Below are 144179 nucleotides of genomic sequence, written 5' to 3'. Positions count from 1 at the left end.
CATCACCAGTCAATGCTCAAATAGGAGAATCATGGTGCTGAAAGGTCATGGTGAAATAGAATCCAAAAGTGAAAGAAGTGAAGGAGAAGCCAAATGTGATGATGAAGAAGTTGGAGATGAAGAACAAGAGGAATCTGAAACACTCAAGGCCTCAAGGGGTGAATTGAGGTTAGTGGCAAGAAGGGTTCTAGCTATGTACAAAGATGAGGATAAAATTCAAAGAGAGAACATTTTCCACACTCGATGTGAAATTCAAGGTAACATTTGTAGTATGACAGTTAATAATGGAAGTTGTGCTAATGTAATTAGTTATTTGGTAGTTGATAGGATTAACAACCATTGAACATCCAGAACCATATAGATTACAATGACTTAATGATAGTGGAGAGAAGAAAGTAAACAAACAAACCAAAGTAAAATTCAGCATTGATAAATATGTGGATGTTGTATTGTGTGATGATGTGCCTATGCATGCCGATCATATTTGGTTGGGGAGGCCATGGAAATTTTATAACGATGCCATACACTATAGAAAAGAGAATTCCATTGTTTTTAAATTTAAGGGAGAGACGATTAAGCAGGAGCCATTAACTCCAAATGAGGTGTTTCGAGATCAACTTCAAAAGCAACAAAGGAGGGAGGCCAAATGGCTCAAGGATAAGGCAAGCATGGCACCCATGGCTTCACCAATTGTTAAAGAGGGAAAGGCCAAGCCACATAACCAAGGTAAGCTTACTAAAACCGAAATTAAGTGGAAGAGTAGTGAGAAACCCGAGAGAGAGAAAAAGGGTGAGAAAGCCGAAAATGAGGGAAAAATAGTGGTGGCCGTGAGAAGTAAAGAAAAAGAGTGGAAACAGAAGAAAATTAAAAAAATTTATCTTAGCTTAGGTGAGATTAAAAAGGCATTAATGAGTAAGAAACCTATGCTGGTCATGTTTTATAAAGATGCTTATTTAAATCATCTAACTAATTATGAAGACCTTGTATTGCCAAGTTCTATATGTTCTCTTTTGTAGGAATTTGATGAACTTGATTTTCCCTAAAATAAACTTGTATTTCTAGGATTTTTTGTGATAGTGTTTGACCCATGAGATTGGGTTTGGTTGCATCTAAGAAAAGAGAGGTTTCCTGAACAAAGAAAGTCAAAGCTTATGCCGCATGGGGATGGACCTTTTCAAGTTTTGGAAGGATCAATGAAAATGCCTACAAGCTTGACCTAGCGGGTGAGTATAATGTCAGCGCTACATTTAACTCCATTTGCTTTAGGTGATGATTTTGATTTGAGGAAAAATCATTTTCAAGAGAAGGGGAATGATGAGAATCCATTCGTACCCATACAACCGACTACCTGCTGGGGTGTTGATCCTATACAAATGAAGACGGGGCCAATCACTAAGGCACAAGTTAAGAGATTTAAGGGCAACTTGGATGGCTTCATACAAGGAGTTGTTAAATCTTAAGAGGTCAAGCTAATACCCGAAGAACCAAAGCCCATTTTTTGCATCTAAGTGGTGAAGGCTGAGATGGACCCGAGTAGCTGTTATGGTGCATCTGTGGACTTCGCGCAGCAAGTAATGGATTCAACACTTTATGAACTCAATTGATGAATCATGTCAAGGCCAGAATAAAGCTGATCCAAAGCTTCTTGTGCACATAAGTCTTCAATTTGGCCGAAAATGCTCACTTTAGCTGTTGGCTTTGACTTCTTCTATTGATCAAGCAAGTTTGACTTATTCCAATGAAGGGGAAATATATGGGAATCGATATTAATCCTATTTGGCATCCTACATGTCATACTAGAGCTGATTTGGAGCCTCTACAAGCTAGAAATTGGTCAAAGATAGCTTAGTTGTCAAACTAGTCAACTGGTTTCCTAATTTGAGTTTGACTTTTTGTTTTAGGAAACTATCTTTTATTTTCGTTTTATTTATTTATTTTCTAGACAAATTACTTTTGGAAAGTTAGAATTTTATTATTTTGATTGTAAATTAATTAATTACTTTTTCAAAATTAGGGAATTAATTAATACAAATTAGATTAGGAAAGGTTGTGAAATTAGGTAATTTCCTAATTTGATCCTATGTTGGCTGAAACTTCCTAATCCTTTTAGGGTTTTATTTGGTTCATTCAAAGCCTATTTAAAGGCTTATTTCCAATGAGAAATCAGCTTACATATTTCCAATGAAAAAACAGCTTACATATTATTCAGAAAATCATTTATGAGAAAAGAATTCTCTTTACTCTCTTTGAACACCTAAAACACCATTAGAGAGTGAGTGTTTTAGTTTGACTTATCAATAGAATTTCCATCATCTATTGTGGCGTCTTCAATATACCAAGGTTTCTAGTCATAGGTTGATTAGGGGTGGATGTGAACATAATAACTTGAACTTAATTTTTGGATTCTAGGCTAATATAATACAGGTTTAGGTGAAAGTCGACCTAGGTTCGTATCAAAATTCAAATTAGGAAACTGGTTGACTAGTTTGACAACTAAGCTATCTTGAACCAATTTCAAGCTTTTAAAGGCTCCAAATCAGATCCAAAGTGCAATGTAGGATGCCAAATAAGATTAATTATGATTCCCATGCGTTGACCTTGATTGGAACAAAGAGAAAATGCTTAATCACCAAAATATAGTAAAGCTAGTTACAAATACAGCAAATTAGGCAAAAAATCTCTTCCATGCGCAAATGGTCTCCTTGGTTGCTTTTTCTTCTGCCTTGACTTGATTTCATTACCTTCTAGTGATATCAATTGAGTTCAAGAAGTTTTGAACCCATTCCTTGCTGCCCGGAGTCTAAAAATGCACTAAAACAGCTACCAGGTCCATATCAGCCTCCACCGCTTGGATGCTTAAAATAGGATTTAAATCTTCGAGTATTGTCAAGCCCTTTTGAGAATTGATAACTCCTTGTCTAAAACCAGCCAAGCTATCCTTAAATCTCTTGGCCTGTGCCCTAGTGATTGGCCTAGTCTTCAATTGTATCGGATCAGCATCCCAGCGGGTTATTGATTGTATGGGTATAGGTGGATTCTCATCAGGATCTTAATTAATTTCTTTATTTTGAATTAGGAATTAATTAATTTACAACCATAATAATAAAATTATAAATTTCCTAAGTTAATTTGCCAGAAAATAAAAAAATAAAAATCAAAATAATAGATAGTTTCCTAAAACAGAAAGTCAAACTCAAATTAGGCAACAAGTTGACTAGTTGACAACTAAGCCATCTTTATCCAATCACCAGCTATTTTAGACTCCAAATTAGCTCCCATGCCATTTAGGACAATTAGAATGAATAATAACTCCCATACATCGCCCCTTGATTGGAATACATCAAAATAGGCACAAGTGGTATTGAAAGGCTTTGGCTTCTAACTTGACATGATTCCTTGGCCTATTTGTGATATCAATTGAGCTCATGAAGAGTTGAATCCATTCCTTGCTGCCCGGGGTCCAAAAATGACCAAAATAGCTTGCCGGGTCCATTTATGCCTTCGTGACTTGGATACACAAGATGGGCTTTCGATCTTTGAATAATGTTATGCCCTCTTAAGACTAAATCACTGCTTCGATGAAGCTAACCAGATTGTCTTTGAATTTCTTAGCTTGTGCCCTAGTTATTGGTCCTGACTTCATTTGTAAAGGATCAACACTCGAGTGGGTAGTCGGTTGTACAGGTACTAGCGGATTCTCATCATTCCCCTCCTCTTGAAAAGGATTTGCCCTTAAATCAAAGTCATCACCTGTAGCAAATGAAGATAAATCAGCAACATTAAATTTAGCACTCACGTTATGCTCATCTAATAAATTAAGTTTATAAGCATTCTTATTGACTTGAAAAGGACCATCCCCTCGAGGCATGAACTTTGATTTTCTTTGGTCATGAAACCTCTTCTTTCTTAAATGCAACCAAACCCAATCTCCAAGTTCAAAAACAATGTTTATTCAGCCATGATTAGCATTCTTTGCATATTTTTTAGTCTTCGTCTTGATGTTTGTTTTTGTTTTCTCATGAATCTGCTTTATAAAATCAGCTTTTTGTTTTCCATCTAGATTAGTATGTTTACTTAGAAGCAAAGTTGTTAAATCTAATGGACTCAAAGGATTATAACCATAAACAATTTCAAATGGAGTATAGTTAGTAGCTGAATGCAAAGATATATTATAAGCAAATTCAACATGTGGAAAATATTCCTCCCATATTCTTAAATTTCTATTAATTAATTCCCATAACAATGTAGACAAAGTTCTATTTACTACTTCGGTTTGTCCATCAGTTTATGGATGACAAGTAGTTGAAAATAAAAGTTTAGTCCCTAATTTAGCCCACAAAGTTTTCCAGAAGTAACTTAAGAACTTAGCATCCCTATTTGAAATAATTTTCCTAGGCATTCCATGTAATCTTACTATTTCCTTAAGAATATATTAGCTACATTAGATGCATCATCAGTTTTATTACATGCAGTAAAATGTGCCATCTTAGAAAACTTATCCACAACAAAAAAAAAATTAAAAATTGAATCCATACTTTTCCTAGACCTAGGTAAGCCAAGAACAAAATCCATGGACAAATATACCCAAGGAAAGATGGAATCGGCAAGGGAAGATACAAACTGTGCGGCTTCAACATTGACATGGACTTTCGGCATTTAAGGCACCTCTCATACATTTTCTCTACATCTCTCCTCATGTTAGGCCAATAAAAGTGTTAATGCAGTAAGGATAAAGTTTTAAAAACACCAAAATGATGCATTAATCTTCCACCATGACCTTCCCGAACTAGTAACTCCTTAATGCTACAATTAGGTACACAAAGTTAATTTTCCCTAAACAAGTATCCCTAAAAGATGTAGAATTTATTGTAACCATGCTTAGCAAAATTTTTAAATATTTCACCAGAGTCACTATCATGCTTATGAGGTTCTTTTAATTGTTCCAATCCAAGCAATCTAGCATTTAAGATAGAAAACAATACATACTTTTCGGGATAATGGATCGGCAAACACATTTTCCTTACCTTTCTTGTAACGGATGACATAAGGAAGAGTCTCAATGAACTCAATCCACTTAGCATGCTATCAGTGAAGCTTCCCTTTGCCTTTGATGTACTTCAATGAATCATGATCCGTGTGAATCACAAACTCCTTTAGCATCAAGTAATATTGCCATGTCTCCAAAGCCCTCACCAACGCATACATCTCTTTATCATATGTTGGATACTTCAATGCTGCTCCATTCAACTTCTTATTAAAGTATACTATGGGTCTTCCCTCTTGCATTAAAACAACTCCAATACCTACACCCAAAGCATCACATTCAATTTCAAAAGTTTTAGAAAAATTAGGCAAAACTAGCAAAGGAGAGTTAGTTAATTTTTCTTTCAACAAATTAAAAGATTTTTCTTGTGATTCCCGCCATTTTGAATCCAACATTCTTCTTTAAAAATTCAGTCAAAGGTGCTGTGATGGTGCTAAAATCTTTGACAAATCTTCAGTAGAAACTAGCCAAACCATGAAAGCTTCTCACTTAGGTAATGGAGGTAGCTTTCGGCCATCCTTGAATTGCTTAGACCTTGGATTGGTCAACTTTAATTATTGCATCACTTACAACAAATCGTAGAAAAACAAGTTCATCTTTGTAAAAACCACACTTTTAAATATTAGCAAATAATCTTTCCTTTCAAACTACTCCTAAAACTAACCTAAGATGTCCTACATGCTCATCTAAATTTTTACTATATACAAGAATATCATCAAAATAGACAATCATAAATTTTTCAATGAATAGATGCATGACATGATTCATTGACCTCATAAAGGTGCTAGGTGCATTAGTTGTACCAAAAAGGCATTATTAATCACTCATACAATCCATATTTAGTTCTAAATGTGATTTCCAATTGATCACCCTCTTTCATCCTCATTTGATGATATCCACTCCTAAGATCAATTTTAGTAAACATGCATGCACCATGTAATTCGTCTAACATGCCATCTAACCTAGGAATTGGATGCCTATATTTAGTAGTTATATTATTAATAGCTCTACATTCTACACACATGTGCCATGAACCATCTTTCTTAGATACTAATAAAATAGGTACAGCATATGGACTCATGCTTTCACAATGTAACCTTTATCAAGTAACTCACTTACTTGCCTTCATAGCTCCTTTATCTCCTTGAGATTACTCCTATATGCAAGTCTATTAGGAATTGCAGCTCCTGACACAAAATCAATTTGATGTTCAATCCTTCGAATAGGTGGTAAACCATTAGAAATTTCCTCTAGAAAGACATCATTAAATTCCTGCAAAAGAAAAGAAATAGAACTTGGTAATTCAAGCTCTTCAAGGTTAGCTTGATCATTTAGATAAACGTCTTTACAAATCATGACCAGCAATGGTTTATCACTCATAAATGCATTTTTAATCTCACTTAAGCTAAGATAAAAATTCTTCTTTTTCTTTTCTTTCCTCTCATTTTCTTTCCCACTCTCAGCCACCTCACATTTCCTCACACTCTCGGCTTTTTCACTTTTTTTTCTCTCTCTCAAGTTCATCTCTCTTTTTCCCCTCAATTTCAAGTTTTGAACACTTACCTTGGATGTGTGGTTCATCCTTGCCTTCCTTAACAATTGGTGAAGCCGTGGGTACCATGCTTGCTTTGTTCTTAAGCCGTTCAACCTCCCTCCTTTGTTGCATTGGTAATTTGTCTCTAAATACCTCCTTTGGAGTTAATGGCTCCAGCTTGATCTTTTTACCTTTGAATTTAAAAACAATAGCAATTTCTCGACCATAATGCATAGTATCTTTATGAAATTGCCATGGTCTACCTAATAGAATATGTCTGGCATGCATAGGCACAACATCTAAAACAACATCCACATATTTATCAATGCTAAACTTTACCTTGGCTTGTTTGTTTACTTTTATCTCACCATTATCATTAAGCCATTGTAATCTATATGGTTCAGGATGTTTAATTGTTGCTAATCCTAGTTTCTCAACCACAACTTTACTAATTACGTTAGCACAACTTAAACTATCAATTATCATACTACAAATGTTACCTTAAATTTCACACCGGGCGTGGAAGATGTTTTCTCATTGAACTTGGTCCTCATCCATGTACATGGTCAAGATTCTCCTTGCCACCAAACTAAGTTCAGCCCTAGGAGCTTTTTGGGTCATGAGATCACTAAACTCCTCACCTTCATATTCTTATTCCTCATACCAAAGTCCGATTTCAATTTCAGCTTCATCACTATCAAACTCCAACTTACCATTGCCCTTTAACACCATAATTCTTCTATTTGGACATTGGTTGGCAATATGACCTCGCTTTTGACACTTGAAACAAACAATATCATGAATTCTAGAAGGTTTAGAATCAAATTTACCTTCGAGTTTTGGAGATGGTGCATGTTTAACCCTTGTTTCTTTTCCTGGCCAGTTGGAACTCTCCTTTCCTTGCTTCAGTTTATATCTTGAACCAAAGGTGGGACTGCTTCTCTAAGCACTTGGATTAGACCTCCCGCTATTGGAAACACCTCCAAACAGTGAGCTTGTTCCCCTCCCTCTAGAATTGGTTATCAAGATAGCCGTATGAAGCATCTCCTCCAATTCGATATATTGTTGTAACTCCACTTGGTTGGCTATCTCGTGATTCAAACTATCCTCATTCATCCTCAACGTCATCATGGGCATCTCCATCTTTTTATAGTAATCCTCCACGGTCCTACTTCCTTGTGTCAATGATTGAAGCTTTTGATGTAGCAACCTATGGTAATGAATATAAACCTCTTTCTCATGGCTGCTTTCATTTATCGCCAAGTAGTAATAGGTTCATCTCTAACTCTCCTTCGGGTACCTTACTCATTAGTCCACCATTGGAGTGCATAATTTCTTATGTGATTCCGCCCGAGCCCGTACAACCAATAACCCGCTGGGGTGCTGACTCGATACGGATGAAGACTGGGCCAATCACTAGGGCTCAAGCTAAGATGTTTAGGGACAAATTTTTCACTTTCATCTAGGGGGTAATTCATTCTCAAGAACACTTGTCGATACCTAAAGATTCAAAACCTGTTTTGGGCATACAAGTGGTGGAAGCCGATATGGACCCCGGTAGCGGTTTTGGTGCATTTATGGAGTCCGGACAGCAAAGAATGGTTCTAACACTTTATGAACTCAAATAATATCATTAAAAGTACATGGAATCCAGCCAAGGCAGAATCAAAAGCATCTAAAAATGTACTATTTTGGCATTGACTTTGACTTTTCTTCTTATTTGACTTATTCCAATCAAGGGACAACGTGTGGGAATCATTATTAATCATATTTGGCATCCTAAATGGCATATGGAAGTTGATTTGGATTCCAAATAAGCTAGAGATTGGTCAAAGATACCTTAGTAGTCAAACTAGTCAACTAGTTTCCTAATTTGATTTTAACTTTTTGTTTTAGGAAAGTTATTATTTTATTATTTAGGAAAGTTTATTATTTCAATTGTAAATTAATTAATTCCTAATTTAAAATAAATGAATTAATTCATTCAAATTAGTTTAAGAAACTATAAAAAATTAGGCACTTTCCTTTTCTCTACTTTCTTTTTCTCCACACTTTGAGTCCGGTTTTCAATTAATTTTTTTTAGGATTTTTTCTTTGTAATCTTAGCCTATTTAAAGGCTTATTTTCAATGAGAAATCAAGCTTGAATTTTATACAGAAAGTTATTTGTGAGATTGAATTCTCTTTGTTCTTTTGAACACCTAAAACACCATTAGTGAATAGGTGTTTTAGTTTGACTTATCAATAGGCCTTCCATCACCTATTGTGGCGTCTTCATTATATACCAAGGTTTCTAATCACAGGTTGGTTAGGGGTCAAGGTGACCATTAGAACTTGAACATAATTAGATCCGGGCTAATATAATATGGGTTTAGGAGCAGGTTGTCATAGGTTCGTATTAATTTCCAAATTCCAAAGTAGCCAATTTAACCTTCTTAGCCTTCGAATAGTTATGACAATCGAATATCATCTCCATTCGCTTCTCCCACTCAAAGTAAGCCTCCGGATCACTATTTCCCATGAATGGTGGTATGTTGACCTTAATGTTTCCAAGGTCATCATCTTCTTCTCTAACTTGTCTCCCATGGGTTGTCCTTCATTGGAGTGCAAAAATATCACCAATTTCCTCTTCAAGATTATCTCCAAAATTACCATCTTTGAATTCTTAGGCCATCCACGACCTCCTCATGCTCGATCTCGGCCCCCACGAAGCTCTTGCATTGGATTCAACCCACCTAGTGATGTTTCTAACCTGTCCATCCTTTGGGGTCTAGATGATCAAAGCGAGCATTCATCCTTTGAAGTTGTTTCAAGACCACCATCATATCGGTAGATTCACCTCCACATCCCATTGCTCGAGAGTCACCCATGAACCCTATGGATTCCTTTTCATTAATTCTAAATGAGCCATCTCTCTTCTCATCCTTGAATCTGCCATGCTTGTATAAATAATAGAAAAATCATTACTAACATCACTCCCTCATGTGTTTCACTCAAATAAGGTCTCGACACTCGTGTTTGTACACTAATTTCGGCTTTTAGTTATCTTTTAAGCTCACATATTTGTGCCTTTTTCCACTCAAAGAATTGTCCCAAAGTTCTAATTTAAACACACAGGAAACAACAACTAGATTACAAATATGCCTTAATTAAACTTATCAACAAAACAGCAACTAAAATAAACAAATAGCTAATGAATTGACAAAACCTAGTCTCGGCCTAACTAACCAAAAATAAGATAAACCAACAAGCAATTTTGAAATTAATAAGGAGCAGCCTAGAATATTAAGAAATCAAAAATTCAAGGATAAAATTTAGGAAAGAGATTCAAACAACGAACAAGAACAATTTTGAACAAACTATGGAAAAGTTGTTGTTTGTTGTTCTTGTAATTTTAAGTTTTTGTTTCAAATTCTTTACCAATTTTAATCCTAGCATGCAAAATTCAAATATCCAGTAGCAAATATTGAATTCCAGCAACTCCAAATATCACAAGTTCAATTTTTCCAACTCAAACAAATCAAATTCCAAACTTTCAACCAAAAACGGCCTTTTATAATTTTTTTTTTTATTTGGCTTTTGGCTTTTTTTTTTTTTTTTTTTTGGTTCTGTTTTTTTTTTATCACAAATAAAATGATCCAAACACACTTTCTAGCAGCACCAAAAACAACATAAACCACAAACTTCAATGCCAACAAAATCTAACCTCGTGGCCAACATAATTTGCAAAAATTTTTGGTGAGTTTGCCCCAAATCCTCTTTTCTTTTTTTTCTTTTTTTTTTTGAATATATGAATGCAACCAATTAAGATCAAAAGAGCAAAGAAATATTAATAATAAAAAAAATTAACAAGAACAATGATGAAAAACAACCAACAAACTAGGAAGTAAAATAAGGAAACCTAATTTGACTAGGAATAAAGATTTTTATTTTATTTTATGTAGAATGTGTATGACCTAAGAACAATCATAAACTAATGTTAAAATTGCAGAATAACACAAAAATAAATAATAAAAAATGCAATAGATCAAACCTGAACAAAATTCAGCTCTGATACCAAATGATACGAACCTAGGTCGGCTTGATCCTAAACCGGTATTATATCAGCCCAGATCGTAATTGTATTCAGATTCTAAGGGGAACCTTAACCTCTAATCAACTTATGATTATAAACCTTGGTATATGATGAAGACACCATAATAGGTATTGGATATCCTATTGATAAGTCAAACTAAAACATTTTATTTCTATTAAGTGTTTTAGGTGTTCAAAGAGAACAAAAAGAATTCTTTCTCATAAATATTTTTCTATATGAATAATGTCAGTGGATTTCTCATTGAAAATAAGCCTTTAAATAGGCTTTGAAAGAACAAAATGAAACCCAAAAAGACTAAGTAAAAACCAGCCAGCAATAAGGAAAACTAAATGTGTTGGTTGAATTTCAACCATTTCCTAATCTAAGTTTGATTAGTTAATTCCATTATTTTGAATTAGAAATCAATTAATTTAGAATTAAAATAATAAAATTCTAACTTTCCTAAGTTAATTTTTCCAGTAAATAAACAAATAAAAACCAAAATAAAATATATTTTCCTAAACCAAAAGGTCAAACTCAAATTAGGAAACTAGTTGACTAGTTGGTACTAAGCTGTCTTTATCCAATCACTAGCTATTTTAGACTCCAAATTAGCACCGTATACCATGTAGGATGCCAATTAGGATTGGAATAAGTCAAACTTGCTAGAACAACAAAAGAAGTCAAAGTCAGCACCTAAAGTCAACAATTTCGATCAAGAGGATGAGTTATGCACCCAAATGGTATTGAAAGGCTTTTGCTTCAGTCTTGACATGATTCCATAGCCTCTTGGTGATATTAATTGAGGTCATGAAGAGTTGAATCCATTCCTTGCTGCCCAGGGTCAAAAAATATACCAAAATAGCTTGCTAGGTCCGTTTCCGCCTTCGTGACTTGGATACACAAGATGGGCTTTGGATCTTCGAGTAATGTCATGCCCTTATGAGATTGAATCTGATATGAACTTAGGATGACCTGCACCTAAAGCTGTATTATATTGGCCTAGATCTAATTATGTTCAAGTTCTAATGGTCACCTCAACCCCTAACTAACCTTTGATTAGAAACCTTGATATAATGAAAATGCCACAATAGGTGATGGATATCCTATTGATAAGTTAAACTAAAACACTCATTCACTAATGATGTTTTAGGTGTTCAAAGAGAACAAAGAGAATTCAATCTCACAACTAATTTTTTGTACGAATAATATACTGAATATTATTGATAAAACAAGCCTTTAAATATGCTAAAAAAGTTGCAAAATAAAACCCTAATTAACTCAGTAAAACCGGCCACATAGAATAGGAAACCTAATGATGGCCAAAAATCACCTCCTTTCCTAATCTAATTTGGATTAATTAATTCTTAATTTTGAAATAGAAATTAATTAATTTACAATGGAAATAATAAAATAATAACTTTCCTAAGTTGATTTTTCCAGTAAATAAATAAATATAAACCAAATAAAAGGCTAATTTCCTAAAACAAAGAGGTAGAAATCAAATTAGGAAACTAAAATACTATCTTTTTGACTAAGTTGACTTTGACCAATTTAAGCTCCAAATCAGCTTCCATATACTTTGTAGGATGCCAAATAGGATTATCATGGAGTCCCACACATTGCCCTTGCTTGGATCAAAGAGAAAATGTCAACTCAGCAAAATACAATAAAACCAGCAAGCAGTACAACAAAACCGGCCATCTTTTCTCCCTTGTGTGCACAGCCCCTTTTTGTTTGCCTCTTATAGATATGTATTGAATCCATGAAGAGTTGGAACCATTTCTTGCTGTCTAGAGTCCATATTTGCATGAAAGCAGCCACCTGAGTCCCGTATTGGCTTCCATCACTTGGATGCTTAAAACGGGTCTTATATCTTCGGGTTTTGACAGGCTCATTTGAGAATTAATTACTCTCTGGATAAAAGTTGCCAGGTTGTCCCTAAATCTTTGAGCTTGAGCCCTAGTTATTGGGCCGGTCTTCATTCGTATTGAATCAGCACCTCGGCTGGTAATCGGTTGTGTGGACACGGGCGGATTCTCATCATTCTCCTCCTCTTGAAAAGGATTTACCCTCAAATCAAAATTATTAGCTGCAGCAAATGGAGTTAAGTCAGCAACATTAAATGTAGCACTAACATTATACTCACCTAGTAAGTCAAGTTTGTTGGCATTTTCATTGATTCGCTCCAAAATTTAAAAAGGTCCATCTACACGTGGCATAAGCTTTGAGTTTCTTTGTTTTGGAATACTCTCCTTTCTTAGGTGCAACCAAATCAAATCTTCTTTGTCAAACAATATCACAACAAAATCTAGAAATACATGCTCATTATGGCAAAAATTACACTTTTTAAAGTTAGCAAATAATGTCTTCCAAAGTTTTAAATTTCTACTAAGTAAAGCTCTTAACAATGCAAATAAAGTTCATACAACAAAAGCATCTTTAAATAAGCATCTTTATAAATCATAACCAGCAATGGGTTCTTATTTATAATAGCTTTATTTACATCACCAAGACTAAGATAAAAAATTTTATCCTTTCTCACTCACAAATCCAAGGATTTTTGCATCACGTTCAATTTTTGCTAGTTTTTGTTCCCTCTCGGGTTTCTCTCCCTTCCTCACCACACTTTCGATTTTCTGATGGTTTTTCCACTCAATTTGAGTCTTAGAATGCTTACCTTGAACAAAAAATTTGGACTTACCTTATTAGATGGTTGGTGAAGCCGTAGGTGCCATACTAGATTTCTCTTTGAGTTTTTCAGTCTCCTTCCTTTGTTATATTTGTATTTGATCTCTATACACCTCCTTGGGAGTTAGTGGCTCTAGCTTGACCTTTTACTGTTAAATCTAAGAACAATACAATTCTCTCGACTATAATGAGTAGCATCTTTATCAAATTTCCATGGCCTACCTAATAGAATATGTTCGGCATGCATAGGCACAACATCACACAAAAGAACATCCACATATTTATCTATGCTAAATTTTACCTTGGCTTCTTTATTCACTTTCATCTCACCACTATCATTAAGCTATTTTAATCTATATGGTTTTAGATGTTTAATAGTTGTTAAGCCTAATTTATCAACCATAATGTTACTAATTATATTTGTACAACTTCCACTATCAATTATCATGCTACAAATCTTACCTTAGATTTCACATTGGGTGTTGAAGATGTTTTCCCTTTGAGCTCGACCCTCATCCTTGCATACAGCCAGTGCTCTCCTAGAAAACAAATTTAATTTGGTATTGGGTTCATGTAGGGTCTCAGCTTCATCCTCAATGTCTTCGTCTTCTTGCTTGGCTTCATCTCCACTTTCCTCGCTTTCCGATTCTAGCTCACCATTACCGTTTAACACCATGATTCTTCTATTCGGGCATTAGCTAGTGATGTGTCCTCATCCTTGGCACTTAAAACAAACAATTTCTTTAGATCTTGAAGGTTTAGGATCAGATTTACCTTCATTCTTTGGTGCTTGGACAGATTCGGTTCTAGCCTCTCTCTTTGGCCGATTTGAACTTTATTCTCCAACTTTCGACTTTGGCTTGTTTTCATAGGTAGGATTGTTTCTCTAGCCACTTGGTTTTGTCCTTCCACTGCTGGAAACACCTTCAAGCCATGAGCTTAAACCCCTCCTCTTGAATTGATGCTAAAGTTTAATAGCCACATGCAACATCTCATCCAATTCAACATATTGTTGCAATTCTAGTTTATTAGGGATCTCACAATTCAAAGCACCTAAAAACCTTGCCATGATTTATTCCCTATCTTCATTCTTACTTAACCTCATCATAAGCACCTGCACAGACATACTTCCTTGAGATAAAGATTGAAGTCTTTGATACAGCAACCTATGATAGTGTGATGGTACAAATCGCTTCCCCATGGCTCTTTTCATTTGTCACCATGTAGTAATCAAGTCATCACCAATTTTTCTTCGGGTGTTTTGCTCATTAGTCCACCATTGGAGTGCATAATGTCCAAATTCCATTGCTGCCAATTTAACTTTCTTGGCCTCCAAATAGTTGTGATAGTCAAAAATCATCTCCATTCACTCCTCCCACTCCAAATAAGCTTCCAGGTCACTTTTTCCCGTGAAAGGTGGAATGTTTACCTTGATATTCCCAAGATCATCATCTTCATTCCTTGCTGGTCTCCCTCAGTTTTTCCTTCCTTGGAGTTTAAAATTTTCATCAAACTCCTCCTCCAAGTCATCATCAAAGTTACCTTCCCAAAATTCCTCTCTATGTCACCCTCGGCCTCCTCGACCTCGACCTCGGCCTCCATGAGCATCAAAACTTATATTCGACATTCCTTGGGATGTTTCTAATCTATCCATCCTTTGATTTAAATAGTTAAATTGAGCATTCATTCACTGCAATTGCTCCAAGACAGCTCTCATGTCTGTTTGCTCACCACTCCCCGTAGCTCAGGAACAACCTTTGAATCCTACGGACTCCTCCTCATTAATTCTCAATGGTGTTTCTCCTCTTATCATCTTTGAATATGCCATGTTAGTATAAATAACATAAAAATAAAATAAAAACTCACCAAGTCACTCCCTCATGTGTTTCACTTAAGTAAGGTTTTGACACTTATGTTTACACACTAGTTTCGGCTTTTACCCTCTTTTAAGCTCACACACTCTTGCTTTTTTCTACTTAAAGAATCAACTCCAAGTTCTAATTAAAACAGTAATAAAACAGCAATTAGATCACAAGTATGTTTTAATTAAAATTATCAACAAAACAGTAGCAAAAAGTAAGCAATACCGAGTGAATTTTTTAAACACCTAATTCTCGACTTTTCTAAGCAAAAAAAAAATGGAAAACTTAGCAAAGAAAATTTTGGAATAAATAAGAACTAGACTAGATGGTAAAAGATTAAGAATCCAAGAATAACAATTTAGAAAAAGAAATTCAAACACGAGCAAGAATCAATTTTGACAAAAATAAGGAATAGTTGTTGGTTGTTGTCCTTTGTAATTCAAGTTTTTGCATCAACTCCTCTAACTAATTTTAATCCAATATTTTTTGCACCCAAAAGCCAGATATCCAGCAACAGAAGTAAATCTCCAGAAACTCCAAATACTGAATAAATAGCCAACAATTCAGTAGTTCAAAGAAATTTCTGTCAAACACCAAATTCAACAAATCGATTTCTTTTTTTTTTTTTTTGTTTTTTTCAACAGAATGTAAAACAACTTTAGTTGAAAAGATCAACACCAAAAATGACCAAACCCGTGACCACCAACAACAAAATACAAATTTGCAATTTTTTTTTTTGTAAATTTTATATGTTGCCGCAATTCCTCTTCCTTTTTTTTTTTTTAATATATGAATGCAAATATTTAAGATGAAAACAGAAAAGGAAAATCAACAATAAACTAAATTACCAAGAACAATAATGAAGAACAACCAACAAACTAGGAAACAAAAAATATGGTAAAACTAGGAAAACCTAATTTAACTAGGAATGAGTTTTTTTTTTCTTTTTTTTCATATGCAGAACATGTCTGATGATAGAAGCAACCTTAACCTAATGCTAAAATTGTATATTAACACAAAACAAATAAAGAAAATAAAGATAGATCAAACCTGAACAAAATTTGGCTCTGATACCAAATGATACAAACCAAGGACGACATGTGATACGAACCTAGGACGACCTACTCCTAAACCCGTATTATATTAGCCCGGATCTTAATTAAGTTAAAGTTCTAATGGAATTGACCTCAACCCCTAACCAACCTGTGGTTAGAAACCTTGGTATAATGTAGACGCCACAATAGGGGATGGAAAACCTATTAATAAGTCAAGCTAAAACAACCAATTCTCTAATGGTGTTTTAAGTGTTCTCAAAGAACAAAAAGATAATTAATCTCACAAGTATTTTCTTAATGAAATCAAAGTTGTATTCTTATTGAAAAATAATCCTTTAAATAGGCTACAAAGCCATGAAATAAAACCCTAAAAACAAAGGGAAAACCGGCCACCACACATAAAGAAACCTAGTTGGCCAAAACTATACTTCCTTTCCTAATCTAAGTTTGATTAATTAGTTCCTTTATATTAAATTAGGAATTAATTAATTTACAATGGAAAGAATAAAATAAAAACCGTCCTAAAGTTATTTACCCAGAAAATAAATAAATAAAACCCAAAAAGAAATAAAGTCAATCGTAAATTAGGTAACGAGTTGACTTTGACATCTAGGCTGAATTATGTCTTCAACCGAGCTAACTTATGTCTGCCTGATGTCCGAGCTAACTTATGGCCTATTCGAGCTAACTGATGTTTGTCCGAGCTAACTTGTGTTTGGCCGAGCTAACTGATGTCTGTCCAAGCTAAGTTATGTCTGGCCGAGCTAACTGATATCTGTCCGAGCTAAGTTACATCCGATGTCCGAAGTCCGTGATCAGATGTTTGAGATAGTTGATAGCCGAGGTGGAATGTTGTCCGAGGTATGAATGTGCTGTTGATGTCCAAAGGAACTTGTGTTGTCCGAGACATGGATGACACTAGTGTTGTCCGAGGTAAAATGCTCCCTGAGGTGTGGATGTCCTTCAACGCATGGATGCCCTCCGAGGTATTGTTGTCCTCTAAGGTATGGATGTCCTCCGAAACATGGATGGATGTGTGGCACGGGCAGAATCACATCATTCCCCTCCTCTTGAAAAGGATTTGTCCTCAAATCAAGAGCATCACCTGCAGCAAAAAAATATAAGTCAGCAACATTAAATGTAGTACGAACATTATACTCACCCGGCAAATTAAACCAAATCAAATTTCCATCTCGACGCAGCAGAAGCTTGGACTTCCCTTGCTCGGGAAACCTTTCCTTTCTTAGGTGCAAATCTCCTGGATCAAATACTATCACAACAATAACTAAAAATTCATGCTCATTATAGCAAAAATTACTCTCTTTAAAGTTAGCAAATAATCTTTTCCAAATTTTCAAATTGCCACTAAGTAAAGCTCTCAACAATGCAGATAAAGTTCTAAGCAATAAAGACATCTTTAAATAAATATCTTTGAAATTCATGGTCAGCAATGATTGCTTATTCATAATCACTTTATTAACATCACCAAAGCTAAGATAAAAATTTATATTTTTCTTTTATTTTCCTTTTTCATTCACGGCCATCTCACCTTCCTCATTCTCGGCTTTTGCACCAAATTTCTCACTCTTGGTTTTATTAAAATTTTTCCACACAACCTGGGTATTAAGAGACTTACCTTGGACAACAAGCTTACCTTTTCCCTCTTGATTGGATGGTAGTCCACTTGGAATTTCATTTGGGAAGACATCTCCAAATTCCTTCAAAAGAGAAATCATTAAACTTGGCAATTCAAGTTCTTCAAAGTTAGTTTGATCATTAAAATAATTTTCTTTATAAATCATGACCAGCAAAGGTTTCTTACACTCAATAACCTTATTAATATCCCCTAAACTCAAATAAAAGTTGCTACTTAACCTTTCTTTTCTTTCTTTTTTCATTTTCCCCCTTGGATTGGCGCAAACCTTCGGATTTCCCTTCCTTCTCCTAGCTCTCAGGTTTGCCACTTTCTTTCCCCTCTCTTTCGGTTGTTCTTTGATCTTTCCACTCAATATAAGTCTTAGAAACCTTACCTTGATCAGGAACCTCAATCTTACCTCATTGAAAGGATGGTGAAGTCGTTGGTGCCATAATTGCTTTTTCCTTGAGCTTTTCGGCTTCTCTCCTTTGTTGCATTTGTAATTGGTCTTTGTAAACCTCTTTAGGAGATAATGGTTCTAGCTTGACCTTCTTCCCTTCAAACCTGAAAACAATACTATTTTCTCAACCAAAATGAGTAGCATCTTTATCAAATTGCTACGGCCTACCTAATAGCATATGTCCAGCAATCATGGGTACAGTATCACATAAAACTACATCCTCATATCTACCTATACTAAATTTTACTTTGGCTTGTTTGTTTACTTTCATCTCACCACTATCATTAAGCCATTGTAATCTATATGGTTCAGGATGTTTTATTGTTTTTAAGCCCAATTTATCAACCACAAGGTTACTTATTACATTAGTACAACTTCCACTATCTATAATCATGCTACAAATTTTACCTTGTATTTCACAACGAGTGTGGAAGATGTTCTCGTTGAATTTGTTCTTCATCCTTGTAAATAGCAAGTGCCCTCCTTGAGACCAAATTTAGCTCAACATTTGATGTGTTCAATGGTTCGGCCTCATCATCAAGTCCTTCATCTTCTTGTTCAGTTTCAGCCTCACTAGCCTCACTTTCGGATTCCACCTCTCCATTACCCCTAATTACCATTATCCTTCTATTCGGGCATTGACTGGATATATGTCCTCTTCCTTGGCACTTGAAACAAATAATTTCTCTTGACTTTTGAGGTTTAGGTTCAGATTTTACCTCACCTTTAATGGCTTGGACAGATTCGATTTTAAATTCTTTCCTCGGCTGGTTGCTAGCTTCTTCACCAAGTTTCGGCTTCAGCTTGATTTCATAGGTGGAATGGTTTTCCCAGCCACTTGAACTTGTCCTTCCATTGCTAGAAACTCCTCCAAACCGTGTGCTAACACCCCTCCTCTTGAATTGGTTCTCAAGCTTAATTGCTACATGCAACATCTCCTCCAATTCCAAGTATTGTTGTAATTCAAGCTGGTTGGCAATGTCACGGTTCAAACCACCTAGAAATCTCGCCATTGTTGCCTCCCTATCCTCATTCATATTCAGCCTCATCATTAACATCTCCATCTTTTTGTAATAATCCTCCACATACCTACTTCCTTGAGACAAAGATTGAAGCCGTTGATGCAGCAACCTATGGTAATGGGATGGCACAAATCGTTTCATCATGGCTCTTTTCATTTGACACCATGTTGTAATCAAGTCATCACCAACTCTCCTTCGGGTGCTTTGCTCATTTGTCCACCATTGGAATGCATAATGGCCAAACTCCATTGCTGCCAACTTCACCTTCTTACCTTCCGAATAGTTATGGCAGTAAAAAATCATCTCCATTTTTTCTTCCCACTCCAAATAAGCTTCGGGATCATTTTTACCCATAAAAGGTGGGATGTTAACCTTGATATTTCCCAAATCATCATCTGTATCTTCCCTCCTATATCTTCCACGGTCAGCTCTATCTTGGACAGCAAAAGTTTCATCCATACCTTCCTCAAAGTCTCCACCGAATGGCTCCTCATCAAATTCCTCTCTCGGTTTCTCGCAACCTCCTCGTCCTCGGCCTCGTCCTCCATGGAATTCTTGCCTATTTCTTGTGTTCAGAATTCCTTGGGAAACTTCTAGCCTTCCCACTCTTTGATTCACATGCTCAACTTGAGCACTAACCCGCTGTATTGACTCCAAAACAGCTCTCATGTCCACTTGGTCTCCACTCCCCGGTAGCTCGGGCATCGCCATGGAATGCTATGAACTCTTCCTCATTGATCCTCAAAGGTGGATCTCCTCTCCTCATTCTTGATTCTGTCATGTTAGTATAATAATGCAATAAAAATAAAATAGGACCTTACAATTTCACTCCCTTACGTGTTTCACTCAAATGACGACTCAACACTCATGTTTGCACACTTGTTTTGGCTTTTACCCTCTTTTAAGCTTACACACTCTTGCCTTTTTCCACTCAATGAGTTATCTCAAAATTCTAATTAAAACACCCACAAAACAGCAATTAGATCACTAGTATGTTTTAATTAAACTTATCAACAAACATCAAGCAAAAGGTAGGCAATACCGAAAGAATCCACCAAATCCTAATTTTTCGGCTTTCTAGACAAGAAATCACATAAAATAATGGGAAAACGTTGGAATTTTTGAAAACTGCACCAGATGGTAGTAGATTATGAGTTCAAGAATAAAATTCCAAAAAAAGAAATTCAAATACGAACAAGAATCAAATTGAACAAAAATATGGAATAGTTGTTGGTTGTTGTTCTTTGTAATTCAAGTTTTGTATCAAATCCTTTAACTGATTTTAATCCAAATAATTTAAGCACCCAAAATCCAAATATCCAGCAGCAAAAAATAATTTCCCAGCAACTCAAATAAATAATAAAAAAAAAAACCCAGCAGCTCCAACAAATTTCAAGCAAACAAATCAAACTCCAACAAACCGAAATATTTTATTTTATTTATTTTTATTTTTATATTCGGCTTTATCTCTTCCTTTTTCTTTTTTTTTCACTCACAGAACATAAACAACTGCAGTAGCAAGAATAATTACCCAAATTGCAATTCCAACTCCAACACAAACACCAAACCCGTGAGCTCCAAATAATCACAGATATGCAGTTTTTTTTTTTTTTTTTGAATATATGAATGCAAATATTTAAGACTAAAACAGCAAAGAAAAATTGACAAAAACTAAAATTAACAAGAACAATGATGAAAAACAACCAACAAACTAATAAACAAAAATACGATAAAAATAGGAAACCTAATTCAACTAGGAATGAATTTTTTTTTTTTTAAGATGCAGAACGTGTATGGGATGGATGCAACCTTAACCTAATGCTAAAATTGCAGAATATCACAAAAACAAATAAAGCAAATAAAGATAGATCAAACCTGAACAAAATTTGGCTCTGATACCAAATGATACGAACCTAGGACGACCTGCTCCTAAACCCGTATTATATTAGCCCGGATCTTAATTAAGTTAAAGTTCTAATGGAATTGACCTCAACCCCTAACCAACCTGTGGTTAGAAACCTTGGTATAATGTAGACGCCACAATAGGGGATGGAAAACCTATTGATAAGTCAAGCTAAAACAGCCAATTCTCTAATAGTGTTTTAGGTGTTCTCAAAGAACAAAGAGATAATTAATCTCACAAGTATTTTCTTAATCAAATCAAAGTTGTATTGTTATTGAAAAATAAGCCTTTAAATAGGCTACAAAGCCACGAAATAAAACCCTAAAAACAAAGGGAAAACCGGCCACCACACATAAAGAAACCTAGTTGGCCGAAACTATACTTCCTTTCCTAATCTAAGTTTGATTAATTAATTCCTTTATATTAAATTAGGAATTAATTAATTTTCAATGGAAAGAATAAAATAAAAACCTTCCTAAAGTTATTTGTCCAGAAAATAAATAAATAAAAACCCAAAAAGAAATAAAGTCAATCGTAAATTAGGTAACGAGTTGACTTTGACATCTAGGCTGAATTATGTCTTCAACCGAGCTAACTTATGTCTGCCTGATGTCCGAGCTAACTTATGGCCTATTCGAGCTAACTGATGTTTGTCCAAGCTAACTTGTGTCTGGCCGAGCTAACTGATGTCTGTCCGAGCTAAGTTATGTCTGGCCGAGCTAACTGATATTTGTCCGAGCTAAGTTACATCCGATGTTCGAAGTCTGAGATTAGATGTCCGAGATAGTTGATAGCCGAGGTGGAATGTTGTCCGAGGTATGAATGTGCTGTTGATGTCCAAAGGAACTGGTGTTGTCCGAGACATGGATGACACCAGTGTTGTCCGAGACATGGATGGGCTGATGTTGTGAGAGGTAAAATGCTCCCCGAGGTGTGGATGTCCTCCAACGCATGGATGCCCTCCGAGGTATTGTTGTCCTCCGAGGTATGGATGTCCTCCGAGACATGGATGGATGTGTGGCACGGGTAGAATCACATCAACATGCACCTAAACCAATATTATATTAGCCCGGATCTAATTATGTTCAAGTTCTAATGGTCACCCCAATTCCTAACCAACCTATAATTAGAAACCTTGGTATAATAAAGATGCCACAATAGGGGATGGATATCCTATTGACAAGTTAAACTAAAACACTCATTCACTAATGGTATTTTAGGTGTTCAAAGAGAATAAAGAGAATTCAATCTCACAAATAATTTTCTGTATGAATAATGTTCTGAATTTTATTGATAAAATAAGTCCTTAAATAGGCTAAAAACGTTACAAAATAAAACCCTAATTAACTAGGTAAAATCAACCACATAGAATAAGAAACCTAATGATGGCCGAAAATCACTTTCTTTCCTAATCTAATTTGGATTAATTAATTTCTTAATTTTAAAATAGAAATTAATTAATTTACAATGAAAATAATAAAATAATAGCTTTCCTAAGTTGACTTGTCCAGCAAATAAATAAATAGAAACCAAAAAAAAGACTAATTTCCTAAAACAAAAAGGTAGAAATCAAATTAGGAAACTCAAATACTATCTTTTTGGCTAAGTTGACTTTGACGAATTTAAGCTCTAAATCAGCTTCCATATGCTTTGTAGGATGCAAAATAGGATTATCATGGAGTCCCACACGTTGCCCTTGCTTGGCTCAAACAATAAAATGTCAACTCAGCAAAATACAGTAAAGCTAGCAAGCAATACAACAAAACCGGCCATCTTTTCTCCCTGATGAGCACAGCCCCTTTTTGTTTGCCTCTTAGAGATATGTATTGAATCCATGAAGAGTTGGAACCATTTCTTACTACCCGGAGTCCCTATTTGCATTAAAACAGCTACCTGGATCTGTATCAGCTGCCATCACTTGGATGCTTAAAACGGGTCGTGTATCTTCAGGTATTGATAAGCTCCTTTGAGAATTAATTACTCCCTAGATAAAAGTAGCTAGGTTGTTCCTAAATCTCTTAGCTTGAGCCCTGGTGATCGGCTCAATCTTCATCCATATCAGGTTAGCATTCCAGCAGGTAGTCGGTTGTGCAAGCATGGGCGAATTCTCATCAGAATCACTCCTTGGAAGAAGCTAACCAGATTGTCTTTGAATTTCCTAGCTTGTGTCCTAGTGGGCTTCATTTGTAAAGGATCAACACCCTAGTGGGTATTCGATTGTATGAGTACGGGCGGATTCTCATCATCCATCCTTGATCACAAAATTATGACGTCGAGCTAGGGTGAAAGTTGATCCTATCAAAAAGCCCATTGCCAAGAAAGCACTAGTGAATGACTGAACAATTTCAAATTATATCATAAGGATTGTAAGTCAACATCAATCATCGGGCATGAGTTTCATTGATCTAGGCATAAATGTGCCATTACCAAGAGATATTTACAATGGAGATTTCAAAGGGTTTATAAGAAAGGATTTACACATAAGCAAATGCCTCAAGTTAAAGCTCGGAGGGCAAAGGAGGCCATTTACATGCACGAATTGTTTCCAAATCCTTCTCAAAACGATGATTCTTCATAAAGTTTAAGATTTTCTTTTTTTTTTTTTTTATTGTTGGATATGCAAAGGATGATGATGGAGCAATGAAGTATGATTATGGAAATGCACAATGCAATGATGGACATGCAACAGCAATTCTTGGAAAAGTTTGTACAAGAAGTAAAGTTTCTAAATGCTTTTTATGACTAAGGGGAGAGTATTGAAAGTGAGTGAGCTTCAAGAAACCCAATTCCATCCTACCTGGAAAATCTGCTCTATCCATTCTCACCATTCCAAGGAAGTGAACAAGGAAATTGTAGTGATGATCATGTCAGAAATGTTCTTGGCAATGATAGTGGATCAGATGAATACCACTATTATGATGAGGAGAGTGATGATGAGAAATCTCAATAGGGATAAGGAACATCTTACCCTTAAATAAGCTTTCCTATTTTCTTTTGATCTTTGTTTTTACTAGAATATTAGGATAATATTCAAGTTAAGTTTGGGGAAGGAATTTACTTATTAGGTTTCATTTAGTAATGTTTATTCTCACTGTTTTGTTGCATTCGACATTTTTCTTTGATTTCCTTTGGCTTTTAGTTATATTTTTATTGCACAATTATGTACTTCGGCTTTGGTTTTATGCATGGTTTTAAGAACCATTGGTTTATGTCAATGATGATGGATCATTTTGATGATAGTTGGTAGTTGGAAGTGTGTTGCATATGTGGTTTTATTGAATTTTTTAATTGGTTGGAGTTTTTTTTTTTTTTTTTTTTTTGAAGGTTTAAAATTTTCAATTTTAAAAGCTTCTTACGTTTTAGTTTCTAAAGCTTTCGAAAATTCAAAAAGATTTTTATGCTTTTAAATAAATGCTAAAAAAAGAGAAATTTTGAAAATCAAGAAAATATTTTTGTTTTTATTTTTTATATTTTAAAAATCCAAAAAGAATTTTTGATTTTTGGGTTTTAGTAGTTTTCAAAATTCCAATTTTTTTTTTATTTATTTAGTGTGCTTTTTAGGTTTATTTTTGGTTTCTATAGATTGTATGATTGGTCGATGATAAATTTATAGGATGCTACTGGCTTAAGTGTTAATAGATTGATTATATATTAATTTAGTCACCTTAAGTACATTCTTTTGTTATTGTTTCCAATCATACTATTAAGCACACTATCAAGTCTAACATGATTTAGATTATTTTTTAGGAAAGATTTACATTAGTTAGTGGTATATTATTTTGTGTAGCTCTAGCACTTATATTGATACGAACCTAGGTCGACTTGCTCCTAAACCCGTATTATATTAGCTCGGATTACAATTAATTTCAGATTCTAATGGCCACCTTAACCCCTAATCAACTGGTGATTAGAAACCATGGTATATGTTGAAGATGCCACAATAGGTGATGGATGTCCTATTGATAAGTCAAACTAAAACACTCACTCTCTAATGGTGTTTTAGGTGTTTAAAGGAAACTAAGAGAATTCTATTTCACAAATAAATTTCAGAATAATATTAACGGTGTATTCTCATTGAAAAGTAAGCCCTTAAATAGGCTAAAGTCACAAAACAACCTTAACTTGCTAGGTAAAATTCGGCCCAAAGGAATTAGGAAATAAGCTTGCCCGAATTTTTCATGCTTTCCTAAACTAGTTTGGATTAATTAATTCCCTTATTTTGAATTAGGAAATAATTAATTTACAACTGAAATAATAAATAATAACTTTTCTAAGTTAATTTTTCCAGCAAATAAATAAATAAAAACCAAATAAAAGACTAATTTCCTAAAACAAAAAGTCAAATTCAAATTAAAAAACTAGTTTACTAGTTTGACCACTGAGCTATCTTTGACCAATTTCCAAGATATAAAGGCTCCAAATCAGCTCCCATATGCCATTTAGGACGCCAAATAGGATTAATTATGATTCCCATACGTTGCTCTTGACTGGAACAAAGAGAAAATGCTTAATCAGCAAAATACAGTAAAACCAGCAATAATACAACAATTTTGGCCAAACACTCCTTCTATGCACAAATGGCTTCTTTGATTGCTTTTGCTTCTACCTTGACTTGTTTTCATGAACTCTTAGTGATATCAATTGAGTTCAAGAAGTGTTGAACCCATTCCTTGCTGCCCAGAGTCCATAAATGCACTAAAATAGCTACCAGGGTCCATATCGGTCTCCACCACTTGGATGCTTAAACCAGGCTTTGAATCTTTGGGTATTGACAAGTCCTTTTGAGAATTAATAACTACTTGTATAAGTCCAGCTAGGTTTCCCTTAAATTTCTTGGCTTGAGCCCTAGTGATTGGCCTAGTCTTCAACTGTATTAGATTTGCACCCCAGCAGGTTGTCGATTGTGTGGGCATAGACGGATTCTCATGATACATGATCTTTGCTTTAGGTAAAATCCTAGATGACTGCTTTACTTGGGAAATAATTTAGGTCATTAATATTATGTGATTAAGCCTTTGTAGAGCTACCTTTAGAATACTTTTATTGCTAGTACCTAATTTGAGTTTGTTAGGATGCATGAGCGCATATTTAGAGCCTTTTTAATCATGTAACCTCATCTACTTTACCTTTATGAGCCTTTCATGTTTATTTTTGTCTTACCTTTACATGGTTAAGGAAGCTTGTTAGTAAATTCATATAAAAATAAGCTTGTAACATGTAAGAGGAGACAAAATGAGAGATAGGCTTATGAGAGTGATAATGGTTTTTTGTAAAATATTTGGTTCTATTTTATGTTTATTCAGATTTGTGAGGTTAACTGAACATAATGTTTAAAATTGGGGATTAAGTGATGGATGCTATTCGTATTTATGTGCTTCTTATAATATTCCAAAACTTTGTTCATAAATAGGTGACAAGAACAAGGAAAGCAAAAGTGTTTTCATGTTGCTTTGTTTTAGTTAAAAACAAAGACAAAACAAAAACGAAAACAAAAAAGGTGATTTGTCACCCTTGAAAGAAAAAAGTGTATAAGGAAAAAAAAAATTCAAAATTAATATATTTATGGGGGTACATTTCTTAAAGAAATAATAATAAAGTAATATATATATATATGTACTGTAATTGAAGAGAATTAGATTCTAGTTGAATAATATGGTGGAGTGTTTTCTCATAAGGAGGCAAGACCCTATTCTGCAATGAGTGTTGAGTGGTATTTTTAGTCATGGAGAGATTGGAATTAGTCAGATAGTTTGATAGCAAGGAAGATGGATAAATAAGTTATAAAGGTTAGTTTTGGTTTTTAATGATTTGTCTTTATACTTTAAGCATTTCCTTTCTAGTAATTTCATTACAAGAAGATAAATACCTATTGATCCCGAGCTTTATATTTATTTTATATTAGTCGAAAGTTGAAGATTATTTCAAGCATATGAAGCTATTGCTTAATTTTAAGGTCCTAGCTAATGTAGATGCATCTAGTGGTATGATATTAAGTGCTTTGACTTTATTTTCATACACACTTTGTGAACAATATCATACAGAATAGAAACTTGAGAGTTTGGTTTCATATAAACTTTGAAATTTTTGCTTAACACTATTTATTGAATTCCCTATCCGAAACAATAGTTCTAGGAAATCCATGTAGTCTTACTATTTCCTTAAAGAATAAATTAGCTACGTTGGATGCATCATCAGTTTTATTACATGCAATAAAATGTGCCATCTTAGAAAATCTATCAATAACTACAAAAATTGAATATTTTCCATTCCTAGACCTAGGTAAACTAAGAACAAAATCCATAGACAAATGAACCCAAGGATGTGATGGGATCGGTAAAGGTAGGTAAAATCCATGCGGTTTGAATCTAGATTTGGATTTTTGGCGCTTTACACACTTTTCACCTATCCTCTCTACATCTCTCCTCATGTTGAGCTAATAAAAATGTTTTTGTAGAATAGACAAAGTTCCTACAACTCCAAAAGGACCGATTAAACCCCCACCATGACCTTCCCTAACCAGTAATTCCCTAATGCTACAATTAGGTACATAAAGTTTACTTTCCTAAAATAAATACCCCTCAAAGATGTAAAATTTATTGTAACCATGCTTAACACAATTTGTAAATATTTCACCTAAGTCACTATCATGCTCATAAAGTTCTTTTAACTATTCAAAACCAAGCAATTTAGCATCTAAGCTTGAAAATAGCACATACCTTCGAGATAAAGCATCGGCAACCACATTTTCCTTACCTTTCTTATAGACATAAGGAAAAGTTTCAATGAATTCAATCACTTACCATGCCTCAGTTGAGCTTCCCTTGGCCTTTAATGTGCTTCAATGATCCATGATGTGTGTGAATCACAAATTCCTTCGGCATCAAGTAATGTTACCATGTCTCCAAAGCACTCACCAAAGCATACATCTTTTTGTCATAGGTTGGATAATTTAATGTAGCTCCATTTAACTTCTCACTAAAATAAGCTATAGGTCTTCCTTCTTGCATCAAAATTGCTCTAATACGTCCACCCGAAGCATCACATTCAATTTCAAAAGTTTTAGAAAATTTTGGCAAAACTAATAAATGAGCATTTGTTCATTTTTCTTTCAACAAATTAAAAGAAATCTCTTGTGCCTCCCCCCATTTGAATCCAACATTCTTTTTGACAACTTCGGTCAATCATGGTGCAATGGTGCTAAAATCCTTAACAAATCTTCGATAGAGGCTGGCTAAATGATGAAAACTCCTTATCTGGGTAATAGATGTAGGTTTCAGCCACTCTTGTATGGCTTTCACCTTGGATTGGTCAACTTTAATTCTTGCAGCTCTTACAAAAAATCCTACAAAAACAAGCTTATCTTGAAAAAAATCACACTTTTTAATGTTAGCAAATTATCTTTCCTTCCTAAGTACTCTTAAGACTAAACTAAGATGTCCTACATGATCATCTAAATTTCTACTATATACAAGAATATCATAAAAATAAACAACCATAAATTTTCCAATGAATGGACGCATGACATAATTCATTAATCTCATGAAAGTGCTAAGTTCATTAGTTGAACCAAAAGGCATTATTAACCACTCATACAATCCATATTCAGTTTTAAATGCGGTTTTCCATTCATCCCTCTCTTTCATTGTAATTTAATGATACCCACTCCTAAGATCAATCTTTGAAAATATGCATGCACCATATAATTTATCAAGCATATCATCTAATCTAGGAATAAGATGCCTATACTTAATGGATATATTATTGATGGGCCTACAATCTACATACATGTGCCATGATCCATCTTTCTTAGGTACTAATAAAATAGGAACAGCACATGGACTCATGCTTTCATGAATATAACCCTTTTCAAGCAATTCACTTACTTGGCTTTGTAGCACCTTTGTCTCCTTAGGATTACTTCTATACGTAGGCCTATTAGGAATTCCAGCTGCAGGAATAAAATCAATTTGATGTTCAATCCCTCGAATAGGTGGTAAACCACAAGGAATCTCCTCCGGAAAAACATCATGATGCGAATCCGCCCGAAACCATTCAACTGACAACCCATTAGGGTATTGATCCAATACAGATGAAGGTGGGGCCGATCACTAGAGCCCAAGCTAAGAATTTCAAGGACAATCTTGCTGTCTTTGTCCAAGGAATAAGTCATAATCAAGAGGGGTTGTCCATATCTAAAGAACCAAGGCCTGTTCTACTCATACAAGCAATAGAAGCCAAAACAGGCCCGGGTGACGTTTTTAGTGCCAATATGGAGGTTAGGTTGTATGAATTGGATCCCCATTCTTATGGGTTCAATTCATATGGTGGATGAGTCATAGAAACCAGCCAAAGCAGCTTCAAAGCCGAACAACATAGTGGTTTGCGCACAAGGGGAAGAAAGGCCGAAATTTGCCGTATTCTTTGCTGGCCTTATTGTATTTTACTGTATTAGCCTTTTCTCATATTTCTAAGCAAGGGCAACGTAAGGAACTTCATAATAAGCTTATTTCGCATTCCACAAAGACTATTAAAGCTTATTTGGAATCCAATTAGGTCAAAGAAGGGTCATTATCAACCTAGCCGAAAATTACTATATTTAGTTTCCTAATTTGTTTTTACTTTTTGTTTTAGGAAACTATCTCTAGTTTTAGATCTGTATTTATTTACTTATTGAACAAATAAGTTTAGGAAAGTTTTTATTTTATTATTTTGTTTGTAAATTAATTAATTCCTAATTGAAAATAAGGGAATTAATTAATTAGATTAGGAAAAGGAAAGATTCGGTTAAGCTAGAACTCTTCATTGTGTGGCCGATTTTTCCTAGGGTTTTTAAGGTTTATTTTGTTTCTTTCAAAGCCTATTTAAAGGTTTCTTTTCAATAAGAATACAACCTAGATTTGATTGAGAAAATACTTGTGAGATTAATTATCTCTTTGTTCTTTGAGAACACCTAAAACACCATTAGAGAATTGGTTGTTTTAGCTTGACTTATCAATAGGTTTTCCATTCCCTATTGTGGCGTCTACATTATACCAAGGTTTCTAACCATAGGTTGGTTAGGGGTTGAGGTCAATTCCATTAGAACTTGAACTTAGTTAAGATCCGGGCTAATATAATACGGGTTTAGGAGCAGGTCGTCCTAGGTTTGTATCACATCATCAAATTCCTGTAAAAGAGAAGATATGGAACTTGGTAATCCAAGCTCTTCAAGGTTAGCTTGATCATTTAAATAATCATCTTTATAAATCATAACCAGCATAGGTTTCTTACTCAAAAATGCTTTTATTAATATCACCTAATGATGCAAATACGCCCATGCCAGTACAACCAACAACCCGCTAGGGTGCTGATCCGAAACGGATGAAGACCGAACCGATCACTAGGGCTCATGCTAAGAGGTTTATGGAAAAATTTGCTGCCTTTATTCAGGGAGAAATTCATTCTTAATAGGGATTGTCCACACCCAAAGATCCAAGACCTGTTTTAAGCATAGAAATGGTGGAAGCCGATACAGACCCGGTTAGCGATTTTGGTGTATTTATGGAGTCTGGGTAGCATAAAATGTTTCCAATTCTTCATGGACTAAATACATATGTCTAAGAGATCATGGAATCAACTTGAGGAAGCTTCAAAGGGATCCAAAAAGGGGTTGTACGTACAACATGACAATTTGGCCAGCTTTGTTGTATTACTGTATTTTGCTAAGTTGGCTTTTTCTCTTTCCTCCAAGCAAGAGAAACGTGTGGGACTTCATGATCACCTTATTTGGCATCGTAAAAAGAATATGGAAGCTGATTTGGAGCTTAAATTGGTCAAAGATTGGTCAAAGTAGTCAAAAAGATAGTATTTTTGTTTCCTAATTTGATTTTTACTTTTTGTTTTAGGAAATTACCTTCACTTTTGGTTTTTATTTATCTATTTGTCTGGACAAATAAGTTTAGGAAAGTTATTATTTTATTACTTACATTGTAAATTAATTAATTACTAATTCAAAATAAAGGAATTAATTAATCAAAATTAATTTAGGAAAGGAGAGAGAAAATCCGGCCATGCTTAGTTTCCTAATCCTATTGACCAGTTTTCCCTTTTGTTTTTAGGGTTTTATTTTGTTTTCTCTTAGCCTATAAAAAGGCTTGCTTTTGAGGAAGAATGCACCATTAATAATATTCAGAATTTATTTTGTGAGATTGAATTTCTATTTGTTCTTTCAAGCATCTAAAACACCATTAGTGAGTGAGTGTTTTAGTTTCACTTATCAATAGAAAATCCATCATCTATTGTGGCGTCTTCTATATACCAAGGTTTCTAATCACAGGTTGGTTAAGGGTTAAGGTGACCATTAGAATTTGAACATAATTAGATCCGGGCTAATATAATACGGGTTTAGGAGCAGGTCGTTCTAAGTTCGTATCGTTTGGTATCAGAGCCAAATTTTGTTCAGGTTTGATCTAACTTTGTTTTCTTTAATTTTTTTTTTTGTGTTATTCTGCAATTTTAGCATTAGGTTAAGGTTGCTTCTATCACCATACATATTCTGCATATTGAAAAAAAAAAAATTCATTCCTAGTTAAATTAGGTTTTCCTTGTCTTACTATATTTTTGTTTCCTAGTTTGTTGGTTGACTTTTATCATTGTTCTTGTCAATTTGGATTTTGTTGATTTTTTTTCCTTTGCTATTTTAGTCTTCAATATTTGCATTCATATATTCAAAAAAAAAATAGAGAAAAGAAGTGTGTTTGCAGCAACATATTAAAAAAAAAAATTGCACATTGTATTTTGTTTGGAGGTCACGGGTTTGGTGATTGTTTGGTGTTAGAATTGCAATTTTAGTGTTGATTCTTGCTACTGCAGTTCTCTTATGTTCTGTGAGTAAAAAGAAAAAAGAAAAAGAAAAAAAAATTTACTTTCTTGAATTTGTTGCTTGAAAATTTCTTGGAGCTGCTAGTTTGTTGATTATTTATTCAATATTTGGAGTTGCTGGATATTTGAATTTTGGGTGCTTAAATTATTTGGATTAAAATTAGTTAAAGGAATTGATACAAAACTAGAATTACAAGAACAACAACTAACACTATTCTTTAATTTTATTCTAATTGATTCTTGTTCGAGTTTGAAATTCTTTTTCTAAATTTTTATTCTACAACCTTTAATTTCTTACCATCTAGTCCAATTCTTATTGATTCCAAATTTTCTTGTTAATTTGCCTTATTTTACCTAGAAAAGCCGAAAACCAGGTTTCGCCAATTCATTCGATATTGCTTGTTTTTGCTACTATTTTGTTGACAAGTTAAATTAAAACATACTTGTGATCTAATTGCTATTTTGTGAGTGTTTTAATTAGAACTTTGAGATAATTCTTTGAGTGAAAAAAGACAAGAGTGTGTGAGCTTAAAAAAGGATAAAAGTCGAAACTAGTGTGAAAAAACGAGTGTCATTACCTTGATTGAGTGAAACACGGGAGGGAGTGATTTTTAGTGAGAATTTATTTTATTTTTCATTATTTATACTAACATCGTAAATTCAAGGCTAAGGAGAGGAGATCCACCACTAAGAATTAATGAAGAAGAATACGTATGATTCCATGGTGATTCCCGAGCTACAGGGAATGGTGAGCAAATAGACATGAAGGGTGTCTTGGAACAATTGCAGCAGATGATGCTAAATTTGACCACATAAATCAAAAGATGGACAGAATAGAAACATCTCATGGTGGACCGAATTTGAGGTAAGAATTCTATGGAGGCCGAGGTCAAGGTCGAGGTCGAGGAGGCCGTGGACGACCTAGAGAGGTGTTCGAAGAGGGAAATTTTGGAAATGATTTCGAGGATGAAACGGATGAAACATTTGCTTTCCAAGAGAGGCTAAGCCATGGGAGGCATAGGAGAGAGAAGATAGATGATGATCTTGGCAAAATCAAGGTAAATATACCACCTTTAATGGGAAAAAGTGACCCGGAGGCTTACTTGGAATGGGAGGAGCGTATGAAGATGATTTTTTATTATCACAACTATTCGGAGGCCAAGAAAGTTAAATTAGCAGCAATGGAGTTTGGACGTTATGCACTCCAATGGTGGACTAATGAGCAAAACACCCGAAGGAAAGTAGATGATGAATTGATCACTACATGGCGACAACTGAAAGGAGCCATGAGGAAAGGATTTGTAACATCACACTATCATAGGTTGCTGCATCAAAGGCTTCAATCTTTATCTCATTTAAGTAGGTCTGTGGAGGATTATTACAAGGATATGGAGATGCTTATGATGAGGTTAAGCATGAATGAAGATAGAGAAGCAACCATGACAAAGTTTCTTGGTGTTTTGAATCATGAGATAGCCAATCAACTATAATTGCAACAATATGTAGAATTGGAGGAGATATTGTATGTGGCTATTAAATTAGAGCATCCATTCAAGAGGAGGGGTGTAGGACCATGGTTGGAGGTGTTTCCATAGTGGAAGATCAAATCCAAGTGGCTGGAGAAACAATCCTACCTTTGAAAACAAGCCAAAGCCGAAAGTTGGAGAAGAAAGTTCAAATCGGCCAAAGAGAGAGGCTAGAACCGAATCTGTCCAAGCACCAAAAAATGAGGTAAAATCTGATCCTAAACCTTCAAGATCTAGAGAAATTATTTGTTTTAAGTGCTAGGGACGAGGACACATCGCTAGCCAATGCCCAAATAAAAGAATCATGGTGTTAAAGGGTAATGGTGAGCTAGAATCGAAAAGTGAAGAAAGGGAGTGTGAGACTAAACAAGGAGAGGAAGAATGATGTGATTCTGCCCGCGCCCACACATCCATCCATGTCTCGGAGGATATCCATACCTCGGAGGGCAACCATACCTCGGATACCTTGGGGGGCATCCATACGTCGGGGCACATCCATACCTCGGGGACCATTTTTACCTCGGACAACATCAGTCCATCCATGTCTCGGACAACACTGGTGTCATCCATGTCTCGGACAACACCAGTTCCTTTGGACATCAACAGCACATTTATACCTCAGACAACATTCCACCTCGGCTATCAACTATATCGAACATCTGATCTCGGACTTCGGACATCGGATGTAACTTAGCTCGGCCAGACACAACTTAGCTCGGATAGACATCAGTTAGCTCGGCCAGACACAAGTTAGCTCGGACAGACATCAGTTAGCTCAGATAGGCCATAAGTTAGCTCGGACATCAGGCAGACATAAGTTAGCTCGGTTGAAGACATAATTCAGCCTAGATGTCAAAGTCAACTCGTTACCTAATTTACGATTGACTTTATTTCTTTTTGGGTTTTTATTTATTTATTTTCTGGACAAATAAATTCAGGAAGGTTTTTATTTTATTGTAAATTAATTAATTCCTAATTTAATATAAAGGAATTAATTAATCAAACTTAGATTAGGAAAGGAAGTATAGTTGCGGCCAACTAGGTTTCTTTATATGTGTGGCCGGTTTTACCTAGGGTTTTTAGGGTTTATTTTGTTTCTTTCAAAGCCTATTTAAAGGCTTAGTTATCAATAAAAATGAAAACTTTGATTTGATTAAGAAAATACTTATGAGATTAATTATCTCTTTGTTCTTTGAGAACACCTAAAACACCATTAGAGAATTGGTTGTTTTAGCTTGACTTATCAATAGGTTTTCCATCCCCTATTGTGGCGTCTACATTATACCAAGGTTTCTAACCACAGGTTGGTTAGGGGTTGAGGTCAATTCCATTAGAACTTGAACTTAATTAAGATCCGGGCTAATATAATACGGGTTTAGGAGCAGGTCGTCCTAGGTTCGTATCATTGAAGAACTTGAAGAAGAAGCCGAGACAATCCATGCATCCAATGTTGAATTAAACTTGGTTTCTAGGAGAGTACTTGATGTGTACAAGGATGAGGATCAAGTTCAAAGGGACAACATCTTCCACACCCAATGTGAAATTTAAGATAAGATTTGTAGTATGATTATTGATAGTGGAAGTTGTACAAATGTCATTAGTAACATTATGGTTGATAAATTAGGCTTAACAACTATTAAATATCCAGAACCATATAGATTACAATGGCTTAATGATAGTGGTGAAATGAAAGTAAATAAACAAGCCAAGGTAAAATTTAGTATAAATAAATATGTGGATGTTGTTTTGTGTGATGTTGTGCCTATGCATACCGAACATATTCTATTAGGTAGACCATGGCAATTTGACAAAGATGCTACTCATTATGGTTAAGAGAATTGTATTTTTTTTTTAGATTTAAAGGTAAAAAGGTCAAGCTGGATCCATTGACTCCCAGGGAAGTGTATAGAGGCCAATTACAAATACACCAAAGGGAGGAGGCCGAAAAACTCAAGGAGAAAGCTAGTATGGCACCAACGGCTTCACCATCCATCCAAGAAGGTAAGCCTGAGCTTGCTATCCAAGGTAAGCATTCTAAAACACAAATTGAGTGGAAAACTCATGAGAAAGCCGAAAGTGGGGTGAGAAAAATAGAGAAACCTGAGAGCCATAGTACGAAACCCGAGAGAGAGGAAAGGTGTGTGGTGGCCGAGAGAGAGAAAGGAAAAGAAAGAAAAGAAAGGAAAAATAAAATTTTTTATTTGAGGTTTAGGGATGTTAACAAAGCTATCTTGAGTAAGAAACCATTCCTGGTCATGATTTATAAAGATAATTATTTTAATGATCAAGCTAACTTTGAAGAATTTGAATTGCCAAGTTCAATTCTTTCTCTCTTGCAAGATTTTGGAGATGTCTTTCCAGATGAAATTCCAAAGCGATTACCACCTATTAGAGGGATTGACCATTAAATTGACTTTGTTCCAGGGGCTATCATACCAAATAGACCTGCATATAGAAGTAATCCAGAAAAAACAAAGAAGCTACACAGGCAGGTAGGTGAGTTACTTGATAAAGGGTACATAGAGTATGGGTCCATGTGCTGTTTTTGTTTTATTAGTGCCTATAAAAAGATGGTTTTTGGAGAATGTGTATTGACTGTAGGGCTATAAATAATATCACCATCAAATATAGACTTCCAATTCCTAGATTCGATGATATGCTTGATGAATTGCATGGTGCTTGCATGTTTACTAAAATTGATCTTAGGAATGGATGCCATCAAATTAGGATGAAAGAAGACCGTATTCAAGACTAAATATGGGCTGTATGAATGGTTGGTCATGCCTTTTGGTTTAACTAATGCACCTAGTACTTTCATGAGACTTATGAATCATGTTATCCGTCCATTTATTGGTAAATTTGTGGTTGTGTACTTTGATGATATTTTAGTGTATAGCCGAAAATTATATGAGCATGTACAGCATCTTAGGCAAGTTTTAAATGTTCTTAGGAAAGAAAGGTTGTTTGCTGACATGAAAAAGTGTGACTTTTGAAAAGATGAGCTTGTTTTTCTAGGATTTGTAGTAAGTGCTGCAAGGATCAAAGTTGATCAATTTAAAGTTCAAGCAATCAAGGAGTGGCCAACACCAACATCTATCACTCAAGTGAGGAGCTTTCATGGTTTGGAAAGTTTCTATCGAAGATTTGTCACAGACTTTAGCACCATCGGAACACCTTTGAATGAAATTGTAAAGAAGAATGTTGGCTTTAAATGGGGGGAAGTACAAGAAAAATTATGTAATTCAACTTTACTAGTTTTGCCAAATTTTTCTAAGAATTTTGAAATTGAATGTGATGCTTTGGGTGTAGGTATTGGAGCTGTTTTAATGCAAGAAGGAAGGCCCATAGCCTACTTTAGTGAGAAATTAAATAGAGCTGCACTAAACAACCTGACATATGACAAAGAGATGTATGCTTTGGTAAGGGCTTTGGAAATGTGGCAGCACTATCTCATGCCAAAAGAATTTATGATTCATACAGATCATGAATCTTTGAAGCACATTAAAGGTCAAGGAAAGGTCAACCGAAGGCATGCCAAGTGGAATGAATTTATTAAGACCTTTTCATATGTGATCTGCTGCAAGAAAGGTAAGGAAATGTGGTTGCCAATGCATTATCCCAAAGGTATGTCTTTTTTTTCTACCTTAGATGCTAGATTGCTTGGATTTGAACAATTAAAGGAACTTTATGAGCATGATAGTGACTTTGGAGAAATATTTGGAACCTGTTTGAACCATGGATTTCATAAATTTTACATATTCGAAGGGTATTTGTTTAGTGAAAACAAACTTTATATGCCTAATTGTAGCATTAGAGAGTTACTAGTTCGGGAAGGTCATGAGGATGGTTTAATGGATCATATTGGTGTTTTTAAAACCTTATCCTTGCTGCGAGAACATTTTTATTGGCCTAACATGAAAAAGAATGTTGACAAAATATGTGAAAGATGCTTGAAATGCCAAAAGACCAAGTCCACATTGAAACCTCATGGGTTGTACCATCCATTGCCGATTCTTTCCTATCCTTGGGTAGATTTGACTATGGATTTTATTCTTGGTTTGCCTAGGTCAAGGACAGGTAAGGATTCAATATTTGTTGTTGTGGATAGATTTTCTAAGATGGCACATTTTATTGCATGTAATAAAACTGATGATGCATCTAATGTTGCTAATTTATTTTTCAAAGAAATTGTGAGAGTGCATGGAATGCCTAGGACTATTGTTTCGAATAGAGATGCTAAGTTCTTAAGTTGCTTTTGGAAAACTTTGTGGGATAAGTTATGTACTGAGCTTTTATTTTGAACTATTTGTCATCCACAAACTAATGGACAAACCAAAGTAGTAAATAGAACTTTGTCTGCATTGTTAAGAGCATTAATTAGTGGAAATTAGAGAATTTGGGAGGAATGTTTGCCATATGTTGAATTTGCTTATAATAGGTCTTTACATTTAGTGACTAAATTTACTCCTTTTGAAATTATTTATGGGTTTAATCCTTTGACTCCATTAGATTTAACACCTTTACTTTTAAGTGAACGTGCTTATCTAGATGGAAAACAAAAAGTTGATTTTGTAAAGCAGATTCATGAAAAGACTAAGGCAAATATTGAGAGGAGGACGGAGCAATATGCAAGGAATGCTAATCAAGGTCAAAAACAAGTTGTCTTTGAACCTAGAGAGTGGGTTTGGTTACACCTAAGAAAGGAAAGGTTTCTTGAGCAAAGAAAGTCCAAGCTTATGCCGTGTGGCAATGGACCTTTCCAAGTTTTGGAGCGGATAAATGACAATGCTTACAAACTTGATTTGCCGGGAAAGTATAATGTTAGTGCTACATTTAATGCTGCTGATTTGTCTCCTTTTGCTGCAGGTGATGATTTTGATTTGAGGGCAAATCCTTTTCAAGAGGAAGGGAATGATGTGAATCCGCCTGTGCCCACACAACCGACAATGCATTAAGGTGTTGACCCGATACGGATGAAGATTGGGCCGATTACTAGGGCTCAAGCTCAAAGGTTTAAGGACAACCTTGATACCTTTATCTAGGGGGTAATTCATTCTCAAGAGGGCTTGTCCATACCTGAAGATCCAAGACCTGTTTTGAGCATACAAGTTGTGGAACCCGATACGAACCCAGATAGCAATTTTGGTGCATTTACGGAGTCCGGGCAGCATGAAATGGTTCCAATGCTTCATGGATTCAATACATATGTCTAAGAGATCATGGAAACAAATCAATTCAGCTTCAAAGGGATCAAAAAAGGGGCTGTACGCACAACATGACAATTTGGCCGGTTTTGCTGTATTACCCGCTAGCTTAACTGTATTTTACTTAGTTGGCTTTTTCTCTTTTCTCCAATCAAAGGCAACATGTGGGACTTCATGATCACCTTATTTGGCATCCTAGAAAGCATATGGAAGCTCATTCAAAGCTTAGATTGGTCAAAGTCAACTTAGTCAAATATATAGTATTTTAGTTTACTAATTTGATTTCTACTTTTTGTTTTAGAAAATTATCTTTACTTATGGTTTTTATTTATTTTTTTGCTCGACAAATAAGTTTAGGAAAGTTATTAATTTATTATTTACATTGTAAATTAATTAATTCCTAATCAAAATAAAGAAATTAATTAATCAAAATTAGTTTAGTAAAGGAGAGAGAAAATTCGGCCATGCTTAGTTTCCTAATCCTATTCGCCGGTTTTCCCTTCTTTTTTTAAGGGTTTTATTTTGTTTTATCTTAGCCTATAAAAGGGCTTGTTTTTTACCAAGAACACACCATTAATAATATTCAGAATTTATTTTGTGAGATTGAATTTCTCTTTGTTCTTTTGAACATCTAAAACACCATTAGTGGGTGAGTGTTTTAGTTTGACTTATCAATAGGAAATCCATCACCTATTGTGGCATCCTTGATATACCAAGGCTTCTAATCACAGGTTGGTTAGGGGTTAAGGTGACCATTTAAACTTGAACATAATTAGATCCGAGCTAATATAATACGGGTTTAGGAGCATATCGTCCTAGGTTCGTATCACCTAAACTAAGAGAAAAAATTTTCTTTTTATTCTCTTTCTTGATATGAACTTTGTTGAACTCACACCTAAAATCATATATTATATTAGCCTGGATCAAAAAATTAAGTTGAAGTTCTTATCCGAATCCGCCCAGACCCGTAAAACCGACAACCCACTAGGGTGCTAACCCGATACGGATGAAGACCAGGCCGATCACTAGGGCACAAGCTAAGAGGTTTAAGGATAAACTTACTGCCTTTATACAGGGAGTAATCCATTATCAAAAGGGCTTGTCCATACCTGAAGATACAAGATCCATTTTAAGTATCCAAGTGGTGAAGGCTGACATAGACCCCAGTAGCTGTTTTCATGCAATATGGACTACGGGCAGCAAGAAATGGTTCCAACTCTTCATGGATTCAATACATATATCTAATAGGTCATGGAATCAAGTGGGGGCAGCTTCAAAGGCTAACAAAAAGGGAAGGAGAAAGATGGCTGGTTTTGCTGTATTGCTTGTTGGTTTTACTGTATTTTGCTGAATTGACATTTTCTCTTTGATCCAAACATGGGCAATGTGTGGGACTCCATGATAATCCTATTTGGTATCCTAAAAAGCATATGGAAGCTGATTTAGAGCTTAAATTGGTCAAAGTCAACTTAGTCAAAAAGATAGTATTTTAGTTTCCTAATTTGGTTTCTACCTTTTTGTTTTAGGAAATTAGTCTTCTAATTGGTTTTTATTTATTTATTTGTTGGAAAAATCAACTTAGGAAAGTTATTATTTTATTATTCTCATTGTAAATTAAGTAATTCCTAATTCAAAATAAAAGAATTAATTAATCAAAATTATACTAGGAAAGGAGCGAGAAAATTCAGCCATGCTTATTTTCCTAATCCTATTGGCCGGTTTTCCCTTTTGTTTTTAGGGTTTTATTTTGTTTTCTCTCAGCCTATAAAAGGGCTTGTTTTTTACGAAGAATACACCATTAATAATATTCAGAATTTATTTTGTGAGATCGAATTTCTCTTTGTTCTTTTGAACATCTAAAACACCATTAGTGAGTGAGTGTTTTAGTTTGACTTATCAATATGAAATCCATCACCTATTATGGTGTCTTCAATATACCAAGGCTTCTAATCATAGGTTGGTTAGGGGTTAACGTGACCATTAGAACTTGAACATAATTAGATCCAAGCTAATATAATACGGGTTTAGGAGCAGGTCGTCCTAGGTTCGTATCACCTAAACTAAGAGAAAAAATTTTCTTTTTATTCTCTTTCTAGATATGAACCTAGGTGGACTCATGCCTAAATTCGTGTATTATATTATCTCGGATTGAAAAATTAAGTTGAAGTTCTTATGCGAATCCGCCCAAACCCGCTAGGATGCTGACTCAATACAGATGAAGACCGAATCGATCACTAGGGCACAAGCTAAGAGGTTTAAGGATAACCTTGCTGCCTTTATGCAGGGAGTAGTCCATTCTCAAAAGGGCTTGTCCATACCCAAAGATACAAGACCCGTTTTAAGCATCCAAGTGGTGAAGGCTAATACAGACCCGGGTAGCTGGTTTCGTGTAATATGGACTACGAGCAGCAAGAAATGGTTCCAACTCTTCATGGATTCAATACATATGTCTAATAGGTTATGGAATCAAGTGGAGGCAGCTTCAAAGGCTAACAAAAAGGGAGGGAGAAAGATGGCCAATTTTGTTGTATTGCTTACTGGCTTTACTATATTTTACTGAATTGATATTTTCTCTTTGATCCAAACAAAGGCAACGTGTGGGACTCCATGATAATCCTATTTGGCATCCTACAAAGCATATGGAAGGTGATTTAGAGCTTAAATTGGTCAAAGTCAACTTAGTCAAAAAGATAGTATTTTAGTTTCCTAATTTGATTTTTACCTTTTTGTTTTAGGAAATTAGTCTTCTAATTGGGTTTTTTTTTTTATTTGCTGAAAAAATCAACTTAGGAAAGTTATTATTTATTATTCTCATTGTAAAATAATTAATTCCTTATTCAAACTCAATGAATTAATTAATCAAAATTAGACTAGAAAAGGAGAGAGAAAATTCGGCCAACTTGGTTTCCTAATCCTATTTGCTAGTTTTGTCCTACCTTTTTAGGGTTTTTTTTTTTTTTTTCATGTCTTGAACCTATTAAAGGGTCATTTTTAAATGAAAATGTAGCTTGAATATTTTACAAAAAATTAATTGTGAGATTGAAATTCTCTTTGTCCTCTTTGAACACCAATTACACCATTAGAGAGTGAGTGTTTTAACTTATCAATAGGATATCCATCACCTATTCTGGTGTCTTTATTATACCAAGGTTTATAATCATAGGTTGGTTAGGGGTTGATGTCAATCCATTAAAATCTAAACTTAATGTAGATCCGGGCTAATATAATACGTGTTTAGGCACGTGTCGACCTAGGTTCGTATCATTTGGTATCAGAGCCAAATTTTATTCAGGTTTGATGTACCTTATTTTTTTTCCTTATTTTTGTGTTAATCTAAAAATTTTCCCTCAGGTTAAGTTTCTTCCATCATCATACACGTTCTGCATATTTTAAAAAAAACAAAAAAAAAAAAACCTCATTTCTAGTTAAATTAGGCTTTCCTAATTTTTCCGTATTTTTTGTTCCCTAGTTTGTTGGTTGTTTTTCATCCATGTTCTTAGTAATTCAGTTTAATGTTGATTTTTATTTACTTTTTTTTATCTTAATTACTTGCATTCACATAGTCAAAAAAAAAAAAAAAAACAAAAGGGAGAGAGAGAGGGGTTTGTAGCAATAAACAAAAAAAAAAAAATTATTACAAAATTTGCAAGTTGAATTTTGGAGGTCACGGGTTTGTTGAAATTTTGGTGTTGGAATTGCAATTTTGTTGTTGATTTTTGCTACTAGAGTTGTATTTTAAGTTCTATGGGTAAAAAAAAAGGAAGGTAAAGCTTAATAAAAAAAAATCGGTTTGTTGGAATTGCTGAGTTGTTGCTTATTTATTCAATATTTGGAGTTGCTGGAAGTTTAATTTTGCTGTTGGATATTTGAATTTTGGATGCTAAAACCATTGGATTAAAGTTAATTAAAAGATTTGATACAAAACTTGAATTGCAAAGAACAACAACCAACAACTATCCTATATTTTTGTTCAATTTGATTCTTGCTTGTGTTTGAATTTCTTTCTCTATATTTTATCCTTGAATTATTGGTTCATTCATATTTTGGACAGCTTTTATTTCATTCCAAAAATTTTCTTGCCGATTTACATTGTTTTTGCTTAGAAAAGCCAAGTATTAGGTTTTATAATAAATTCACTCCATATTGCTTACTTTTTGCTATTGTTTTGTTGATAAGTTTAATTAAAATATACTTGTGATCTAATTGCTATTTTGTGGGTGTTTAATTATAACTTTGAGTCAATTCTTTGAGTGGAAAAAGGCAAGAGAGTGTGAGCTTAAAAGGGAGTTAAAAGCCAAAACTAGTGTACAAACATGAGTATCAAGACCTTATTTGAGTGAAACATGTGAGGGAGTGATTTTAGTAAGGTTTTATTTTATTTTTATGTTATCTATACTAACATGGCAGATTAGAGGAGATGTACCATTAAGAATTAATGAAGAAGAGTCCATAGGATTCAAGGGAGCTTCCCGAGCTTCAGGGAGTGGAGATGAGCACATAGACATAAGGGCCATCTTGGAGCAATTACAGCAGATGAATGCTCGATTTGATGATATAGATCAAAAGATGGATAGGTTGGAAACATCACAAGGTGGGCCGAATACAAGGTTTGATGCTCACGAAGGCCGAGGTCGAGGTCGAGAAGGCCAAGGGCAACTTAGAGAAGAATTCAGGAAAGTCAATTTTGGAGATGACTTGGATGAGGGGTTTGATGAAATTTTTTAACCTCAAGGAAGGCCAATCTATGGGAGACCAGCAAGGAATGAAGATGATGATCTTGGGAATATCGAGGTAAACATACCACCTTTCATTGGAAAAAGTGATCCGAAGGCTTACTTGGAATGGGAGGAGCACATGGAGATGATTTTAGATTGTAACAACTATTCAAAGGCAAAAAAAGTTAAATTGGCAGCAATGGAGTTTGGACATTATGCACTCCAACGGTGGACTAATGAGCAAAATACCCAAAGGAGAGTAGGTGATAAATTTGATTATTACTTGGCGATAAATGAAAGGAGCCATGCGGAAGAGATTTGTATCGACTCATTACCATAGGTTGCTACATCAAAGGTGACAATTTTTATCTCAAGGAAATAGATCCATGGAAGATTATTACAAGGATATGGAGATGCTCATGATGAGGTTGAGCATGAATGAGGACCGTTAGGCAACCATGGCAAGGTTTTTGGGTGCTTTGAATCGTGAGATAGCCAATCAACTAGAGTTGCAACAATATGTGGAATTTGAGGAGATGTTGCATGTGGCTATTAAACTTGAGCATCAATTCAAGAGGAGGGGTGTAAGCTCATGGTTTGGGGATGTTTCCAATAGTGAAAGGTCAAATCCAAGTGGCTGGAGGAATAATCCTACCTATAAAAACAAGCCAAAACCGAAAGTTGGATAAGAAAGTTCAAATCGGCCAAAGAGAGAAGCTAGAACTGAATTTGTTTGTTTTAAGTGCCAGGGATGAGGGCACATCTCTAGACAATGCCCGAATAGAAGAATCATAGTGTTAAAGGGTAATGGTGAGCTAGAATCGAAAAGTGAGGAAAGTGGAGATGAAATGAGCAAGAAGAGGAAGACTTTGAGGATAATGCCGAGACCCTACATGCACCCAATGCCGAATTACACTTGGTTTCTAGGAGAGTGCTGGCCGTATACAAAGATGAAGATCAAATTCAAAGGGAAAACATCTTCCACACCCGATGTGAAATCCCAGGTAAGATTTGTAGTATGATAATTTGATGAGAATCCGCCTGCCCTCGCACAACCGATAACCCACTGAGGTGTTGACCCGATACAGATGAAGGCCGGGCCAATCACTAAGGCTTAACCTAAGAGATTTAAGGATAACCTTGCTGCCTTTATCTAGGGAGTAATTCATTCTCAAAAGGGCTTATCTGTACATGAAGATACAAGGCATGTTTTCAGCATCCAAGTGGTGGAGGCTGATATGGACCCGGGAAGTTGTCATCAGACATCGAACATTTTACATCTGACATTGGACATCGAACTTTGGAGTTCAGATATTTTATGGCACGAACTTAGGACGACCTGCTCCTAAATCTGTATTATATTAGCCCAGATCTAATTATGTTCAAGTTCTAATGGTCACCTCAACCCCTAACCAACCCGTGATTAGAACCCTTGATATATCGAAGATGCCACAATAGGTGATTGATGTCCTATTGATAAGTCAAAACTAAAACACTCATTCACTAATGGTATTTTAGGTGTTCAAAGAGAACAAAGACAATTCAATCTCACAAATAATTTTCTGTATAAAATTCAAGTTTAATTCTTATTGAAAAATAAGCCTTTAAATAGGCTTCAAAGTCACAAAATAAACCCTAAAAAACAAAAGGTAAAACCGGCCATACAAAGTGGTTTCCTATGGTGGCCGAAATTTTCACTCCTTTCCTAATCTAATTTGGATTCATTAATTCCTTTATTTTGAATTAGGAAATAATTAATTTACAATGAAAATAATAAAATAATAAATTTTCTAAACTTATTTCTCCAGCAAATAAATAAATAAAAATCAAAAAGTAATGGTAATTTCCTAAAACAAAAAGTATAATCAAATTAGGAAACTAAAATACTAGCTTTTTGACTAAGTTGATTTTGACCAATCTTTGACCAATTTGAGCTCCAAATCAGCTTCAATATTCTTTTTAAGGTGCCACATAAGCTGACCATGAATTCCCACACATTTCCCTTGCTTGGAAGAAAGAGAAAAGCCAACTCAACAAAATACAGTAAAGCCAGCACAAAATATAGTAAATACCGGCCAAACTTTGAAGCTGTCCATACAAGTCCGTACAAGTTGGTTTTACTTCTACCTTGACTTGTTCCCATGACCTATTAGTGATATTTTTTGAATCCATAAAGAGTGGGAACCATTTCTTGCTGCCCGAACTCCATAAATGCACCAAAACCACTACCCAGGTCCGTATCGGCTTCCACCACTTGTATGTCCAAAATAGGTCTTGGATCTTTGGGTATGGACAATCCCTCTTCAAAATGAATTACCCCCTGGATAAAGGCAGCAAGGTTGTGATCGGCCTGGTCTTCATCCATATCGGATCAGCAACCCAGCTAGTTGCCGATTGTGCGGTCTCGGGTAGAATCACTTCATTTTATATTGGACATCCCTACATCAAGCATCTGACATTGGAAATTAGACTTCAGAGATCAGGCATAAGTTAGCTCAGACATCAGACATAATTTAACTCAGACATCAGGCAGACATAAGTTAGCTCGGACATCAGACATAAGTTAGCTTCATTGTCAACCTAGTCAACTCGTTTCCTAATTTGCGTTTGACTTTTTAGTTTTTATTTATTTATTGGCTGGAAAAATCAACTTTGTAAAGTTATTGTTTTATTATTTTCATTGTAAATTAATTATTTGCTAATTTAAAATAAAGGAATTAAATAATCCAAATTAGATTAGAAAAGAGTGTGAATTTCGGCCAAGCTAGGTTTCCTATTATTTGGTGGCCGGATTTACCTAGATAATTAGCATTTTATTTTGTAACTTTTATCCTATTTAAGGGCTTGTTTTATCAATAATATTCCGTACATTATTCATACAGAAAATTATTTGTGAGATTGAATTCTCTTTATTCTCTTTCAACACCTAAAACACCATTAGTCAATGAGTGTTTTAGTTTGACTTATAAATAGGATATCCATCACCTATTGTGGCGTCTTCATTATACCAAGGTTTCTAATTATAGATTGGTTACGGGTTGAGGTGACCATTAAAACTTGGCCATAATTAGATCCGGGCTAATATAATACTGGTTGAGGCGCAGGTAGTCCTAGGTTCGTATCATTTGATATCAGAGTCGAATTTTGTTCAGATTTAATTTATCTTTATTTGCTTTATTTGTTTTTGTGTTAATTTATAATTTTATCATTAGGTTAAGGTTACATCTATCATCATACACGTTCTGCATATTAAAAAAAAAAAAAAAAAACCCATTCTTGGTTAAATTAGGTTTTCCTTGTTTTACCGTATTTTTGCTTCCTAATTTGTTGGTTGTCTTTTATCATTGTTCTGGTTAATTTGGTTTTTATTGATTTTTATTTGCTATTTTAGTCTTAAATATTTGCATTCATATATTCAAAAAAAAAAAAAGAGAGAAAAGAAGTGTGTTTGCGGCAACATATAAAATAAAATAAAAAATGCACATTTGTATTTTAATTTTAGAGGTCACGGGTTTGGTGATTATTTGGTGTTGGAATTGCAATTTTGTTGTTGATCTTTGCTATTGCATTTGTCTTATGGTCTGTGAGTTAAAAAAAAAATCTGAATATAAAAAAAAAAAAATTCGGTTTGTTGAATTTGGTATTGAAATTTGTTGCTGGAAATTTCTTGGAGCTGAAGAGTTGTTGACTATTTATTCAATTTGGAGTTGCGGGAGATTTATTTTTTGCTGCTGGATATTGAATTTTGGATGCTAAACTAATTGGATTAAAAATTAGTTCAACGATTTGATACAAAACTCGAATTACAAAGAACAACAACCAACAACTATCCTATATTTTTGTTCAATTTGATTCTTGTTCATTTTTTAATTCCTTTTTCTAGGATTTCATTCTTGAATTCATAATCTCTTACCATCTGGTCCAGTTCTTATTAATTCCAAAAATTTCCTTGTTAATTTGCCTTATTTTGTCTAGAAAAGGCAAACGAACCTAGGATGACCTATGCCTAAACCTGTATTATATTAGCCTGGATCTAATTATGTTCATGTTCTAATGGTAACCTTGATCCTTTATCAACTTGTGATTAGAAACCTTGGTATATAATGAAGATGCCATAATAGGTGATGAAAGGCTTATTGATAAGTCAAACTAAAACACTCATTCACAATTGGAGTTTTAGGTGTTCAAAAGAACAAAGAAAATTCAATCTCACAAATAAATTTCTGTATAAAATTCAAGCTTGATTTCTCATTGAAAATAAGCCTTTAAATAGGCTTTGAATGAACAAAATAAAACCCTAAAAGGATTAGGAATTTCGGCCAACATAGAATCCAATAGGAAATTGCCTAATTCACACCCATTCCTAATCTAATTTGGATTAATTAATTCCCTTATTTTAAATTAGGAATTAATTCATTTACAATGAAAATAATGAAATAAAAACTTTCCTAAACTTATTTTTCCAGAAAATAAATAAATAAAATCCAAAAAGTAATGGTAATTTCCTAAAACAAAAAGTAGAATCAAATTAGGAAACAAAAATATTAACTTTTTAACTAAGTTGACTTTGACTAATCTTTGACTAATTTGAGCTCCAAATCAGCTTCTATATGCTTTGTAAGATGCCAAATAGGATTATTATGGAGTCCCACACGTTGCCCTTGCTTGGAGGAAAGAGAAAAAGCCAACTCAGTAAAATACAGTAAAGCTAGCAAGCAATACAGCAATTTTCGGCCAAATTTTGAACTTGTTCGTACAAGTCCATACAAGGTTGTTTTTCTTCCACCTTTAATTTTTTCCATGACCTCTTAGTGATAGTTATTGAACCCATAAAGAGTTGGAGCCATTTCTTGCTGCCCAAAATCCATAAATGCACCAAAACCGCTACCCAGGTCCGTATTGGCTTCCACCACTTGTATGCCCATAACAGGTCTTGGATCTTTGGGTATGGAAAAGTGCTCTTGAGAATGAATTACCCCCTGGATAAAGGCAGAAAATTTGTCCCTAAACCTCTTAGCTTGAGCCCTAGTGATCGGCCCAGTCTTCATCTGTATTGGGTTAGCACCCGAGCAGGTTGTCGGTTGTGCAGGCACAGGTGGATTTGCATCACCGAGGGTGACCTAGAGAGGAATTTTGGGAAGGTAACTTTGAAGATGACTTAGAGGAGGAGTTTGATAAAAAATTTGCACTCCAAGGAAGGCAAAACCGTGGAAGACCAACAAGGAATGAAGATGATGATCTTAGGAATATCATGGTAAACATTCCACCTTTCGTGGGAAAAAGTGATCTGGCAGCTTACTTGGAATGGGAGGAGCGTATAGAGATGATCTTTGATTGCCACAACTATTCAGAGGCTAAGAAAGTTAAGTTGGCAGCAATTGAATTTGGACATTATGCACTCCAATGGTGGACTAATAAGCAAAATACCCAAAGGAGAGTAGGTGATGAATTGATTACTACTTGGCGACAAATGAAAGGAGCCATGAGGAAGCGATTTTTTCCGACTCACTACCATAGGTTGCTGCACCAAAGGTTACAATCATTATCACAAGGTAATAGGTCCGTGGAGGATTATTACAAGGGGAGGAGATGCTCATGATGAGATTAAGCATGAATGAAGAGAGGGAAGCAACCATGGCATGGTTTTTGGGTGGTTTGAATCGTGATATAGCCAACCAAGTGGAGCTTCAACAATATGTAGAATTGGAGGAGATGCTTCATGTGGCCATCAAAATTGAAAATCAATTCAAAAGGAGGGTAAATTCATGGTTTGGAGGAGTTACAAACAGCAGGAGGTCAAATCCAAGTTCTTGGAGAAGCAATCCCATCTATGATTCAAAGCCAATACAGAAACTAGGTGAAGATAGCTCCAATCGGCCGAAAAAGGAGTCTAAGTCTGAATCTGTCTAAGTACCAAGGAATGATGGTAGATCTATTCCTAAACCTTCTAGAACTCATGATGTTGTGTGTTTTAAGTGCTAAGGACGAGGACACATTGCTAGCCAATGTTTGAATAGAAGAATCATGGTACTAAAAGGTAACGGTGAGCTAGAATCCGAAAGTGAGGAAAGTGGGGGAGAGATCGAATTGGATGATGAAAAACTTGGAGAGGATGAGCATGAGGAATCCGAAACACTCCAACCTTCAAGGGAGTTTAGTTGCAAGGAGGGTCCTTACTATATATAAAGATGAGGAACAATCCATAGAGAGAACATCTTCCACACTTGATGTGAAATTTAAGGTAACATTTATAGTATGATAGTTGGTAGTGGGAGTTGTACAAATGTAATTAGTAATTTGGTAGTTGTTAAATTGGGGTTAGCAACCATTAAACATCCAGAACTATATAGATTACAATGGCTTAATGATAGTGGTGAGATGAAAGTAAAAAAAAACTAGCCAAAATAAAATTCAGCATTGATACATATATGGATGTTGTATTGTATGATGTTGTTCCTATGCATGCAAGTCATATTTTGTTGGGTAGGCCATGACAATTTGATAAGGATACCATACATTTTGGGAAAGAGAATTCCATTATATTTAAATTTAAAGGGGAAAAGGTTAAGTTGGAGCCATTAACTCCAAAAGAAGTATTTAGAGATCATTTTCAAATGCAATAAAGGAGGGAGGCTGAAAAGCTTAAAGAAAGGACTAGTATGGCACCCACGACAACACCACCAATCCAAGGAGGCAAGATCAAACAAAACCAACCAGGTAAGTGTCCTAAACTCAAACTTGAGGGGAAAGAAAGAGAGAAAGAGAGAGCAAAACCCAAGAGTGAGAGTAGAAAAAGTGTGTCTGTGAGTGAGAAAGAAAAATAAATAAAAGACAAGAAATATAAAAAAATTTATCTTAGCTTTGATGATGTTAATAAAGCAATTTTGAATAAGAAACCATTGCTGGTTATGATTTATAAAGATGCTTACATAAAGATACTTTTGTTACATAGAACTTTATCTGCATTGTTGAGAGCTTTACTTAGTGGAAATTTGAAAATTCGGAAGAGATTATTTGCTAACTTTAAAAAGTGTAATTTTTACCATAATGAGCATGTATTTCTAGATTTTGCTGTGTTAGTGTTTGACCCAGGAGATTTCGTTTGGTTGCACCTAAGAAAGGAGAGGTTTCCACAACAAAGAAAGTCAAAGCTTATGCCCGCGTGGGGATGGACCTTTTCAAGTTTTGGAGCGGATTAATGATAATGCTTACAAACTTGATTTGCCTGGTGAGTATAATATTAGTGCCACATTTAATGTTGCTAACTTATCTTCTTTTACTGTAGGTGAATGATGAGAATCCGCCCACACCCGCACAATCGATAACTCGCTAGGGTATTGACCCGATACATATAAAGACTGGACCAATCATTAGAGCTCAAGATAATAGATTTAAGAATAACCTTGTTGCCTTTATCCAGGGAGTAATTCATTTTTAAAAGGGCTTGTCCATACTTGAAGATACAAGGCCTGTTTTAAGCTTCCAAGTGGTAGAGGCTGATATGGACCCAAGTAGTTGTCATCAGACATCATACATTGGACATCTTACATTAGACATCCATACATCAGACATCTAACATTGGACATCGAACTTCGGAGTTCAGACATTTTACATCGGACATCCATACATCAGACATCTGACATTAGACATTGGATTTCAGAGATCACACATAAGTGAGTTTGGACATCAAGCAAACATAAGTTAGCTCGGACATCAGGCAGACATAAGTTAGCTCGGACATCGGACATAAGTTAGCTTAGTTGTCAAACTAATCAACTTGTTTCCTAATTTGTATTTGACTTTTTGGTTTTTATTTATTTATTGGCTAGACAAATCAACTTAGGAAAGTTATTATTTTATTATTTTCATTGTAAATTATTTAATTCCTAATTCAAAATAAATGAATTAATTAATTAAAATTAGATTAGGAAATGAGGCGAATTTTGACCAAGATAGGTTTCCTATTCTTTGGTGGCCGATTTTACCTAGATAATTAGTTTTATTTTGTAACTTTTTAGCCTATTTAAGGGCTTGTTTTTATCAATAATATTCAGTATATTATTCATACAAAAAATTATTTGTGAGATTGAATTCTCTTTGTTCTGTTTGAACACCTAAAACACCATTAGTCAATGAGTGTTTTAGTTTGACTTATCAATAGGATATCCATCATATATTGTGGCATCTTCATCATATCAAGGTTTCTAATCATAGGTTGGTTAAGGATTGAGGTGACCATTAGAACTTGAATATAATTAGATACGGGCTAATATAATACATGTTTAGGCGCAGGTAGTCCTAGATTCGTATCATAAGTGATAGTGGAAGTTGTACAAATGTAATTAGTAACATTATGGTTGATAAATTAGGTTTAGCAACAATTATACATCGTAAACAATATAGGTTACAATGGCTTAATGATAGTGGTGATATGAAAGTGAATAAAGAAGCCAAAGTAAAATTTAGCATAGATAAATATGTGGATGTTGTTTAATGTGATGTTATACCTATGCATGCCAGACATATTCTATTATGTAGACCATGGCAATTTGATAAAAATATTATTCATTATAGTAGAGAGAATTGTATTGTTTTCATATTTAAAGCTAAAAAGGTAAAGTTGGAGCCATTAACTCCCAATGAGCTGTATAGCAACCAACTACAAATACAACAAAAGAGGTGATATGAACCTAGGACGACCTGCACCTAAACCCATATTATATTAGCCCGGATCTAATTATGTTCAAGTTCTAATGGTCACCTTGACCCCTAACTAACCTCTGATTAGAAACCTTCATATATAATGAGCATGCTACAATAGGTGATGGAAGGCCTATTGATAAGTAAAGCTAAAACACTCATTTACTATTAGTGTTTTAGGTGTTCAAAAGAGCAAAGAGAATTCAATCTAACAAATAATTTTCTGTATAAAATTCAACTTTAATTTCTCATTGAAAATAAGTCTTTAAATAGGCTTTGAATGAACAAAATAAAACCCTAAAAGAATTAGGAAATTTTGGCCAACATAGAATCCATTAGGAAATTGCCTAATTTCACACCCTTTCCTAATCTAATTTGGATTAATTAATTCCTTTATTTTGAATTAAGAATTAATTAATTTACAATGAAAATAATGAAATAATAAATTTCCTAAACTTATTTTTCCAGCAATTAAATAAATAAAACCCAAAAAGTAATGGTAATTTCCTAAAACAAAAAGTAAAATCAAATTAGAAAACTAAAATACTAGCTTTTTGATTAAGTTGACTTTGACTAAAATCTTTGACTAATTTGAGCTCCAAATCAGCTTCAATATGCTTTTTAGCATGCCAAATAAGCTTATTATGGAGTCCCACACGTTTCCCTTGCTTGGAAGAAAGAGACAAAACCAACTCAGCAAAATACAGTAAAGTCAGCACAAAATACAGTAAAAACCAGCCAAATTTACTGGCTGTCCGTACAAGCCCTTTTTGATTACCTTTGAAGCTGCCTTGACTAGATTCCATGACCTCTTAGAGATATGTGTTGAATCCATGAAGCATTGGAGCCATTTCTTGCTGTCCAGACTCCATAAATGCACCAATACCGCTACCCGATTTCGTATCGGCTTTCACCAATTGTATGCTCAAAATAGGCCTTATATCTTTGGGTATGGACAAGCTCTTTTGAGAATGAATTACACCCTGGATAAAGGTAGCAAGGTTATTCTTAAACCTCTTAGCTTGAGCCCTAGTGATCGACCCGGTCTTTATCCATATCGGGTCAGCACCCTAGTGGGTTGTCTGTTGTGTGGGCTCGGGCAGAATCACATCAAGAGCGAGGTCGAAAAGCTCAAGGAGAAAACTAGTATGACACCTACGGCTTCACCATCCATCCAAGAATGTAAGTCTGAGTATGCTATTTAAGGTCATTCTAAGACTTAAATTGAGTGGAAAAACCATGAAAAAGCCGAGAGAGGGGTGAGAGAGAAAGGGAAACCCGAGAGTGTGAGGGAGGTTAAAAAGCCGAGAGTGATGGCCAGTTTTGCTGTATCGCTTGTTGGCTTTACTGTATTTTGCTGAATTGACATTTTCTCTTTGATCCAAGCAATGGCAACGTGTGGGACTCCATGATAATCCTATTTGACATCTTTCAAAGCATATGGAAGCTGATTTAGAGCTTAAATTGGTCAAAGTCAACTTAATCAAAAAGATAGTATTTTAGTTTCCTAATTTGATTTCTACCTTTTCTTTTAGGAAATTAGTCTTCTAATTGGTTTTTATTTATTTATTTGCTGGAAAAATCAACTTAGGAAAGTTATTATTTTATTATTTTCATTGTAAGTTAATTAATTCCTAAATCAAAATAAAGGAATTAATTAATCAAAATTAGATTAAGAAAGGAGAGAGAAAATTCGGCCAACTTGGTTTCCTAATCTTATTGGCCCGTTTTGTCTTACCTTTTTAGGGTTTTCTTTGTTTCATGTCTTGAACCTATTTAAAGGTTATTTTTCAATGAGAATGCAGCTTGAATATTTTACAGAAAATTAATTATGGGATTGAAGTTCTCTTTATTCTCTTTGAACACCTAAAACACCATCAGAGATTGAGTGTTTGGACTTTTCAATAGGATATCAATCACCTATTGTGGCGTCTTCATTATACCAAGGTTTCTAATCATAGGTTGGTTAAGGGTTGAGGCCAATCCATAAAAATCTGAACTTAATTAAGATCCGGACTAATATAATATGAGTTTAGATGCGTGTCGACCTAGGTTCGTATCAAGTTCTTATGAAAACCTCAACCCCTAATCAACCTATGACTAGAAAACTTGGTATATGAGGAAGATGCTACAATAGGTGATGGATGTTCTATTGATAAGCCCAACTAAAACACTCGCTCTCTAATGATGGTTTAGGTGTTGAAATATAACTAATAGAATTCTATCTCACAATTAAATTCCCAAATAATATGTAAGCTAATTTCTCATTGAAAATAAGCCCTTAAATAGGCTAAAGCCACAAAACAATAAACCCTAATTAACTAGGTAAAATTTGGCCATTGAGATTAGGAAACAAGTGTTGGCCGAATTACACATACTTTTCTAAACCTATTTGGATTACTTATTTTCCTCATTTTGAATTAGGAATTAATTAATTTACAATTGTAATAATAAAATAATAGCTTTCCTAAGTTAGTTTGTCCAGCAAATAAACAAATAAAAACCAAAATAAAGATAGTTTCCTAAAACAAAAAGTCAAATTCAAATTAGGCAATTAGTTGACTAGTTTGACCAATTTCCAACTTGTAAAGGTCCAAATCAGCTACCATATGCCATGTAGGATGCCAAATAGGATTAATTATGATTCCCATACGTTTCCCATGATTGGAACAAAGAGAAAATGCCAAATCAACAAAATACAGCAAAGTTAGTGGCAAATACAACAAGTTCGGCCAAGAATATGTTCCATGCACAAATGACCTCCTTGGTTGCTTTTGCTTCTGCCTTGACATGATTCCATGATCTCTTAGTGATATCAATTGAGTTCAAGAAGTTTTGAACCCATTCCTTTCTGCCCGGAATCCATAACTTCACAAAAATATCTACCCAGGTCCATATCAGCCTCCACCACTTGGATGCTTAAAACAGGCTTTGAATCTTTGAATATTGACAAGCCCTTTTGAGAATACAAAGCCAGCCAGGTTGTCCTTAAATCTCTTGGCTTGTGCCCTAGTGATTGGCCCAGTCTTCAACTGTACTGGATCAGCATCCCAGTGGGTTGTCGGTTTTGCTGGTACGAACGGATTCTCATCATTCCCCTCCTCTTGAAAAGGATTTGCCCTCAAATAGAAATCATCACCTACAGTAAAAGGAGATAAGTCATAATCATTAAATGTAGCACTAACATTATACTCACCTGGTAAGTCAAGCTTGTAGGCGTTTTCACTAACCCTCTCCAAAAGTTGAAAAGGTCCATCCTCTCGAGCCATAAGCTTTGACTTTCGTTGTTCCAGAAACATCTCCTTTCTTAGGTGCAACCAAACCCAATCTCCTGAGTCAAACACTATCACAACAAATCCTAGAAATACAAGCTCATTTTGGCAAAAATCACACTTTTTGATGTTAGCAAATAACGAATCCTTCCTAAGTACTTTTAAAACTAACCTAAAATGTCATACATGATCATCGAAATTTCTACTATATACAAGAATAACATCAAAATAAACAACCACAAGTTTTCCAATGAATGGACGCATGACATGATTCATTAACTTTATAAAAGTGCTAGGTGCATTAGTTAAACCTAAAGGCATTACTAACCACTAATATAAACCATATTTAGTTTTAAATGTGATTTTCTATTCATCACCCTATTTCATCCTAATTTGATGATACCCACTTCTAAAATCAATTTTAGTAAACATGCAGGCACAATGTAATTCATCCAACATATCATCTAACATAGGTATTGGATGTCTATATTCAATGGTTATATTATTAATTGCTCTACAATCCACACGCATGCGCCATGAATCATTTTTCTTATGTACTAACAAAACATGAACAACACATGGACTCATACTCTCACGATTATAACATTTGTCAAGCAACTCACTTACCTGCCTTTATAGCTCCTTTGTCTCCTAGGATTACTCCTATATGCAGGCGTCTTAGGAATTGCAGCTCCTGGCACAAAATCAATTTGATGTTCAATCCCTCAGGTAGGTGGTAAACCATTAGGAATCTTCTCCTGAAAGACATCTTCAAAATCCTGTCAAAAAGAAAAGATAGAACTTGGCAATTCAAGTTCTATAGGGTTAGCTTGATCATTTAAATAAACATCTTTATAAATCATGACCAGCAAGGATTTATCACTCAAAAATGCCTTTTAATTTCCCCAAAACTAAAATAAAAATTATTCTTTTTCTTCTCTTTCCTTTCTTTCTCCCTTTCACTCACAGATTCCATTTTTTTACCCCCACTCTCGGCCTTAGCTTGAATTTTCTCACTCTCGGCTTTCTCTCTTATTTTCAACTCACAATTGGAATGAGAATGCTTACCTTGGACAACAAGCTGGGTTTTGTCCTCATGGATAGATGGTGAAACCGTGAATGCCATACTAGACCTCTCCTTTGGCTTATCAACCTCCCTCCTTTGTTGCATTTGTAATTGGTCTTTAAATACCTCCTTTGGAATTAATGGCTCCAACTTAAACTTTTTACTCTTAAATTTAAAAATAATGGAATTCTCCCTTCCACAGTATATGGCATCCTTATCAAATTGCCAGGGCCTCACAATAAAATATGATCAGCATGCATGAGAACAACATCATACAATACAACATCCACATATTTATCAATGCTGAATTTTACTTTGGCTTGTTTGTTTGCTTTCATCTCACCACTATCATTAAGCCATTGTAATCTATATGGTTTGGGATGTTTAATGGTTGCTAATCCTAATTTATCAACTGCCAAATTACTAATTACATTAGCCCAACTTCCACTATCAACTATCATACTACAAATGTTACCTTGAATTTCACATTGGGTGTGGAAGATGTTCTCTCTTTGAATTTGATCCTCATCTTTGTACATGGTTAGAACCCTTCTTGACACTAAACTCACTTCAACCCTTGAAGCCTTGAGTGTTCTTGATTCCTCATGTTGCTCATCTCCAGTTTCTTCAACATCAAATTTAGTTTCAACCTCACTTTCTTCACTTTTGGAATCCAAGTCCCTATTACCTTTTAGCACTATGATCCTCCTATTCGAGTATTGACTAGCAATGTGTCCTCATCTCTGGCACTTAAAACACATAATGCCATGAGTTCTAGAAGGTTTAGGATCAGTTTTACCATCAAACTTAGGTGCTTGGACAGATTCGGTTTTGACTTCTCATTTTGGCCGATTGGTGCTCTCATTACCATGTTTTGGTTTTGGCCTTGCGTCATATGTGGGATTGCTTCTCCAAACACTTGGATTTGTCCTCTTGCTGCTTGAACCACCTCCAAACATGAGCTTGTACCCCTTCTCTTGAAATGATTTTCAATCTTGATAGCCACATGAAGCATCTCCTCCAATTCTATATATTGTTGTAGCTCCACTTGATTGGCTATTTCACGATTCAACCACCTAAAAACCTCGCCATGGTTGCCTCACGATCCTCATTTATGCTCAATCTCATCATGAGCATCTTCAACTCCTTGTACTAATCCTCCACAGTCCTACCACCTTGTGATAATGATTGGAGTCTTTGATGCACGAACCTATGGTAATGAGTTTATACGATCCTCTTTCTCATGGCCCCTTTCATTTGTCGCCAAGTAGTAATAGGTTCATCTCCAACTCTCCTTCGGCTATCTCGCTCATTAGTCTGCCATTGGAGTGCATAATGTCTGAACTCCAAAGCTGCCAGTTTAACTTTCTTAGCCTCCAAGTAGTTATGACAATCAAAAATCATCTCCATACACTCCTCCTACTCTAGGTAAGCTTCCGGATCACTCCCTCCCATGAATTGCGGTATGTTGACCTTAATGTTTCCAAGATCATCATCTTCTTCTCTAGCTGGTCTCCTATGGGTTGGCCTTTGGTACGCAAAAATATCATCGACCCCCTCTCCGAAATCATCTCCAAACTTTTCATCCCTGAATTCTTCTCTAGGTCATCCTCGGCCTCCATATGCATCTAACATTGTATTCAGCCCACCTTAAGAAATTTACACTCTATCCAATCTTTGATCTAGGTGATAAAATTGAGCATTCATCCATTGGAGTTGTTCCAAGATCGCCATCATGTTGGTAGGTTGACCTCCACTTTCCGTTGCTCAAGAATCACCCTTGAATCCCATGGATTCCTCTTCATTAATTTTAAATGATCCATCTCCTCCCCCCATTCTAGAATCTACCATGTTAGTATAAATAATGCAAAAATCCTTACAAAAATCACTCTCTCACGTGTGTCACTCAAATAAGGTCTCAACACTCGTGTTTGCACACTAGTTTTGGCTTTTAACCCTCTTTTAAGCTCACACTCTTTTAATTTTTTCCACTCAAAGAATTATCTCAAAGTTCTAATTAAAACGCACATGAAACAACAACTAGATCAAAAATATGCCTTAATTTAGCTTATCAACAAAAAAACAACTAAAACGAACAAATACCGAGTGGATTGATAAAAAACTAGTCTCGACCTAACTAATCAAAAAGACATCAAATATCAATGAAATTATGGAATCAACAAATACTGGTCCAGGATATTAAGAAACTAAAAATTTAAGGATAAAATATAGAAAAGAGATTCAAACAACAAAGAAGAATCAATTTGAACAAAATATGGAATAGTTGTTGGTTGTTGCTTTTGTAATTTAAGTCTTTATGTCAAATACTTTACCAATTTTAATCCAAATAATTTTATCACTCAAAATTAAATTTTCCAACAACCAAATATCGAATAAATAAACAATATCTCAGCAACTCCAACAATTTTCTAGCAAACAAATTGGAACTTCAAATTGTAACCAAAAAACCTGCCTTTTTTTCAATTTTTTTTTTATCTTCGGCTTTTCTTTTTTTTTTTTCACTCAAAGAATATAAACTCACTCCAGTAGCAGGAATAAACACAAAAAATTGCAAATCCAATGCCAAAAATTCAACAAACTCGATCCAAACTCCAAACAAAAACAAATTGCACAATTTTTAGATTTTTATGCAATATGCTTTCAAATCTCTTTTTTCTTTTTTTCTTTTTTTTTCCTTGAATATATGAATGCAACTAATTAAGATTAAAACAGCAAATAAAAATCAACAATAAACCAAATTAACTAGAACAATGATGAAAAAAGAAGCAACAAACTAGGAAGCAAAAATACAGTAAAACAAGGAAACCTAATTTGACTAGGAAAAAAAAAAAATTATATGTAGAATGTCTAAAATAGATGCAACCTTAACCTTATGCTAAAATTGCAGATTAACACATAAAAAAAAAAAAAAAGCAACTAAGATAGATCAAACCTGAACAAAATTTTGGCTTTGATACCAAATGATACAAACCTAGGTCAACTCGCACCTAAACTTTATTATATTAGCCCGAATCGAAAAATTCGACTCGCACCTAAACCTTATTATATTAGCTCGAATCGAAAAATTAAGTTCAAGTTCTTATGGAAACCTCAACCTGTAATCAACTTGTGACTAGAAATCTTGGTATATGAGGAAGATGCAACAATAGGTGATGGATGCTCTATTGATAAGTCAAACTAAAACACTCATTCTCTAATTGTGTTTTAGGTGTTCAAAGAGAACTAAGAGAATTCTATCTCACAATTAAATTTTTGAATAATATGTAAGCTAATTTCTCATTGAAAATAAGCCCTTTGAATAGACTAAAGTCACAAAACAATAAACCCTAATTAACTAGGTAAAATTCGGCCATTGAGATTAGGAAACAAGTGTTGGCCGAATTTCACATACTTTCCTAAACCTATTTGGATTAATTAATTCTCTTATTTTGAATTAGGAATTAATTAATTTACAATTGAAATAATAAAATAATAAATTTCCTAAGTTAATGTTTCCAACAAATAAAAACCAAAATAAAAGATAGTTTTCTAAAACAAAAAGTCAAATTCAAATTAGGAGACTAGTTGACTAGTTTGACCACTAAGCTATCTTTAATCAATTTCCAACTTGTAAAGGCTCCAAATGTCAGGACCGTCCAAGATCCCTCATCGGAACCCTAGACAAGCCCTGATCCCAGGGAAATACCACTGAACCTTCCAATGGAAAATTCAGCAGCATCTGCCCTAAGGGTAGGACTTTCCATAACATTTCCTGCACAGAAACACACTTCTAACAATATCTCCTTATTCCTTCAACCTTACTACAATAATTCCCACACTCTACACCACTTCAATATCAAGCTATCTATAGGGTACATGTATTATATAATTAGTTTAAAAAATATGAAATACTTTTAATTATTCACATCCGCCTACACTACCCACTTAGTACCGTACATTTAAGTACGTTTCAACTATCATTTTACAAATATAATGATGCATAATATAGAAAGAAAAGTAAAACAATCACCATATCAACAAACAATAATAATAGCAATCATTTTAATGATAAAATTAATATTAATATAATTTGCCTAATGGCTACCATATTATCATACATGTCCGAGGGCTATCATATTTATCCGAAGGTAATCACCTATCCAAGGACTATCGCATAATCACACCTATCCAAGGGCTATCTCACCTGTCCAAAGGCTACCACTTGTCCAAGGACTACTATGCTTGCCCGATGGCTATCTTTCTTGCCCGTAGGCCATGACACTTGCTCGAAGATTCTGGATGATGATAATAATAGTAATAATGAAAATGATTGTAATGAAATCATGACAAATAATAATAACAATAGTGATGACAATAAAACCAATTAAGTACAATGTTAGAAAAATCCAATTATTAATAATTCAGATAATGTAAGTAAAATAATATTTTAAAATTCAAAACATATTATAAAATATACACTCGCATCAGAGTACGAATAATACCCTCTAATATGCTGCTCAATCCATGATTCCAACTGCCGTCGGTACCTTGCTACCAATACAGTCCGAGGTGGTTGCCTAGATTGGCGGTCAAATCCCCTGGACTCGTAGGCAACATAGTTACGAGGCTAGCTCTTCATAGACCACATCATATCATCATCCTGTGCAGTGTAATACATACAAATATAACAAACACACACATATATATATATATATATATATATATACTTCGTGCACATACTATATACTAGTGGTGGCCGACGATATCTAACGTTACAAAGCACCACCTGACGAGGAAGTTAAAGATAGAAACTGGCATACAGTCATTATACCCTGCCTACCCTTGGTCGGATGGCAACCACAGGACAACCCTATAAATAAACCTGCACACTCATAACAATCCACCCGCACACTAATCATATCCACAAATACAGAACACCAATATGAAATATAAGCCTTTAAATAGGCTTTGAAAGAAACAAAATAAACCCTAAAAACCCTAGGAAAAACCGGCCACACAAAGAAGAATTCTACCTTGGCCGAAACTTTCCTATTCCTAAACTAATTTGGATTAATTAATTCCTTTATTTTGAATTTAGGAATTAATTAATTTACAATGAAAATAATAAAATAAAAACTTTCCTAAACTTATTTATCCAGAAAATAAATAAATAAAACTAAAAAGTAAAGGTAGTTTCCTAAAACAAAAAGTAGAATAAAATTAGGAAACTATAATACTAGCTTTTTGACTAAATTGACTTTGACTATTCTTTGACCAAATTGAGCTCCAAATCAGCTTCAATATGCTTTGTAGGATGCCAAATAAGCTTATTGTGCAGTTCCTCACGTTGCCCTTGCTTGGAAGTATGAGAAAAGGCTAATACAGTAAAATACAGTAAAACCCGCAAAGAATACAGCAAATCCGGCCTCTCCTTCTGATACGAACCTAGGACGACCTGCTCCTAAACCCGTATTATATTAGCCCGGATCTTTAATTAAGTTCAAGTTCTAATGGAATGAACCTCAACCCCTAACCAACCTGTGGTTAGAAACCTTGGTATAATGAAGACGCCACAATAGGGGATGGAAAACCTATTGATAAGTCAAGCTAAAATAACCAATTCTCTAATGGTGTTTTAGGTGTTCTCAAAGAACAAAGAGATAATTAATCTCACAAGTATTTTCTTAGTCAAATCAAAGTTTAAAGTTTTATTATTAATGAAATATAAGCCTTTAAATAGGCTTTGAAAGAAACAAAATAAACCCTAAAAACCCTAGGAAAAAACGGCCACACAAAGAAGAATTCTACCTTGGCCGAAACTTTCCTATTCCTAAACTAATTTGGATTAATTAATTCCTTTATTTTGAATTTAGGAATTAATTAATTTACAATGAAAATAATAAAATAAAAACTTTCCTAAACTTATTTATCCAGAAAATAAATAAATAAAACTAAAAAGTAAAGGTAGTTTCCTAAAACAAAAAGTAGAATAAAATTAGGAAACTAAAATACTAGCTTTTTGACTAATTTGACTTTGACCAATCTTTGACCAAAGTGAGCTCCAAATCAGCTTCTAGATGCTTTGAAGGATGCCAAATAAACTAAATATGAAGTCCCACACGTTGCCCATGCTTGGAAAAATAAGAAAAGGCTGATACAGTAAAATACAGTAAAGCCAGCAAGCAATACAGCAAATTCGGCCAAATTGTTGATGCTGTCCGTACAAGCCCTTTTTGATTGCATTTGAGGCTGCTTTAACTTGATTCCATGACCTCTTAGGCATATGCATTGAACCCATAAAGCATTGGAACCATTTCATGCTTCCCGGACTCCAAAAATGTACCAAAACCGCCACCCGGGTCCGTATCGGCTTCCACCACTTGGATGCTTCGAATAGGCTTTGTATCTTCAAGTATGGACAAGCTCTGTTGAGATTGATTACCCTATGTATAAATACTCCCAGGTTGCCCTTAAATCTCTTAATTTGAGCTCTTTTGATTGGCCTAGTCTTCATCCGTATCGAGTCAGCACCCCAGCGGGTTATCGGTTGAGCGGCCTCGGGCGGAATCACATCACCTTCTCCTTGTGCGCAAACCACCTTGTTGGTCGGCTTTGAAGCTGCTTTGGCTGGTTTCTATGACTATCCTCCATATGAATTGAACCCATAAAGATGGGGTTCCAATTCATACAACCTGGCCTCCTTATTAGCACCAAAAACGTCACCCGACCCTGTTTTGGCTTCTATTGCTTGTATGAGTAAAACAGGCCTTGGTTCTTTAGATGTGGCCAACCCTTCTTGGCTATGACTTATTCCTTGTATGAAGACAGCAAGATTGTCCTTGAACCTCTTGGCTTGGGCCCTAGTGATCGGTCCCACCTTCATTTGTATTGGGTCAGCACCCCAGCGGGTTGTTGGTCGAGCAGTCTCGGGTGGATTCGCATCAGAGATTGGCCCAGTCTTCCACTGTATTGGATTAGTACCCCAGTGGGTTGTCGGTTGTGTGGGTAAGGACAGATTCTCATCATTTCCTTTCCTTTTGTTTATCACACTCGGCTGCCACTTTCTTTCCCTTACTTTCAGCTTTCTGTCCTTTTTTCTCTCTCTCGGGTTCATCTCTCTTTTTCCCCTCAATTTCAAGTTTATAACACTTCTCATGGATATGTGGTTTGGCCTTGCCTTCTTTAACAATTGGTGAAGCCATGGGTGCCATGCTTGTCTTCTCCTTGAGCCGTTCAGCCTCCGTTCTTTTGTTGCATTTGCCATTAGTCTCTAAAAACCTCTTTTGGAGTTAATGGCTCAAGCTAAATCTTCTTATCTTTGAATCGGAATACAATGGCATTCTCTCAGCCATAATGTATGGTGTCTTTGACAAATTTTCATGGCCTTCTGAACAAAATATGACTAGCATGCATAGGCACATCACATAATACAACATCCATATATTTATCAATGCTAAACTTTACCTTGGCTTGTTTTTTTACTTTCATCTCTCCACTATCATTAAGCCATTGAAGTCTATATCGTTCGGGATGTTTAATTGTTGTTAGACCTAATTTCTCAACTGCCACATTACTAGTTACATTTGCACAACTTGCACTATCAATGATCATAGTACAGATATTACCTTGAATTTCACATCAGGTATGGAAGATGTTTTCTCTTTGGATTTTATCTTCATCCTTGCAAACGATTAAGACCCTCCTTGCCACCAAACTCAATTTGGCTTTTGAAGCTTTGAGACTCTCGACTTCTTCTTGTCCTTTATCCTCAATTGCTTCATCTTCAAATTCAATTTCAGCGATGGATTCCTCACTTTCAGACTCCAACTCAAGATATTGTTTGCTTGAATGGAATCCGGCTTTGTATCTCTCCTTGCTGATTGGAGCTTTCACCTTCTAGCTTTGGTTTTTGCCTTGAATCAAAGGTGAGATAGCTTCTCCAAACCTTGAACTTGGCCTCCTGCTATTAGAAGCCCCTCCAAACCATGATCTTGTACCCCTCCTCTTGAATTGGTTCTCAACATATTGTTGTAACTCCACTTGGTTGGCTATTTCACAATTTAAACCTCCTAAAAACCGCAGCATGGTTACTTCACGGTCCTCATTCATGCTCAACCTCATCATGAGCATCTCCATCTCTTTATATTAGTGCTCCATGGTCTTACTCCCTGATGTTAATGATAGTCGGAACAAATCTCTTCCTCATAGCTCCTTTCATTTGTTAGCACGTGGTTATAAGTTCCTCGCCAACTCTCCTTCATGTACCTTGCTCATTATTCCACCATTGGAGTGCATAATGTCCAAATTCCAAAGAGGCCAATTTAACCTTCTTTGCCTCAGAATAGTTATGGCAAACAAATATCATCTCTATACGCTCCTCCCACTCTAGGTAAACCTCCGGATTGCTCTTTCCCATAAAAGGTGGTATATTGACCTTAATGTTGCCAAGGTCATCATCTTCCTCACGAGCCTGCCTCCCACGATTTTGTCTTCCTTGGAGTGTAAATATATCTTTGAACTCCTCATTAAGGTTATCTCCATAATGACCTCCTTCGAAGTCCTCCCTAAAAAGTCCACAACCTCCATGAAATTCTTCCCTCGGATTCAGCCCACCTTGGGATGTTTCGAACCTGTGCATCCTGTGTTCTAGTTCGTCAAAGTGGGCATTCATCCGATGTAATTATTCCAAGATCATCATCATGTCGGTAGGTTTACCTCCATTACCCGTAGCTTTAGAATCCCCTTTGAATCCCACAGATTCTTCTTCATTGTTTCTAAATGAACCATCTCCTCTTCTCATTCTTTTGTTTTTTTTTTTGAATATATGAATGCAACTAAGTAAGATTAAAATAGCAAAGTAAAATAAAAAATAGACCAAATTACTAAGAACAATTATGCAAAACAACCAACAATCTAGAAAGCAAAAATTTGGATAAAACAAGGTAACAAATTCGGGTATGAAGAAAAATCTTTTTTTTTTAAATGCATAACGTGAATGAGATAGAAGCAACCTTAACCTAATGTTAAAATTGCTGAACAACACAAAAATAAATAAAGCAAATAAGATAGATCAAATTTGAACAAAATTCAGGTCCGATACCAAATGATATGATCCTAGGTCGACTTGCTCCTAAACCCGTATTATACTAGCCCGGATCGAAATTAAGTTTAGATCTAATGGTCACCTTGACCTCTAATCAAATTTTGATTAGAAACCTTCGTATATGATGAAGACACCACAATAGGTGATGAATATTCTATTGATAAGTCAAACTAAAACACTTGATCTCTATTAAGTGTTTTAGGTGTTCAAAGATAACAAAGAGAATTCTTCTCACAAATAATTTTTGAATATTAATCTAAGCTGCTTTCTCATTGAAAAATAATCCCTTAAATAGGCTAAGGTTTTAGAAAACAAAAACCCTAAACCGACCATAGGTTTAGGAAACATGATGTGGCCGAATTTCCTTTACTTTCCTAATCTAAATTGGATTAATTTATTTATTTATTTTCAATTAGGAATTAATTAATTTACAACCAAAATAATAAAATTCTAACCTTCCTAAACTAATTTTTCTAGCAAATAAATAAACCAAAATAAATACTATTTCCTAAAACAAAAGTCAAAGTTTTAAATTAGGATACTAGTTGACTAGTTCATCAAACAAGTTGTCTTTGACTAATTACCAGCTAGTTTAGCTCCAAATCAGCTCCAATATGCCATGCAAGATACCCAATAGGATTAATATTGGTTCCCATATGTTTTCCTTGATTGGAATAAGGAAAACTTGCTTGATTCACAAGAAAGGTCTAAGCTAGCACTAAAACGATGCATTTTTAACCAAATTAAACTCTATGCACAAATGCCTCATTTGAATAGCCTTAGTTCTACCTTGACATGATTCCATGATCCCTTGGTGATTTTAATCATGTTCACAAGTTAACAAAGTAATCCCTTGCTACTTGGAACCCTTAGATGCACCAAAATAGCTTGTTGGGTCCATTTTCACCTTCGTAACTTGGATGCATAAGACGGGCTTTGGATCTTCGGGTATTACCATGTCCTCTTGGAATTTAATAACACCTTGAATAAAACTAGCCAGGTTATGCTTAAATCTCTTAGCATGTGCCCATGTGATTGGTCCCATCTTCATTGTATAGGATCAGCACCCCAGCGGATAGTCAGTTGTACGGGTATGAGCAGATTCTCATCAATAGGGAAGGAAGGAAAGTGATGTGCACACTAGGTTTCTTGTATTACGCAAGCCAATATCACATGGGAACTCTTTGGGGGGCTCAATTTTGGCTAAGTGTGTTCTAGAAGCTAAACACTTGGTCTTTAAAAAGGCATGTGAGTTGCATGTTCTTAATTTTACGATGGCTTTGTGATGAAGATTAAATTGTGGTGATTAAGTTTCTTAGGGTAAGAATTAAAGAAGCTCTTTAGAAAGCGGCTTTATATTTCCCAAACGAGGCTAAATGAAGGGAAAGGAAAACATGACACCATAGTCTATAGTGAGAAATGCATTTCTAGAGAGAAAATCTCTAAGTATTGAATTTCTTGAATAGTTCAAGGCTTTAGGTCTTTGCTTGAAAAAGCCTTCATCTATTGAGAATTCTTTTCATCTCTACTCTCTACTTTAAATTTCTTAGCTATTTGTAATAGAATTCTTGAATCTTTTAAAGACAATGTTTAGATTGATGGAATGCTATTTGGCTTTTTCTTTTGCCATTTTTTGTTTTTATGATAAGCTAGATTTTTTATCTCAATTTTTTTTTTTTTGTTTCCTTAGATTAATTGAAGAACAAATCTAATTAAAATAAGAATTTAGTTGGGTGTTGTCTAGATTTAAAAATTAGTGCTTGGGTAAGCTTACTTTAGTAGATTGAAAATTAGAAATCAAAGAGCTATTATGAGCTTGAGAAAGCCTATTTAGGTTTTAAGCAACCTTAATCTTGCTTTAATTGAGTCTATGAAAACCAATTTTGCTTAGGTAATTGGAAGGGGAACTAATAGAATGCTTAATTGGTAGAATTAGAAAGAGATATCAATTTGAGTAAAATTTTCATACATTTTACTTGCCTTGATATAGGGATTGAATAAATTTTGAAACCCTGTACTGAGAGTTGAAGATAGAATTAGTACTAACCAAATTAAAAAGTCATATGTTTCGTGTAAATGAAATCAAGGTCCTAAAGCTTTTATTCGTGGATTTCAAATACAAGTTATGTGGTATTTGCTTTTATATTACATTTCTAGTTGTTAATTTAGTTTCTAGTTTATTTTGAATTGTTCATTGTTTTAATTTCCTAAGTAAAGTTAATTAGTGAAAATCTCTTGTATTTAGTTGAATTAGACATTACTTTTGAAAAATGTCAATCCTCGTGAATTCATTTTTTTTATTACTTGAATGATCTGTACACCTAAGGAATCAACGCAAATCAAGGTTTTGGCTATTTTTGGTCATGGATTTGAGTTGTGGTGTTCATCAATCATTTTTACTAGTTAGTTTTAATAATTAAAGGCCATGATTGTATTTTCACAATATTTAATAATTAAAGGCCATGATTGTATTTTTACAATATTATTTAATTATAAAATAATGATTTTTAACATCTCTCTTATGTTTATGGTAGAAAGTGACCAAATTAAAAAGTCACATATTTGGTCCAAGTAAAATCAATGTCTTAGAGCTTTTATTCACAGATTTCAAGTACAAATTTATGTGGTGTTTGCTTTTGTTTTACATTTCTAGTTGTTAATTTAGTTTGCTTCTGTTTTACATTTCTGGTTGTTAATTTAGTTTCTAGTTATATTGAATTGTTCACTGTTTTGATTTCCTAATTAAAGTTAATTAATGAAAATCTCTAGTAATTATTTGAAATGGACATTAATTTTGAAAAAAAGTCAATCCTCATGGGACACCTATAGGAATAAAAGCAAATCAAGTTTTTGGCTAGTTTTGGTTGAGGATTTAAATTGTTGATATCATTAATCGTTTTTATAGTTAATTTTAACAATTAAAGGCCAGAATTGTATTTTTTACAATACTATTCAATTATAAAATACTTATTTTTAACCTCTCATTAACGTTTACGATAGAAGCTAATAGATATGTCTATTTTCATAGATATGGAAACTTAAATGAGGTTAATAATAATTTTCTTAAAACATAGGTTTAAATAAATTATAGCAAAACTGAAAGCATCTAAATGGAATTTAACCTTAAAAAATTTAATTCGCTAATGGTTTATATATACCTAGATGTCAAAGAAATATTTCTTTTGAGTGGTTCTAACCACATTATATTTTTAGCTACCACACCGCATTTTTGATGATTTTTCTTTTCATTACAAACCTAGTCATTCATAAGAGGTCAACAATACCCTTAGATGGAACAAAAATAAATAAATAAAATATACAATATACTACGTGCGTTTTGTTTATATAAATGAGAAATTGTTGTTTCTTCTGTATGTATAGATGGAATCAAAACATTCAGGTTTTGTATAATGAACAACTTTATATATCATAAAATGTGCATCCGGTTTATTTAAACCAGATGTTGTTTGTAATGTCCCCACTCTTTCTTCACCGATATTCTCCCCCATTCATTCATTCATTACACTCCAGATAGTATTAAGCTTCTATTTAAACTTTCCAAGAGGTCATCCATCCTAATATTTGATGTGATTCCGCCCAAGCCCGCTCAACCGATAACCCGCTGGGGTGCTGACCCGACACGGATAAAGACCGGCCCAATCACAAGAGCTTAAATTAAGAGATTTAAGGATAACCTGGGAGCATTTATACATGGGGTAATCAATTCTCAACAGAGCTTGTCCATACTAGAAAATACAAAGCCTATTCTAAGCATCCAAGTGGTGGAAGCCGTTACAAACCCGATTAGAGATTTTGGTGCAAATATGGACACCGAGCAGCATTAAAAGGTTCCAACTCTTTATGGATTCAATACATATGTCTAAGAGGATATGGAATCAAGTCAAGCCAGCTTCAAAGGCATTCAAAAAGGGGTTGTACGGACAGCTTCAAATTTGGCCTATTTTTACTATATTTTGTGTTGTCTTTACTGTATTTTGCTGAGTTGGCTTTTTCTCCTTCCTCCAAGCAAGGGCGACGAGTGGGACTCCATAATAAGCTTATTTGGCATCCTAAAAAGCATATAGAAGCTGATTTGGAGCTCAAAGAGATTAAAGATTGGTCAAAGTCAACTTAGTCAAAAAGCTAGTATTTTAGTTTCCTAATTTGATTCTACTTTTTGTTTTAGGAAATTAGTCTTTTATTTTGATTTTTATTTATTTATTTTCTGGAAAAATAAGTTTAGTAAAGTTATTATTTTAGTATTTCAATTGTAAATTAATTAATTCCTAATTCAAAATAAATGAATTAATTAATCCAAATTAGTTTAGGAAACTAGGAAAAATTAGGCACTTTCCTTTTCTCTACTTTCCTTTTCTCTACTTTCTTTTTCTCCACACTTTGAGTCTGGTTTTGAATTTATTTTTTTAGGGTTTTTGCTTTGTAATCTTAGCCTATTTAAGGGCTTATTTATTAATGAGAAGGAAGCTTAAATTTTATACAGAAAATTATTTGTGAGATTGAATTCTCTTTGTTCTTTTGAACACCTAAAACACCATTAGTGAATGAGTGTTTTAGTTTGACTTATCAATAGGCCTTCCATCAGTTATTGTGGCGTCTTCATTATATACCAAGGTTTCTAATCACAGGTTGGTTAGGGGTCAAGGTGACCATTAGGACTTGAACATAATTAGATTCGGGCTAATATAATATGGGTTTAGGAGCAGGTCGTCCTAGATTCGTATCAATATTGTCCCCCCATTTATCCATCACACTCCAGATAATGTAGACCTTCTATTTAGACTTTCTAATAGATTACCCATCCCAGGATTGCTCCCACCAGAGCACACTTAACAATAAAACCCATAGGGGCCTAACGTCCTCATTAGCACACATTCAGTTTGGTACATGCTCTGATACCATCTATAATGCCTCACTCTCTCTCCATTGATATTATCCATCATTTTTCCACCACATTCCAAAAGGTGTGAGGCTTTTGTTCAAACTTCTTAGGATATCACCCACCGTTGGATTGCTCCCACTTATGAACCATAAAGCCAATCGCTTTGAAAAGATATCGGTTGTTAAGTGAGTTCCACATCCGAGAGATGTGAGATTGGATACCAAGTGGCTTTTGCCACGTAAGTTGATACGAACTTAGGACGACCTGTTCCTAAACCCATATTATATTAGCCCAGATCAAAAAATTAAGTTCAAGTTCTTATGGAAACCTTAACCCCTATCCAACCTATGATTAGAAACCTTGGTATAATGAAGATGCCACAATAGGTGATGGAAGTCCTATTGATAAATCAAAACTAAAACACTCACTCTCTAAAGGTGTTTTAGGTGTTCAAAGAGAACAAAGAGAATTATTTCTCACAAGATATTTTCTGAATAATATTAAAGGTGTGTTCTTCCTCAAAAATAAACCCTTAAATAGGCTAGAGTCTCAAAACAATAAACCCTAAAAATTAAGACAAAAACCGGCCAATAATATTAGGAAACAAGCTTGGCCGATTCTCTCACTACTTTCCTAAACTGAATTGTGTTAATTAATTCCTTTATTTGAATTAGGAATTAATTAATTTACGAACAAATTAATAAAATCATAAATTTCCTAAGTTGATTTTTCAAGAAAATAAATAAATAGAGACCAAATAAAATACTAGTTTCCTAAAACAAAAAGTCAAAATCAAATTAGGAAACTATTTGACTATCTTTCTAACTAAGCTAGCTTTGACCAATCTTTGACCAATTTAAGCTCCATCAGCTTCCATATGCCTTGTAGGATGCCAAATAGGATTATCATTGAGTTCCACACATTGCCCTTGCTTGGAACAAAGAGAAAATTCCAACTCAGCAAAATACAGTAAAGCCAGCAACAAAATAGGCCAATTTTCTTTCCATAGCACAAGCCCATTTTAGATGGTTTTGATTCTTTCTTGAATTGATTTCATGACTTCTTGGTGATATTCATTGAATCCATGAAGTATTGGAACCATTTATTGCTGCCCGGAGTCCATATTTGCACGAAAACAAACTTTGTATCTTCAGGTATTGACAAGCCCTTTTGAGAATTAATTTCTCCCTATATAAAGGCAGCCAGGTTGTCCTTAAATCTCTTAGCTTGAGCCCTAGTGATTGGCCCGATCTTCATCCATATTGGGTCAGTACCCTAGCAGGTTGTCAGTTGTGTGGGTTCGTGCGGATTCTCATCATAAGTAAACCACCATTTCCTCACAACCTTTCACACTTACCCTAGTGGCATTACACCTGTTCACCCCTATTCGTCACAATCCATGACAATATGATGTTCACTGATCTTTCCCTTTCTTGCATCTCATCCTTTAGGGCTCAAAAGTCTAACATTGTTATCTTCTCCAATATACATATACTGGACAAAATCAAAACATCATAATTATGTATATTGAACAACTTCATATGTTATAAAATATGCATCTGTGACATAAACTAAAGGTTGTTATCTCATTCAATATGCATATATTAGATGTGATAGAAATGTATGTCCAATTCATGTATACCAAACAAAAATAAACCATTGGGCATGAAATTTTGAGTTTTCTAATAAGCTTGCATTAATTTTTCATTTACAAACAAAACCAAATGCAAAACTAATACTAAATTAAAAAGGACTTGACCTTGCACTTGAAAAGATATTACTTGCAAACAAAGCCACATATTACATATTAGAGTCTACCAAAACAAAAAAGAGATAAGAGATTCCAAGACCCAGAAAATGGGTCTCAAACTCATGGGTCAACGCAGTCAGATCTCCGTCTTCTGACAACTACTGTTGACCAAACCAAGGGGGATTTCATTGTCATCTCCTTGCCAGTAGGAATTGGCATCAATTTGGCAAAAATAAATTGGAAAATAAAACACAATTCAAATGAGGGCTTGGGTTTTTATAGTACTCGATTTCAATATGTCTCCAACCAAAACAACATGTTCAGTCTTCTCTATTCCATTTGAAAATTTCATTATTGAAATTAGAGCATTCCTAATTGTAATATATTTTAGTTTAATTGTATTTGTTTTGACAGTAAAACATATATCTTTTATTGGCATAAAGAGTAAAAATATAACAAAATATGAGTGTGTGTATAATGTAGCATGGCTAGCATAACATTTAATGTGGTTAAATCACTTAGTTCTTTTTCTTTTTCTACTCACGAACAAAATTTTCCAAAGAATTGTAGGGATTTAATAATATTTACTAAGATTTGCATTGACTTTATTAAGGCTTAAAGAAGATTTTGATAAGATTTACAAAAGGTTCACAATCATTACTAATATTTAATCATTAAATTGTTGCAAATTTCTGAAAGACACCTTCTTCTTCTTTTTTCTTTTTTTTTTTTTTAATCTCTTAGTTTTTCGTACAAATTTACCTTAGATTTGTAGAGATTTGTTAATATTCAATAAAATTTGTAATGATTTTATTAAGAGCTACTAAAGATTTGATAAGACTTACAAAAGATTTTTAATCGTTATTATATTTACAATCATACAATTTGGTAAGGTTGCTAGAAACATCTTTTTCTTTTGTAAAAAGTCTAAAAGAAAATGCTATTTGTCATTGATGGTGGACTACTTGTGAAATCATCTATATGACACATAACAATTTAATTGATCACCATTAAATGACTAACTTTTCTATATTAAGGTTTTAGTATTACCTAAAAAAAATTTTAAAAAAATAGATGTCACCGGTTTGTAATTAATAGTAGATCCTATTATGATAATCAATAATGATGACAAATAGCAAAATTCAAAAGAGAAGTTTTAGATGGTGATCATTATTGTGTAATCTCCAACCTTTCTATATCCTAATCTATCTTTTCTAACTTTTGTTTCAAAATTTAAAATTATTTCCCATTAAAACTTCTCTCATTTACTTGTCAACAACCATCGTCACCAATAGAGGAGGATCGACAATAGGATAACAAGAGAATGCCAACAATCTTCGATAGTCGGTTGTGGTATTCTAGCAATGTTGACTGATAGGTTTTCCTTTCAAAAAAAATAATAAATAAGATTTCAAGCTATTAAAATATAAATATATACATATATACATATATATTGGGAGCCCTCTTCCAAGCTACCTTAGGCAGCCATTATCCATAACTAAAAGCCAAAGGCTACCACAATTTTATGATGGCCTTTTATGGTTCTCTATCATCGACAACAGTTGGATATTCTGAAAGGAAATTGAATTTAAGACATATACAATTTTTAAGAAAACAAAGCATCAACCACTACCAATGCCAAGACACAGTTGAAGGTGATGAGAATTCGCCTGTACCTGTACAACCTACAACCCACTAGGGTACTAATCTTGTGCATCTGAAGAAGGGGTCAATTACAAGTTCACACACTAAGAGATTTAAGGACACTCTGGTTAACTTCATTCAAGGTGTGATTAAATCTCAAGAAGACATGATTATACCTGAAGATTCTAAGCTTGTGCCGAGCATCCAAGTTGTGAAGGCAAAAAATGGACCAGGGAAGCTATTTTGGTCCATTTATAGACTCCGGGCAGCAAGGGATGGATTTCTTAGCTTATGAACGTCATTAAGCTCACCAAGAGGCCATGAAATAATGCCAAGGTAGAAGCAAGGCTGACCATACAACACATTTGCGCATAGAGATCAACATGGCCGGATTTTGACTGTTTTGGCACTAAGAAGGACCTTACTTTCATTTCAAGCAAGCTTTGATCATTCCAATCAGAAGCAATGTGTGGGAACCTGTTCTAATCCTATTTGGCATCCTACATGGCATATTGGAGCTCATTTGGAGCCTAAAATAGCTGGCGATTGGATACAAACAACTTGTTTGGAAAGTTAGTCAACTACTTTCCAAATCTGAAATTTGACTTTTTATCTTAGGAAATAGTCTTTTGTTTTGGTTTTTATTTAATTATTTGCTGGAAAAATTAATTTAAGAAGGTTTATCTCTTATTATTTTAATTGTAAATTAATTAATTCCTATTTCAAAAGAAATGAATTAATTAATCCAAATTAGATTAAGAAAGGTACTTAAATTCGACCACATCATGGAATCTTTCTTATTGGATGAATTTGTCCTTGCTCTTTTAGGGTTTTATTTTTGTCACTCAAACCTATTTAAGGCCTTATTTTTTCAATAATACTTAGATCATTTTCATACAAAAAATTATCTGCGAGAAACAATTCTCTTTGTTCTCTTTGAATACCTAAAACATCGAAAGAGATCTAGTATTTTAATTTGACTTATCAATAGGACATCCATCACCTATTGTGACGTCTTCATCATATACCAAAATTTCTAGTCATAAGTTCATCAGCAGTCAAGGTGACCATTCAAATTTGAATATAATTTTGATCCGGGCTAATTTAATACGAGTTTAGGAGCAAGTCAACCTAGTGATACGAACTTAGGTCGACTTGCTCCTAAACCCATATTATATTAGCCAGGATAGAAAATTAAGCTCAGATTCTAACGATCACCTTGACCCCTAATCAACTTGTGATTAGAAACCTCGGTATATGATGGAGAGACCACAATAGGTGATGGATCTTCTATTGATAAGTTGAACTAAAACACTTGTTCTCTATAAGTGTTCTAGGTGCTCAAAGAGAACAATGAGAATTCTTCTCACAAATAATTATTGAATAATAATCTAAGCTTCCATTCCATTGAGAATTAAGCCTTTAAATAGGCTTTGAATGAACAAAATAAAACCCTAAAAGACTATAGAGAAACCGGCCATAGATTTAGGAAACTTAGTGTGGCCGAAATTTTCCTCCTTTCCTAATCTAATTTGGATTAATTAATTCCTTAATTTTGAAATAGGAATTAATTAATTTACAATTGAAATTATAAATTATAAACCTTCCTAAATGATTTTTCCAGCAAATAAATAAATCAAAATCAAAATAAAAGACTAATTTCCTAAAACAAAAGTCAAATATTCAAATTAGGAAACTAGTTGACTAGTTGAAAACTACGCTGTTTTTATCTAATTAGCATCTAGTTTAGACTCCAAATTAGCTCCCATATGCCATGTAGGATGCCAAATAGGATTAATATTGATTCTCACACATTACCCTTGATTGGAATAAGTCAAACTTACTTGATCAACAAAATAAGTCAAAGTCAGCACCAAAAAGGGTGTTTTTCAACCAGATGAAGCTTCACACGTAAATGTTGATTTTCAATGCTTTTACTTCTGTCTTGGCATGATTTCATGGTCCTTTTCAATGCTCAATCATGTTCTTAAACCAAAAAATTCATTCCTTTCTGCCTGACATCCATAGAAGCACCAAAACAGCTTGCTGGGTCCATTTCTGCCTTTGTAACTTGGATGCACAAGATGAGCTTTGGATCTTCGGATATTGTCATGCCCTCTTAAGTTTGAATCACACCTTGTATGAAGCTAACCAATTTGTCCTTAAATCTCTTAGCTTGTGCCCTCATGATTGGCCCTGTCTTCATTTGTACACGATCAGCACCCTAGTGGGTTGTCGGTTGTACGGGTACAGGCGGATTCTCATCACCTAGGCTATTCATTCGGTATCAAAGCCAAATTTTGTTTAGATTTGATCTATCTTATTTACTTAATTTTGTTTTGTGATAATCTACAATTTTAACATTAAGTTAAGGTTTTTTCCTACTCATACATGTTCTGCATAAAAAATAAATAAAAAATAAATTTCTTCATATCCGAATTTGATTCCTTTTGTTAGCCGAATTTTTGCTTTCTAGTTTGATGGTCGTTTTCCATAATATTTCTTAGTAATTTGGTTTATTATTGAATTTTTCTTTCCTGTTTTAATCTTAATTAGTTGCATTCACATATTCAAAAAAAAAAAAAAAGGATTTTGAAAGCATATTGCATAAACCCTAAAATTGTGCAATTTGTGATAGAATCAAGTTTGACACTTTTGTTGGCATTGGAGTTCCTTTTTTGTTGGTGATTGTACTGCTGGGTTTTTTGTTTGTGTCATTCTGCTAGTGATTAAAAAAAACAAAGAAAGAAGAATAAAAAAAAGCCAAAGTTAAAAAAAAAAAATGTGTAAACGGCCGGTTTTGAGAGATTGACAATTGAGTTTGTTTTCTTTTGGGAAATGAAATTGAAACTATTGAGTTTCTGTTTATTTATTCAATATTGGTTGCTGGGTGTTTGGATTTTGAGCATTAAATTGATTGGATTAAAATTGTTTTAAACAAAGACCTAAGTTACAAGAACTACAACCAACAACTATCTCATACCTTATTTGAATTGTGTTCTGATTAATTGTTGAATCCTTTTTCCAAATTTTATCTTTGAATTTTTGGTCATTAATATTCTGGTTTGTTTCTTTGCTAATTCCAAAAGTTACCCTTGTTAATTTTCCTTGTTTTTTGTTAGTAAAGCCGAGACTAGGTTTTATCAATTCACTCAGAAATTGCTTGCCACTTGTTTTGTTTTATTGATAGGTTTAATTAGAACATATTTGTGATTTAATTGCTATTTTGAGTGTGTTTTAATAGAACATTGTGATAATTCATTGAGTGGAAAAAGGCAAGAGAGTGTGAGCTTAAAAGAGGGTCAAAAGCTTAAACTAGTGTACAAACACAAGTGTCGAGACCTTATATGAGTGATACAGGTGAGGGAGTGAATTTGGTAAGGTTTTCTTTTATTATTTCACAAACACGACAGATTCAAAAATAAGAAAAGGAGGAGAGTCATTAAGATATCTTGAAGACAAATTTGTGGGATTCAAAGGAGAATCTAGAGCAACGGAAAGTTGAGGAAAACCTACCGACATGTTGGCAGCTTTAGAATAACTACAAAAGATGAATGCTCACTTTGATCAACTTGATCAAAGAATGGACAGATTTGAACATTCACAATGAGGACTGAACCAAGGCATGAACCCCATGGAGGCCGTGGTCGAGGTCGAAGAGGCAGCGGACGTTTTAGGGAAGAATTTGAAAGAGGTAACTTTAGAGATAACCTTGAGGAAGAGTTCGAAGATATTTTTGCACTCCTAGAAAGACAAAACCGTGGATGACAAGCCCTAGATAAAGATGATGCCTTGGAAATATTAAGGTCAACATACCACCATTTTTCGAAAAGAGTGATTCGAAGGCATACTTAGAATGGGAAGAATGAATGGAGATGATCTTTGATTGTCATAACTATTCAGAAGCTAAAAATGTTAAGTTGGCCACTTTGAAATTTGGACATTATGTATTACAATTGTGGAATAATGATCAAGGTACCCAAAGAAGAGTTGGTGATAAAATAATAACCACTTGGCAACAAATTAAAGGAGCCATGAGGAAAAGGTTTGTACCAAGCCATTACCATAGGTTGTTGCATCAAAGACTACACTCTTTATCACAAAGAAGTAGGACCTTGGAGGACTACTACAAGAAGATGGAGATTCTCGTGATGAGGTTAAGCATGAATGAGAACCGCGAGGCAACAATGGCGTGGTTTTTGGGAAGCTTAAACCGAGAGATAGAAAACCAAGTGGAATTAAAATAATATGTGGAGTAAAAGAGATGTTGCATGTTGCTATTAAAATTGAGAACCAACTTAAGAGAAGGGGTACTAGCTCACTATTTAGAGGGTTTTCAAGCAGTGGGAGGTCAAGCTCAAGTGTTTGGAGAAGCTATCACTCATTTGAATCAAGGTCAAAATCGAAACTAGAAAAGGAGAGCTCCAATCACCGAAAAAGAGATACAAGACCCGAACCTATGCAAACATAAAAATTCGAAGGTAAAGCTGATCTTCAACCATCTAGAACTTATGATATTATGTGTTTTAAGTGTCAAGGCCAAGGACATATTACCAATCAATGCCCAAATAGAAGAATTATGGTGCTGAAAGGTAATGTGAGTTTGAATCCAAAAGTGAGGAATCCGAAGCTGAAACTGAACTTGTTGAGAAAGAAATTGAAGAAGAACATGTGAAACCAAACACCACAAGTTCCATGGGCCAAACTAAGCTTGGTGGCAAGAAGAGTATTGACCATGTACAACGATGAAGATCAAATGCAAAGGGAAAACATCTTACATAATAGATGTGACATTCAAGGTATTGGAGCTGTATTGATGCAAGAAGGAAGACCTATAGCCTACTTTAGTGAGAAGCTGAATCAAGCAACATTAAAATATCCAACCTATGACAAAGAAATGCATGCTTTGGTTTGAACTTTGGAGACATGGCAACATTACTTAATGCCGAAGGTGTTTGTGATTCACATGGATCATGAATCATTGAAGCATATCAAAGGCCAATGGAAGCTTAATTGTAGGCATGGAAGATGGATTGAATTCATTGAGACTTTTTTTTATGTCATCCGCTACAAAAAAAAGTAGGGAAAAAGTGGTTGCCGATGCATTATCCCGAAGGTATGTATTCTTTTTCAACCTTAGATGCTAGATTGCTTGGTTTTGAACCATTAAAAGAACTTTATGAGCATGATAGTGACTTTGGTGAAGTATATAGAAATTGTGCTGAACAAGGCTATAATAAATTTTACATCTTTGAGGGGTATTTGTTTTAGGAAAGTCAAGATTGTATGCCTAGTTGTAACATCAAGGAATTACTTGTTAAGGAAGGTCATGTTGTAAAAACTTTGTCCATATTGCAAGAACATTTTTATTGGTCGAATATGAGGAGAGATATGGAGAGGATATGTGACAGATTCTTAAGTGTCGGAAATCAAAGTCCAAATTGAAACCGCTCGACTTGCACATGCCATTGCCAATTCCATCACATCCATGGATTGATTTGTCTATGGATTTTGTACTTGGTTTGCCTAGGTCTACGATGGGGAAAGATTCAATTTTTGTGGTAGTTGATAGACTTTCTAAGATGGCACATTTTATTACATGTAATAAAACTGATGATGCATCTCATGTAACTAACTTGTTCTTTAAGGAAGTTTTCGTGAGACTTCATGCTCTGCCTAGGACAATTGTTCGGATAAGGATGCTCAGTTCTTAAGCTATTTTCAAAAAACAATGCTGGCTAAGTTAGGCACAAAACTTTTATTTTCTACTACTTGTCATTCACAAACTGATGGTCAAACTAAAGTAGTGAATAGAACTTAGGAGGAATGTTTGCCGCATGTGGAATTTGTTATAATAGAATCATACATTCTACTACTAAATATTCTCCATTTGAAATTGTTTATGGTTTTAATCCTTTAACTCCATTCGATTTAACACCTTTACCTTTAAGTGAATGTGTTAATCTAGATGGAAAACAAAAAGCTGAATTTGTTAAGCAGATTCATGAGAAGACAAAAGCAAACATTGAAAGGAGGACTGAGCAATATGCCAAGATTGCTAACCAAGGCCGAATAAAGGTAGTGTATGAATTGGGAGATTGAGTTTGATTGCATTTAAGAAATGAGAGGTTTCCGAAACAATAAAAGTCAAAGCTTATGCCTTGAAGAGATGGACCTTTCCAAGTTTTGGAAAGGTTAATGAAAAAGCCTACAAGCTTGACTTACCAGGTGAGTATAATGTGAGTGCTACCTTTAATGTTGGTGACTTATCTCTGTTTTCTGCAAGTGATGATTTTAATTTGAGGGCAAATCCTTTTCAAGAGGAGGGGAATAATGAGAATTTGCCTGTACCAATACAACCTACAACCCGCTAGGTGGTGATCCTGTGCAAATGAAGATGGGGCCAATTTTTACATGGACAGGATAATCTGGTTAGCCTCATTCAAGGTGTAATTAAATCTTAAGAAGGCATGATTATACCCGAAGATTCTAGGCCTGTGCTGTGCATCAAAGTTGTGAAGGAGGACATGGACCCGGGAAGCTATATTGATGCATTGATAGACTCAGGGCAGCAAGGGACGGATTTGTTAGCTTATGAACATCATTAAGCTCAGTAAGGGACCATGAAATCATGCCAAGGTAGAAGCAAGGTTGACCATACAACACATTTGCCCATAGAGATCAACATGGTCGGATTTTGATTGTTTTGGTGCTAAAAAGGACCTTACTTGCATTTCAAGAAAGCTTTGATCATTCCCATCAAGGGCAACATCTGGGAACCTATTATAATCCTATTTGGAATCCTACATGGCATATTGGAACTGACTTAGAGTCTAAATTGGCTGGTGATTGGATAAAGACAACATGTTTGGAAAGTCAGCTACTTTCCAATATGAAATTTGACTTTTTATTTTAGGAAATAGTATTTTATTTTGGTTTTTATTTAATTATTTGCTGGACAAATTAATTTAGGAAGGTTGATATCTTATTATTTTAATTACAAATTAATTAATTTCTATTTCAAAATAAAGAAATTAATTAATCTAAATTAGATTAGGAAAGATACTTAAATTTGGCCACACCATGGAATCTTTCTTATTGGTCGAATTTGTCCTAGTTCTTTTAGGGTTTTATTTTTGTCCCTCAAATCTATTTAAGGCCTTATTTTCTCAATAATATTCAAATCATTATTCATACAGAAAATTATTTGTGAGAAAGAATTTTCTTTGTTCCCTTTGAACACCTAAAACATCGAATAGAGATCGAGTGTTTTAGTTTAATTTATCAATAGGACATCCATCACCTATTGTGGCATCTTCATCATATACCAAGGTTTCTAATCACATGTTAATTAGGGGTTAAGGTGACCATTAGAATTTGAACTTAATTTTGATCCGGGCTATTTCAATACGGATTTAGGAGCAAGTTGACCTAGGTTCGTATCAGAAGGCTTGAAGTTAACTACCAAATGATACAAACCTAAGATGACCTGCACTTAAACCTGTATTATATTAGCCTGGATCTAATTAAGTTCAAGTTCTAATGGTCACCTTGACCCCTAACTAACCTGTGATTAGAAACTTTGATATATAATGAAGATGCCACAATAGGTGATGGATATCCTATTGATAAGTCAAAAATAAAACACTCATTCACTAATGGTGTTTTAGGTGTTCAAAGAGAACAAAGAGAATCCAATATCACAAATAATTTTCTGTATAAAATTCAAGCTTGATTTTTCATTGAAAATAAGCCTTTAAATAGGCTTTGAATGAACAAAATAGAACCCTAAAAAGATTAGGAAATTTTGGCCAACATAGAATCCAATTAGGAAATTGCCTAATTTCACACCCTTTCTTAATCTAATTTAGATTAATTAAGTTCCTTATTTTGAATTAGGAATTAATTAATTTACAATGAAAATAATAAAATAATAACTTTACTAAACTTATTTGTCCAGCAAATAAATAAATAAAAACCAAAAGTAAATGTAATTTTCTAAAACAAAAAGTAGAAATCAAATTAGGAAACTAGAATACTAGCTTTTTGACTAAGTTGACTTTAACCAATCTTTGACCAATTTAAGCTCCAAATCAGCTTCTATATGCTTTGTAGGATGCCAAATAAGATTATTATGGAGTCCCACACGTTTCCCTTGCTTGGAGGAAAGGGAAAAAGCCAACTCAGCAAAATACAGTAAAGCCAGCAAATAATACAACAAAACCCGGCCATTTTTTCTCTCATGTGCACACCTCTTACATGACCAGCAAAGCTTCTGTCTTGACCAGCTCCCATGACTTCTTAGTGATATCAAGTGAATCAAGAAGATTTGAACCCATTTCCCACTGCCCGGAATCCATAAATGCACTAAAACCGCTACCCGAGTCCGTATCGGCTTTCACCAATTGTATGATCAAAACAAGCCTTGTATCTTTAGGTATGGACAAGCCCTTTTGATAATGAATTACCCCCCGGATAAAGGTAAAAAGGTTGTCTTTAAACCTCTTAGCTTGAGCCCTAATGATCAACCTGGTCTTTACCCTCATCGGGTCAGCACCCCAGCGGGTTGTCGGTTATGCGGGCTTGGGCGGATTTGCATCACCAAATCTTAAGCTATATTGCCAACCTAGTTTAGATGTCTCTTTTTTTTATGATGTATAAGTCTTTTAGTCTAAAGTTTAACAAAATTATTCTTCCAAATTTTCTAAATCAAATAACCTAAGCAAATGTTTTTGGATTATAAAATCAATAAAAATTCCAAAGTTTCCTTCTTGGATAAGAAAATCTCACCCTAATTCAAACAATAAAAAATAAAGAGTTGAGAAAAATAAGGAGCTTTTGGTGAATTTAACTTTTATGGGACTATATATAATTATTTTGAAATTGCAAAAAGAACTTCTCAAATTCAAATCCAATTGAATTAAACATTAACCTATTTTGGTAGCCAAACTCAATTCTAGATGAATTAAATCATTAACCTATATTGGTATTTAGATTCCATATAGAAAAAGTAAAATATTTATACATTTACAAATAAGTTTTACTATTTGTCAAAACTAGTGATTATCATATTGAAACCCATGCAAATTTGGAAAATATTAATTGATTATATTTAATACATTTTTCTTTGTTTTTAAAACTAAAAACCTAATATGAGACAATAAACTTTTAATGGTAACCTATTCAATTGTTATATAAACATGTACAGTCCATTGATGATAGGTTATTAATAGTGAAAAATAATATTTTTCTTTACGAATAAAGATTGAACATGTAATTGTAGGATTTTGATATATCAATGACATTATAAGGATCTTATGGTAAGGATATCTAATGTGGGAAGCCATATCATCAATGTTGATTGTCACATAAAAAATTAAATTATCAATTAAACATAAAAATATCCACTCAATCTTGTATAACAATTATTGGTGGATTTCATGCAAATTTGATAAGTTGTTGCTTCCCCAATTAAAAGTTAGGGTTTAATTAAAAATAATCAAAACTTATTTAAATAAGATGGCATTATTTAGATGCCATGTCTTACTAAATAGAATATCCTTATTTTCAGATTTTACTGTATACTTACTATATCATAACGTTTTAATTCTGTTCATATTTTTAAATAATATTTTTGTCTACTAAACAACAATCAAAAAGGAAAATTACAACATACACCATATTTTTATCCAAGTTTCAATTTACCCCTAAATTTTTTTGTTCTTTTTTTTTTTTTTGGGAAGTAATTTCCCCCTAAGCTCCGTATAATGTCAATTTACCCCCTCTTTAAAATTTGTTGTTATATTAATATATTTTGACAAAAATTGATCAATAAATAATCAATTTTTTTTTGGGTAGAATAAACTAAACATGCATCACACACAATCAGAGTACATCAAACCATTAAGATCTATTGATAAAATATTTCAAAAACCAGAACGCATCACAATATCCCAGCGGAATAATAGATCTTTTCTTTGAGCGGCTTTAGCAACCCAGCGAATAACTATTAAAATTGTTGGATCATATAAATAAAATATACTTAAATTAAAACTCTTTTTGAATAATAATATTATTTATTAAAAAAAGAGGAAGAGGAGGAGGAGGAGGGGATGGGAACTAAAACAAATATATTTTCAATATTATCTTTTAATTTTTATGAAGCCTGATAAGAAAAGCTCTAGATTTACACATGTTTTAATTATATAAACAATCAATTTGAATACTAATTAGTATTATGAATAGGGTAATATTATGCCAAAGTTAAAGGGGAAAAATTGCTTCAAAAAAGAGTGGCAAATTAAACTTAAGGAAAGCACAAGGGGGTATTTTGTAACTTTCCCAAATTAAAATCCTTATTAATATATATATATATTTTTTTTTCCTTCTTACCATATGGATTTAAACCTCCAAGCATGGTCTTAGAAGAGTCAAGGAAACAATATTTCAAACTTCAAAATTAGGATATTGAAGCAACTCGTGTTCAACCTACGTTGCACAAACTAGGATGATAGTAAGCGCTCACCATAAATATAAATTAGGATAGTCATACTGGTGTACATTGTTCATGAAGCTTCAAAGTAACAAGAAAAAGAAATAAATAAATAAATAAAATTAGATCGTAAGATTCTATATACTCCATCAGACTTTGTTAGTCAGTTTTATGTAATCGAATAGTTCAACAACTATTTTGAAGTTTTTAAAGCCAAATTGTTTAATTAGCATGGACATAGTGCCTGGCTGAAAAGCCTGAAAATGATGAATTTTATAGATGCTTTCATCTTCTTTCGCTTATGAAAAAATTGTGAAATAACTGATAAACAGATAAAACTTAAACCTGCCATTTTCCACTACTTCATGCTCTATGGTAGCATTACTATTCCCTTTTACGATCATCCAGTAATGATTCTTGAGTCGAGTTGTCAATCTTTCAAACAGTTGCCTAAAGTTCTGGGAGGGGATCAAGGAATAATTGGAAATTTAATGGAAAAAATTAGAAAACAAAAATAAACACATATTTCATAAGCAAACATCTACAGAATAGCTGACCGATCAAAGCTCCGCGACGGATGAGGAAGAATCTGTGAGCCATTAAATGACGTTACTAGTACAAAGAAAATCCTGTCAATTGTATGGGATACAAGTATGTAGCAATTCCAAAAAACTTCGGAAAATCAATATCCCATTTTGACTCTAATAAAAATGCAGTACCACGAAAAATGAATTTACTATAACGGTCCCAGGCTTCAGGTTTGAATCTCTTAGTCTAGTCAAAAATTGTTAGAAGTACGTTCACCTAGACAATAATCAGCCTTAAAAACTCTAAAATTTCATCATTACCATAGTTCTATTTTGCATCGTTTAAGTATCTGACAGTGAATTTTCAGAAATGAATTACTCTTACTGCAACAGATAGTATCAAATTTTCTTTAACTGATCAACGTGTTAAGTTACCATCAACAACAAAAATTTAAATTGCTATAAATGAATCTGATCATGTGATGAATACTGCCTATCAGTCTAATAACACTAATACTGCCCTTCACATGTAAGCCCGTCTATTATAAAGGGCGGAAAATGGGTCTTAGATGTGCAGAATAATTAATTAGGACTTAACAAACAATTAGAGTGTGATACATGTAAAGTTACCATCAATCTCAAAATGGGTCTAACAATGCATATCAAACTAACGTTAAAGAAACTAATGCAACACAATGCAGATATGGGACATTGTAGTCCTAGGTGCCGCTATCACTTTCCTCTCTTGTACATCTTTTGCAGTTATAATGGCAAAAATATCTTTCCTAAATTAAATGCTTTCGTATCTGTCTGTCCCAATGAAGGACCACACGGGAAGGCTTACGCTAATTAGTGTTCTTGATGATCTACTGATAGGCAGATATGGCTGTAAAAGATTTCTTCTGAATAATATATAAAAAACAAGGCAGCCAGCATTTCAGTAAGAGTTATTCGTAATAACAAGCTACTAGCTATGAGGTAAAAATCTATGCCATGTGCTTTGACTAACCGGTCAATTTAGACTCCTTACAGTTTCCAAATTAACATATATATATAAGACTTTAGATGGAATATAATAACTATAAAGGTCTTGAAAGTGTTGGAATATAACCTGCTGTGCTGACATGGAGGCTAAGGCAAATATGGACAAAATGAGGCTATACAGGTGTACTTCACAGTGGTTCATATGCCACATGTTATAGAACAAACTAGAAGGATGAGAGGGTGAGTGCGTGAAAGTGTGAGAGAGAGAAATACAGATTTATGCTTTTATAACAAATTGTAATCATTACATTTATGATGTAAGCAAAAATATTTTATTTTACTATTACATTGAAAAATAATGAAAATACATAAGTAGAGCGCACGTTCTTTCTCTCTTCTAACTTTTCTCTCAAGCAACCATCATCTTCATTACAAAAATATACCAATAAATAGAAATTCTTCAAGCTCCATTAACATGGTATCAGAGCTTGTTGAATCTGAGTTGGGAGTAAACACTGTGTTCTTAAAAAAAAAAAAAAAAGGAAATAGAGCTCGAGTAAATCTGAGCTCGATTGAAGAGTATAGGCTAGAACTTCAGATCTGAATCATCAATGGCTGGATCTGAGGCAAGGGCCCCAATATTCTCAGTTGAGAGCTATGAGTTCTGGAGAATCAAGATGATCACCATTTTCAAATCCTTTGGGCATTGGAAATTCATGGAGAAAGGAATTCCAGTTTCTACTGGGAAGCTGAAGGGGAAAATTGAAGAGGCTGAAGGAAGCTTAGCAATTGAAGATGATGAACAGATGATGGAGTTTTAAATGAAGGATTCAAAAGCTTTGGGAATTATTCAAGGTGCTATTACTGATCAAATTTTCCCAAGAATAGCAAATGCAGAGACCTCGAAAGAAGCTTGGGAGCTCTTGTACAAAGAATTCCATGGTGGAGATCAAGTAAGATCTATAAAATTGCAAAGTTTAAGGAGAGAATTTGAATGCACCAAGATGAAGGATGATGAAACACTGTCTAATTACCTTATAAGACTAAATGACCTAATAAACCAGATGAAAACGTTTGGAGAGACACTGTCAAATGAAAGAATGGTTAAAAAGGTATTAATCAGCTTGACAAAAGCATATGAACCTATCTGTTTGGTGATAGAAAATACTAAGGATTTGACATCGGTGGAATTTCAAGAAGTAATTGCAATTTTGAAGAGTCAAGAGCAGAGACTTGACTTGCAAGTTACTGATTCCATAGAGAAAGCATTCTCTACATTGTCTGTGAATTCCAAAATACAAAACAAAGGAGTAACACAAGCTAATGTAGCTAAATTTCAAAAGTCATGGTCTTCAAAAGAGAAGAAATGGAAACCTAAACAGAAATTTCGACAAAGGTTTCATGGAACTCAAATGACAAACACACATGCTGCAAACACTGTTCACGGGGGGAATAGATGGCAGGTTGGAGGCAGTCAAGACAATTCAAAACCACAATGTAAAACCTATGGTAAATATCATTTTGGGGAATGTAGGTTTAAAGGCAAGCTAAAATGCTATAATTATGATAGGTTTAGACACTGGGCAAGGAAATGTACAAGTGGAAGGAAATCAGATGGAATTGACAGGGAATATGTTTTATGCAGCTAGTAAGACTGGTGGCTCAAGCAAAAGCAGTGAATGGTACATAGATAGTGGCTGCAGCAACCATATGACAGGAAATATCAATTTATTGATTGATGTTAAGAGAAATTTGTTTGGACAGGTTCAAATGCCTAATGGAACACTAGAGAACATAGCTGGGAAAGGTACACTCGTGATTGACACTGACAAGGGAAAAAGACATATCAAAGTGGTACTGCATCTACCTGGTTTGAAAGAAAACCTCTTGAGTGTTGGTCAAATGGAAGAGCATGGCTATTATCTGATATTTGGTGGTGGAATGTGTCATGTATATGATGGACCTACATCGGAAAATCTAGTTGTGAAAGTTGAAGCAAAAACAAATCGATGCTATCCACTTACTATAACATCGAGAAAGTAGGTTGCATTAAAAGTTCAAGCTGAGTAAGTGTGGAAACCTGGCACAAAAGAATGGGACATCTTCATTTGAATGTTTTGCTTAAGCTAAAGAAGAAGGATATGGTTTTGGGATTACCAAAGCTTGGAGAAATGATGAAGGTTTGTGAAGGTTGTCAATTTGGAAAGCAGCGTAGAGAAGTTTTCCAAAAGAATGGTGCATGGAGAGCAAATCAACCACTACAACTAGTTCATATTGATTTGTGTGGACCAATGCAGGCAGAGACACTTGCTAAAAACAAGTATTTTATGCTATTTTTAGATGATTATACACGCATGGTTGGGGTGTACTTTCTAAGAAACAAATCTGAAGCTTTTATCTATTTTAAAAAATTCAAGGCAATGGTTGAGTTGCAAAGTAGTTTTAAAATTAAGTGTTTAAAGAGTGAGAGAGGAGGAGAATTTCTATCTGCTGAGTTTATAAAATTGTGTGAATCTAAGGGAATTCAAATGCAAATGATAGTGGCCTGCACTCTTCAACAAAATAGGGTGGTTGAAAGGTAGAATGGAGTGGTTGTTGAAATGGCCAAGGCCATACTACATGATAAACAAATGCCCTATTATCTATGGGTAGAAGCTGTTCATACAATTGTGTATTTGTTAAATAGGTGCCCCACTAAAGCTTTGAATGGTGTGACACCTTTTGAAGCTTATAGTGGAAGAAAACCTGGGGTAGCACACTTGAAAATTTTTGGATCCATTTGTTATGTTCATGTACCAGCTAAGACAAGGCAAAAGTTGGATTCCAAAAGTGTAAAAGGAATCTTTGTTGGCTATAGAACCTGTGAGAAGGGATATAGGGTATTTGATCCTATAGCTAAAAGACTGATTTTATCAAGGGATGTTGTATTTGATGAAGAAAATTCATGGGATTGGAACAAAGATGAGAGAAATGATGGTAGAAGGTTAATTTCAGTAACCAAGGATGCTTGTAAAGTCTCACAAGGGGTGAATTCAGCATTCGACGATGCTTACCATACACCAGAAAAGTCAGCATAAGGAGTGCTTAATTCAAGAAGGGCTACACACAGCAGCAGGAACATTTCAAATACACATGGGAGTAAAGGTATGGATTCTACACACACTGAAACTAGTGGAATGCATGCTAAATTTGATCATACACCAGTGAAATGGAGGAGTTTGACTGATATTCTAGCAAAATACAACAACTATATCATTGAACCTGAAGACTACAATGAGGCAGCACAAGATCAGTCCTAGATCAATGCAATGACAGATAAGTGAAAAATGATTAAGAAAAATAAAATTTGGGAGTTGGTGAATAGACCAGCAGATAAGCCTGTAATTGGTGTAAAATGGGTGTGCAAGACAAAACTCAACCTAGATGGCTCAATTCAGAAGAACAAAGCAAGGTTAGTGGCTAAAGGATATGCACAGAAACCAGGATTGGATTTTAATGAGACCTTTACTCCTGTTGCAAGACTCAACACTATTAGGACCTTGATTGCTCTCTCACAAAAGCTAGAAATTGTACCAGCTTGACGTTAAATCAGCCTTTGTAAATGGTGTGCTGCAAGAAGAGGTCTATGTAGAACAACTAGATGGTTTTGTCATTGAAGGACATGAGGATAAAGTGTATAAACTGCACAAGGCTTTATATGGGTTGAAACAAGCTCCTCAAGCCTGGTATAGTGAGATTGATGCATATTTCAGTGCGGGTGGTTTTCAAAAGAGTCAAAGTGAGGCTACTCTTTATACAAAAACTAAGGGAGAAAAAGGAATAATTATTGCAACCATATCTATTGATGACATAGTGTATACAAGAAATGATGATGAAATGTTGCATTGGTTTAAGGAAGATATGATGAAAAGGTATGAAATGACAGATTTGGGATTGCTACATCATTTTCTTGGTATGGGAGTAATACAAACAAGTTCCAGCATTTTCGTGCACCAGAAGAAATATGCTTCTACATTGCTGAACAAGTTTGGCTTAACAGATTGCAATCCAGTTCTCACACCATTAGTTGCAAATGAGAAACTGAGCAAAGAAGATGGAAGTGGAGCTGCAGATGAAGAGGTGTATCGAAAAGTAGTGGGAAGTCTTCTATACCTGATAGCTACAAGACCAGATATCATGTTTGCTGCAAGTCTACTGGCAAGGTTCATGCATTGTCCCACAAAGAAGCATCTTGGCATCGCAAAAAGAGTATTAAGGTATGTCAAAGGTACCTTAGACTATGGAATAGAATATGTCAAGGGAAAACAAATTGTTTTGGTGGGACATTGTGGCAGTGATTGGATGATATGAAAAGCACATCTGGATATGCTTTTAGTTTTGGAAGTGGAGTGTTTTCATGGGCTTTAAAGAAAATTGTGTAGCACTTTCTACAGTTGAGGCAGAATATATAAGTGCCTCAGAAGCAACTGCATAGGCAATTTGGCTTCGATTTGTGTTGGAATATTTTGGTGAAATGCAAGTGGAAGCTACACCTCTACACTGTGATAATACCTCAACCATTGCCATCACTAGGAATCCAATCTTCCATCAGAAAACCAAGCATATTGATAGGAGGTACCACTTCATCAAAGAGGTCTTGCAAGATGGAATTGTAGATTTGACATATTGTGCTTCCAAAGAACAAATTGCAGATATATTTACCAAATCATTACCAAGGGACAGATTCAATTATTTGAGGGAAAAGCTTGGAGTTGTTTCAGTATAGAGGTTACAGAGGACTGTTGGAATATAACCTGCTGTGCTGACATGGAGGCTAAGGCAAATATGGACAAAATGAGGCTATACAGGTGTACTTCATAGTGGCTTATATGCCACGTGTTATAGAACAAACTAGAAGGATGAGAGGGTGAGTGCGTGAAAGTGTAAGAGAGAGAAAATACAAATTTATGCTTTTATAACAAATTGTAATCATTACATTTATGATGTAAGAAAAAATATTTTATTTTATTGTTACATTGAAAAAGAATGAAAATACACAAGTAGAGCTCACGTTCTTTCTCTCCTCTAACTTTTCTCTCAAGCAATCATCATCTTCATTACAAAAATATACCAGTAAATAGAAATTCTTCAAGCTCCTTAACAGAAAGGCATATTGAATAACTAAGTAGCATAAACAAAACTCACCAAAATAGGAACCTTATCATCCATCCCACAATTGGAATTTCATAGAGGAACACCATCACAGATGGCCAAAAACAACTGCAATAAAAACATTAATGTGAGTAAACATATGGAGAAGGAAAAGTAAATTATTTATATAAATATTATCACTTAGACCAGAAACTAATCCAAATAGAACAATACAACCATATATTTCCAAGATCATACCAACTATTGGCCACCGAACAAGAAGGAAAAAGAGCCCGAGAACAAAAGCAGCTGCCCCTGCAAAAGCAAGAGGAAAATCAATGTTGAACTTATATTCATTAAGATGCATTTATTTTTACATAGTGCAGTTCAGACAAGCAGATCTGTTTCTTTTCATGTTCAAAATTTTTTTAACGTTATAGGTAATGAGAAATGTAATAAAATTTGCAATTCAAACAAGCAGATCTGTTTCTGTTCATGTTCAAAATTTTTTTAACGTTATAAGTAATGAGAAATGTAATAAAAGAAGTAAATATTAACAAGCACACAGAAAGTACACAAGGAAATACCTACAACAAAATTAGTATAAAATCTATAATAGCAAGAAAAATACTCCAATAACAAAAGGACGTAACCAAAATAAGGTATTTACCGAAGTAAAGCGGATATATACCAAGAGCACAGATTTTTCACTATTCAAAGGGTTTTCAGTGACATTCTTCTGTCTCCATAAAGATCAAAACACATACTGGAATTGCCTACCCTAACAACATAATTACCAATAGAACGATTCAACAACTGTCTTAGGCATTAACCAGCTAGCAAATCCAACTCATAGGAAAAGCCAAAAACATTGAGAAATTCAAGTGAAATAAAAATGTCCACTGCACTGGTCATAACAATACTGTCATTTCATATAAAAAATTTAAATACTCGGGTTTATCTTCCCGTACAAGGAGGACAACAATAATTTTAATCATTAAAAATGTAGAATCAGAAAGTAATTAAAAGAAAAAAAAAAATTAATAAACTCTTCAAAGTGTATTTCTTTCTTCTTTTTTGTTTTTCTTTTTTTTTTTTTTTTTCTTTACTACTAGCTTTATCATGACACCTTTATAAGCCTTAAATGCAATAGAGAACATAGATAAAATCAGACAAACTGTCATAAAAGGAAAGAAGTGAAGAAAAATATGGATATTATGAGCTAACACCCAAACCAACATAATACTGTAAACTACAGAATTTACCATGAAAAAAGGTTAAGCAGAAAAGGTAATGTAGGTTATTTACTTCAGAGGTAATGTACCTTGAGGTTATAATATTAAATATGACATCTATGATGATTTTCTTTTGTCTACTTTTATTTCCACATGGTATCAAAATCTGATTCTAATTCTTTCTAACCTTTGCAGGTCAAAACTTATAGGAAAAATGCCACATACAGCCCACACATCACCTTCAAGTGATGATATGCCTTTGCCAATCAGTCAATTAGAGCATTCACATTCCATTGCTCTTCACAAACGTAAGTGCACTTCAACTTAAAAACCTTTAGCTATCACCAATTCACTAGACTTGGTCAATAATGAAATAGATGCTATAACCGATTTAGACTTATAGTTAGCTAGATGCAGTTTGATCACTTTGGCTTCAACAGCAAGGTGTTACCAGTCTACTTCTGATCTTTTTATTTGATGGATGTGCTGCTTTCTCCCTAACTTAACAAGCCAATTAGCTAATTCATATTTTCGTGATTTCGTATTGACATGAGGTCTAACTCATTAGTAAACTTAAGAACCAAACTTCTTAAAGGACTAAAATAAATACTATAAACTGTGAAAATGATCATCCTTATGGACTCGGCATAAGTTCTTTCTTCATCATACCTCGTAATTTGCTTTATTAGTAAAAAGTCTCAATGTAGAGCGCAACCAAGCAACGGAGCTACTCCAGCAAACCAAAAAATCTGAAATCTATATCGCAAATGTGAAAAATAATGGGCTTTTGCTTTTCAAAAACAAAATCAACCAGGTTGATCTAAGAAAATAATTAGACCAAATAGTGCAAAGATGACACCAAACCCGATAAGACCCAAGCCAACCTCTACAATTTTTCACAAGTTTTTAAAGGTTACAAGCAAAAAACTGATTTTAATGACAAAATAAAATGAACAATAAGCAACATAACAAAACTTTTAGGGAAAGGCAAGAAATTCGTTTTATGATAACCATTTTCGAACTGCACAAACTACCTAACAGCTTAAGCTTATGGGATTGGTTGAAACTTAATGTGGTAATAAACATTTGGATGTTTATCTGAAATTCTATTTGAATCCTGAATTCATATCTACTTATTATCCAAATGGACATATGAGAAGGATTCTTACGTATGTTTTGTGTTGGCTTAATATACACATTTTGGTTCAGTTCTTCTCCTTTTTTATCAGGAGCATAACTTATTAAACAGAAGTGAGTTACAAATTTTAGAGGACAAGTGATGAATGATGGAAACAACCTTTGATTATTATCAAAGGAGAGGAAAACCTGACCTAAAGCTTAAACTTTAATTTGGCATCATCTAGGAGAAGATAGGCTTATTTGTGACCTTCAAGGATCCTAATAGCTTATTTTAATTTAATTTCCTAATTTAGTGAGTTATTTTATTATTTTAGTTTCCTTACGTTTTTAGGAAGTTTTATTATTTTGTTCCCTTATTTATCTAGATTTCTTATTATTTTAATTTCCTAATATTATTAGGTGATTTATTCTAGATAGGGGTTTCTTATTGTTGTAGTTAATAATAATACAAGTATTTCTCTAACAGTTATTCTTTGGTTTTGTGTAATGTAAACCAAACTTAGGTGTGATGCCTAAGGATTTTAAGAGTGATTCCTAAGGATTTTAAGAGTGATTCCTAAAATTGTTCTAATATTGATAATAAGACAAGTATTTCTCTGACAGTTATTTCTCTGGTTTTGTGTGATGCAAACCAAATTATTATAGTCAAAACTAATTGCTAACTAACACTTAAAACTTAGTAAATGGTCAAAGAAAAGGATTAAACGAAATGGTGTGTTTAAGCTCTTTGGTGAAGAGACTAAACAACGCTAGTAAAGAACTAAATGACACTAAGTAAAGCTTCCTTCTCCACCAATTCTTCCCCATTAGAAGAACACTCATCCTTGAGATTACACAGAGCTATGGGAGCATCATCACGAGGATAATAAGGGGAAAGATCAGCAACGAAGGTAGAAGAAATCTTTAACTCCGAAGGAAGATCGAAGATGGAAGCATTATCACCAAGTTTTTAAGTACTTGAAAAGCACCTAAATTTCTTAGGCATGAACTTATTATAAGTGTCAGCTAGAAAATAATCCTTTTGAAGGAAGATCATAACCAAATCCCCTTATCCAAAAGTTTTGTAATGTCAATGATGATCAACAACAGTTTTGCACTTCTGCCCTCTAAATGTGAAACTGCACCTTTTTATGGAAGTTCACATACTGTTCCGCAAAGCTATATACTTTAGTATTTCCTTCAAAACAAGTAAATCTGTAGTGTGATTTGGTGGTTTAGTGTAGACAATAGCAAAGGGAGAAAGACTAGTGATTTCGTTCAACATGCTATTGTAAGCAAATTCAACCTAAGGCAGGAAAGTATCCCACTGTTTAGGTTTATCAATTGCCAAGCTTCTTAACATATTACCCAAATTTCTATTTACCACCCCTGTTTGCCCATTAGTCTGAGGGTGATAGGCATTGGTATACTATAGTTTAGTTCCAAATTTCAACCAAACCATTTTCCAAAATGGTTGATGAACTTAACGTCACAATCAGATGTGGTAATCTTGGGTACACCATGAAGTCTGACAATTTCTTTGTAAAAGAGTTGTGCTACATAGCTAGCATTTGAAGCCTTCTTGCTACGAACAAAATAAGCCATTTTTGAAAATCTATCGACCACAATATAGATAGGATCAAACTTTCTTTGTGTATAGATAAACCAAGAACAAAGTCCATAAAAAGATCCTCCCAAATTGTAGTGGGAACAGGCAATGGGGTGTACTTAATATGAGGCCAAAATAACCTTTCAGCAAAGAGAGTTATTGCCTTGTCTCTACCAGCATGGGAGAAGAGGCCACCAGCATGCAAATCTATAATTAAATGCTATCGAATGGACATTTGTGAAATGCAAAAGTTGATTTCCTTTGCAAAGCAAACTCTTAGTGATATAGAAATCTTTAGCATATTCTCGGTTTTGGCATTTTTGCCAAATTGCGCCAAAATCAACATTTGTAGGATAAAGATCTTGGAGATGATCAAATTCTGACAGTTCAATCCATGAAGCTATAAGAAGTAAAGGATTTCGGCAAAAAGCATATGCGACTTTGCTGTGTTTGTCAAAGTTGGATTGAAAGGGGTAATGAAATTTATGTAGAAATTGTAACCAGCGAGCATGAAGATCAAAAAACTTCTTTTGAGAGCTAAGATACTTCAAAGGCTGATGGTCACTATGCAAGATGGATTACTTTTGAATTAGATAGTGTTCCTAATGGTCAAAAGCTCAAACCATAACGTAAAGTTCTTGTTCATAGGTGCTCCACTTTTGCCTAGCTTCACAAAGCTTTTCACTAAAGTATTTTATTGATCTTCCTTTTTGTGTCAACACAGCTCCGATGCCAATTTTAGAAGCACCAGTCTTTACTTTAAAAACTTTATCAAAATTAGATAGAGCTAGTACAGGGTCTTGAGTTAACCTTTGTTTAAGGAGCTAGAAATTTAGTTCTTACTCTTATTGCTAGCTGAATTTTTGTCTTTTCAAACATTCAGTTAAGAGAGCTCTGCTAAAGTACTAAAATTCTTGATGAACCTCTTATAGAAGTAGCCAAACCATGGAAATTTCTTGGTTCTATGACTGTGGTTGGAGATTTCCATTCTAGAATAGCTTGCACCTTTTTAGGAATGGTGTGAATACCGTTTTTATTGATTATAAAATCCAAAAATAGTAACTGATCAATCATCATACTTTTTGATATTCAAGTATAATTTAAGGTCCCAAAGGGCATGGAAAACTTGCTTTAGATGGCTTAAATGATGCTATTTGTTCATACTGATATGTCATCAAAGTAAACCACGACAAAGGGGAATGGCTTGAGCACTTGATTCATGAGCCTCATGAATGTACCAGGTGCATTATATAGACCAAATGGCATTACAAGCCATTCATACAATCCCTCTCTAGTTTTAAAGGCTATTTTCCACTCATCACTAGCCTTATTCTAATTTGGTGGTAGCCACTCTTGAGATCCAACTTTAAGAAAATTTGAGAGCCCTCCCAACTTATCCAACATTTCTTCCAGTCAAGAAATGGGAAATCAGTACTTGATTGTAATTTTGTTAATTACCTGACTATAGACGCACTATCGCCACTTTGGTATAAGCAAAGCTAGAAGAGCACAAGACTTAGGCTTTCTCTTATTATCTTTTTCTCTAGCAAATCATTTACAATTCCCTAGAGCATCTCGTATTCTTTACAACTCATTCAGTAATGAGTTAAATTTGGAATACTAGCACTAGGCAGGAGATCAATGTTGTGTTGTATATCTCGCATTGGTGATAGTTCCATTGGCAATTCAGCAAGGGCAAGGTCTTGGCATTCTTTACGAAGTGGCCATAAAGGATGTGGAACACCTATGTTCTTAGGTTTGGGTTTGGAGATTATGAGAGCCATGAGATTATCGGGTTTAGTGGCTGGAAAGGATATGGGAGAGGTAGTTATAGAGTAGTTTGGTGCCATTTAGGTGTTGTAGATATATGGGTAAGGATTACTGTGTAATAGGTTCATTATGTGAAGATTTTGGAGTGAATGGCAGGAGAACTATCTTTTTATTATGCCACTAGAATGTATATATGTTAGCATTACATTCCTATCAAATTGCCATAGCCTTTCCAAAAGGAGGTGACATGCATCCATGTCCACAACATCATAGGTAACCTCATCTTTATAGTGATTCCCAATAAAGAATGGAACAATGCAAACTTCATTGATGATCATTTCACTCCCCATTTTAATCCACCCAATCTAATAAGGTTGAAGGTGAGCTATCATTGGGTAGAGCCTTTACCAAAGATTTGGAGACCACGTTCTCACAACTGCCATTGTCTATGATTACTTCGCAAACATTTCCATTAATGGTGCACCGAGTCTTAAAAATAGCATTCATTTGTGTTTGAAGTAGTTGTTTGGCTAACAATAATACCTTTTAGATGATACAAACAAGTAGTTCACCAAGGTTTCCATCTAGAAATGCAAGTTCTTCATGCTTCTCACCATCGAAATGAGTTGAGTCTCATCAAGGTCGTCTACTTCCTTGTGAATATTTAGGACTTTTCCTAATGGATAGTCACTAGACCTGTGGCCAACTTGGTTATACTTAAAGCATTTGAAAGGCACTGGTCTTACATATAATTTGGTAATTTCCTAGCAATTTTGTTATAAGGTTCAAGGTTTGTTTTGGAGTTACTATTGGAAACTTGATTTGAAAAGGATCTAGGGTTACGAATGTTGTTTGGTTTTTTCTTTTCATGGTAGAAAGTAGATAGAGGCTTCCATTTTGAAGGTTTCTTTCCTTGAGTGCTTTGCTATCTGTAACAGCCCAGACCACCTGCATGCGATATTGTCCGCTTTGGGCCCAACCAGCACAGTTTTGTCCAAACACATCGTAAACGAAAGATATCCACACCACCTTATAAGGCGTGTTTCATTCCCCTTTCCAACCGATGTGGAACTTCACAGTCCTCCCCCCTTGGGGTCCAGCATCCTTGCTGGCACACTGATCCGGGTACTGGCTCTAATACTAGCTATAACAGCCCAGGACCACCCGTATGCAATATTGTCCACTTTGGGCCCAGTCTACATGGTTTTTGTAACACCCCGTCCCGAAGTACATCGGAAATTTCTCAAATTTGACCGAGGTTGACCGTTGACTTTTGACCATTGACCGTTGACCTAAAGGGTCAAATGTTGACTTTTTACTCCTGATGGAATTTCACATTGACCGAGGTACCATTATGAAGTACACATTGTCACGAGTTCATAGACTAGTAGCACGTCGAAAACGGAGCTACGATTTGAAAGTTATGAGCGAAACAAGTCGAGGTCCAAACGGTCCAAGGGGTGCCAAGTTGACTTTTTATTCATGCAAAGTTGAGTTTTGACTCATGCATGGTTGTGAAGTACTCGTCGATACGAGTCCGTAGACTAGCGGCACATCCGATTTGGACATGTGGTTTGAAAGTTATGGACATGCGAAGTTTTCCAATTACCGCAATATTTTATTCTATTTTCGAATTATGCACAGTGCATGAACAGTGAACCACGTGTCAACATCTTAGAGGTCTACGTAGGTGAACAGTGCCACCCACGGTGGCCTTAAACCGGTGTGAAAAGAGAGGGGAGGAGAGAGAAAGAGAGAGAGGGGAGAGAGAGGAGAGAGAGAGTGAGAAAGAGAACCACCGGCCATCGGAGTTGCAAACTTTTCCAGCCAAATCTTCCCACACGTGCTGGTCAGGCAGGAGCGCCTCTCTATTTCCGGCCAACCCCCAAAATTTCACGGCCAACCTACCGGCGACGCGTTCGGATCGGGGCTTTTTCCGACGGTGGTGCTGCCACCTTCAAACCCAGATTTCTCCCAATTCCGAACACCGTTTGCCTCACTACCGGTCCCATTGGAACACCCACCTCGAGACCTACCTCCCTGCTGAAAATCACTATCAGTGGCCACCGTACACGCCGCCGCCGGCGACAGTTGCCGGTGACCGTGACAGCTCGCCGAAGAAATCACTATTCCGGTGAGTCCCAGGTTGCACCACCCACCTTTTCCCACTAATTCTGACCCCCTGAACTCAGATCTGGGGTCCTTTTCCTCCAATTCGAAACAGTTTGGCAGAATCGAGGCTCTAAAGGCCGAGAGCTTTCCGGCGAGATTCCAGCCACCACCGGTCCGATCTCCTTGAAGTAAGACCAGATTCGTAATCCTCGTCACTCAAGCTTCGATTCGGTATATTACTCGTCAATTTTGGTTAACGTTTTTGTTTAACCCCCCGGGTACCGGGTATTATTTACCAGAATAAAATATTATTTTATTTGACTGTGTGTGAATTGTTGTTCTAGGAGCCATGTGCGTCGTGGAATTGATCCCATGGAGGATCTTAGGTTAATTGCGTGCTCTAGGTGAGTGACCCACCTTCAAAATTATTTTGGGATGTTAAGATATATATATATTTTGTGTAAATTGGTTGTTTGAAAAATATGTTTGATGTGTTGAATATTTAGTAAATATATATTTGGAATTTTGGTGCCAAAATTGAATGGAATTAAATATTTGTGCATTATAAAATATTTTGGTTTTAAGGAATTTGAGATTTTGGCAATTATTATCAAATTTCATTGTTGGAATATTTCATAATTAAATATTTGACAAATATGTTTTATGTATTTGATATTAAGAAAATTTCCATATAAATTGTATTGCTACATGATAATGTTTTTAATATATGTTGTGGTGCCAAAAGAATATATTTGGGAATTAAAAGAAACTGTGATTGAATTGTATTTGTTACGCATGAGCAAGGTGTTTTCATTTAATTAATTGTATTTGGATTTTAATATTATTTTTGGGCATGATTTGATTTTAAATATTTCAAGGAAATATTGGTTTAAGTTTGGTGGTTTCAAATTGTATAATTATGCCCTTGGAATATTATTTATTTGATTTTATGATTTGGGAAGAAAATTATTTGTATATTATTATCGGTGGATTTATGCTGGAAATGTTAAAGAAAAATGTGGGAGGTTGAGTTCGAAAAATGGTATAATTCCCACTGTAAATTTTGGAAAAAATTACGTACCTTTTTATAATAAAATTTGGTTATTTATTTTAGACGCACTCATACAGTACTGGTGTTCTATACTGTATATGTGGATGAGCGCGCAAGTTATAATGTCTCCCGTGAGTTGCCATTGGACCGAGGGTAGGCAAGTTTGATATTGGCCATAAGCCGCCCCCTCCATGGCCGGGATGACGGTTTAAGCAGCGGCGCTGTCGGGATACCGAAGCCACCGTATGCAAGTTTCTCTCTTTAACCTCCCGCCGGATGGTGCTCAGGACGCTGGGTATCGAAGGGCATCACTGGTATATAGTGTGGTGCGTTATGTTTAAATTTTCAGATAGAAATTTCAAACCCTAAAGGTTTTAAAATCGTATTTAAATTAAGTACATTTAAATTGTTTTATCATCTATTTATAATTATTTAAATTATATTTCTGATACTGTTTATCTTAATTTATTTAATCAAATTATATGAATTATATATTGAAGTCTTCTTTTATGTTATATTTCTTTCATGCAAGTATTCTAAATTTATTTTATTATATTTCATTACATTTTATTGGTATTTGGATTGTTTAATTATTTATTAAATTAATTAATTATTATTTGATTTATGGGGCATAAAATATTGGGTTTTGCGAAAATGGTTGAAAAGGGAAACCTTTCCAACAGAGTGGATGGTGAGGGTTTTGAGAGGAAATATTACTTTCAATTAATTATTATCTATTAATTTTGTTATTGTTTGGTATCGATTAATTAAGTTTCTTTTATTATTATATTATTAATATTATAATTGTGCAGTAGATAGGGTCCCTCACTGAAATGATTAGCATCTCATATTTTTAAATTCCGTTCTCCTAGGTCCAGGTTGGGAGACGTTGATCGTCCCGGGCGAGCCCGACATCTCAGTTCATTGCCGAAAGTCCAAGAAGCATTTTTTTCCCTTTTTCCTCTCCATTTTGTATTGCTTCCTTTCTGACATTGTATTGATTTCACATTTATTTGTATAATGCTCTGTATACTATATTGGACATTTAGTTATTAATTATGCATTGATTTACTGTTATTCATTTGGAGTGCTGCAAATTTGTGGAATTATATTGTAGTAATGTGGGAGGAATAAGGGGATGTATATAGAAGTGTGTTTTCAGTATAGGAAATTTGTGGTAAGTCCAACCCTTAGGGGAGGTTCTGCCGGATTTTCCGTTGGAGGGTCCGGTAGGGTTTCCCTGAGATCAGGGCTTGTCTAGGGTTCTGGTGAGGAATTTTAGACGGGTCCTAACAGTTTTGTCCAAACGCATTGTAAGGGAAAGGTATCCACACCACCTTATAAGGCATGATTCATTCCTCTTTCCAATCAATGTGGGACTTCACACTATCTTTCTATAGTATTGGCCACATTCATTGCTTCATCTAGTGTATTCATAAGGCTACACTCCAATTTCTTCTGAATACAAATCTATAGATTTGTTGTCTCTCAGTTTGATTCGAATTATTCTTTAAACTGAGCCTAAAAAATTCATCAGCATACTCATTTATAGTTCTAGCTCCTTGTTGACAATGGTGGAGTTGATAATATAAAATTTGGTCATAGTCATGTAGGAGAAATCTAGCTTTTAACAATTGCTTCATTCGATGCCACATTTTAATAGCATCTTTTCCTTCCCTTTTTCGGTTCAATAGAACCTGATCCCACCAAGTTGAGGCTCCACCTCTCAGCTTATAAGCAACTAATCTCACTTGTTTCTCAATAATATTCATATAATCCAAAAAAATTTCAACAGTTTTGATATTTAAAGGTCCATCAAAAATAGGAATATCAATTTTCATCTTGTATTCAGAAGTCTCATTGTTCAATGCATACCTATTTGGTATCCCAAAATAATGTCCCAAACGAGGTTCCCCATACATAGGACAAAATTGATGTTGCATCCCTTGCTGAATTTCAGCTTCAATCTTATCATCAGAATCAAGGTTGTCAATGATCGAAGGGTGATATGGAGTGTCATCAATAAGTTCTGGTGTTCCTAAGTTGAAATTCTAACGGATCTAAGGGTGGGTGTGCACCGGCATAGGCCGAGCAACATCTCGGCTGACCAAATTTCAAGGGTGAGAGCTTCAATTTTTTGTTCTAAACCATGGATTGATGCCCAAATAGCTTGATTGTTCTGCTCGTTCCAACAACTCCACTGCTTCCTTCATCAGAGTTGGCCATCAAGCTTGGCTAGATCCAATGCTTCGATACCAAATTGATATAGCAAACAGAGAATATTAAATTAATTTCAATTGAAAACTCTGAAAACTCAAAGATTCAAGTGGAGAAAAGGATTTCTTTCCATTAAAGAAGCTTAAGCTTCAAGAAAGTTCTTTGCAACGACAAAATGAAGGATCTACTCTTTCAAAGAAAAATGACAAGTTTATACGCAAAACAAAGAGTTCAAAATGGGACCATATTGCTCAACAATTATTACAACCAAAACCAATTGCTAACTAACACTCAAAACTTAGTAAATGATCAAATAAATGGATTAAATGAAATGGTGTGTTTAAGCTCTTTGGTGAAGATACTAAATAATGCTAGTAAAGAACTAAACGACACTAAGTAAAGCTTCCATCTCCACCATGTCCTACATCAACAAGAAATACACCATAGTGAAAAAGTAAAACAAAGCTAGAAAATAACCCAACACTAAAAATCCTAACTACGCCACATTTTTCCAATCAGAAAATCATAAAGAATGGAAGATCTTTGGAATCTTTCATTAAAGAAGTCCGTAATGATGCCCAATTTAATTTTTCCCAATATAAATTCCTCATCTTGTGATTTTTCATCTGAAGTTTTTGAACTCCTTTCCATCCAAATAACCAACAAACCATCCATAAAATGCATATTTTCACAAAATCTCAACCATCTTACTAGTCTGAAATCCAAGAAAATAAATAAATAAATAAAATTCAATAAATAAGGAACCACAATTTCTAGAAATCACCTTTGAAGCACCGATAACTCTCAACAATTGAGATCACAATGTCACTGAAACTTGGAAATGCAAAAACAGCTATGTATATAGGTCAATAAGAAACCAACGATAAGAAAAAAACAAAAAATAAAAAACAGCAAAAACTGATTACAAGGACAGCCTTCTGAACGGCAAAAATTGCAAATGAAACTTTTGTACGCAGATGCTTTTTGGTGAAATTTTGCATCAAAATGCTGCTATATGATATCGCTTACTTTTTATCTCATCTATCTCATAGGCCATCTTGTTAATCCTTTTCACACGGTCCTAGAGGTAGCAAGCAAAAACACAAACTCCAATAAAAGAAATGGACATAAGAAACGGACATAAGATTTTTATTGGGGTGGTCAATTGATGCTGACAAAAAGAAACAGCCTGTATGAAAAAGAAATAAAAACTATGCAACATAAGGTATGAAGATGGCCCCGTAACCACAAAAAAAAAAAAAATTATCTTTTTTTTTTTTGGTTATCTTTTTTTTTTTGGTTTATAAAAAACAATATTGTTGAACACTTGATAAAACCAAAAACACTTGCAAAATCAAAAACTTCTCCTGTTTGAGAAAAAATAATGATAATAACTTAATGTATAGTAAACAACGATTTCATAGTGAAATATTTTAACTAGAACACTTGTGCTTCAATAGCTAAATGATAAATCATGAGCTAAATCCCAAATATATATTAATGGAAGACTACCATTCATGCATGGTAGACAATAAGCCTCAACCCAAATGAATGACTACGTTGTCTATAAGTGAAATATGCTTGAGAAACAATCCTAAATCATGTTTCTCTTCAATTTTCTAATTTCAGTTGTGTCAATAATATCGATTGTTGAGGACAAAAGTTTATGTTCATCTTCAGCATAATTTACAATTTCATCAACAAAAATATAAACATAAATTTATTATTAAAAAAAAATTGGCACTTTATTTTGTTGCAAAATTAGAACCTCCTGACTAGTGAAATAAAAGTCGCAGAAACCGACGAGATATCGACGATAATTTCGGTTGCCGACTGTCATCGACACCGATAGGGGGAGGGAAGAAGTTTCTGTCAGGAGTGTCGTCGATTTGTCACCAGAATCGAAGGAAGTCGCCGAAATCTTCAAAAATTGATGGAAATTTCCTTCTATTGGTGGAAAACGCCAGCCGAGAACTGGTGTATGTGTTTGTGTGTTGTGATCGAAAGGGAAAGATCTAAAGGGAAAAGGGACAGCCAGAGAGGAGGAAGACACAAGGGGGAGGAAGACATGGGGAAACGGGACAACCAAAGAGGAGGAAAGGAGGAAGACACGGGGAAAGGGGACAGCCATAGAGGAGGAAGACACAGGAATTTTTTTTTTTATTGTTATTGTTTTTTTTTTTTTAAATGTTAATGAAAGTACAATATAGGAAGACACGGGAATTTTTTGTTAATGAAAGTACCTGGACAGTTGATTGGAATTGATAGAGAGAGATATACTTGGCACATCCACGATTACATGGAAAATTTTTCTAATATGATGAGTTGAAATGCCTATTGTTATATTCGTGAAATATCGAAATATGATTATCAATTTGAAGAACCAAGGAATTCTTTTTGGCATTGATAATGTATTAGGAATTATATTTGAGAATTTCTTGTATCTTACTATTATCTATTAAATTTTCTATATTTTGATGTTAATAACATTATATTTTATTCACTTATAAATAGTTTGTAATATTTATAAAATATTTTATTATTATTGTATTCTAATTACTGTATTTTTATATTATTTTATTATATTAATTATTTCATAAATAAAAATTTATATTCTAAATTAAAATTTTATAGTTTCCGTAACTTTATCGATATTTCCGTCGATATTGATGTTTCCGTTGATATTTTCATAAAATCATACCCTCGACATTTCCACCGACATCGATAATTTCTTCACTACTCATGACTTCCTCAAGCATAAATGGACGCAGACCTCTTTGACCCTTCCACAAAATTCATAACTTGCACTAATTTTCCTTCTAGTATCTCTTTTTGAAACTATACAGAGACACTTTCAAATATGTTACTATTTTCACTCACTTCCAATGAATACCAACTAGAAAACCACAGTTCTCAATTCCAAATCTATATATCCCCAAACCCGCTATGTTTTTTCTGCACATGATTCTCAATGCCCAGGATGGGTTGACTCAATAGCAATTCAAATGGTTGTTCTATTATCCCCTAGAGTTTCACTACAAACTACTTATACCCAATATTGCCTTCTATATGACCGTTGAGAAGCATTAATCAAACATAATATATATATATATATATATATATAAGGAAATTCTACGATGCGGATGGTCCTTATTATGTTGTAGTGTGGATCTTAATATTTATGCTAGTTTTTAAAAAAATTATCATCAATATTCATCTCTGTGATAATATTGACAATAATTTTTTTTTAAAAATCGTCGTTAATACTGAGATCTACATGATAAAAACATGTAGATATCTACACCATAGATGGACTATATATATATATATGGAATATATATTTGAAGTAGTCTGTAGTACAGGCATCCGTATTTTGTTATGATGTAGACCTGTTCACAAACGATAGTAGTTGAAAAAATTATCGTCAATACTATACATAAAGACAACAATTTTGAAAAAAAAAATACTATATATAAAGATAACGATTTCTTCCATACCATAACAAATGCGAACGTCCGAAGTATAAAATTTCATTTTTATATATATATAGAACAAATAAATAAATAATAATAAATTTAAAAAATTAAAAAAAAAAAAAAAAGTAGACCTTTTTAGTTGGAAGAAATCCAAAAGCTTAGACAAAGGGTTTGACGGATTCAGCAAACAAAACCAGTAGCAAAACACAGAGAAATTGAATTTACAGTGAACATAGGTGCTTCATTAATCCTTTTATGGGGTGTTTGGATAGTGGTAAAGTTAGTGGGAATCTAAAATTTTCAAGAAAAATGAAATTTTATCATATTTGAATAATTTTTAAGAGAAGGAATTTGTGGGTACCAGTGGAAAATAAATCTCGTAATATAGGTGGAAAACTGACAGGGAAAGTGGATCCTACTAAAAAGGTATCATTCTAAAATTCCCTGGAAAACTTGATATTACTTATTTTTTTAAATACAATTTTATTCCTTTATTTTAATATATAAATTTATTTAATTACTTGTAAATCCTATTTTCCTCTATAATTAACCAAACACTGTAAAAAGAATCCCAAAAAAACTCATTCTCAGAAAACTGAATCCCAAGAATCAGTTTTCTTCTATATTTTCCCTTTTACCAAACACCCCATTAATGAAAACCTAGAAATAAAGTAAAAGCATTCAAATCCAAAATGGAAATGGAAATGGAATTTGTAAACGCATACACAGAAAAAAAGAAGCAGAGAAACTAACTAACCTCTGAAAGTGCAAGGTCATTATCAGTCAGACGGTTAGGGGAGAAGGGTAAAAAGCAGGAAAAAAAGGGAGTTTTTCTGCTTTTTTTTTTTTTTTTTGGTTGAACATTTTTTTATTTATTCTTTGAAAACCAAATAATAATAATTTCATACTTTGCCGCAGTTTGAAATTTTGCTTGCTTTTGTTATATTTCATTTTTTTTTTTTTTTGCATAAACGTCGATTTAAATTTCATTTTATTTCTTACCAAAAAAACTTTTCCTTTTATTTGCAAGTTTCTTCCAGCATAAAATAAAAATTTGCATCAAAAATAAAGTAACAAAAGTGATATTGTAATATTTCAATTTAATTAAAAGATAATAATTAGAGATTTTAAATTTTAATTTTAAAAAAGTTAAAATGATATGACAACATTTAATTTATTTATTTTTATAACTTATTTTCCTATTTAAAGATTTGTTTTTTATATTTAAGTTATTTGAATATGTCAACTAATAATATTTTAACACTTGTTATTTGATAAATAAATTTGGTAAATATTTTAATAACTATTAAATTACTGAAAACTATAACAAATGTTAAAATTATTAAAATATTGACCAAAATTATTTATCAAATAATATAGTAAATAATATGGTAACATTTAGTTGATTTACTTTTTTGGTTTACTTATTATTTCAAAGACTTACTTTTCTATATTTAAATTATATATCAACCAATAATTTGAAATATAAATTTTATGTACATTTTGATAACTGTAATATTGCTGAAACTATAATTATCATATGTAATCTATCAATGACACAAAATAGATAGTGAAATTTATTACTTGGATTTATTACGTTATTCTATTTACAAATTTTTGACCCAATCTTATATTTAATACCAGAGAACTAAAATAAATAAATAAATGAAGAGGAGAAGTTTCCGTAAAAGTGAAAATACATGGTAAATATGCAAAAATTTCAAGCTATAAATGAAGTTTGTGTTAAAAATGAAAATACATTTATAGGTGTTACAAAATTTTCATCTAACAGTAGAAGCTTGTGAATATATTCCAACAAAAAAAAAAATGATAATATGATATTGAGAGTGGAATTTTGTCATTTAAAAAATTACTCTAACATTACCCTTGTTGGGAAAAACTCCACCATTGAGCGATCTGATTGTGTGAGCGTGCCACCTTCTAGATTGAAGGAAATAGAGAAAATAATAATAATAACAATAACAATTACAAAAATAAGAAGAAATCAAACGACTATATTTAATTGCAGAGAACAAACAATTAAGAAGGTTCTAATGCTTTAATGATTAAAGGACTTTAATCAACTAAAATAAATAAATAAGAACAATACTAATAATAATAAAAATTAAAGCCAATAAAGTAGGCGGTCTAAGGACCAATACAAAATTAAATGGCTAAAACTAAATAATAAGTGGACTAAGGGCCAACACTAAATAAAAACTAAACAATAAGTGGCTAGAGGGCCTGCTCTATGTTGAAAACTAGAATTAAAAGTGGGAGAATTATTCTAGTGTAAAGAGATATAGTAGAGGTTGAGGTCTTTTTCAATGATCAAATGAGGCTTCAATATATAGTAAGAGAAGCCAACCACAAATCTCTTTCTTTTTCGATGTGGGATATTTGAAAACCTTTTATTTTTAAAACCCAATTGGTTTTTCTTCTCCTAATCCATGTGGGATGTTTTTCCTTATTACCTTAGACCAAAAATATTGGTACAAACATTGCCCCCCCATGTTTCATTAAATTAGAATAATTTGATGAAACATGTTAAATTTCAATTTTTCGGTCTCAGCTTTCCATACTAGTACCCCACGATAGCCATTAGCATGATCATGTTGGTCTGCGATTGTCTTCGTCTATGGCATTTGATCTTCTGTCTGGACCAGAAGCCCTTTGGATCATGCTTCATAGTCGCACAATCAATCATCTTTAAAATGATATTTTCAGCAGCTCCGAAATGCATCCTCAAACCTTCATTCATATTGTTCTTGATCTTTGGCCGTCCAAAATCTCAATTAATCTGGAGGTTATAATATCCATTCTTCCACCTAAGATTATTTGGACTAGCCTGATATAGTTGAGGGATGCCATATCGACAATACTTCTGGTTACAGCCCTGATGCATAAGCGGTTGCCTCCCGGCCTGGATTCGATTTCTGTCCCATGGAAAAACAAACAATTGACTCTTCTGTCCCATGTCTTCAACGTGTTTCATCATTGTTGGTGCAACCATAAAAGGCCTGCACTCTAGTAGATGCAGTCCGTAGAGTCATTATCGTTCTAGATACGGCCTGAAGGGCTAGCACCATGGTATATGTGACTGAAGGTGCTACCGAGATGGATGCGACCTTAAAAGCTGGCATTCCAATAGGTATTAATACGACTTGAGTGGCTTGCATCAGAATGGATTTAGCTTGGGGAGCCAACACCGAAGCAAAGGTGGCCTTGGAGGCTAGCTTTTTTGTAGGTGTTGGTGCAGCCTGGAGTTCCTACAACTGGATAGATGCGGCCTTATTAGCCAATATCAGGGCAGAGGTGGCCTTGGAGGCCTGCACTCTTATAGGTGTGAATGAGGCCTAGGGTTCTTACAACTGGATAGATACGGCCTGATTGGCCAGTATCGAGGGAGAGGCAGCCTTGGAAGTCAACACTCCTGTAGATGGCGATGCGGTCTGAGGGGCACGAGGGGCCAATATCAGGGTTGATACGCCCTGTGAAGTAATCATCGAGGCAGAGGCGGCCTTGGAAGCTAGCACTCCTATTGGTGTCAATGCGGCCTGGGGGGCCTACAACTGAATAGATGTGGCATGAGGGGCCATTATCAAGGTAGAGGCAGCTTTGGAGGCCTGCATTTGATACTCATTTTGACCATAAATTGGCCACATGCCTTTTAGTGTGGCATGGAGGGCCTACAGCTATTGGTGCATGAATTCGAACGATACTTCCATCTTTCTGTTATGCTCTTTTACATTGCTACTCATTTGACAGAAAATATCTCGAATAACTTTATCATTATTTGAAGTCATCTTAGTTTCTTAGTTGATGGGTCCCATTGAGCGTGCCAAAAAATAATGTTGGAAAAAACTCCACCATTAAGCGTCTCTGATTGTGTGAGCGTGCCATCCTAGAATGGGGTTTGGCTAGCTACTGTATGGTAAATAGCTAAGCCCTCCGGGCTTTGCTGATCAATCCGAGCGGAGCGAGGGCCTCCTCTCTCTCTGATTCACCTCCGGGGATTGTTAGCTAGGATAAGAAAGCCTTAAAGTAAGGAATAGAAGTAAGGCTTTCACCTGGGCGTGAAGGCGGGGGGTTTTTTCGGACGTTTTCTAAGATCAGAAGGAACGTCAAGATAGCAGCGTAGTCGCCGACAGAGAAAGAGAAGACCAGATCTTGGACTTGCAAGCTCTCTCGAGGGAATCACTTTTAGCAAGCCCTTTCCGCTTTGCACTCTGGTTCTTGATTCCTTTTTAGCCCTTTCCAGCCACGTGCGATAGCACTCCTTACCCCGGACAAATTCAATGGAATTTTGAGCATTAGCTTTAGCGGCATGTGCTTATTGTTTTGTATGTGGGTTTTCTGCTTTGCCATGTCAGTTGAACCAGTCTATCTGCTGAGCGTACAGCTTCTTCTTTCCAACATCTCGAACGCTTCACTTCGTCCCTTTCCCTTTCGGGCACATGAGAAAATGGCTCTATTCAAGAAAAATTCATTCTTTTCAGGTCAGAATCTGATTGATTTTGCCCTCCCTCAAGTGGTATATCCTTGGTTAACCGACATGTGAGATTGTATTTTAGATATTGTATCGCGGAAGAAATGAGAGCATTGACATTCAAATTGAAGGAAATAGAGAAAATAATAATAATAACAATAACAATTGCAAAAAGAAAAAGAAATCAAACGACTATATTTAATTGCAAAGAACAAATAATTAAGAATGTTCTAATGCCTTAATGATTAAAGAACTTTAATCAACTAAGAAAAATAAATAAGAACAATACTAATAATAATAAAAATTAAAGCCAATAAAGTAGGCAGTCTAAGGACTAACACAAAATTAAATGGCTAAAACTAAATAATAAGTGGACTAAGGCCAACACTAAATAAAAACTAAATAATAAGGTTAGAGGGCCTGCTCTATATTGGAAACTAGAATTAAAAATGAGAGAATTATTCTAGTGTAAAGAGATATAGTAGAGGTTGAGATCCTTGTCAATGAGCAAATGAGGCTTCAATATATAATAAGAGAAGCCAACCACAAATCTCTTTCTTTTTTGATGTGGGATATTTCAAAACATTTTATTTCTAAAACCCAATTGGTTTTTCTTCTCTTAATCCATGTGGGATGTTTTTCCTTTTGCTTTTTTATTACCTTAGACCGAAAATATTGGCACAAACAATCTTTTTTTGCAAGTTTTGCATATTGCTTTTGTATTTAAAGAGGGAAATTTTATGGGATAATCAAACCTTTTTTTTGGTGAATCATTTTTTTTTTTTTTTGGGGGGTGTGGGGGGTGTGGTGGTGGGGGAACTATGGAATAACCAAATAATTTTAACCTACTTCACTTCCGTCCCCGGTCCCCACCAAATATGAGAAAGTCATTCATTCTCAATGTCTCAACAAGTTTAAGCAACTATTTATTAGAGGTAAATAAATAATTTTGTTTGTCCTCTAAATAAATAATTTTGTTTGTTTGGAACATCTCTCTTTTTTGTGACTTGGTAAAGATATATTTTGATAACGATTTCAGTTGAAATAACATTAAATCAGCAAATACATTATGTGACTAGCTTTTGTACAAATTTTTTAATTTATTTTTGGAACTTTTGTTGAAAAAATCTTGGAATTAGAAGATTGTAGAAAAACTTGATTTGGGCTGTTCCCAACCCTGCAAAAGAGACGAAAATTTTCCAACATGCGTTAGAATACTCATTTGGAAGGATATTCAAATCCCTTTTTTTTTTTTCCGTAATAATTTTTAAATCCCGTTTTTTCAAAAGAACACGAGAGGAGGATGAAATAAAGGCTACGAAAAGAAGTTAAATGAGAATCAAACGCCACACAAAAAAAAAAAAAATGTAGAGTTTTAGAAAACTTTTTTTTAAATTAAAATTTAAAAAAAAAGTTTAGAAGATTAATCATACCCAAATTGAACGAAGAAACCGCAGTTGATCCGGATCAGAATTGAAAATAATTTTATTTTTAATCTTAGGTCAAATAATTTCCCTATCTTTTAACACATATTATTTGGTAAAGTTTCATTTTGCAATTTATTTCAATTATTATTTCCAAATTCGTTATAATTCAAATATGGAACACCTAGGATGATAAGTTTGAGCCAATTAATCAGCAGCTTTAAATCAATCCTCGGGAAATGGAAGGACAACATACGCATTCGGCTAAACAGAAAAAGAAAGACTTAGCACAACAGGGCGCAACATATAACATTTTCAAGTCTTTCATGCAGTTGTTTTCTTTTTTTTCGTTTGAAGTTTTTCTTTGCCTTCTTATTTTTTAATATTCCAAATCACCCTTTTCAAATATCAAAAGATGAAATGATGTTCTATTTTTCCCCTGAACCTAGAAAAGAGGAAGAGAAAAGTAAGAGAGAATAGTGAAGCGGCTTGGGAGAGATGATTTGTGTAATGGGTAATGCAATTTTCAAAGTCTTTTAAACTCCAGAAGGAGGAAAAATGACTTATTCTGGGAAGATCATGAGCTTGCCTCTCTAATCGCTAAAGACAAACTGACCCATGTCTGTTTCAGTGATTTGAGCTCGGATGGTGCTTTATTGAAGGATTAGAAAGAATCTGTGGGCTGGATTTTGACAGTTAAGGCACACTATGGGTTCTATGCTTTGACCGCTGTTCTTGCCGTGAACTACTTTGATGTATTCGTTTCAAACATGCAATTTCAGAGGGACAAACCGCAGATGAGTCAACTCGGCTCCCATAACTTGTCTATCTCTAGTTGCCAAAGCGGAGGAGACCCATGTGCCCCTTCTTTTGGACCTGGAAGTAAGTGCAATGCCCTTTATGCAATCCAGGTGTTTGTTGAAATGCCGTACTATAATTGTGTTTCTTTGGTCCCTTTTGTAATCAATGTGGAGTCTTGTTGTTGTGTGTATTAGGTGGAGGAATCAAGATTTATTGGTAATGTTTACTCTGCTGTTTGCAGCTCTCCAACTGGTAATATTGCAGCAGGTGGAGCTGATCGTACCGTGACTATCTATGATCCTCGCAGGTTAGTACCATCGAACCATTTTATTGGAAAATATTTGTTTAACGCTAGTGAATTATACCTGCTGGGAGATGTTCTTTTCTTTTTTTGGAGTAATAAAATTTGTAGAAAAAACTTGCCAAATTGGGATATGAATTTTTTTACACCATCCAACTACCCAGAAATGATTAAAAACTTAAAAATAAACATGACCCTGAAGAATAACAAAGTGTCCACTCTCCCCTGACTTTAGACTTGGAATTGAGAACTTTGCCGTGAGTAATGCATTTGTATACCACGTTTAAATCAAGGGGTTTTTTTTTTCGTTTTCTTTATTTATTTATTTTTTTCTCCCTCATACTATTAAATAGAAATAAGTGAAAATTAATGTGTATTAAGATTACAAACTCAAACTAGAGTAGGCATACGTACTTATATAAGGTCCAGTAGTCTTAAAATTGCAAACTTATCTTTTTTGCATATGCTTAATAATAAATAAGTCTACATGCTCCATTTGAGCCTAGAGAAGAGACATCAAGGAAATGGAAACTCGTTGTTTCTTGATGTTGCATGGAATGAATGAGAATTCGATGTGTTTTATATCTTGAATGTAGATGGTTGGCACTATCAAGATGGGTGGATTGCTCAAAATATGAGGTCAATTATTCTAGATAATAACATGCTTTTTCCTATTTCTTGTTCTCGTTTAAGCTCCCTCTATATCTATATGTGTAATGCATGTGTGTCAAAGTCTCTTCAGTCTTTTTAAATCTCATATTGCTCTTTGATCTTAATTTTAGGTGAGTTTTTTAAATAATTACAATAAACTAAGAAGGTGCATATATCTCAAGGTGTAAAACGCCTGCTACAAGCAGGCTACACACATGCAATGACCAAATAGATGTACGCATTTTTAGAGTACAACATAATCTTCATTTTAAGCATTTTGTAGAATGCCCTTGGGCTTTGCAGGAGTGCATTACCCAACAGTGCGCTCATGCTTTTCCAGTATGTCCAATCTAATTTGAATAATAGAACCTCAAAACATTATACCTCATGATATACAGAAAATAATACTATTTTAATACCTCCCATGTGGCAATAAAATAATTAACCCCAACCAAATAACTAGAACAGCAAAACTTTTTTAAGCTGCATAGCTGAAACCAGGTTCCTAATAAAAAAAATAGTAACCTACCAGTGTTCTTTCTGGCTCCAAGACATTGTTCAGTCTTTCAAGTACACTATCATCAGCCAAGGAAATCTCATCTACCAGAAATAGATCACCATCTCTAATTTCTACTATGCTTGTCAATTGCAATTATACATAAGCCTCTTTGAGCATCCTGTACAGCTTTTAAATTATTTTATAATGGAATCAAACTTTGTGTGATTCTTGAGGGAAATACCAAAATGTGAACAGTTGCCATGCTAAAGTTACTGAATTCCTACTAGTTTGTTCAAGCTACAAAAATTCTTTCTTTTACATCTGTTTGACCTTTATATTCCTGCCAGAGATAACATGTCTTTTTATTGGTATGGCAGATAACTGGACTTGCCTTCTCCTCAATCGATTCAGACTATATCTATGTGCAAGGGGTTGATTATGAGGTGAATTATTTATTTATTTTTTTCCTAACCTTTACTTGATACCTTCAATTTCTGATGAAAAATTGCTGCTTTACTTCTATCATCTTATATCCACCACCATACAAGTTCTTCCATTTGTTATACCTCTGCTTGATCAAATTATGTTTTCAAAGCAATAATTTTGATTTCCCACTTTATTATAAATGAAAAGAGATACTATAAAACTGTATACTAAATGATTCATTTGGTTACTCATAGAGACCAAGGCTATTATGACATTGCTTCATACTTGAGGAGACATGTTCATTTAAAAAGTTTAGATGAGATAAAAAAAAACTTAAAAAATATTTCTTTAGTTGCAACTCCTGTTATGTCCGCATAATTCTTTAACAAATTCTTCCTCAGAAGTGGCAAAATACCATCGCTTTTTGGAAATTTTATCATACTTGTCCTCCAATCTGTCAGTTTCCTTTCAAACTATAAGCCTTCATATTTTGACTGTGTCAATGAGTACTTCGAATTTGAGACATGATCCAAAGCTGGGAAGGGAAAAAAAAATGCAAACTGTCTAATGCAAAACATTGTAAGTCTAAAAGCAAAACTTGCCTAGACTTCACAATCTGAACAAGTTTAAAAAAAGATACCAGTTACCAGATATATTCGTTTATCTTTTCTTCAATACCAAGCGCTTTGAATTAGACTTGCTCTATGATGCAAATGGGAAAAGAAACCTTCAAAATGCATGTACTAGAACAATGGCTGTGGGAACTTGGTGGCTTGTGCTACTTGCTTTGTAGACGTATCGTTGTGATATCTTTCTGTACTTGAGTTCGAAAGCATTTGGCTTGATTCTCATTAATTGTTAAACAGGTGTTTTGTGGAAATTGGAAAGAAAGCAATCGGGTTTTTTCGTTTAGAGGATACTCAAACTGGCTTGGCTTTAGCAAGGTATATGCCATTTAAGATTCTGTGCAGTTGTACGCACCTGATCAATAAGTGGCTTAAGTCATCCAGTTAAACAAAAAGGCTACGATGTTTCCCCGACAATTTCGATTGATTTGGTTGTAACGAGCATCTTTATCCTCATTTGTTAAGAAAATAAAATCAAATCAAGCTAACTTAGTTGGAATTTGGTTTGCATTTTGAAGCAGAACTTCTGATAGTCCAGAGTTTAAGCCAAGTGAAAGTCAAAGAGTTTTTTGGTGAACGGCTATGATGAATTATTTTTACATATCACTAAAGCTTAATCTACGCAAGTGGACCAAGATGTTAACCAATAACTGACTTAAAGAGTAATGGTATTTGTTTTATATTTGTACATAAAATTAGATGCCCTTCATGTAACTATAGTGACAGCTTACTGTCTGATGGAAACTTGAAAATGGAATCTCGCAATTTTATGCATTATTTTCAGTGCTACAACAAGAATGTTCTTGGTAGATGGTGCGATTTAATGAAGTAATTATCCTTACCCAATTCAACATGATTTTCTTGGACCTATGGACTCTACCTTTTCACTTCAACAGCAAGAGTTAGGTCATTTTTGAAGTTGTACTCCGTTATGAGCTACTTGAATCATCTATAGCCCTTGTAACATTCAAATACGTGCAATTTTTTTTATTTATTTTTTTTCATGTTTCTTAATGGAAAATTTACTTTCTTCATTGTCGGTTGGAGGACCAAGACCATATGTCGGTTGGACTGCATCTTAATGAAAATATTTTTTAAATATTTATATTTTTCATCAAAATCTATAAACATTTTTAATATATATATATATATGTTATATTTTCATTAAATACATTCACAATTATTAATATAATTTTATTTAAGCATAAAAAAATATAAAATATATATATCCACAAATATTTTTTATTAATAATATATATAGAAAAACGAGGCAGATACGGGATGGGGAATATAACAATAGTCCCATCGGCAAATAAAAATTTATATTTTTGTTTGTAAAAGGGTTAACATGTTTTATTTTTTATTTTTTTTTCTTATGATCTTTATCCATATCAAGTTGCACTAAACAATTTTTAAGGTGTCATATTTAATATCAAAATAATAGTAATAAAATATGGATTTTATTTTGAAAAAAATTGACAGAAAATATTATCAGAAAATATTATCAACGCACTCGACTGCAATACTGATATGACCTTCTCTAATTAAGAAAATTCAAATTTTATTTTTTGTTTGCTAAAGTATTATTGTGTGTTCTTTTTTTTTTTTTTCTTTTTTTTCATGTTTTTATCGTTACATAATTTGCACTCAACAAGTTTTATGTTGTCATATATAATTTTTCCAGCAAGCATGTCAAATTTTGTAATAAATTTAGATAAATTATAATAAAAAAATTAAAATGAAAAATTACCGATGGCCAATTGGTACTACTAATGGGATCCATTGATAATTTTTCAAGTAAGTTTGACAAATTTTAGAAAGATTACCAATGATTTCTATCGGTAATATCAATGGTCATTCGATAATTAAGATGATTCGAATTTTTTGCTCTTTAGTAACGTATTATTGTGTTTTCTTTTCTTTTTTATATTTTTTTATTATTAAAGTACGTTGCATTCAACATGTTCAATGGTGCAATATATAAAATAAAAGTAGTTATAATGAATTTTGATGATTTGCAATAAAAAAAAAATTTAAATGAAAAATTACCGATGACCCATCGGTATTACTAATGGAAGCTGTCTGTAATTTTTTTAGTAAGCTTGACAAATTTTGAAAAAATTATCGATGGCTCCCATCGGTAATACCGATGGCCTTTCGGCAATCTTGATACTAAGAATTTTATGTTTATTTCGTAACGTTTTAGTATGTTGTATTTTAGTTTTTATGTTTTTTTATCATAAAAGAAGGTGGCACTCAACATATTCCATGGTGCAATACATAATATAAAAGTAGTTGTAATGAATTTTGATAATTTATATTAAAAAAATTAATATGAAAAATTACCGAAGAGCGATCGATAATTTTTCCAGCAAGCCTATCCAATTTTGAAAAAATTACTGACAGCTCCCATCGATAATACCGATGATCCTTCGATAATCTTGATATTAAGAATTTTTTTTGTTTGTTTCTTAACATACTATTGTGTTTTATTTTATTTTTTATATTTTTTTATCATAAAAGAATGTGACACTCAACATGCTCCATAGCGCAATACATAATATAAAAGTAGTTGAAATGAATTTTAATGATTTGTATTAAAAAAATTTGAAAATATGAAACTTGGTTTGCTTATTGATTTAGGCATGTTTTTATGGAAAGAGAAGCCAAAGAAAATTGTTTTCCTCACAGAGAAACCAATTGTAGGATAAAGATCCCTTTTGTTTGATGGAATTCATCTTCTAGAAATCTCTCTCTCTCTCTCTCTCTCTCTCTCTCTCTTTGGTGTGTACAAAATATCTGGTCAAAAACAATTTCTTGTTTAAAATGGAAAAGGAAATCCAACAGTAATTTTCATGAAAAAAAGTCCAACAGATTAAACACTCTCTTACGTAAATATTGCTGCTGGTGCTGTCAGAAACTAAACCTTCCCTATGGTCGATTCACACCAACAGCATCCTCCCTTCTTTTTTATGCCAAGCATCTCTATGAAATATGGAACAGAACTAATTTCAATTAATAATAGATTTCTGTTTTGGAATTTATTCCATCAAGTTGTTAAGCATATGAATTCTATAAAAAGAATCTGTTAAGTTACCAATAAGTTCTAAAAGCTAAGTTTGTAGGAAACCCGATTATGCTTGTGCAGAAGATATTTTTGCAAACCCAGTTAAAAAAAAAGAAATATATCAACGATTTTGCAAATAATCCAGTTTAAAAAAAATAAACAGATGATGCTTATCTGAAGGATGCTTTTTGAGGAAGAAGAGGATGAAAGCTCATAGTAAAATTAAGAGAGGATGAAAGCTGAAGCTGAGAGTAAAAATAAGTGAGAAGAAAGTAGGGTTTTTGTTTTGACTGAAAGCTTTGCAAGAAATGGTGCTTTAGTGGTACACTGGACGAAGGGAAAACTAAAAGTATATGCATGTCATTTGCAATTTTTGTTAAGGTTAAAATATGGGGAATTTGGCCCAATGTCCCTTTTAGAAGGGCTATGATTATATATACCCCTTCATTGGTTAACTTTTTTTTTTTTTGCCCTTTAATATCCATTACATCCTTAAAAAAATTTTCAAAAATCTATATGTCCTTTATTTTAGATTTAATACAAGGAAACCTTTTGTGGCTCCTCCGATTTGACTTCTAGGTTCTCATCAAAAACCAATGCTGAGATTAGAAATAGGACCAAATCTAAAGACAACAAGTTTGAGTTCAAAGAAAGCAATGCTCAAATCTTCAGGCTAATGCTCGACAATGCCCATCTTCAATCCCGCCTTTATTTCTATGAGTATCGGTATGCTTTTACCTTCTCACTTGTGGTTGTTTTTTCTCTGCTGCTTCAAAAATACTTGAATGGTGGATCGGAAGAATCTGGATCTTTAGCAAATGGTGGTTTTATTCCGGTTCTTCTAAGATTTGTGGGTGTTTTTAAGTTTTTGACGTTGCTCGCCAAGGTTTCTTTGAAAAATCAGCATCATAGAGGCCGGAGAAATCGTGAATAGAATCACCACAAATTCTGAAAACATTATCAAATTGGCAAAAAAATTTGATTACCATAAGGCCTTCGGTAATTACCGATAAAACCTACGGTAATCAATTTGTCCTTGCTGGAAAAAGTTACCGTAGGTTTCATCGGTAATTACCGAAACCCCTGTGGTAATCACATTTTACCAATTTTTTGGCCACCATAATTCCCCTAATGTGTGTTAAATGCAACAACATGTAAAATATACATTCTTCAATGATCCTAAGGAGAAAAAATCCCAAAAGTTCAGAAAAAGTTCTCAAATTGCCAAAAAAAATTTATTACCGTAGGGTCTTCGATAATAACCGATGCAACCTACGGTAATCAATTTGTCCTTGCTGGAAAAACTAATGTAGGTTTCATCGGTAATTAACGAAACCTCTGTGGTAATCACATTTTATCAATTTTTTGGCGCCCACAAGTCTTCTAATGTGTGTTAAATGCAACAACATACAAAATATAATTTATTCAATGATCCTCAAGAGAAAAAACCCCAAAAGTTCTGAAAAAGTTCTCAAATGGGCACAAAAATTTGATTACCATAGGGCTTTCGGTAATTACCGATAAAACCTATGATAATCAATTTGTTCTTGCTGGAAAAATTACCGTAGATTTCATCTGTAATTACCAAAACCCCTATGGTAATCATATTTTACCAATTTTTTGGCCCCACAAGTCCCCTAATGTGTGTTAAATGAAACAACATGCAAAATATACATTCTTCAATGATCCTAAAGAGGAAAAACCCCAAAAGTTCTGAAAAAGTTCTCAAATTAGCACAAAAATTTGATTACCGTAGGGCCTTCGGTAATTACCAATGAAATCTATGGTAATCAATTTGTAGTTGCTGGAAAAATTACCATAGATTTCATCGGTAATTACCGAAACCCCTATGACTATCACATTTTATCAATTTTTTGGCCCCCACAAGTCCCCTAATGTGTGTTAAATACAACAACATGCAAAATATTTTCCACTTTATTTGACAGTTAATGATAAATGAGGATAGATGAGAAATGGGAGATGGTTCCATTTATCCAACACTTTCATGTCTATTTATTTAAATATTTTCCACAACTGCACAATTAATTCCCTCCTAACTACTCTCTTTTGGACATACTGCCATAGAACCGCATTTTAAAAGAGATTGAAAAAAGCTTTCAAGCTGGAAATAGTTTCCAATTTAAAACTAACTAAATTTCAATGCATACCATTCAAACAAATTCAAATGGTCCCAAACTAGAGTGCCAATAAGAACTCAATTACCATCCATTTAAATTCTCATCCTTCTTATTTTTTGCTTTTCCACATCTCAAACAATATGGAGAATTTAATAATGAAATTGAATCCATATACTGCATCTTGACATGAGAATCATGTAGAAAAACTAAAAACTAAATCTGAATTAGCAAGAGAAAAATATACAAATGTTTTATGAATAAAAACTAGAGAATATTAGAGCTTCTACAAAAGACGCTGTTGGTATCAATCCTAATTTGACCCAAAATTGCCCATCAATGTCAAAATCTCGAACACAGACTGGCACCACAATTGGTATAATGCCAAACTTTAGTGACAGCATTAAAAGCATACGAGGCACCTCCACTATAACAGAGACCGATTTGATACCTAGATGAAATCAAACGAAACATTTGCAGTTAGTTACAATATTTAGCATACAAGTTTCAAAGAAAATAATTAAACACCTAGAATATCCATAAAGAAGTATAAAGGTTCAAATCTAACAATTGAGGCAATAGCTCATGCCCAGTAATAACAGGAAAGTAGTAAAACACACCCAATTCCGTGGCCTGTACCATGCCGATAATCTAGACCATTTTTCTATAGTGGAACTCAAGCAAGAATGTCTAGGGCATTACCTATAGGAAAATGAACATGTACCTTCCTATCACACAAACTTACAAGAATATAGTCAATACATTTCACTTAAAATGAAATACATAATTTAAAAAATAAAATAAAATACCATTGATTCCATTAGGAAATTGAGCATTCCCAAGTGCAATATGACCCTTGAGGACCTGCAAAATGAAGCAAACAAAATTACTTTGCAAGACTTGAAAAAATATAATAATAATAATAATAATAAAAAGAAAAACTAAAATAGATTAGCACTTACTGCAGTATAGCATGCTTTAAATAGATTAGCACTTACTGCAGTATAGCATTTTCAACTATATCAGTTTTTAACAAGAACATTTGAAAGTAGTTGATAAAGTAGGAATTAACATATCCATGTCAAAGTTCATTTTAAAAGTGGAAAACCCTTTATTTCTCCAGATATATTGGAATTTGTTATGCATAGAATGTCATGCTAGCTTTTGAAAGTGGTTGCTAAAGTAGGAATTAGCATATCCATGTCAAAGTTCATTTGAAATTGGAAAACACTTTATTTATCTTTATATGGTGAAATTTGCCATGCTTGCTTCAGAAGTAGGTTGTGCCCATGCAATACAACTTAAAAACCATTACCACTCATGTGCATAAATGACAATGTCAGAGATAACTCTTTTGAAGTTCACAGCTATCATATAGAATTTTCAACCATTACCACTTATTATCATATAGAATTTTCATTTGAAGTTCACAACACCTTTTTTACTGCACGAAAACTCTCCAGCTTATCGCTTGCAGTCACCTCTGTCAGTTTAAGTGTTTGCCTGCAATCATTGCATCATTATTTGATTAGTGTGTATTGAAACTGCACAAGCAGAGCATTGCATGCAGACACAGAAATATACACAAGCTGTGTACTGACAAGTTGTCTGATACGGTTTATGTCCTTTTACATTCCTCTTTCAGGCAATATTTAGGCCACAATACATCTCAACGAGTATTTCAATCAAATGTTATGTTGCATAACAACCTAAAAAAACAAAAAACGAAAAATGGATTTACAATTGCTTTTTCTTAGTCACTTCGTCTCCCTCCAAGAAGTAACCAGAAACCTCATATATCTCTTGCATCTGTATATGCACTAAAAGCTTAGACATCTTTTTTTTTTTTTTTTTTTTTATTGTTTTCACAAAAAGCTTTTCCTCCAAAAATGGTATATTGACTACTTGTCCAAGAAATAAACAGATGCACAAGTTTCACGGACTACCTGCTTATCCAACCAGACAAGATATTGCACCACTGCAACGCCATCTCGAATGTGTGCTTTTTTCATACCTTCCAACTCCACTGGGTTCTAAGTTTTTAAATTATCAGTTGTAAATAAAATAAGAAAAAATCAGAATTCAAACCGAATAAATTGATTGCAAAAAATTTATTCATTCTAAGATATCAAATTGCAAACAGAAAATTAAACGTGACATGTTTTTACTGGAAAATGAACAAAAGTCAAATCCTTGGATAAAATCATAGGTTTAATTATATCAAGTTTGTAAACATTTTAAATTTCCTCGTTATAAAGGGTTGTCTGACTATTTGATGGGTATCTCTAATTTGCGTTGCCACCTTGTCTTTTAAAAGGCAAGGTATAAAGTTCAATAAAGCATCTAGGATAAGAAGTAACCATCCCTTGAAAAGAACAAACTTGTAAGAACTGCCAAACTTAAAAAAAAAAATAACTTCTTGTCTTCTACATATTGTCTAAGAAATATGAAATGGACATTTTACATATTACATCTTGACATATGTCCAACTGTATGCACCAATCAAAATATGTATCTTAAATATGAACAGAAATCCATGACAAGAAATGCACGGTCAACTTTAACATACCTATCAAACATGCTCTGTAGTATGCACCAATTTAAGGTCCACTCAAGGGTTTTAGTCAGTATCAAAAGATGGCGCTTTCCCTTTGAACCAGATTTGACAGTTGGACCAGCACGAGGGACCCATTTTGAGATTGGAAATGCAAGTACTCCCTTGTTAAGCATTCCGATCAAGCAGTTTTCCTTCCGCATCAATCGCATCACCACATCATGAGTAGAAAGATCCTTAACCACACAAAGTTGTTGCGAACTTTGTAGCTCGGCAACCTTTTCAAGAATCGCTGCCCATGGAATGGTTTGAATTTCATTATCTGTAACATCAAGACTGCAAGAAAAAATCTTGGTCATTGTCCTAAAAAAAATGATACATTCAGTATAATCACTACCAAATATTGCTGCATATCAAATTTTGAGTCATACCTATTATAATAGAAATGACGGATTCCAAGAGTTGCTCTTAGTTGAGCAAAAAACCTCAAAAAACAAAAGAGCCAATAAATGGAAAATATACCCAAATATCCAACAATAATAGCCTTTGAAAGTGTTAGAGGGGTTAATGAGTGCTGATGAAGAGCTTCTTTAGCAAGATCACAGGCCTTAATTCCATATTCAACCGCATCCATCCCACACTTAGCATTACAAAGGCCATTCCAATCAACATATAATAAGAAAAATCCTGAGAAACATATGGTGAAACCCAGGCTGAGAAGCTCAACAATCCATTTTATAATGATAAACCAAAGCCCTTTTCTCACAATAGTAGCTGTAGAGCCTCTCAAAGAAAAGGTCCAAATCCGCAATTGGTTCCACATTCAAACTCTCACCATTAAGAAGCCCTGAAGGGCTCTCGCTACCAGGACTTGGTACCCTTCTGTAATAAGATAATTCAATCTCTAGAGGTACATCGCTAAGCAATCTTGCAGTCAAAGAAGATTCACCATGCCACTTCCACTTAAATATGTTGCAAGAATTTGCAGCGTTTGACCCACTGAACATCATTCACAAAGATTGACAGTGGGCAAATACATCCAGTCCATTCCCTGAACCACACAAACTGTCAAGCCAAGGTTCTGGATGGATGAAAGAGATCAGAGAAGTCCCTCTTATCAACATAAACAAAGTTTAGCAAGTGCAAGAAAAATAAAGAGGAAATAGTAACAAAAAAAACTAGTCCAAAGAGTAAATTTTTAGATATCTTAAAGAGAGAAAGCTTATTTACATATATTTTTTACAATTACTAAAACAAACAAATAAACCGTTGGAAATTACGTTACAGCAAATTAACCTTAATACTAAAAAACTAGTCCCCCATGTTTATTTTAGACAACCTCAAAATAAGACGTGAATTAGGATAACTGCATATTAGTATATTAGTATAACATAGACCATAAGTGAGTATTCTATCAATATTGACATCCAATCTATTTTTTCAATTGAAATCAATTAGTGGCAGTCATGAATAACACTAATGCACAGCAAGGCACATGTGCTTAATTACGTAAGTTCTATCAGCACCTAAAAAGAACAAATCAACAAGATAAACTAAAACTGAAAAGGTCGTGGCAAAGAGATGAAACATAATCCACAGCTAAACAATTATTTAACTCCAAAAATCTTTCTCACCCAATCACAGTATAATACCTAGTCATCAATTGCAGCAATCATTGTAAGAATAAGCAATATCATGATCAAGTCAATCCACGACAATGAATTGGACGTCCTTTAATATACTCTGCAAAGAAATCCCTAACATTTGATATGTGTTAGAGATGATTTAGTTGTTTGGAAACTAGTTTGTAAATTGAAGAATTCGCAGTCAATCATCAAGCTAACTAATACTCTAACAAATGAACTGGTTAGTAGGACTTCAAAACCCAATTTCATTGCGCTCATAACGAAAGTAAAAACCAAAGCTTAACCAAAAAAAAATTTAAGGAAGAAACAACCTCTAAATAACTACATATAGATGCATATAAAAGGAAAGACGAAACAAACTAACAATTGAACAAAACCCACCCCAAAAAAAGTAATTATTTTCCATTCTCATAAAGTAAAAATCAAAACCCACAATCAAATCCCTGATTTTCACTAAAAAAAATAAAAGCCCCAGGAAAAAAATAAATAAATAACATGAGCCAGATACAGATAAAATTTACCTACAGCAAAGAATAGGAGTCAAGAGGAGCAGCCAACAAAGACTAGTCGAAATCACTAAATTGTATATGCTGCGCAACAACAAACAAGGGTTGAAGAAACACCAAAGGAACAAAAAGAAATAACAACGAGAAGGTTGAAAAAGGATATTAAATTAAATTTCTGAGTAATTTAATGTTTTTTTTTTTTTCCCTTAAAAAAACAAAAGGCAGAGGAAACGAAAAGATGATGGAGAGGGGTTTGGGCTATTGGGTATTGGATTGCATGGAAGAAAAAGGAATTTTTTGTAACGAGGTGGCAACGCAATACCCTAATTCTTTTAAAATCCTTCTTCCTCACAATATCCTAATTTCGAATTCCAAACCATCAAATTGAACAGGTATGTATGGAATTTTAGTGACCCATAAAACCGGATTGTTTGGCAAAAAGGTAAATAAGTGAAGAAATCTTCACGAATGAGAAGAGATGAGCCAACGTTGGGAGAAGAGAAAAGCCGGGTGAAGAAAAGAACAAAAAAAAAGGACAAAAAAAAGATGTAAAAATATTTAATTTTGATATAAGAATATTTTAAAATTATTGAAAAATGAAAGAGCAGAACAAAAAAAATAAAGGAGGGGGTATATTTTGTTAAAGGCCTGCTCATGGAGGCAAAAGGCCAAATTCCCCTTAAAATATATACGAGGAGATAAAACAAAAAAAATGAAAAAGAGGCGGGTAAATTTTTTTAGGGCCCTTCAAAGAAAGATATTGGACCAAATTTCCCATATAATATTTACAAGTTATTCCAAAGTATGAAACATTAATGAATCATTTTTGGACCTCAAAAATGAGTCTTGGGCTTTACATGGTAAGATGCCTAGTACAACACGAACACATGACACATCAAGGATTAAATCTAAACATTGATCATTAATGTTATTAACTTTATTATATTCTTCATTACTTTATTAGATCTTTTAAACTAATCAATATAACAATTAGAATTAGTAATTCACATTGATTTAAGACTTCTTAGTTGTTCATTTTCATCTTCTTGTTTATTTGATTCCCTTTATTTGCTAGTTTTATAGTTAGGTAGTTATGATGTATATTTCTTTTTCATTTTTGTTTAAATTCTAATTGTCTAATAAATAGTAAGAAATCATGGGAACTGGTCAAGGTCGAAGCTAAACTTGTCATTTAAGTGGTGCGCATGAGAGAGAAATTGATCGGATTTTGCTGTATTTTCAGTTGGCTTTATTGTATTTTGCTGAGTTGGCTCTTTCTCTTTCCTCCAAGCAAGGGCAATGTGTGGGACTCCATAATAATCTTATTTGGCATTCTATAAAGCATATAGAAGCTGATTTGGAACTCAAATTAGTCAAAAATTGATAAAAATCAACTTAGTCAAAAAGCTAGTATTTTAGTTTCCTAATTTGATTTTCTACTTTTTGTTTTAGAAAATTACCTTTACTTTTGGTTTTTATTTATTTATTTGCTGGACAAATAAGTTTATGAAAGTTATTATTTTATTATTTTCATTATAAATTAATTAATTCATAATTCAAAATAAGGAAATTAATTAATCCAAATTAGATTAGGAAATTGTGTAAAATTAGGCAATTTCTTAATTAGATTCTATATTGGCCGAAATTACCTAATTCTTTTAGGATTTTATTTTGTTTATTTAAAACCTATTTAAAGGATTATTTTCAATAAGAAATCAAGCTTGAATTTTATACAAAAAATTATTTGTGAGATTGAATTCTCTTTATTCTTTTAAATATCTAAAACACCGTTAGTGAATAAATATTTTAGTTTGACTTATCAACAGGCCTTCCATCACCTATTGTAGCGTCTTCATTATATACCAAGATTTCTAATCACAAGTTGATTAGGAGTCAAGGTGACCATTAGAACTTGAACATAATTAGATCCGGACTAATATAATACGGATTTAGGCACAAATCGTCCTAGGTTCGTATCAAAAGATAATGACTATACATAGCCATTTTTCAAATTAATTCAAATAATAAAAAAAAACTTTAATTTGAAATAATGGCTTAATTTTAAGAATTGTAAAAAATTTACATGCATCATTCAAAATAATATTTGTTTCTTATCAAATTTTGAAAGCTTTTACCTATAAATAGATAATAGAACAAATGATTTTTCAACTCTCAATCAATCAAACACACAATTATAAACAATATTTCCTCAATTTTTTTTATTATCTAAAAAAATTATTATTATTTTTTATTGTCTCACTTAGTTGAATAATTTATATTTAAAGTCTTTTTTGTTACAAGGCATTAAGAATTTTTAATTTGTTTTGATTTTTAATTTTTGCAAAACGAACAAAAAATGTTAATGAAAATTGTAAAATTAACAACAAAATATCAACAGTTTTTAATCTTTATTCATAAAAATAATATAATTAATAAATTTGATTTGAATATAATTAATTTTCAAAATTATCTATTACAGTTACAACCTTTCATGCATCACAGGGAATCTATACTAATTATTAATAAAAATGAAAAAGTAAACTAAAATCAATATATTTTCAATATTATCTTTTAATGTTTTAGCTAGTTTGAGTAAAAAAACAAAGGTTTCAATTTATACTTACTTTAATTATGTAAACTATCAATTTGAATACTAATTAATCAAAAATTTTTTTTTTTCAAATTCTAACCAAAAAAAAAAAAAAAATTTCCGTAAAAAAGGTCATATCATGCCAAAGTTAAGGGGAGACATGCCTCGAAGAAAAAAAAAGTTTAGCAAATTAAAGTTAAACGAAAGTACGAAGGGGTAATTTGCAACTTTAACAAATTAAAATCCTTATTTTATTTTAATCTTTTCTTCTTGCCTCATGAGTTAAAAACTCCAAGCATATTCTCAAAACTTAAAAGAGTCGAGGAAAACAATATTTCAAGATTTTGGAGCAACTTGTGCTTAACATATGTTGCACGAACTCGGATGTGAGTTAAGCGCTCACCATAAATACAACTTAGGAAAGTTACACTGAAGTACAATTAATGTTCATGACGCTTCAAGAAAAATAAAAAATAAAAAAGAAAAATAACTAATTAAATAAATGATAAAATTAAATCTTAAGATTCTATATACTCCATCATACTTTTGTTAATCAGCTTTATGCAATCCTATAGTTCAACAACTATTTTTAAGTTTCTAAAACCAAATTGTTTAATTAGCACAGACATAAAGCTTGGTTGAAAAGCGTGAAAATGATGAATTCTATACATGCTTTCATCTTCTTTCGCATATGACAAAAGTGTGAAGTAAGTGATAAACAGATAAAACTTAAACCTGCCCATTTCCACCTCTTCATACTCTATGGAAGCATTACCATTCTCTTTTATGATCATCTGAGTTGTCATCTTTCAAACAGTTGCCTAGAGTTCTGGGAGGAGATTGATGAATAATTAGAAATTTATTTCAAAAAAAAGAAGAAATAAATCGAATAAACGTATATTTCATTATCACACATACAGAATAACCGACCAATCAAAGCTCCGTGACGGATGAGGAAGAATCTGCCAGCCATTAAATGATTTTATTAGTACAAGGCAAGTCCTACAAATATCCCATTTTGACTCTAATAAAAATGCAGCTCCACAAAAAATGAAATTACTAGAATGGTCCAAAAGGCCTCAGGTTTGAATCTCTTCATCTGGTTAAAAATTGTTAAAAAGGAGGTTCAACTAGACAATAATCAGCCTTAAAAACTCAAATTTCATCATTAACATACTTCCATTTTGCATCTGAAGTATCTGAAGTATCTGAAAGTGAATTTTCAGAAACAAATTACTTTCATTGCAATAGGTAATATGATATTTTCTCTCTCTCTAGTACATCTTTTGCAATAATCAGGGCATAAAACCTTTCCTAAATTAAATGCTGTCATATCTGTCTATCCCAATGGAGGACCGCACAAGTAGGCTTATGTCAATAAAAGTTTTCCTAATGATCAACATATAGGCAGATATAATTGATATAAAAAAATATATAAATAAATAAATATAAATAAAAAATAAAAATCTCCTTAATAATATAAAAAGACAAGGCAGCTAGCAGAAGCTATCAGGTAGACATCTACACAGTGCTTTGACCAACCAGTGAATTTAGACTCCATACAACTAACTTCCAAATTAATAATATATATATATATATATATATATATAAAAGACTTTAAATGAAATATGACAAGTACAAGGGTCTTGAAAGGCATATTGAACAATGAAGTTGCATAAACAAAACTCACCAGAATAGGAACCTTATTATCCATCCCACAATTGGAATTTCATAGAGGAACACCTTCACAGATGGCCAAAAACCACTGCAATAAAAACATTCATGTGACTAAACTTAATGGAGAAGAAAAAATAAATTATTCTATTTAAAGTTTATCACTGAGACAAGAAACTAACCCAAAGAGAACAATACAACCATATATTTCCAAGATTATACCAACTATTGGAAACCGAACAAAAAGGAAAAAAAGCCCAAGAACAAAAGCTGCAGTTCCCTGCACAAGCAAGAGAAAAATCAATGTTGAACTTATATTCTTTAAGACGCATATATTTGCACATGGCACAATTCAGACAAGCAAGTCTGTTTCTTTTCATGTTCTACATTTTTTAACCTTATAATTAATGAGAAATGTAATAAAAGAAACAAATGTTAACAGGCACCAGGAAGTACACAAGGAAATTCCTACAACAAAATTAGTTTAAAATCTATAATAGCAAGAAAACTCCAATAACAAAAGGACATAACCTGAAGAAGGTATTTACTGAAGTATAGAGGATATATACTAAGATGGACTTAAGATAGAGCACATATTTTTCACTGTTCAAAGGGTTTTGAGTGACATTCCTCTGTCTCCATAAAGATCAAAGCACACAATGGAATTGCCCACCAAACAGCATTCTATCGATAGCAACCTAATAACATAATTACCAATAAAACAATTCACAACTGTCATGGGCATAACCCAGACAGCAAATCCAACTCATAGGAAAAAGCCAAAACATTGAGGAATCAAGGGTGAAATAAAAATGTCCACTGCACTTGCAATAACGGTCATAACAATACAGTCCTTTCATATAAAAATTTAAATACTCAGGTGTATCCTCCCGCACAAGGAGAAGAGCAATAATTTTAATCATTAAAAATGCAGAATCAAAAAGAATCAAAACACTTTTTTTTTTTTTTTTTTCCAATAAACTCTTCAAAGTGTATTTCTTTCCCTTTTTTCCTTACTATTTTTATCATAACACCTATATAAGCCTTAAATGCAATAGAGAACATCAATAAAATCAGAGAAACTGTCATAAAAAAAAAAAAGTGAAGAAAATTATGGATATATGAAATAACACCCAACCCAACATAATACTATAAATCACAGAAATTACCATGAAAAAAGGTTAAGCAACAAAGGTGGCGTAGGTACTTTACTTCAGAGGTTCATGCCTTTACTTCAGAGGTTCATGCGTATGTAAATGTACCTTGAGGTTATAATATTAAATGCAATCTCTATGATGATTTCCTTTCATCTCCATGTAAATGTACCTTGAGGTTATAATATTAAATACAACATCTATGACGATTTTCATTCATCTCCCTTTATTTCCACATGGTATCAAAATCTGATTTTAATTCTTTCTAAACTTTGCAGGTCAAAACTTCTAGGAAAAATGCCAAATATTGTATTGCTAAAACAACTAATGTATGTAGAACCCACATATCCCTTCAAGTGATGATATGCCTCCGCCAATCAGTCAATTATCTCCTTAAAAATGAGCATTCACATTCCATTGCTCTTCACAAAGGTAAGTGCACTTCAACTTAAAAACCTTTAGCTATCAACAGTTCACTAGACTTGGCCAATAATGCAATACATGTTATTACCCTTTTAGACCTATAGTTAGCCAGAAGCAGTTTGATCACTATGGCTTCAACAGCAACGTGTTGTCACTCTACTTCTGATCGTTTTGTTTGATGGATGTGCTGCTATATCCCTAACTTTACAAGTCAATTAGCTGATTCATATTTTTGTGATTTCATATTGATACAAGTTCCAACTCATTAGTAGACATAAGAACCAAACTTCTTAAAGAATGAAAATAAATACTATAAAGTGAAACTGATCATCCTTATGGTCTCGCAAAAGTTCCTTCTTCATCATACCTTGTAATTTGCTCTGTTAATGAAAAGTCTCAACATAGAGCGCCAACCAAGCAACAGAGCTACTCCAGCCAACCAAAAAATCTGAAATCCATATCCCAAATGTAAAAAAGAAAGGACTTTTGGTTTTAAAAAATAGAATTAAACAGTTTGAGCTAAGAAAGAAGCCTTACATTCCCTAGAGCTAGCAAACCTCTGTCAAAGAAAAGAATTACACCGAATAACGTAAAGATGATGCCAAACCCGATAAGACCCAAGCCAACCTCTGTAATTTTTCACAAGTTTCTAAAGGTTACAAGCTAAAAACTCATTTTAATGACAAAATGAAATGAACAATAAGCAACATAATAGTGGCTGAAATAGCTATGACAAAATTTGCATGGAAAGACGGGAAAGTTGTTTTATGATGACCACTTGCAAACTGCCTAAAAGTTTAAGCCTTGGGGATTTTTGGAAACTTAAACATGGTATAAACATTTGGATGTCTATCTAGAATTCTGTTTGAAACCTGCAATCATATCTTCTTATTATCCAAGCGAAAACATGAGAAGGATTCTTAAGTATGTTTTGTATTGGCTTAATGTACATAGTTAGGTTCATTTATTCTTCTTCTTTTTATCAGGAGCATAACTCAATAAAAAGAAGTGAATTACAAGTTTTAGGAAACAAGAAATACACCACAGCAAAGAAATAAAACAAAGCTAAACAATAACTTAATACTAAAATCCTAATTACAAACATTTTTCCAACCATAAAAATCATAAAAAATGGAAGACCTTTGAACTCTTTGATTAAATAAGTCCATAATGATGCCCATTTTAACTTTTCCCAATACAAATTCCTCACCTTGTGATTTTTCATCTAAAGTTTTTGAACTTCTCTCTGACCAAATAACCAACAAACCATCCATAAAATGCATATTTTCACAAAACCTCAGCCCTTTTACCAGTCACAAATCCAAAAAAATAAATAAGGAACCACAATTTCTAGAAATCACCCATGAAGCTCTAATAACTCTCAACAACTGAGATCACAATCTCACTGAAACTTGGAAATGCAAAAACAACTATGCGTGTAGGTCAATAAGAAACCAACAATAAGAAAAAACAAAAAATTAAAAATAATAAAAACTGATTACAAGGACAGCTTGCTGGAAGGCGAAAATTGCAAATGAAACTTTTGCACAGGGATGTTTTTTGGTGAAATTTTGCATAGAAATGTTGCTACATGATATCGCTTACTTTTTATCTCATCTATCTCATAGGCCATCTTGTCAATCTTTTTTACACTGCTTTGTAGGTAGAAAGCAAAACCACAAACTGCAATAAAAGAAAAAGAATATAAGATATTATTGGGGTGGTCAATTGATGCTGAGAAAAAGAAACAGCCTGCAAAAGAAAATGCAACATAAGGAATGAAGATGGCCCTGTAACCTTAAAAAAAAATATATATATATATATATATATTATCATTTTTTTAGGTTAAAAAACATAACAATGGTGTTAACCACTTGATAAAACCAAAAAAATTTGTAAAATCAAAAACTTCTCTTGGTTGATAAAAAATAACGTTTATAATGTATATAAAAGATGATTTCATAGTGAAACATTTTAACTAGAACACATGTGCTTCAATAGCTAAATGATAAATGACAAGCTACATTCCAAATATCAATGAAAGACTGTACCATTCATGCATGGTAGACAATGAGCTTCAACCCAAATGAATGACTGGGTTGTCAATAAAGTGAAATCTGTTTGAGAAACAATTCTAAATCATGGTTGTCTTGGAATTTCTAATGTCGGTTGCTTCAGCAATATGATCAGACAAAATTTTATGTTCATCTTCAGCATAATTTACAATTTTACCAACAAAGATATAAGCAGTCAATCAACTTTGTACGTTTCAGGCCCTTTGTTTGTTACAGAATTAGAACCACATGAATTCCTCAAGCATAAAAGGACTTGTAACTCTTTGACCTTCTTTCCATAAAATTCATAGCTTGCACTAATTTTCATTCGAGTATCTCTTTTAAAAACTATACAGAGATGCTCGCATATGTTACCATTTACACCCACTTTCAACAAACACCAACAAAACCCCAGTTCTCAGTTCCAAAATCTCCAACGCTACATATACAATGTTTTTCTGCTTATAATTCTCAATGCCCATAATGGATTAGCTCAACATCAATATCAAAAGGCTTGTTATATTATCCCCTTGCGTTTCACTACAAACTACTTATACCCACTACTGCGTTCTTTATGACAACTGAGAAGCATCAACCAAACATAAATAAAAATATAACAGATAAATAAGTAAATAAACTAGACCTTTTTAGTTGGAAGAAATCCAAAAGCTTAGACAGAGGGTCGACGGACTCAGCAAACAAAACCAGCAGCAAAACGTAAGAGAAATTGAATAACGGCGAATATGGGTTCGCTAATCTTTTTAACTACGAAACAAGAAAGATTAAACAAATGAAAACCCAGAAAAAAAAAAAAAAATATATATATATATATATATAAAAGCATTCAAATCCGAAATGGATATGAAAATGGAATTTGTAAAGGCATAGAAAGAAATAAAGAAGCAGAGAAACTAACTAACCTCTGAAAGTGCAAGGTCATGATCAGTCAGAATGTCAGGGTAGAAGAGTAAAGAACAGGAAAATGGAAAATTTTCCTTTTTTTTATTTATTCTTTACAAAAGACATAATAATTTCATAACTTGCTGTAGTGTGAAATTTTGCTGGCTTTTGTCGTCTTTCTTTCTTTCATTTTTATTTTATTTTATTTTATTTTATTTTTTTTGGCGTAAACTTGCTTTTATTTCTTACCAAAAAATCTTTTCCATCTTATTTGCTGGTTTACTTATTCTTTCAGCATAAAGGTAAAATGAGAGAATAACTAAACTAATATAATGATGAAATAATTTAATTAAAAAGAATAATTAGAAGCTTAAAAATTTTAATTTTTAAAGAGTTTAACTTTAAATAATATCATTATAAACAATAATTATAGTATTTAAATCTATCGATGAGTAAAACTTATTACTTAGATTTATTATGTTATTCTATTTACAAATTTTTTATCCATTTTTATATTTAATAATGGAGAAAGTATTGAAAAAAAATATACTGAAGGGATAAAATAAATAAATAAAGAGTAAAAGTTTCTGTAAAAAAGGATAAGGCATGGTAAATATGCAAAATTCTCAAGCCACAAAGGGAAGTTTGTGTAAAAAATTAAAATACATTGGTAAGTATTACAAAATTTCAAACAACAATGGAAGCTTGTGAAATTAATCCCAAAAAAATACAAAAAAACTAATAATATAATATTGAGAGTGGAATTTTGTCATTTGAAAAACTAGTCTAACATTACCCTTTTTGCAAGTTTTGCATATTGCTTTTGCATTTTAAAGCAGGAAAATTTGATAGGGCAAACAAACTCCGGGGTTATGATTAAAAATTGACCCCTTTTGGAAAACTAATAATTTTAACCTACTTTAATTCTCTTTCATCCCCACCAAATATGAAAAAGTCATTCATTATCAATATCTCAAGAGGCATATAAATAATTTTGTTTGTTTGGAGCGTCTCTCTTTTGTGTATCTTGGTAAAGCTAAATTTTGATATTGCTTTGAGTTGAAAAATCATTAAATGAGCAAATACATTATGCGAATAACTTTTGTACAAATTTTTTATTTTTTTATTTTTAATTTTTTCTTTGAACTTTTGTTGAAAAAATCGTGGAAGTAGAATATTGAAGAAACACATGATTTGGGTTGTTCCCTATAAAATTTTCAACCCTGCAAAAGAGATGAAAATTTTCCAACGTAGGTTAGAATTCTCATTTAGAAGGATTTTCAAATCCCCCCTTATTATTATTTTTTTTAATAATTTGCAAATCCCGTTTTTAAAAAAGAACACAAGAGGAGGATGAAATAAAGGCTGCGAAAAGAAGTTAAATGAGAATCAAACGCCACACGAAAAACAAATGTAAAGTTTTAGAAGACTTTTTTTTTTAAATTAAAATTAAAAAAAAAAAGTTAGAAGATTAATCAAACACAAATTGAATGAAGAAGCCGCAGTTGATCCGGATCAGAATTGAAAATAATTTTATTTTGAATCTTAGGATGAATAAGTTCCCTATTTTTTAACACAATTATTTAGTAAAGTTTCATTTTGCTATTTATTACAATTATTATTTCCAAATTCGTTATAATTCAAATATGGAACATCTAGATGATAAGTTTGAGCCAATTAATCAGCAGCTTTATACCAATCTTTGGGAAGCGGAAGGACAACATAAGCATTCGGCTAAACAGAAAAAGAAAGATTTAGCACAACAGGGCGCAACATTTAACATTTTCAAGTCTTTCAAACAGCCCTTTGTTTTTTTCTTTTTTCTTTTTTTTTGGTCAGGTTGTAGATATAATACTTACAAGTTATCCCTAAGTATGAAACATATAATGGATCATTTTTGGGCCTTAAAAATGAGCTTGTGCTGTGCAAGAGGCCCAGTACGATACAAACACATGCCACATCAAGGATTAAATCTAAGCATCGATTAGTAATGTTATTTACTTTATTATATTCTTCATTACTTCATTAGATTTTTTAAATTAAGCCATATGACACTTAGAATTAGTAATTAACATTGATTTAAGACTTCTAATTGTTCATTTTCATCTTTTCGTTTATTTGATTCCCTTAATTTGCAAGTTTTATAGTTCGGTAGTTATGATATATATTTCTTTTTTATTTTTGTTTAAATTCTAATTGTCTAATAAATAGTCAAACAAATATATTGACACAAACACAACATGAAGGATGAACGAGACAGCATATGAAATACAGGCGATATCCATTTTAAACCTCTATTTACTTGCAACGTGTGTTTGATGAAATGAATTACTAGAAATAAAAAATGTCTTTGGTGAAATGTATTAAGGAACCATCTTCCTAACCATAAATAAATATTTTGTCGTTATTGTATATATTCTCAGCCGCATATCCTCTAATTGTTGTAACGTTTACTTACTTAGTATAGGGTAGACTTATACTCATTTATTCTTTCCATGTAAATTGATACAAACTGTATATATTTTGTGTAATATAAATGACACAGGTTATCGTACCTTTTCCATTCACTGTTTCAATTCTAGTCACCATCTCAATTCTTTTAAAATGGGCACTAATACGAACTTGTAAGGGAAAGTCTTCTAGCAGGCATCCATGGTGCCCATTGACATTACCTTTAATATGCTTTTTTTTTTTTTTTTTTTTTTTTTTTAATAATTTTGTTGTAACACTATTTAAAAAAATTAATAAAAATTGTATTTAAATCACTAATTAAAAACCGATGGGTATGGAAAAGAGACAAATGTAAAATGCCAAGAATGAAAGCAAGCTTTCTTTGACTTACAGTTGTTAGATATGCTTATTGTAATTGTCCCTATTCCAGCTAACCTTGTTTTTTTATATCAATATCTATCTTGGTGTTTTACTTCTTTTCAATTTGTGGCAACTCAATTCTCGTCACTTAGGCCATGGAAGGTGACAACGTGCAATCTTGATTGTCTTTAATTACAAGCCTAACAAGGTTCACAATCAGACTTTTGTAACCGAAAATCTTATAAGTTATTCTGTAATAAGAATTAAGCAAATTGAGCAAACTAAGAATGTTAGTTAAATAATAATAATAATAATAATAATAATAATAAATCCTAGACTTTCCGAGAGAAAGTTTAATTATCATGTATGAAAACAAAAATTTTCTTTTCTTGCTTTTTCAAATGTTAAAATTTTCAAAAGGCCGAGGCCCATCTCTACTTTATTGGCTCAGGCTCTTCCTAATCTTAAAGGGATGCCGAACCAAATACACTAATATATATATATATATATATGATGTTGGACATTGGCACCAATTATATGATTCACCAAAAAAGACACCCAATTATTATATGCAATTGAAGTAATATATTTTTTAAGTTTTTTTTTTTTTTTTTTTTTTTTTTTTTGAGGGGGGGAGGGGGATGAGTATCTTATAAGTTACATTAGGTGCTGATTTCCATATTCTATATGTACAAAAAGGTTAAAAAAAAAAAAGTTGCAAAAAATATAAAAAAAATAAACAATATGAACCTTTGGAGGAAAGTGAAATTCAATTCAACTGTACACACACAAGATGAACATAAATTCCCATTACGTACCATCATCCTTGACCTTTCTTAAAAATTCACTTGCATATAGTTGCTATCAAAAAATGCATGATGATTTCGACATTAATTAGAATATAGGTTAGAAAAGATATGAAAGCATAAGATCAACAAGTGGACAAAGTTTAGTTATGCTAACTTTATTTTATAATTAAATCATTCACCACCGCCCCCTCCCCCCCCCACAAAAAAAAAAAGGAAAAAAAAAAACTTTATTTTGCAAATCTTTAGGATGTCTGCCTTCTTCCATTGACCTTCTGCAATATTCTAAATGACCAAGAGAAATAAATTTAAAAATAAAAAATGGCAGCCCTCTTTCTTTCATTAGCTTCCAGGCAAATCCCGCATGGAAAACAGAAAAAAGAAGAAAACAGAAAATCATTTTCCTTTCAAGATAAATCTAGAGAGCTAAAGAAAAGTCTAATTAATGGGGCATCTGCTTACCTACTAACATGTTTTATCTATGAGATGAGGTAATTTAGAATCTTTTTGTTACATCATGAGGCACATTATAAGAACGTAGTTTAATTAGATTTAGTACAACTGCGTTATAAGGAAAAAATAACATTTTCTTATGTTAGCTTGTAGGAGTGACCACATGCTTACCAAAGCTAAGGTCCCCAATGGGACCAGCAACTGCTAGCAGACGGAACATACCCACCTAACACTCTGTTAACTAAGCAGTTTTATTTACCCAAAAAGTAAAAATAAAAATAAAAATAAAAAAACCAAATAGTCATTCAAAGCAATGTATAAGCAAAAGAAAAAATGAAAAAGCGGCGATTTTCTAAAAAATGCTAGATAAATACAGACTGTTCCACTGTAGCATTTCTTGGTTATATGAAAAAAAAAAAAAAAAACTTGAAATTAAACCTATTTTCCCCTTTTCATCTTTGTCCAGTTGATTTAATAATTTACAATTATATATAAAGAGAGTTAACGACTCTATTAAGTTGATTTAAACTAGTTTATCATTAAATTTCTTTTTCTTAACTTTTAAATCATTTTAAAAAATTAGATTTAAAAATATATACATTAATAATATATATAAATCTAGTGAATCACTAAAGTTTTATTTCAGCAAAATGAACTTCTTATAAATCAATATATACCATTAATAAATTTTTAACATTGAATTTATCCAAAGCTTACAGAAAATTATGTTGCTCCCTGACATTGATGGGATAGATGTACATATGTATGAGGCAATATACATTTCACCAACATGAGTAGAATTATACCTGGCAATTCGGGTTCGTGGGTCGTGTTCGTGTCAACCCGTTTAATAATTGTGTCAAAAATGCCTAACCCGAACACGACCCATTTATTAATCGTGTCAGGTATCCAAAATACTAACCCGACCTGTTTATAAACAGGTCAACACGACACGACCCGTTTAACACGATTATTTTAACGGGTCGTGTTGACCTATTAACCCGTTAACCTGAAATTGACCTATTAACCCGAAAATTGACCTATTAACTCGTTAACCCGAAAATTGACCTATTAACCCGAAAACTAACCTATTAATCCGTTAACCCGAAAATTAACCTATTAACCCGAAAACTAACCTATTTATTGAAATAACTTGTTTAAAATGCCAAAAATTATAATTCACAATACATAAGTCTTAATATGTGCTAAAAAAGACAAATTCAATACACCAACATAAAATTTAATGTCCTAATAATAGTAAAACACCAATACAAAATAAAATAAATGGTATCAAATTGTTATCATAATACATATAAAACCAAAGGAAAAAGGACATAACTATCATTATACTCCAAATTTATTTATCGATGTCCAGATTCCAAACCAAATATGTCAATTTTTGGTGCTCAACAATCCAGCCTGGGATCATAATATCAAAATAAATAAAAAAAATCAATTAAATATAATACAAAAGTTAAAATGTTAAAATAAAATAAAATAAATTAAATAAATTTTAACATTGATATTACCTTATGCTTGAGTATTGGCATAATTAGAGCATTGACTTGAAGATTCTTCTTTATTGATATCACAGCTTAAAACATCTTCAGTAAGATCCTCAAGTTGTGCTTGAAATTTTTCTTGCATTCCATAAATTAGTGAAACAAAAAAATTATTAATAAAATAAATTAGTGAAACAAAAAAATTATTAATATATGCAAATGAAATAAAGAAAACATTAATAAAAATAATTACCTCTTTCCCCAAATAACCAATCTCTTGTACAAACTATTGCTTCAACAGTGCTAGGCTTTAATGAACTACGAAATTGATCTAATACTCGTCCACCAATGCTAAAAGCAGATTCAGAAGCAACGGTGGATATAGGGATACTCAATAGATCACGAGCCATTGAAGCAACTTCAGGATAATGAAACTGATTTGCTTTCCAATAATCAAGCACATTCAATTCAATTTCAGTAGCCATCCTTGGCTCCTCTAAATAAAGCTCCAATTGTGATTTTTGTGTATTGGCACCTAACTCTTCAATTTCACAAATATTAAATTCCTACATTGTTAGAAAATAAAAATTTCAATAAGATTATTTTTCAAAAAATTATAAATAATCACTAATTAACACAAATACAAACAATTAAAATTAATAAAAAATTTAAGAGTTATTTACCTTCAAAATGGAACTAGCTGTCTTTCTAAAAGAAATGACATCTTCTCCAACACCACAAGATGTGTTACTCTTTTCTTTCTCCAAAGAATGTGTAGAAGATGTCAAAGATCTTTTTTGAACATACTCCTTAAATATTGAAAATAATTTGCTCTTCACACGTATAAACTCACTAGAACCACTTGCTCCATAAATTTTTCTATAACACCAATCTACAAATTGAAGCTTATATCCAGGATCCACAACCACTGCAATGGCTAATATCAAACTAAATTCTGACCAATACTTCTCAAATTTTTTAAGCATTTGATTAGCCATGGTTCTCAAGTAATCATCCTCACTTTGAATATTTTCCTTCAATGTAACATAACAAAAGAAAACCGAGGAAAAGTACAAATTTGAAGTAGGATATTTAGTGCCCGAAAATATGCAAGTGATATCATAAAACAAACCCAAGAATCTACTTATCTTTTCAATCTTCTCCCACTCATGACTAGAAGGACAACTCTTATAATTTGAATCACTTAGCTCCAAATGACAAAAGGCACGTCGATAGTACAATGCACTTTCAAGCATTAAATATGTAGAGTTCCATCTAGTAGGCACATCTTGCCTCAAACCTCTCTTAGAGTCCATTGACAACAATTTAACACATTCTAAAAACTTCTGTTTTCTTACTTGTGAACCTCTTACATATTTAATACTTTCCCGAATCTTATGAACAACATTATCAATATCTTTCAACCCATCTTGTACTACCAAATTAATGATATGAGCACAACATCTAAGATGAAAAAAATCACCATCACAAACTACAGCCCCCTTTAATTGCAATTGAGTAACTAACATATCAACAGAGACATCATTGGCAGAAGCATTATCCAAAGTTAAAGAAAATAACTTTGTCTCAATTCCCCATTCACACAACAAAGAGTATAGTTTTTCTGCCAATGCTATACCGGTATGTGGAGGTGGCATATAACAGAAATTTAACACTCTCTTTTGCAAGATCCACTCTTTGTCAATGAAATGGCAAGTAAGACACATATATCCATCAGTAGTTGCAGAAGTCCATAAATCAGAAGTCAAACAAATTCTACCAGGAGTTGCATCCAACATGCATTTTATCCTACATTTTTCCTTCAAATGCATTTTAAGAACATCTGACTTAGCAGTATTTCTAGAAACAAGTTGTATATCAGGATGTAAATATTGAAATATGGTTCTAATTCCCTCATACTCAACAAATTGGAAAGGCAAATCATGCATGATTATGGCCAAAGTTACCAATTCTCGAAAATGCTCAAAGTCAAATTTAGATGCATTCAATGAGATAGTCCCTCTATCTTGAGATATCAATAATTGACCAATATCATGAGTGTCTCTTTTCACACAATTTTTCAAATGACGCACCAAATTTCCCGTTCCATATTTACTATCACAAAGATAAATGGTACCACAATCTTTACATTTACATTTTTGCTTACCATCAACATCCAAAGGAAGCACATCAAAGTAAGACCAAACATTTGAAGTGAGTTTTCTCTTGCGTTTCACTTTATGCCCACTTGTGACTCCCTCCATAGGACTTGCAACATCTTCTAAATTAATAGGCATTTCAAAGCTACTTGATTCAAGATTTATTTGAAGTCCATCCATGTTTATCTACATGTTTTCAAACCAAAAAAAATTATATATTAAAACAAAATATTATAACAACCTTATAATAAACATGTATATAATTTTTTGTTTCCAAATCACAAAGCAAAATATATTCACACATATGCACATATATAATTTTTTTATTTCCCAAGCTATAAGAGGTACAAGATGGCTAAATATCTATGCAATCTTCCAAATTAGTACTTCCAAGTTCCAACAATGACAATTTAGCTAATATGCATTGTCATTTCTTATTTGAGTCATCAACATTTTTTAAAGTTAAAATTTGTCTAATTCTTTCCTTTTTAATCTATACACTACTCAAGCATATGAAGTAAAATACAATATAAAATGTATTCTAAACTACAAAATAAAAATGAAGCAAGAGAAAATGAGAAATACCACAAAAATGAAGAGGATTGAGAGCATTAACAAATTGTTTCTTGATAAATACCAACTCTAACATAAGCATTTACATATATAGGAGATAGTTTAAATAAAAAGACCAAAAAAATCATATTACATTCATTTTATAACCACAAATATTAAGAATAAATATGTAAAAGTAACATTAATTAATTGGAGAGTAAGGAAAAGAAAATTATCTAAAAACCATATTTGTCCATTTAGAACCACAAATATATAGAGCAAATTTATAAGATTAATACCAATTAATTGAAGAAGAAGCAAGAAATAGTAACTCTTCATAAATGTCATCTAATCTTTTATTGAGACTTATATTATTGCTATAGGTATTTATACACATGCAGCACAAACTTTAGTTTCAACGGTTAAGTACTAGGAAATTAAGGGCTAGCACTTAGTGGCTTTACACTCATAGTTTAGGTAGGATTTCTTCTTCTTCTTTTTTTTCTTTTTTTTTTTTTTGGGCTAAAAATTTAGGTAGAATTTCAGTAATGTCAAAAATATGCTAGTTTTTAAGAGACAATTAATAAACTAGGAAACTGATCTCTTCCATTTTATTTGTCAATTTCCTTTTTTGGTAATTAATTTTGGTTTATAAGTGAATAATAGATGGCAAGGCTCCAGTTTGGAACTAATTAAGAGTGTTCGAACTAATAACAATGTCAATTTCTTCTCCGTGGTTTGAACTTTGAACTTTAAGGTATGCTATGTGGGTTTTTTAATAGCGAAGACAGTTGACGCCTTATGCATATGTAATTATATTTCTAGGATCAACGAATGGTGTATAGACAGAGTAACTTTCACTGAATTTTTATTGTCTTGTGGTTTCTATCAAAAAAATAAAAAATAAAAATCTTGTGGTTATAATTAATTTTAGTTTACCTACTCCAATCAGATGTACTATGACCAATCAGGCATGTATGCTTAATCCTGTGGTTATGATATAGTATGACCAATGTGATAACAAAACAATACTTCATGTGATAGTATAATATTTTTTTAAAGTTTAAATGGTAAAGTATAAAAGATATAATACTTCGAGAAGAAAAAATGTTTTTAACCCTTTCTTCACCTACACCTTGTTTCTTTTGTATTGAGTTCTGCTTAGAAGCTTAGATTTCAGTGTTGCGTTTGTAAATAAAATAATTGGTATTCTAAATATATATATATATATGTTTACCTATTCTATATAAGCTAAGTACATTTAAATATAAAACTAACAAGAGAAAATGTAGAGAAATTTTCAAAAAGGGACAGCTTTTTTGTTGTTGTTGTTGTTGCCTCCCCCCACCCTAAGGGACAGCTTAATTGTAGAAATAGAAATGATCATTATCACCATTCCAGTATACCATAAAATCAAAAAAAGAATTTGATTAAAAAAAAAAAAGTTCCTTATTATACCTTTACCAAAAATATATATATGATAATTTATTATATTATACAATTTCTAGTTGGAACTTAGGCCGGACCATGGAAGATCCACAAAAAGTGGGGGTTGCAATGTAAGATCGGTAGATAGTGTGAAACATACATTCAAATATTATAGAGATCAATATCCATTTTCTTTCATTTATGACAATTGCAAAAACAGCTTCACATATATATATATATATATATTTTTTTTTTATGTAACTCAAAAATGCTTTATGATATGCAAAAATTTGAAAGTTTAGCACGACTTACCGTTCGTCAAGAATCTGCAGAGAACTCTCAAAGACCCTGTAATGCCGAACCCAAATCGTTCTCCTTTGTTCTTTCAACTCTCAGTTGCTTCAACAGTTCAACTCTCAAACGACTCACTGTTCTCCTTTGTTCTTTCAAGATTTAGATTTTAGGATACCAAATCAATGAGAAGAAATAAGAAAAGACCAAAGTAAGAAAAAAGATAGAGAGAAAGAGACTAAGATTGAGGCAGAGAGAAGAAGCAGGGGGTAGAGGAAGGAGGCTTTGATGGTTGATGGAGATTGGAGATGGGGCTGGCTGGTGAGGCAGAGAGAAGAAGCAGGGGGTAGAGGAAGGAGGCTTTGATGGCTGATGGAGATTGGAGATGGGGCTGGCTGGTGAGGCAGAGAGAAGAAGCAGGGGGTAGAGGAAGGAGGCTTTGATGGCTGATGGAGATTGGAGATGGGGCTGGCTGGTGTGGTCTGTGGTGGCTGCGTTGTGTGCTGGAGAATAA

The 144179-nt window shown here is 33.6% G+C and overlaps 2 protein-coding genes, 1 long non-coding RNA gene and 1 pseudogene across 9 annotated transcripts; 2 read left to right on the top strand and 2 right to left on the bottom strand.

Annotated features, from left to right (window-relative positions):
• Window positions 1-84936: 84936 nt before the first annotated feature.
• Window positions 84937-133832, bottom strand: LOC107434129 (vesicle transport protein GOT1). 6 transcript variants are annotated; one of them, XM_060815216.1, is made up of 9 exons: window positions 133684-133832; window positions 133407-133528; window positions 132315-132392; window positions 131247-131338; window positions 131077-131157; window positions 129315-129412; window positions 129149-129223; window positions 128377-128420; window positions 84937-84971 (listed from the first exon to the last, which is right to left on the bottom strand). In XM_060815216.1, coding segments are annotated over exons 3-8 (375 nt in total). In that variant the 5' UTR covers window positions 132343-132392; window positions 133407-133528; window positions 133684-133832; the 3' UTR covers window positions 84937-84971; window positions 128377-128419. The 6 variants fall into 6 exon arrangements, with proteins under 6 accessions (XP_060671199.1, XP_060671200.1, XP_015901038.1 ...); XM_060815217.1 differs by having other exon boundaries at window positions 84953-84971; window positions 128389-128420; XM_016045552.4 differs by lacking the exon at window positions 84937-84971 and adding an exon at window positions 127933-128287.
• LOC132803084 (uncharacterized) lies at window positions 86846-88067 on the top strand. Its single transcript, XM_060815323.1, has 2 exons — window positions 86846-87533; window positions 87595-88067. The coding sequence occupies exons 1-2, from the start codon at window positions 86846-86848 to the stop codon at window positions 88065-88067; spliced, it is 1161 nt and encodes a 386-aa protein (XP_060671306.1).
• LOC132803220 (uncharacterized) lies at window positions 111383-115947 on the top strand. Of its 2 annotated transcripts, none has more exons than XR_009638247.1 (4): window positions 111383-112538; window positions 112652-112764; window positions 114286-114351; window positions 115201-115947. It is a non-coding gene; the product is annotated as an uncharacterized LOC132803220 (long non-coding RNA). The 2 variants fall into 2 exon arrangements; XR_009638246.1 differs by having other exon boundaries at window positions 111532-112538; window positions 112699-112764; window positions 115201-115946.
• On the bottom strand, window positions 120238-125537 carry LOC132803054 (autophagy-related protein 9-like; annotated as a pseudogene).
• Window positions 133833-144179: the final 10347 nt, after the last annotated feature.

This window comes from Ziziphus jujuba, chromosome 3, assembly GCF_031755915.1.
Source record: "Ziziphus jujuba cultivar Dongzao chromosome 3, ASM3175591v1".
Taxonomy (NCBI): Eukaryota; Viridiplantae; Streptophyta; class Magnoliopsida; order Rosales; family Rhamnaceae; genus Ziziphus; species Ziziphus jujuba.
This window is presented reverse-complemented; position numbering and strand designations above follow the sequence as displayed.

What these genes read in the sequence shown, in the direction of transcription:
- LOC107434129 (XM_060815216.1), bottom strand. Translation starts at nt 132,342, where the DNA reads ATGGCCTATGAGATAGATGAGATAAAAA. An exon ending in GTTTGCTAGCTCTAGGGAAT is followed by an intron (nt 131,158 to 131,246) that starts GTAAGGCTTCTT and finishes TATGGATTTCAG; the next exon opens with ATTTTTTGGTTGGCTGGAGT. An exon ending in TTAACAGAGCAAATTACAAG is followed by an intron (nt 129,413 to 131,076) that starts GTATGATGAAGA and finishes TTGCTTGTGCAG; the next exon opens with GGAACTGCAGCTTTTGTTCT.
- LOC132803084 (XM_060815323.1), top strand. Translation starts at nt 86,846, where the DNA reads ATGAAGGATTCAAAAGCTTTGGGAATTATTCAAGGTGCTATTACTGAT. An exon ending in ACCACAATGTAAAACCTATG is followed by an intron (nt 87,534 to 87,594) that starts GTAAATATCATT and finishes TAATTATGATAG; the next exon opens with GTTTAGACACTGGGCAAGGA.